Raw genomic sequence first — 129,946 nt, forward strand, 5'->3', positions numbered from 1 at the left:
TCTGTCTCCTTCTCTCTCTGCCCTTCCCCAGCTCACACTTTCCCTCTCTCTCAAAATTAAATAAACATTTTAAAAAATAGAAAAAAGAAAGAAAGAAATACAGGTGGCCTCCAGAAGCTGGAAAGGCAAAAAAAATTTTTTTTTCTTAATTAAAAAAAAAAAAGATATTCTTAGAGCCCTTGAAAAAAGAACACAACCCTATCAACACCTTGATTTTAGTCCAGTGAAGATTCCTGTCAGACTTCTGACCTACAAAACTATAAAAACAATAGACTTACATTGTTCTAAACCACTAAATTTGTGGCAATTTGTTAGAGTAGCAATAGAAAACCAATACAATAAGAAAGTTGGTAATTGTGTCATGGCTTTCCCTCAGTTCTCAGCCTTTAAGGCCTCAATGCTGTCACAAGTAAATGGCAAGAGTGTAACCAATGCTAATCTTTCACAATCAACCTAAAAACAAATTTGCAAGCAACTGATGCATCATGACAATAAAGAGCTCAATAAGAATTATTGCTAAGTATCTCAAAGTTCTAAATGGATTAGAACTGCAAATTCAGAGTAGAGATATGAGAGACAGAGAGAGAGAGAGAAGGAGAGAGAGAGAGCCATTAGTAATAGTTTTCTCATGTTCCTGGGACATAGGAAAGCTTACGGAGTTGGGGCTGACAACAAAAATTTTGACCAGCAATATCCTTTAATGAAGTAAAAACCAAGCATATCCCAATGAGGGGCACCTGGATGACTCAGTCTGTTGAGCATGCAATTCTTGATTTTGGCTCAGGTCATGATCCTAGGGCTATGGGATTGAGCCTTGTGTGGGGGCTCCACACTGAGCATGGAGCCTGCTTAGGATTCTTTCTCTGTCTGCCCCACCCCCTCTAAGATTAAAGTAAAGTAAAGGCAATCAATAAAATGAAAACATATCCCAATGAGAGACAGAGAAAACAGACAAATAATGGGGGAAGACTTGTAATGAGAACCAACCTGTGGAATGTGAAGGAGGAACAGTAAGAACCCCTGAAACAGAAGGAAGGTCAGACATAATGGCAAGTATAATAATCATCTCATGAGATGGTAGGCTCCTTTTGATTTTCCCTGTCTCCAAGAATATCATCATCCACCAGTTGCCCAAATCACAAATTATGGCAATCAGCTTTAATTTCTCTTTCTTCTGTTATGTCTGATCAATCATCGATTCCAATCACCCTTTCTCCCTCTTCTCTCCATTCACTCAGCAACTTATATGAGTTGAACCACCTCTAATTCTTACCTGGTTTACACTATAGTATCCCAATTTCTGGTTTGGCCCCCAGGTTTCTCCTTTCCAGGTCATTCTTCAAACTTCTTCCAAAATGACCTTCTTAAAGTGCAAATAACAATATATCACTCAGTAAATCCTCTACTGGCTTCTGGAGCCTTTGTTTTGAAGTTCAGACTACCTACTTTGGATTACAGAGTAGTTCTTAATGATATCTCTTTTCTCCCCTTCCTCCAACCTGCTGCTCTCTTCCTAAATTATAACAAATTCCTTATAGTTGTTTAGATAAACCACAGTGTTTATAGTCACTGAACCTCGCACAGGTTTGCTTTTTCTCCCTGGAATATACTTCCATACCTGCAACCCACCCCCACTGGCCTTCATGCGTTGGATGCTTTGGCTAATCTGTGCATGCTTTGGATTTCAGCTAACAATTGCACTTTCCCAAGCAGCCATCCTTGATCGCTGCAATTAGGTCAAGTGACACTCCTGTGGGCTCCCAAAAGATCTTAGAACCACATGCCATATTGTAATAGTCTGTTCATTTCCCTGTCTTCACACTAAAATGTTAACTCCTCGAATGATGGGACTTTATTCTAACCAGAGTTAACTAATGCACCAAGCAAAATGCGTGACATATACTATGTTTTTAATAAATATTTTTCAAGGGACAAAAAATATATTACATACGTATGTAAAGAAAGAAGTACAGAATTCACTCTAATTGGTTTCATGCCTGATTTAATGCTGATATTGTTTACTAGAAAGAGGTAATCAAAATTTAGTCTAATTAGGAAGCCAGAACTGTTAGAAATTTTGTAGTTACTTATCTGCACCCTAATGTCAAGGAAGCGCCCCGCACTTAAAACTACCATTTTTGAAATAAGTCTCAGCAATAGTACCGGTAATCACAAGAGTTCCTACTGTGTCCTGGGTAAACAGTGCTAAGATGGTACTAGTAGAACAAAGAGAACCTCATTATTGCTCTCCTCCTTTCTATTTTCCTTAAGGTTTAACTCACTGGATGCTGTGCCCTCACCAGCCAGTCTATTTCCTCATTTTAATCCTACCACTGCCCTGAGCTCAATCTAACTCACTGTTGGACACAAGATATTGACTATATAGCTGAATCTAACATATTCGGCTTCCAAATTCTTCAAAGGAGGCACAGATACCATGACTTTCTTTTGGCATATTAGTGCATTCGCCAAAAGGAATAGCTTGATCTGGCTTCTGGTTAAATGTACTTAGTAAAGCCACAAAACCAGTTTTCCCCATTTCTCTAGCTACAAATTTTCATGACATTGGAATATTTGGAGGTTTAACAATTTGGTTGTAGAAAACATTTATAGAGGAACAAGATACTGAAATGGTTACTGTTATAATGTGACTATTCCCTGAATGTTATCATTCTCTCCCATCACCAGTTAGGGTAGAAATTTTGCAGTTCTGCAATGTACATATTCTTAGATATTAGGCAACATTGTGAAGGGCCACAGTGGTGATCAATCTCCTTAAGTATTGTTTGGAATGACTTCTGTTTCACCAGCTCCAAAAAACCCCAGAATGTATTGTCTGTATGACTTCACACATTTTGTCACTAAGATGCATTTTTGGAAGTAGTTACTTATTGTTAGTGAAAATTAGTAATTTTTCTCCAGTCTTATATTACCCATTGTGGGTTTCACTTTTTTTGTGTAATTTTTAATCATGGAAACAGGAGAAGTTTTCAGTTCCTACCATCTGAAACAAAGCTACATGATATTCAGTAGTTTGTAACTCGATGACCCAAAGTTAAACAAAATAGACAAGTTTATAAACAGACAGGTTTATAGAAGAAATCTACCAATACTTTAAACAATTAGTCATGTAATAAAAAATGTATTGAATTAGTTTTTCTGTTCTTCATAATGAACTAGTCAACTTTTATGCAAAATATGTGAGACTGTGAATTTCTCCGTGTCGCTATATACATTTTAATCATCCTTTATATCACAGTTGACCATTCTTTTCTGACAAATTTGGTTCTAAGTTAATCAAAATTTTCAAAATTATGATATTTAGTCTTGTTTCATTAAGTTTTATTTTTAGTAAGGCAGAGTGGTTCCATGTAAAAGTGTCTCTTGAGAATTATCCTAAAAGTTTTCTTTCTGATCACTAAGTCATGTTAAGACTTTACTAGGCAGATTCACTGCTGGAACAGATCATTAATTGGAAAGCAAAACCTTAGGATGTCCACCTCTGACTCCAAGATATCACATATTGCTTTGATTCTGAATAATTAACTCAATACAGAAAAAGCACAGTAATAAGGATTACTTGACAACTAACTACCATGCCATGTCTGTGTTTCCATGGAGGTACAGTCATTTGATTCTCTTGCCTAACAATTACCAATTTAAAATCTGATCTGAGTATCTGTGTCTTTGGATCAGTTTTATGCATTTATATTTATTGTAATTATGGTTACGTTTGGGTTTATTTCTTACAGACTATTTTACATTTCTATTTACCATATTTTCTGGTTCCCCCCCTCATTTTCTATCTTCCATTGGATGGATAGACTATTCTTCTGCTGGTCTATGTCTATGCTTCTGGTGGTTATCACTAATTTATTTATAGCATATATTCATTTACTTTCTCCTATTATTTTTAAGCTTATTCATAAGCTAAATTGTCCCCTTTTAAAACATGATCTGCTAGCTCAGAGGCAAATTTGTATTAGTTAGACAACACTTCCTCAAAGGAAAAATCATTTTTAATTAGTCAGGAGGATATTCTAGAGCCTTCCAGGCAGCAGCCCCACTAGCTGTATGCCCACAGGTGCTACCGTCTCGGTATCTCAGGTGTCACAATGTGGCAGCTCCTATACTGCTGGCCTCACCCCCACTCCACCCATCAGCAAGAAAGGTAGTAATGTGAGGGCCTGAGTCAGGCCTTAATATCTGTCTAGATGTATCTAAATGATGCCTTCTTAGGTGTGATGCCATTGTGGAACACAAACCTGAAGACCCTTATGCTACCGTGCTCCCTGAACAATCCAAATACTTTAACATCAACTTGCCTTCCCTGGCCTTTCACAGGCAGTGTGATCATCACATAAAAACACTTTAGTTCTGGATTGTTTGGGATATATTTTCATCCTTTGTTATTTAAACAGTGAAACTGACCAAGTTAGTTACTCATGCTAACTTGTCTTATTTTGAGGAAGCCTACATTTGCTTCTTTCCTTGTTTGAGTACTTTGTCTTACAGTAAGAATTGACAGACTTTTTAAATAAAGGACTAGATAGCAAATAGCTCTGGCTTGTGGATTATACAGACTCTGTTGCCACCACTCAACTCTGCCATTGTAGCTGGAAAGAAGCCACAGATACGATACACAGGAAAGAGTAGAACTGGGTTCCACTAAAACGTTATTTACAAAAACCTGTGGTGGGCCAGTTTTGGTCTATGTCATGGATTTCTGACCCTTGTCCTAAAGTGTTTTCAAAAAGGATGATTATGTGGTAAGTCTTTTGAAGCACTGTATACGTGAGACTTTTCTCCATGAATTTAAATGATAATGCAGCTGGAAAAAATTCTAGATTCAAATATCTTTTTATTCAATATTCTAAAAATAGTGTTCCATTATCCAACATTGCAATTGCACAAACTGATAACAATGAAATTCTTGTTAGACTGAGGCAATCGGCTTTTAATCTCTGGAAGCTACTGGAATTTTTCTCTTAGATTTAGATGTTCCTACATTTTATCAAAATATGCAGATGTATAAGTTATCATTTACCTATTTTTTTCCACACCGCATGAAATCCGTCAGTTCATTGCATGAACATCTTTCGTTAGATTAAATAAATCTTACTCATTTTTCAGATATTTTTTCTATTTATTGCTTGTCTTGCTATCTGAAATCCCTTGTTTTCCATAATTCTTAAAATGTTGTCATATGGTCCATATCTTTATCTCTTTCAGATGCCTCTTGAGAAAGTTCTTGGACCTCCTCTTCTAGCTACCTAGAAGCTATTTATTTCCATTATACCCATTCAGTTCTTTATTTAAGCTACATTTTTCATACTAAATATTTCCAGTGAATTGTCTCAATGACTAATCTTTTTTGTATGTCTAATTTCCCATCTGCATTAGTTATAGATATGAGTAACAGAAAATCTAACTCATAGTGTCTTAAACAAAGTAAACTGCTTACTTTCCTCCGACAGCAAGAGATTTAGAAGTGGTTGCTGGCAGTTCAAAGTGTTAGAGGAAAAGTCTCTTCTCCTCATATCTTTCCCTCACAGAGGGCACGTGGTGAATGTCTTCTAGCCATCCTGCAGCTGGTCGTAAGAAGAAGGAGGCCAAAAAGAAAGAAGAAGAAAAGAAACAATACTCTTACCAGGCAAAGAGTTTCCCAGAAATCCTCAACAGACTTCTTATGTCTCATTATGTACCATTGTGTCACATATCCAACCGAAGTTCTACAAGGCCATCTTGATGGTACATTTGGATTTCCCACACTCTTAGAGTAGATGAAGGCAAGGCAAAAGCTGGTTGGCAAGAACACTGAATGAGCCAAACTTCACTATCTGCCACAATCCTCATTTCTCTGAGATTTTATTTGCTTATTCCAAATTCTTGGTTTGGTTCATGTATCTGTTTATCTAGTATACTTTTTTTTTTTTAATGTTTTATTTATTTCTAGGAGAGAGACAGCATGAGTAGGGGAGGGTCAGAGAGAGAGGGAGTCACAGACTGAAACAGGCTCCAGGCTCTGAGCTGGCAGTCAGCACAGAGCCCAATGCGGGGCTTGAACCCACGAACCGTGAGATCATGACCTAAGCGAAAGTCGGACGCTTAACCGACTAAGCCACCCAGGCGCCCCTATCTAGTATACTTTTTAAAAACTTCATGGTGTTTTTAAATAGTCAGACTTAAAATGTCTTATTTCCCCCCTGGAACTAAGTGGTGTTGGAGAGCTCAGCTACTAATGGATTCACAAGGAGGGTGTGAGCCCAGGAACTTTACTTAGTGGAGAAGGATAAGATACCCCTCAACATGGAAAACCTCTGATGTTAAGGACTATATTTCTGTCCTGGCACTGCTCCTCGGCAACAGTGGTTTCCCACTGTTAAACTTGTGTCATCTTAGAAAGGAGATGATTGGCAGGAATGTTCAGAGAGTGTCTGCATCTACTGTTTGCTTCTTTCCACTCCAGCTTGGTGTTATCCAACTCTCCATTGCTAATGCTGTCATTAGCAGCAAGCAAGCTAAAGACATGTTACATAGGTAACTCTCGGGAGTTGTTGAAAGCCAGCAACCTTCCAATCTTAGAGAAGGTTAGACAGACAGGGATGGGACAGGGAAAATTTAAAACCCACAAAGGTTGCTGTTCTTATCAAGCTTCTATTGAATAAATACTTGAATAAATGCTCATTAGATTGTGGCAAACTTTTAGCTAATATTTAGAGATCTGAAAAAGTTGATCTTGATCATTTTTTGCACTGTTCTTATTTATCAGGCAAACAAAGAGTTTGCTCTGGTTGTCTTTATTGAGGAATGCATTTTTAGAGATCTGTTTTTGGTCCAACTTTCTGGAAGTGCTTCTTACTACATCATTTTAAGTATAATTTCATATAAAAACAAATGTAGGTGTTACTGGGACAGAAATAATATATCATAACCTAGTCTTCTTCATGCCAAATATTATTAGCTTCATGATTTGAAAATAGTGAAACAAAATAAAGTGGTTTATCTTTATTCAGTAGTAGGCATAAAATGAAAACAAGAAAAACTACATGAATAAATACATAATATAGAGTATAACAGCCATTTTTGATTTTTGTTTTCTTAGAACCTTTCAATTTGCTTTTACTAGTGTGCAAGTCATTTTAGAATTACTCAGACTTTATTCAAACTTATTACATCTTTGAGGCAAAAACAAATTTCATACAAGGTTCCCCCACTATCTGAAAGTAGAGCATTTCTATGAAAATTTTCATAAGCTGAAGGCATAAGGCACAGAACGAATTACCATTAATCTATATGAAAAAATATTTGAGTATCCACAGACCCCAAAAATAAATTATCTTAGGATTTTCTGATAGGACACGTTTTGCTAAAGGCTGCAAAAAATAAATTGAGATAAAACACAGATGCTCACAGACGCAGTTCAAAGTTATGACAGCTTGAAGCTGAGATACTGAGTGTAGTTCCTGGGGAAGGGGCTTGGTGGGGCCACTCTCCCTGCTCCAGGTGAGGGCTGCCTCTATAACCTGCTCGCTGCAAATACAACACTGAAGGCTATTTTTTCACTTTTCACCTTTGTAAAAGCAGAAATCCTTCTTGGATTTCTTTCAGTTAGTAAAAACAGGTACTAATGTAGGTCTTTCATAAAAGCAAAGTGGCATAATGCAAACTTTTGAAGAGCAGGGGGGTAGCTGAATTAGATTCTAAATACTTAATGGGCACCTAGGTGGCTCAGTCAGTTGAACTTCCACTCTTGATTGCAGCTCAGGTCATGATCTCACAGTTTGTAAGATCAAGCCCTGGGGGGGACTTTGCACTGAGCATGGAGGCTGCTTAGGATTCTCTCTCACTATCTCCCTCTACCCCTCCACCCCGTTCATTCTCTCTATCCCTCTTTCAAAAAAAATTCTAAATATTTAATATGGTAGACCTGAAAAGCACTTTAAAAATTTTTTACCAACTGATGGTTGACAGAGGGCATGGGCTAGATGGGTGATGGGTGTTAAGGAGGACACTTGTTATGATGAGCACTGGGTGTTGTATGTAAGTGATGAATCACTGAAATCTATATTCCACTGTATGTTAACTAACTAGAATTTAAATAAAAATTTGAAAATAAGATAAATAAACAAATAAAATTAGTGGAGTACAAACAAAAACATAAAACAAAAACTCTTTACCTTCATTCCTAAAAGTATGGAAGTTTTGAGATGCCTGGGTGGCTCAGTCAGTTAAACATCTGACTGTCAGCTCAGGTCGTGATCTCATGATTTGTTGAGCTTGAGCCCTGCATGGAGCTCTGTGTGGACAGTGCAGAGCCTGCTTGGGATTCTTTGCCCAAACCCCCTCTCTCTCTTTTTCGTTCTCTCTAAATAAATAAATAAACTTTTAAAAATTAAATTAAGTTAAATAAATAAACAAAAAGTATAAAAGTTTTCAAAACATTACATTCACTCTGCATCCAAAAATAACATATATCTTATTAGTACTTATACTTTTCTGACTCCAAGCTTATTAAATTATTAAAATATCTCATACACTTAAAAGTGAGCAAACTAAAATGCAGAAAAATCAGATCAGTTTGCATCTTTAAAACATGAAAGAGAAAAACTAAGGACAAAGCAAAGGAACAATATGCAACAATTTTAAAAAATAAGATTGAATGCTAAGTTAATGAGAAAGAAAAATCTCATTATAAGGGAAGAGGATGGGTATCAGCTTTAACTAGAAGGAAGAGAATAAGTTAAATAAGTAAATTCAGTTTCCCCTTCAGTTTGGTTCCTAACAGGGACCCCCACACTTCCTACAGTTTTCAATGTGGCCTCTTTCCTATGATTATTAACTATGGAGAATCTGTTCTGCCACTCTTCTGTTCATTTTCTGGGTTAGTTACACTGATCTGTCTGTGTCTAGATGTATTGGTGGGTCAAAGTGACCTTAGGTTCTTCCTACTCTGCCATCTTCCCAGGGTCTACAAATTAGAAAATTCAAATACATTATGCTGGCCAGCCATAACTAAGAGTCACAGAGAAACAATGAAGAGAAAATCTGTAGAACAGTGAAATGGTTTGTATTCTTGCATTCTTTTAACACTGAGAAGGAAAGACAGGGACACAGGGAACCTAAACAAGCGAAGCTAATGATCTCAGGTAAGACTGCATTGCATGACTCTATTTTTAGGTACTTAACAATAGGAACCCCCCCCCAACCTTACAGCGGCATTCTGAGAAAAACCACCAGCAAATGTAGCAAGCAGTAAATAAATGCTAAGTACTACATGCTGCCGTTAGCTCTTCTTTAGTGGAAAATCCAGGGAAGCGGAAGGATTTGTGCCCCAGGCATTGAATGCCATTACAAAGAAAAAGAATGTGCTTCATAGCTAAAGTGATCTTGAATCTTAGTTTTACAAAGATGATTTAAGCCTTTTGTCTTTGCTTAATCATTAATAGTTCCTCTCTTCATTCCCAGATATGTTTCAGTTTGGACAATAAGCCATTAAGACCAAATATTCACTCACTCTACTTACATGTGACAACTTGAGCCTGTCATCTAAAGAGGAAGAAGCTAGAGGTGCCTCGGGGGCTCAGTTGGTTGAGTGTCTGACTTCAGCTCAGGTCATAATCTCATGGTTTGTGGGTTCAAGCCCCGTGTCGGGCTCTGTGCTGAGAGCAAGGACTTGGAGCCTGCTTCAGAGTCTTTGCTTCCCTGCCTCTTTGCCCCTCCCCTGCTCATGATCTGTCTCTCTCTGTCTCAAAAATAAATAATTTTTTTTTAATTTTGATAAAAAAGAGTAAAGACAAAGAAGCTCTTTTTGGCCTTCTGGCCTCTCATTCTGACTGCCATCAGAATCAATGGCGTTAAGTCATGTCAGTTCACATTTTCAGTGTCATGTGTGGTCTAATCCAGACTGCTTGGGAGGAATTCCCAGATGCTCAGGGAGCCCAAAGGCACTTTGAGCAGGGATTCAGAAAAATCAGGAAGTTCACTGCTGAACTTGTGCTCCCTTCCTCGGCTCTCCCATCACCGTAAGGAGAGCAGCACCCCAGGGGCACGGAGGAGGAAGGAGGGGAAGACAACAGGAAGGCAATCAACCCGTTTTCTAAAACTGTAATGTAAACAGGGACTCATTTCATTCTAAAACAAAACACTGTTTTCGTGTTTCAGAATGTGGATTAAATGCTAATTGAATGATTTCTTGGTCCTGTCCAGTTCTCCCAGGGACCCATAAAATCTGTTCTTTCTCTCCTTGACCTACCTCTCCCCACACTCCCTTGTAAAAACTTAGGTATAAGTATGTAATTTTCAATAAATCACTTGAAGTTGTGCATACACAGAAAATTGATATACTGTCTCATCCCCATTGGCGCTGCTAGAGGCTTCTGTCAAAGATACTTTGATCTACTTTATGCTTCTTTCTTCTTTGGTGTTTGCCAGAAGACAGCAAACAACAGTGCATCATCACAGTGCAGAATACCTCTAACTCTGCCAACACACCCAGTAATGAGGTGATCAATTGATAGGTCAATGAAACTGAACCTTGTATTTGAAATGTAAAAGGCACCTTGAAAACATGGAAACTTAAAGGACTCGAGATTCCTCTAAGATGAGCACAAGCACTTTTTCTTAGAAAACATACCACATGATTATCAATTTTAATTACAAAATAATAAATATTCACATTTTTATAAATTCTCCAAATTTACAGTTGTCCTATTTACAATGTGAAAACTTGAGTGAGACATATTATAGTTTTATGGATAGCATAAGTCATTGCAGTTACTCACCAAAGTAACTGCACACGTGAGTATGATTTCTTTGTGTGGAAGGAATGACATTCTCATTCCCTCTTCAAAAGAAAGACTTAAGGGAAATAATCAAAAGATCCATGTAATAGAGACCAATTATTTCTTAGAGCAATGAACTGATTGTAACCAATTTGGAAGAGAAACTGAAAATTCAAAGCTCCCTTGAAGCAAAAAGGCAGGAACAGACAAAGAAAAAAATGAATGAATGAATGAATGAACAGAGAAACATTAATTCTAATTCTAGAGCAAGGGGAAGAAGTTTCTCCTTATTTTTAGCACACCAGTATTATGAAGATCAATATTCTTGTCATTGCTTACAACATGTAAAATCTTTAACCCTCAAGTTCTTTGAAATGAAATTAGTTCATCTTCTTTGTAAAATGGTCTTAAAGCAGCAAATACATGAATCCAATGAATTAATATAATCTTTTTTGGACCTGGGAGTCTACTTATTTTTCACAAAACATAATTCAATTTTTACAATGTGATAATGCACTGCTTTTAATAACACTATATTTGGTGTCTACTAGGCTGTGTATCTCCTACATGAGGAAAACCTAGACATTAGAAGTTATGATTTTAATAAATATCCAGTCCAATCTACTATCAAAGCCAAAAAAAAAAAAAAAAGAGTTGATAACACAAGTTTTGGGGCAAACTTGGAAAAGGCTGGGAAGATTAAATTATCCAATCAATCAAATTCTCTCCTATATATCACTTTTCTGTTCAAGAGTTTCTTTCCTAGGTTTCCTAGGAGTAAGACAGGTTGAAGAAAACCTAAATTCAGGGTACAATTTTCTCTGTTAAAAGATAAAACTAAAAAGGGGGTCATATTTCACCTAAAGGAAGGCATTTGACCTCATTTCGGCAAATGTCTATAGTACATTTATCATGTATAAAACTCCAGGCAAGTGCATTATGAAGGGTAAAAATGTGGGCAATATATGACTCTGCTTCCCAGAAACCCTTGTGTGAGAGAAATACAGTTGTGTATAAGAACTCCATTGCACATAAAATGTTGACAAAATATTTCAAGTATAAAAAAGGGAGAAATTTTCTTCTGAAAATGCCTAGAAAAAGATTCTTGGAAGTGGTAGTATCCAAAGTGGATCTCACAGGATAAGCCAGAAGTCAAATATTAACACTGACATACAATTAAAACACAGCTCTGACAAGTATTGGTGTTTTCAAGCATAAGCTTCTGGAGGCACGATTTTTTTCCTAACACCTCATCCAATACTATACACAGATATGAACTTAAGAAGTTACTTTGAAGATAGTCATTTTCAATCATTTCCATCAAATAACCCAACTCCCTATTTTATACTTTCAAGTAGTAGGTAAAAGCAAATGGAAAATATTTTAGTGTATGAATCCCTAGGTTGAAATAATCTGGTATAATGATTAAATCCACAGGATTTGGGGTGAAAGCTGAGCTCACATCCTTTATATAACCTAATGATTTGACTTTGGAAAGATGACTAAATAATTTCCACGTCCCAGTTTTCCCTAGTATTAAAAAAATGGGATAGGATCTTCTTCATACCTTGTTGTAAATATAAAAGAAATAATATGTGTAATATCCACACCCCTACTTTACAGTTAAGGATTTTTTACATTTCCCCAAGCATATATATATTATTACAATTTTTACACATTACCTGTGTTTGTGGTCTTATACTGGTTATATTTGTTACTTACCTTCCAGTTTAGGGTTTCCTAATATAAGGAAATTACACCTCTGACACTCTGTAGGTTTTAAGAGGCATTTCTGAAAGAAACGTCATGAGAAGGGGAGACCAAGAGCTGCTTCTAAAGGAGTTCATTTGTCTTTCTGGGCTCAGACCTGGTTTTCAGTGACATGGCTAAATGCACCAAAAAAGTTGGAGTTGTAGGTAAATACAGGACCCACTATGGTGTCTCCCTCAGAAAAATGGTGAAGAAAACCGAAATAAGCCAACATGCAGAGTACGTCTGCTCCTCCTGTGGCGAAACCAAAATGAAAAGATGAGCTGTGGGGGTCTGCTGTCACAGGAAAATCTGCCATCCGAAGCCTGAAGGAATTGAAAGGGCAGTAGAAGCTCCACCATTGGAAACATTGCTAGCCTATAATATGGGTTAATTTATATAACAAAAGTGAGGAAAGAAAGAAAGAAAGAAAGAAAGAAAGAAAGAAAGAAAGAAAGAAAGAAAGAAAGAAAGAAGAAAGAAAGAAAGAAAGAAAGAAAGAAAGAAAGAAAGAAAGAAAGAAAGAAAGAAAGAGGAAGGAAGGAAGGAAGGAAGGAAGGAAGGAAGGAAGGAAGGAAGGAAGGATGGAAGGAAGGAAGGAAGGAGGGAGGGGAGGAAGGAAGGAGGGAAGGAAAAGAGTTCATTTGGAGACAGAAGTAAAAACTAAAACAAAACCCAACATGGTGGGCAAAGAATGTAGTGGTGGCATCAACCTAATGAGGAAGCACAGAGAAGTGTTGGACCCTGTGTCATCAGTGATTTCATAGGAACCTGACAAGTCACACCCTCTATAGAGTGATTCATAAGTTCCCACTCAAAACCAAGTCCTTAGCATGTGTCCTTTCCCACAGCCCCATACTTGTCCTGGTCCCCCTCGCCTTCAATTGCAAAAGCCTCAGGCTTTCTCCCTTAGAAAAAGTCACCAGGGGAATGAATATGCAAACTTGAGATGAGATGTACTGTCTACCCAAGTTTGAATATCTTGACTATTACAAACTTTCCTTGGCTAGCCAATGTCTCCCCTTCTTTTGTTTGCTTTAGGCAGAGCCTCTGTGACAGTTTCTTTTTCCCCCAAAGACATGTTGCAGCTGAAGGGAGGTGGGAGGAGGTGAAGAGACCACAAGATAACTGGCTGATACCTCCAAAGATAAACTTCTGTTTGGGAAGATAAATTTGCTTTTCTTTGCTTTTCTTGGTATCTCCAGGTAACACTCTGAGTCTGAGTATTTACAGTGGAACATAGGTTATTGGGGTGATGAAGGGGAGAGTTATCCCGGATTGGTAGCTGTGCTCCAGAGTCCATAGTCTTTTCTTCTTCCTAGGCACACAGACTAGATCGGCCACAACCCTCCAATTAGGTGAAGCCACTGAATATGAATGCCTGTGATCCAAGTCTGGTCCATAAAAAGCAGCTAGGCCTCTCCTCTTCTGGCTTACTGAAATGGAGACACCCTCAAGATGAACTTAGAAGCAACTCCTTGAAGAAGGTAGGATTTCTATTAGGCTCAAGCCTAAGGATAAGTGGAGAACAGAATCTGTGACCTATTGACCTTCTAAGGCCTATTACACGAGTCAGGAATATTCTTTTATTGTGCTCAAGCCATTACTCATTTGAGAGTGTATTTGTGATAGTAGTTCACCTACCCTAAGTACAGAAAAGGACTAAAGTAAGGAAGCATATTGCAGTGTGTGTGAACTTCACACTGTATAAAGCATTGTTGGTTTGCTTTGGTTTTGTTTTAAGTCCTTTAATACCCATTTCATCTTTATGGCTTTATGCACTTTCAGAAACTGAGGACCAGAGACCCAATATTATGAAAAAAGATGCTCCTGTATCACTCAAGAAATTCTAGGAGTTCCTGGGTGGCTCAGTTGGTTAAGCGTCTGACTTCAGCTCAAGTCATGATCTCACGGTTAGTGGGTTTGAGTCCCGCGTCGGGCTCTGTGCTGACAGCTAGCTCAGAGCCTGGAGCCTGTTTCAGATTCTGTGTCTCCCATCTCTCTGACCCTCCCCTGCTCACGCTGTCTCCATCTCTCTCTCAAAAATCAATCAATCAATAAATAAATAATTTTTTTAAAGTGAAAAAACTTTAAAGAAAAAGAAATTCCAAGAGTTTGGGGAACTTTTGAGCCAGGAACCTTGGATGACTTGGTCATCTAAATGATAAATAGATATTTTTTATAAATCACAATATTGTGCTACCATCTGAATTACTCTGAGAAAGATATGCATGTGACTTTAACTTGAGAAAACTTTCAAGGAGGAAAAACTGCTGCAAGGGAAAAAAAAAAAACCATTGAGGTTTGGATAAGGGCAGAAATGGAGGACAGAATGGAGAGCAAGGGGACCCATGTTCAACACTCCAGGCTGAGCTCCCAACAGCACCATTAGGATTTCTTTCCAGTTGCAGAGGAACTGACATCCAAGTCTTCTATTCTCCTCCAATGTAGCTCTGGGCTATGCCTTAGCAGAAAAAAGAAAAAGTTGCACAAACAAGAGTTCAGGAATCTAGTTCTATTTTAATTTTTTAATGTTTATTTATCTTTGAGAGAGAGCACGAGCAGAGTGAGAGGAAGATGGAGAATCCAAAGCAAGCTCCAGGCTCCAAGCTGTCAACACAGAGCCCAACACTGGGCTGGAACCCACAAACTGTGAGATCATGACCTAAGTGAAAGTCGGACGCTTGACCGACTAAGCCACCCAGGCGCCCCTCTCTGTGCTCTTTGTAATACTGGTGTAGTATGGCCAAGACTGCCTGTCTTATAGGATCAAATGGGTCAGTGAACACAAAACCCCTTGAAATACAGAAAGAGCAATTCATATGTAAGTCATTATTGCCATCCTCACTATCTCTCCTGTTATTTGCAAAGGCAGAGGAGGGAACTGATGCATCGATGACTTCTATTATCTTCAGAGTCATATAGCTGTCTGTGAAAGATAAGCTTTCTCTTAGCCTTACCTAGATTTAGGGTTGCACAGTGGGCACAGGGCATCAGCTATAGTCATGCAGTTCACTTGTAGTCAGATGGCCTTTGGGGGCAATTTGAAGACTTCCTGGATGAACACATATCTCTTCACTGATTGGTTTTACCACCTGTTTCCATGGCAACTGTAGATCCATTTCACACCCACTTTCTGTTCCCATTCACGGTAACATTTCTTTAACAGCAAGAGACAGAAAGTTTAATAAAGTAGAAGCATTTTAATAAATGGAGGTATAATTTACATAGAAGCTTTTGGCATTTTGGGAGTCCCCAGAGATCTCTGTATGTTACAGTAGACTCACAGTTCTTTTATCTAAGGAGAATGGAGGAAAGCAGATGCTTTTTATAAAATTCTTTATAAGAATGTTGAGACAACACTTCCTCACAAATCCTCCGCCATGTTTTATAAACAGAGATCACCAGCCAGCATTTAGTTCTCCTTATTCTCCCCAAAAAACAAAATGCGTATTCCGAGCGTTCATTTGTCACACACACACACGTCTTCATGACTCTCTCATGCTTTCTTCCCAACTTAGTATCACCCAATACCTGCTCATGGGTGGTGGGGAGCCCAGGGGTGGGATAGGGTAACAACCACACCAAGACTGATCTATCAGGGTTCTGAGCAAGTTCACAACAATTCTATAAGGTAGTAGTTTTCCCCCAATTTTCCACTTAAGGTTATTGAGGCTCCAAATATCTGATTTACAGTGTTATGAAGTGTATAGTGACAGAGCCAGAATCCAAGCACACACACAAGTGTGTCTTGAATACATGGACTTGATCATACTTTGGTGGCAATACTCTCCAAATAGCATAATCGTCACAACCTTGAACATTGATAAATGACTGTTTCTCAGTTTGGGTTCCTTCCAGAAATCAGAACCTGAGACAAAGACTTGGCTGTACATAGTTTATTTAAGAACTGATCCCAGGAAGCAGGAGCAAATAAGTGGAGAGAGGAGACAGGAGATAGGAAAATTACTGTAAGTTGTCTTTTTGAGGTCACAGATGGATTCCTCAAGGATGGATTCTTGTCTCTACCAGAACGTTCAAGAAGCATATAAAATGCCTTGTAGAATTACCCAGCTGTCAATGGAGGCTGAGGCATTTATGCACTAATCTCCTACTTCCCCTCCCATTGTCTGAGAGTTGTCCCTATACACATTAACTGTCCTGCAATTTCTGGACACTTTTGTGCAAAACATAAGAAGCCCCTAGAGTCAGAGAAGACCCTAGGATAAAGCATAGAAAGACCCATAACTGGGCTCCAGGTAGGGGTTGGCTGGGTTGAGTTGTCCACCACAGCTACCACTGAAATCAGAGCTGAATCCAGAGGCTGTGGTCCAGGCACCAGGGTGTCAGCTATACCATGAGTTTAGGATATTTCACAACTTGCTGAAATAACTATTGATCTAGCCTTGTGACTTACACATTTACATCTAACTTGAACATGACCTTGATTACAGGTATAGAGCAGCACTATTGCAATACACACAATGGATTTAGCAGTAGCTTCTCTGGAGCAGTGATCATAGTCTGAGTGTGGGCTCTGTGTCCCTTGTTATTCTCCTGATTTCCTCACTAGAAAGTCTGCATGTACAAGTCCCTTAAACTCTGTGTGTTTCAGCTTCCTCACCTATAAAATGGACATAATAAAATTCACCTCATAGTTTGAGGTAGAGTTAAATGAAATAATGCATGTTAAGTACTTAGAAGGGTGCTTGGATATAGTAAGCACTCAAAGGGGTGGATAGAATTTTGTCAAATAATTTGCAATTATGAACATAACCATTTCCTTCTCTCGTAGCAGGAGGTAAGTGCTTAAAAGCACTCCATGTCTTCCCACTCATGATTATAATATGCTAACCAAAAGCTTAAAACAAAATAACTACAAGCCCAGAAACCAAACACCATGACGACAGGAAATTTCACCACCCCAAACCCAACATTTTCTTGGCACTTTGTCTCAGAATAATGAAAAGTGTTCTGTGGTGTTCCTCTCTCACACAAGCTACAGCTAAAGAAAAAGATTTCAAAGGCTCATATTTCCACTTGGTAAAAATCTTTTACTCTGATGAAATAACAGCTGGTTGGAAAGGGGGAAGAAACAACCCACACAGGAGCTGAGTAGCTTCTGGTCTCCACGGTAACAGTGTGTCATACCCTGACCCCTTTCATCACCTGATTCCCATAGGATAAAGAAAGAGCAAGGAGACAAAAACCCTAAGACCAAAATATGTAGTCATCTGGGGAGTAGATGATGATAAGTCAGCAAACACGGGCAGGAGGTGATTCTAACCACCTACAGTTATGTGACATTTCCTCAGAATTATTTCTTCAGGAAAGGTGATAGGTTAGTATTGATCAAGCAGAGCTTAGTTGAAATTACTCACCGCTTTCCCCTTATACGCCACAGCACATATGTAAGATGGCACCCTGGGGATAGGGGACAGTTTGCAGACAAGCCACCATTCATAGCAAGATAATTGGTCTCCACAGGTATGAAATTTATGATACTTTTTTTCTAGCCATGAATCCTTGCTTGATTTCTAGGAAAGATACTAAACATCTTTTGAATGATCAGAGCTGCATATCTCAAAGCCAAGTTCAGGAGCTCCTACATCAGAATCCCTTGGGGGCATCGTGCAGATTCCCAGGGCCAATTGTCAGAGATTCTAGAAGAGCAAGTCTGGAGCGAAGCCAGGGAAGTTGTATTGAACCAGCAGCACCAGGGGGTTCCTATGCCCCCTACAGTCTGAAACCACTCAGAGCTGGAGAATTGCTCAAAACTCCAGCGTGAGCTAACTTTCCTCTACTCTGCTATCTGTGTTGGCATTCAAAAGATCATTTGTAAATGTGACAAATTCCACTTTTCTACAGATGACCTACAGAGATAATCCATTTTTGAGACAAAAAATATGGGGAAGCATTCAAAACCACTGAAGTGGAAGGGAACAAAAATCTATTTTGGAAAAAGAGCTATAAATTAACAATGAAAAGTATAATCTTTGGCTTGACTTATTTCATTTAATTCCCTATATTGGCTCACCAGTTATAATAACGTCCATCTAATCAATGTAAAGAATACTTTTTACTTTTATAGGATAGAATTCCTATGTTAGAGAACAGAAACCTGATGCTATACAACACTAACTTAGTTCGTATCTCTTAAATAATTGTACAGGTCACATTTAGATGCCCATCTAATTTTATTCATACATTCACATATTCAAATATCTACTAAGCACCTAGTTAGTGCCAGGCACTGCTCTTTGTGTTGGATTTAAAGAAGTCAAAACCCCTACTATGACAGAGTTTACATTTTAGGAGGGAGAAAGACAATAAACAATTAAGTAAAATAGCTACCAGATCAAGTGGCAGAAAGTGCTATGGAAAAATATAAGGCAAGGAATAAGATGGTTGCATTTTTTTTTTTTGTTTTTTGGCATTTCGTTTTGTTTTTAGAGAAAGAGAGCACAAGCAGGGGAGAAACAATGAGAGAAAGAGACAGAGAATCTTAAACAGGCTCCACCCTCAGTGTTGAGCCCAACACTAGGCTCCATCCTCTGACCGTGGAATCATGACCTGAGCCAAAATCAGTTAACCAGCTGAGCCACCCAGGTGCCCCAAGGTGGCTGCAGTTTTAATAACTGATAGAGAAGACCTTTAAAAAAAATGACATTTAAATAAAAATCTGAACATGATGAGGGAGCAACCCTTATAAAAATTGGGGAAAAGAATGGTCAAAGCAGGGGAAACACCAACTGCAAAAACCGGAGGCAGAAACATAGTTGGCCTGTCAGAGGAACATCTGAGGCCACTGTGCCAGAAGGAAGTGAACTCGGAAGAAAATAGATGAGGTGATGCATAATAATTACAGCATGGGAGGCATATAACATGACTTTTGACTTTTATTCCAAATGAGATGGGAAGAAAGTATAAGAAAATTTTGCACAAAGAAATTACTTTAACTGACTTACATTTAAAAAGACCATTCTGGGGGTGCCTGAGTGGCTCAGTCAGTTGAGCCTGCGACTTCAGCTCAGGTCATGATCTCACGGTTCATGAGTTCAAGCTCCACATCAGGCTCTCAGCTGTCAGCACAGAGCCCGCTTCAGATCCTCTGTCCCCCTGTCTCTCTCTGCCTCTCTCCTGTTTGCATACACTCTCACTTTCTCTCTCAAAAATGAATGAACATTAAAAAAAATTTATTAATAAATAAAAGGATCATTATGACATCTGAATTGATAATAGACTACTAGAGACACAAGAACAGAAAAAGGGAGACCAGATAGAAGGTATTCCAGTACTTCACTGCGAAACAATGTTGGAAAAGACTAGACTGGCAGTTGTGGTGGTTGTGAAAAATGGTAAGATTTTACAAAAAATTTAAAGCCTGAGCCAAAAGAATGTGTGGAAGAATCAGATGTGGGATCAAGATAGAGAAGGGTCATGGCCTTTTATTCAAGAAATTAGAAAGATGGATGCAGAGGAGTAGGAGAATCAAGTCTGGGGACATATTTATATTAAATCATCTCTTAGATGCCCAGGTAGCAGTGTCCAATAGAGACAGTTGGGTCTATGAGTCTGAAATCCAAGAGAGATATCATGCCTGGAGGCAAAATTTTGTGAGTCAGCAGTCTGGGTGATGTTTCCTAGGGAGTGAGTGTAAATAAAAAAGAGAAGCTGAGGGGGCCTGGACGCTCAGTGGATTGAGCATCCAACCTCGGCTCAGGTCATCGTCATCATCATAGAATTCATGGGTTCGGGCCCACGTCGGGCTCTGTGCTGACAGCTCAGAGCCTGGATCCTGCTTCAGAGTCTGTGTCTCCCTCTCTCTCTACCCCTCCCCCTCTCACACGCTGTCTCTCTCTGTCTCTCAAAAATGAATAAATGTTAAAAAAAAAAAAGAAAGAAAGAAAAGAAAAGCTCAATGTCTAAGTACTGGAGTACTTCAACATTTAAAGACCAGGGATCTAAATAAGAATCATCAAAGAGACTGAGGAGTGGTCAGGTAGGTAACTGGAAAAGACAGGAAAGTGGAGTGTCCTTGAAGTCAAGTGATGAGCACATCTCAAAGAGCGAGAGTGAACGAGATGAGAAATGCTTCAAAGTCAGTAGTAGCATGAGGGCTGGAAATTGACAATTTTATTTAGCAATGTGGAGGTGAAGGATGGTCTTCACAAGGGCAGTTAGATGTACTGGTGGGATCAAAATCCTGATTTTATTGAATTGCAGAGAGAATAGAAGAAGAATTGGAGAGAATCAGGATAAAAATTTCATTTCAAAACCATAGCTCTAAATTGGAGGTGAGAAATGGGATGATAATGGAAAGAAATGAGAGGTCATCAGAAGTGGCTTTTGTTTCCTTTCTTTCTTTTCTTTTTTACTTTTTTTAATATGAGCAAATTTATAGTCAGGGCACCTGGGTGGCTCAGTTGGTTCAGTGGCCAACTCTTGGTTTCAGCTCAGGTCAGGATCTTGAGGTTTGTGTGTTCAAGCCCCACATCAGGCTCTGCACTGACAGAGTGGGGCCTGCTTGGGATTCTCTCTCTCTCTCTCTCTCTCTCTCTTCCCCTCCCCTGCTTCTGGTCTCTCTCTCTCTCAATATAAATAAATAAACTTTTTAAAGGCATATTTACAGTCTAAGAATATTCAGGTAGGAAGGACCAATCTGATTACAAAGAACAGGAGGGAAGAATTCCTGAGCAGTCTCTGAATAGAAAAGGGAGGCATTAGAATTTTTTTCTTTTGTGATATCTGTCACATAGGAAGAGAAAGAAGATGCATACAGCTGTATAGAATTGATTGTGGCACCTTACGGAAGTTCTCTGCTGTTTGCTTTTTTCTCAGGAAAATAGAAAGCAAGCTCATCTAGAAGAAGAGGGAAGAGAAAGAGTTTAGTAGGTTTGAGAAGAGACACAAGGCTGAGAACTATGTTGTGGTCTAGAAGACGGGGGTGGGGTGGGGTGGTGTACTTGAGCATCGTGATGTGGCTGCCAGCAGCACAAGGGGGCATCTTGATGATTGTAAGGTGAGACTAGTCAGCCACTGTGGCCTAAATACCCAGGGTAAGTAGAAGTTTAAGACTCAAATTAAAAAGTCTGAATTAGCCATCATGAAAAGCTTTCCAACTCACTTAAGAAATTTCTCCATTGAATCTTGACATAAGTCAGTTTGAGTATTTCTCACTTTTTCTTAGAAGTGCTGAGTCATGATTATTACCTGTGCCTGCTAGATATGAATTTTGGAGAGTTAATTGCTGAATATATTGGTATTTCCCTTTATAAGATATTAAGGTATATTTTTTTAAATACCTCACTTTTTCCAATGTCTTCCTTTATTCTATGGTATAAAAGTCTCTTATGGCATGAATTAAGCTGACATACTTTCTGAGTTTATTCCTACCAGTGCTATGCTAAATGCAACTCAGAGGAAATCATTCTCAATCTTGAACTTTTGTGATTGTAAGGGCCAAGGGCAGAATGCTCCAAGATGGTCCACTTTGGCCATCTTGATTTTTTTTTTCATTTTTGAAGAGAGAGAAAGTGAGAGGGTAGGGGAAGAGGGGGCGGGAGAATCTTAAGCAGGCTCCCCATGCAGAGCCTGACATAGGGTTCAATCACACAATCTTCAAATCATGACCTGATCCAAAATCAACAGAGCCCAACACAGGGCTCAAACTCACAAACTATGAGATCATGACATGAGCGGAAGTTGGATGCTTAATTGACTGAGCCCCCCCCCCCAGGTGTCCCCATATTGATTATTTTAAATAAAAGTTACTTAAAAGACAGCCTGTGCAAGGACACTCAGACCCTCCTTTGTCCTCTTGAAAGCAGGAAACAAATCCATGTGATAGGTACCCTCCTTGTACCAGAGGAAAGGAGACATCCTAATCCCCAGAGATGGGAAATTTAGAGCCAAGAAGGGTATATAAACAACTTTTGTTACTTTTTACTAGTGTAATACCTCAGCCTGAATTTTGTTTACAATTCCTTACTAATTGAAGCTTCCAGCATTGTTTCCTTTGTCCCATCAATTCCTCACAGATTTATTATCTCTGTCTTCGTCTCCTTTGTCTACAAAGTATTAAAAACTGCCTGGCTTGATCAATTCATTATTCAATGTCATTATTGGGCCTCTGTGTGCACTTAATAAAACTTTGAGTTTTTCTCCTGTTAATCTTTTATATGTCAATTTAATTCTTTGTCCAGCTGGAAAACCTTGAGGGTTGAGGAAGAATTTTTCCTTCCCTTCAAGGTCTCAGATATTTATACCAAAGAATGATACAAAATTTCTTGAAGCTGAATTAATTTCAGTTCCAGACCATATGGCATATTATATATAATTTACTAATGGCAAGAGAAATAAAACTCAAATTAACCAAGAAAGGATTTTACAGCTCAAAAAGTCAGAATGTTTTATATGAATCACAGGAATTCCAACAGTCAGTTCTGCTTCTGAGTTCTTCACAAATCATGAGTTTTCATTCATTGCTACTAATTAACACTCTGCTTCACATCTTGCTGTATTTCCCATTCATCCATCGGTTTCTGGGCAGTGACTCAAGTAAGCTGTGAGGGAGAGGTATAGCTGGCATTTAGGGGAAAAAACCTAGACTTATAGCTGCATTGTGATTTCGTAGACACCACGTGCCTTCACCAAGAAGACTGATTCTTCTGCATCTTATAGTATACATTATATGCCTGTTACCATTTTTTTAAATTTAGGGGTGCCTGGGTGGCTAAGTCATCCAACTTCTGCTCATGTCATGGTCTCACAGTTTGTGAGTTCCAGCCCTGTGTCAGGCTCTGTACTGACAGCTCAGAGCCTAGAGCCTGCATCAGATTCTGTGTCCCTCTCTCTCTTCCTCTTCCTGGCTTGCACTCCTGTCTCTCTCTCTCTCTCTCTCTCTCAAAAATAAATAAACATTAAAAGACTTTTTTTTTAATTTAGTTAGTAAGAAGGGAAGAAACAATATATCAAATTCCACTTTATGAGACATAAACATATATTTTTTTCATTTTAAGATTTTCATTTTCATAAGCATCTGAGTCTTTGGTCCCTATACCTTTGGCTCTATACCTAAGAGTAGAACTGCTGGATCTTATGGTGAATCTATATTTAACTTGTTGAAGAATATTAAACTGTTTTCCACAGAGGCTGCAGCATTTTACAGTCCCACCAGCAATGTATGAGTTCCAATTTCTCAAGAAGATCTTCAAACTTATTTTCCATTTTTAGAGATTATATTCATTCTTGTGAGTGTGAAATGGTACTGCATGGTAATTTTGATTTGCATTTCCTTGATAAATAATAAATAATCTTATCTTATAGTCCATTTGTATGTCTTCATTGGACTTAAACAACATTCAAGTCCTTTGTCCATTTTTTAATTGGGTTTTTTATTGTTGTTGAGTTGTAGATGTTCTTTATATAGTTGCAATATTAATCCATTATCAAATATTTTGTGAATATTTTCTCCCATTCTGTGGGCTCTCTTTTCACTTTCTTTTTTTTTAATGTTTATTTATTTACTTTGAGAGAGAGAAAGAGAGAGTGGAGGAGGGGCAGAGAGAGAGGGAGAGAAAGAATCCCAAACAGGCTTCTTGCTGTCAGCACAGAGCCCAATGTAGGGCTTAATCTCATGACCCTGAGGTCATCCTGAGCCAAAATCAAGAGTAGGATGCTTAACTGACTGACCCACTAAGACACCCTTTTTCACGTTCTTGATAGCATAATTTGCATAAAAGTTTTTAATCCTGATGATGTCCAATTTATGATTTTTTTTCTTTTAATGCCTATGTCTCGGGTATTATAATCAATAAATCTCAGGCAAATCCAAAAAAAGGGGGGAGGAGTTAGTTTCAATATATAAAATTGGGGTGAATACAGTTCAGCCCATAACACTATCCTTCATCTCAGATAATCCAACTACCAAACAAACAAACAATGTAAAGATGAAGGGAATGAAATGCTCTCATCATCACGGCCCAAAGAAATAGAGAAGTTTGTGTGTGTACAATAGCTTCCTATTCCTGCAACAAACTGTACATTTTTCCTTTCTCTGCTTCATTTCTTAGATCTAGAAATTTTAGGTAGTGATTCTAAAAATACACCCACATTAATCAAACATCACCACAATAGAACATTATATATTGAGTCATATGTTTTTAAAATATTTGACTTGTCTGTAAACAATGAGTTTGATAAGCAAATTAATAATGTGAAGAAGAATTAGAGTACTTTGAACTGAGAAGAATTTTAAAATATATAGGAGGAAAAAATTTTACCAGAATTGATAACATTAACTTGCCAAAAACATCTTTGGCAAAATCATAGCTTGCCTACCCAGCAGCCATTCACTCTCCTCTGTGCAAACAGAAACCAAACTGTGTCTATCCTTCTCCAAGAAGCCTTTGGCTACAGGGAAAGTTGAGCTCTCTAGACCCTGGGGATGAATCATGATTGACCTAAAAGCCAAACACAGTAATTCTACTCCGCATTACAGTGATTGGCCTAAATGTAAGTCAAAGAACCTAAAGGGAAGTCTCAAAGAGATCTGGAAAAAGGAATGCAAGAAAGGGCCACTTTCATTCAAATACTGTGAAATGAGGTCATGATTCTTAGAACTTCCGGACCCATCTTGTCCTCCAGAGTTAATTTCCTTTTTCCCCCCTCTGAGACTATGCACAAGATAAGAGAACAACGTCTCTGAAATCAGAGACTACTGTCCCCAAAACAGAAATTAATCTTTTAAAGAAATTAATTTTAAAGAACTACTAATTGTTAAATGAATGAGAGCTAAAAAGACATCAGAGCTACATGTATATACTAGTTCCCTGTATCCTCCACTCCACCTTCAGTTACTAGACTTAACTATTTATTATCCTTTACTGGACAACTTGATTTTTACCTACTCCTAAATGTTTCAGAGTGAATAATAGCTACTATATGCCCAATTCATTATCTAGATTTATATTTATAAATATAAATATAAATATAAATTTTAATTTACCAGTGTTTCAAAATTCTTCATGCACCTCCTGTAGTAGCTTTACATGACCCTACCTGTCTATCTGTGATCTGGCATTATTTCACAATAGGCCATTTCCCCTGCATCTTGCATTCAGTAAATAAAGCTATGGTTCTTCATAACTCCTATGAAAGATAAATTTACCCATCATTCTGTGTTCAAGGAGCTGGGAACAAAAGATGTGACAAAGCAGGTCAGAAAAAAAATTGATCATGTTGACTGTGCTCTGTAACCCAGTAATCATACAAACCAAAGTGGCAAGATGATCACAGACCTTTGGTGACAGGACTCATTATCTTAAAGAGCAATTTAGCAGGAAAGAACAGTTCATCTTGTTCAGTGAATGGAAAATGTCGGAGCTTAATAGTTATCATTTTTATAACATCTGTGGCCTGGCATACAGAAAAAAATATCATGAAGTTTGAATCCAGGTGATAATTTATGTCTGGTAGAGACATTATTAAGTAAGCACTTAAGATTTTAATTTGAATAAGTTAACACTCTCCTCATGGACTAATGCTGTTTTTATTCGCTTTTGAGGGAATGTGGTAAGGAGGTGGAGAATAGCGGGGAAGTGAGAGGACGTTTCTCGGTCACCAGGTGAAAAATACTCCTACTTCTTGCACTGATTTTAAAAAGCTCTTAGAGTCAGATGGCCTCTTAGAGCAAAGGAACTTACCTTTAAAATATGGAAGATTCTTCTTCTTGGATGAAACAAATTTTTCTTGGTTGTAGACTTAGAAGCAGCTGGAACACCCATTCTTTGCGGTAGCTAGAGTAATGACTTCTGTCCTCCAAATCTTCGTGGAAACCCTTGAGCCAGTAGAACAGATAGGCAGATGGAAATGCTCAGAATCAGCAGTAATGGAACAAGAAATGGTTAAATGTTCCACATGCCAGTTCAGTGGCTTTAGTGTCATTACACCAAATGTTCTCATCTTCAACTTTTGTAAAAACAGCACTGATACTTTAGAGCAAGATTCAGAATAGAAATTAGCATGAAGGAAATAAGAGAGTCAGTACGGCATGCAAGATAATAGTACAAATTCTAGGGTTAGATGCCTCTGAGTACAAAACCCATTCCTGACTGTGTCAGTTGGAGAAGCCACTTAACTTCTCCAAGCCTCCACATTCCCATGATATTAGAGCATATAAGCATTCCTGTTTCATACCATTGATTTACACATTACATGAGATTATGTACATGAGGCATTTCCAGAGTGGCTGTGGTTGCTAAGCACCCAAGAAATAGTACTGATTATTTTGCTATTACTAATAATGATCTATATGCCTGTCTCACAAATAGGCACTATTAATGTTTTAGCATGTAGTCTTTCATTTTGTTTTGTGTGTATGCTTCACATATTTTTTATCCAATAATGGGATCATACTATGCATAATGTCTGTAGCTTGCTTTTTAAAAACGGTCTTTCCATGTCAGTGAAGTTCCACAATGCAATTTCTAGTGGCTGCCTAATAATCTCTTTTATAGCTCTACAATAATTTATTTCACTGATCTTCTTACTGCTGAGCCTGTAAGATGCACCCAAATTTTCACTATGATAAACAGTGCCATGATGAATAACCCTGCACATAAATACTTCGATATAATCTTCATTGGATTAAATTCTTAGAAGGTAAATCACCAGGTCAAACAAAGTGAATGTGTACTTTTTTAAGTTTTTGACACATTTTGACAAATTTTCTTCTTGATAAGACTCCCACTGAGAAAATGTGAAATTCTCTTTTTCTGACTACACACAACACTGGATATTGTAATTTCACCTTCAAAGAGAAAAAGCACTGCCAATATGATAGCAGTGAGAAAGTGTTTTGTAGCTGTCACTATAAAATAAAAGTGCTTTAATGGCTAATGGAAATCTCCTAATTGCTATTTTCCAGTTGAAGTTTATTCTCAAGAAGGAATCGACAACCTATGGCCCACAGACCAAATCTCACCCACTGTCTATTTTTGTACATCCACAAGCTAAGAAATGTTTTTACAGATGAAGATTTGCAATTGATTTGATGATAGGAAATGCTAACTTAAACTCCAATTAAGCAAAATGTTATTTTCAAAAATTCAATTCTTCCCATTAGCCAACCTGTATTACAAAAACTTGTGCCCAATAATCATTATTAGTATTTTTTGAACGTTTTCAAAAACTTTTGTGGAGATCCATTTGCTTTCATGTTATATAATTACCTACATAATATTTTTAATGATGCACCCTGGCCCGCTAAGCATAAAATCCTTACTATCTGGTTGCCCATAGAAAAAAAATTGCTAACCCCTTTTCTAGAGTCCCAATTATAAGTATGAAAGTTTAAACATATTTTTAAGTCTTCCTCTTAATATATTAGACTGACACATCTATCAAGGTTATGACATCAAACCTGGAGCTGTTAATTTTCCCAGAGATAATCTTGGGAGAAAAAATTTAGGGCAAGAAAAAACCAACAAGTCCCTTAACAAGACACTTAATCATTTTTATTGCCTCTTCTTTCATATCTCGGTTCCGAATAAGATTTCATGTAAATAATTAGTCCCACTGTCAAAGAAAAAAAAAGTGTCTGAAAACTGCTTCCTAACACAGAATGAGGCTTCCCGTATTTCAGACTTCTTTGCATGCCTTCTTCCAGTGACTACTCACAGTAGACACTTCCCAAGAGACCCCAGCCAACCGGCTTTCAAACCTAGCCACTCCACTTTTCAAAAAGTTGTATTTCTGGTTGATGATAATGGCTAGTGACCATTAAAAATAAATCCAAATTGGCACTGATAATTTTTTCTCATTTCAGGAGGAAACAAATCTTGATGCACAAAAGTATTTCACACTTAAAACTCTTCAGCAACTATTCCCACAGTAAGAGAGGCAAAATCGAATTCAAAAGGAAAAATAAGCAATGAACAGAAGATGTGGGCCTAACTTTCTTCATTTTTCTGAGCCATTCATTTAGGTTGTGAGAGTGAACTACAACAAAGCTATTCCTTCACTCTGTGGCGAATGTCATGAAATGGTTAGGAAGGAAAAACTAAATACAGGAATAGGGACCAGGTTGTTTTTCCATTAAGTGTGACTTTCTTGATGATTGTGCATTTCCAGAAGGTTTAATATAATTGCCTCTTCTCCCTTCCTAAAGCTGATTTAATGCATCTGACACATTCACACACACACAGTTCTTCTACCCCTGGGTTCAGTTTGGCAGGAAAATTCTTTCAAATATGCAAGAAAAAAAATGGTCTGTTCTTTGCTGGGTATAAAGCATTAAAAATGAACAGCAAAATACCAGATCAATTCCATAAAAGGAACTTTGAGCACCAGAATTAAAATCTCCATGATCATTTTAGATCAAAGTTATCTTCATTATGGAGTCAGATAAGTCAAGACAATGAGAATATAATAATGGAATTGTCATCAGAGTAATGGTGATAAGGGCAATAATAACTAATGTTTGGGTGCTTTCCGTGGAGCAGGCCATGAGCAGGTCATGAGAACCAGATTCAACTGACACTTTTAAAAAGTTTATTTATTTTGAGAAAGAGAGAGAGACAGAGACAGAGACAGAGACAGAGATAGAGAAAGACGGAGAGAGAATTCCAAGCAGGCTTCTCACTTTCAGCCCAGAGCTTGACCTGGAACTTGAATTCGTGAACCATGAGATCATGACCTTAACCAAAACCAAGATACAGATCCTTAACCAACTGAGCCACCCAGTCTCCCCTAACTGACAATTTTTATTGAAATATAATTGACATAGAGCATCATATTAGTTTCATGTGTACAACAATGATTCAATATTTATATATATACAAATACTGTAAAATAATCACCACAATACATCTAGTTAACACCCATCACCACACAGTTACAAATCTTTTTCTTATGATGAGAACTTTTAAGATCTACACTATTAGGGGCACCTTGTGTCTCAGTCAGTTGAGCACCCAACTCTTGATTTAGGCTCAAGTCATGATCCCAGGTTCATGGGATCGAATCCCACATCTGGCTTTGCACTGAATGTGGAGCCTGCTTAAGATTCTCTCTCTGACTCTCTCCCCTGCTTATATTCTGTATCTCTCTCTAAAATTAAAAAAAATGGTTTTTTAATTTAAAAAGCAGATCTACTCTCTTAGTAACTTTCAAATATATAACAGAGTATTACTAACTGTGGTGACCATGCTGTACAGTATATCCGTGTGACCTATTCATTTTATAAATGGAATAATTTGTACCTTTTGACCGTCAACTGACTTTCAATAGTGATAACAATCACTCACTTACTATAATCAGGCCCTGTTCTAATTCCATCATATGTATTGACTGCTTCAAGTCGCTGGCACCAATGGGGTAAGCACCATTATTATTATCACCATTTCACAGATGTGGTTTAGCAGATTGTCATGCTCACAGAGCACAGTGGGCCTGGGAGGTGAGCCTAGGCCTCTCGGTTCCACAGCCATCCAAGACAGTGCTCACTATAACATCCTTCTGCCCTTGAAACCTGCCTGATGATGGAAAATTAGAAGATTGTAGTAAGATGAGCTCTAGTTTCAACCATCACTGAAATGGTGAATAGAACAGCTTGAGAAACAAATGAAATAGAAACTACTGAGAGTATAGAAGGAGGTCACTCCTACAAAGGATGTGTTTGATCCCCGTCTATTGTCTTCAAAGATTTTTAGAATAAAAACCAGGAAACTGAGCTCCAGATCAATCTCTGTACATTGGGCCATTAGACAGAAGAGAGCAGCAGTCCTCAAATCTGGCTGAGGTGACATGATAAACCCAGGAAGGAGAATCAGCCAAGTCCCTGGAAGTTCCACAAATCCCCAATAAGGTGCAACCACAAGGTGGTCAGTAGGTATCAGGATAAAGTGGCAGATGCAAGGAGTGGTACAAATTGAAAGAAAGAAGCTACCATTTCCAAAAGTGTATTCTAGGTGATGCTAATGAGAGCTCTCCAAATACGGAGGTAGGGGGAAGGCTATGAAATTTGATAATGTGGGGAGTAGTGGGGTCAAAGAGTTACACAGGTTTCTTTACTGAAAGACTGCCAGAGCCTTTGATAAACTCAAGTTAATCTCCACAAAACGACTGTAATAGGCAGCATTTCCTAAACCTTTTTGAATGAAGAATTCTTTTTTCTTAGAGAAAGATGTTAACATTTTGTAGATTACCCACTTTCCGTAGAACACAAGATGAATGAATTAACCAACCTTTATCCTTCCTCTGTGGTGAACGCTAACAGAGTGCATTATTGGGGAAGGATCTGTGCTGTGGATCTCAGGTGTTCATGTCCCCGCACACTTACATGTAACACAGGATCATAAATCAGCACAACCAGGCTGCCTTAGCAGGTACGGTGCTATGTGAGCCATAGGCAGGGCTATTAAAGCTAGAGGTTCATGAACTACCTGAATCAGGGAGGGGAGATGAACTACAGACAATATGTGCGCGTACACTTATTTCCACTGTGGAGAGAGGCACCTCATGTTCATCAGAAACTCAAATACCTCCAGGATCCAAAAAACCCTTAAGACCCAACTCTACTTTATGCAGGAAAAATAATCTTAAAAAGGTGATATTAACACTGAATTCTAGATTCTGCTTATAATTTCAGACAAATCACAATTTCTTTAGGGTTTGGTTTCCTCATCTGAATATTCTTTGTCTTATGTACCGTGTAGAGTTAATATGATAATGAAACAATATAATAAAGAAAAATTTTGAAGAGCATAAAGTGGTATATTATTATTATTGTAACATAAAATCATATTTCCTCCTGTCAGAGGCAATATAGGAAAGGAAAAAAGTCTGTAACATTTTGAGTAAATTATGTCTGAAAATCACCACAAACTACAAAGTAATGGAATGATCAACGAAGAACTAAAACCAAAGCAAAGTTCTCTGTCAGGTAAGGTCAAGATGACAATTAAGTCATTTAATGAATCCAAATGGATCAAGGTGGGAATAACATTGATTTCAAGAAGCTGTTGCAAAACTCCAACATTTTAAGTGAAAATGGCATTTAAGGATTGCTCTTTTAAAGTTCTCGCTACCTATCTAATCCTTTCAAAGACAGCAAAGTTAGCATGATGGTAGAACCTTAAAAATACCTTCTAAAATATTTATATATTATACATAAATATATGTATATGTATTTATTTATACATAAATGTTTATGTATATATGTATTTATGTATAAATATTTATAAATGATAGCAGCTCTGTGGGCTTGTTACTATGAAATAGAAACTATTCACTATCCCTAAGTGCTAGTCAAAGAATAAAGCAGCTTATAAAATAATGAGTGGAGTGTCTACCACTCACCAGACACATTTCACACATAGCCCATTTAACCCTATGAAATAGAAATTATTATCCCTATTTTACAAATAAGGAAACTGAGGTTCAGAGAGGTATGACCAAGTTCACATAACAAATACATAAGAGTTGGGACTAAAATTCTGTTTTCTTTGATTCCAATATCCTTTCCCCTTCAATAAGTCTGCTGTTTCTATGTTATTTTTTTAAAGAAACAAAAACATTTTAAAAATTAATAAACTAAACACCAATGTTTTTGGTGATAGAAAATAAAATCTAAAAGTACAAGCAGTTGAAAATAAGCTCATAGTAAATGTTTAATACAAAAAATCTTTCTATAGTTATCCCCAAAACTCATTTTTATAATTATATACATAAGAGAAATTTCAAAGGGAAAATTACTTTTAACACAAGTACTACTTAGTAAGTGGTAGTGTAAATGATATATGAAAGAAATAGTATAGCTTATAATTTAAAATAGCAAAAGCACTTAATGGCTAATATTGATTGATTGATTGATTGATTGACAAGAGATCAGCACTAAAAAAATATGTGTTGTATTTAATAAAGTGTTCTCTGCTTAATATTATCTATCTTTATACTGATCTTGAAATAGCAATAACAAGTTCTGTATTTTAAAACCAGGTTGAAGGATGATCTAGTTTCTTTGCACCCTCTGAGTCCTTTTTAAGAAAGTTTTTATCTTCACAAGTTCTGTGTGGATACCTCACAAAGCATTCATTTCAATTCTGATAAAGCATTCAAGGAAGATACTTCAGTGGGAAAATTTCATCTTCAAATATACCTTTCTCTGCATATCAATCTACCACCATGTTTTCCATGAATGAGTAAATAAGATAAAAGCCCATACCAACATCCCAGGGTAAAAAAGTCCAAAGCTTTGTCAGGATTGCAGGTTAGGGAATCAGAGTGGGAGGTGGGGGGCCATGTTTACTCTGGTCATTGCTGGTGCTGAGATGTCCCCAGCTCTACCTGCCCTGACTCTGTGTTTGCACATCACCTACCCACATAGGGTGTGGGCATACATGGGTGACTGTGTTACAAACCTGATAAAAAAGAAATAGAGCGGGTAGAGGACCTGGGCAGACCAGGCTGTCCACCATCTGATCCCTGGGGCCTGTGAAGATGTCACTTGCATGGGATTTGCCGGTGTGATTGAGTTAAGAATCTGGAGATGGGAAGGATACCTATGATACAACCACAAAAGTCCGTATGAGGGGGGCAGGTGTGGAAGGAGACGTGACAATGGACACAGATGTCTGGGAAGGTGCCAGGGTCCTGGCCTTTGACAAAAGAAAGGGCCTCTGGCCATGGACTGAGGCAGTCTTTAGAGGCTGGAAAGGAAATGGGATCTCCCCTTGAGCCTCCAGAAGGAGCCCAGCCCAGCTGACACCTGGCTTCAGGCCGGCAACACCAACGCTGGTCTTCCCACTTCCAGGACTATGTGATAATTTGTTTTTTAAGGGTGGAGAACCTGTTACAGTGACACAGGAAATGAGTTACAGGACACAAGGAGGAAGCTGAGGGGAAGAAAAAGGCTCGGCACTGGGGGCTGCAGCCCTGCCCGGGAGGGGGCTGGCCCACTCACCATTGATCATCTCAGGCACCATCCATGAGGGGTGGTCCACTACTGTGTATTGCCTTTTGCAGTCTGGCTTCTTGAGAGTTTGCAGGTCTTCGGAATGTGTCTTCTTTTCTACCATGAGCCATTCCAGTCCAAAGTCAGCCACCACCACTTTCTTGCTCTGGGGTGATGATGAAGCAGGGCCACACTGAGAGAGGTTTCTGGCACCACCTGCCCACCCCATTCCTAGTCTGGGCCAAATGGAAGCTGGACAGCTAATAAGGGGCCGGATAGCTTATGTGAGTATCTTCTTCCTCAAAACCCATGTTCCATTCCCCTGTGGAGGTGTGAGTTAGCTCAACAGGTTAAGGACACGGGAAGCCATCTGAAGATGAAAAAATCATAAGAATCCATCCTGTCAGCAAAAAGCAGAGGGGCTGCTACAGGGTTGTGGTCCTGGGGCCCCTGTACCTGTGCAGGGACCATTAGCGTTGGCCGCTAACTGGGCTGTACAGGAAGGAAAGTTCCAACAGGCCAGTGTTCAGGGACAACAGCCCATCGCAAAGCCTTCTTTGATTTCCTAGGCATTCTCTTCCCTCTTTTCCTTAGGCACTTTCTTCTGTCATTTCCTCTTGAAGATTATGTCTAAGCACATAGCTTTCCAAAGCTTCTCTCCACCAGAACAGGGTATGAAAATAGCTACTTTTCCTCAGTCCTAGAGAGTCCAGGCCCAAAAGCCAACTGTAAAAAGTGAGGAGCTACAACATAGGCCTGAAATTGCTTTTCTTTCTACCTTGCAACAATCAGCTGCTGCCTAAAGCACTAAGTAAAGAATGTGTAACAATGAAAGATTTGAGAGGCAGGTCTGTTTGGGTTCTCCTCATTAAATGCTGCTATCTAAATGGTGGAACAGTGGTCATGACTACCCTTCACTCCTACTGGTGAGAAGAGCAACATAACCCCCTTCCTTCTGGGTTTTCCAGAAGCAGGAATCTCAGGGGAGAAAAAATGATTTTTCCCTCTTTCTTCTTATATTTCTATTTTGTTTTATTGTAAGAACACTAAACATGCATTCTACCCTCTTAACAAATTTTAAGTGTGTAATGTAATATTTTTCTTTTCTTTACAAATAGTTTATTGTCAAATTAGTTTCCACATAACACTCAGTGCTCATCCCCACAAGTGCCCTCTTCCATGCCCATCCCTCCTCCCCCCCACATCCATCAGTCCTCAGTTTTTGTCAGCATTCAAGAGTCTCTCATGGTTTGCCTCTCTCCCTTTCCCCCACCATTTCCCCCCTTCTTCTCCCCCTTGTTCCTCCGTCAAGTTCCTCCTAATCCTCCTATACGTGCAAACATATGATATTTGTCCTTCTCTGCCTGACTTATTTCGCTCAGCATAACACCCTCAAGGTCCATCCATGTTGCTACACATGGCCAGATTTCATTGTTTCTCATTGCCATGTAGTATTCCATGGTATAGATAAACCACATCTTGATCCATTCATCTGTTGATGGACACTTAGGCTCTTTCCATGTTTTAGCTATTGTGGAGAGTGCTGTTATGAACATTGGGGTACATGTGCTCCTATGCACCAACATTTCTGTATCCCTTGGGTAAATTCCTAGCAGTGCTATTGCTGGGTCATTGCTGGGTCATAGGGGCGTTATATTGTTATTTACCTGAGGAACCTCCACACTGTTTTCCAGAGGGGCTGTACCAGTTTACATTCCCACCAACAGTGTAGGAGGGTGCCCGTTTCTCCACATCCTCGCCAGCATCTAGAGTTCTCTGATTTGCTCATTTGAGCCACTCTGACTGGCGTGAGGTGGTATCTCAGTGTGGTTTTGATTTGTATTTCCCTGATGAGGAGGGATGCTGAGCATCGTTTCACGTGTCTGTTGGCCATCTGGATGTCCTCTTTGGAGAAGTGTCTGTTCATATCTTCTGGCCATTTCTTCACTGGGTTGTTTGTTTTTCGGGTGTGTAGTTTGGTGAGTTCCTTATAGATTCTGGTTATTAACCCTTTATCTGCTATGTCATTTGCAACTATCTTTTCCCATTCCATTGGTTGCCTATTAGTTTTCTGGGTTGTTTCCTTGGCTGTGCAGAAGCTTTTAATCTTGATGAGGTCCCAATCGTTTATTTTTGCTCTTGATTCCCTTGCTTTTGGGGATGTGTCAAGTAAGAAGTTGCTGCGGTGGAGGTCAAGGAGGTTGTTTCCTGCTTTCTCCTCTAGGGTGTTGATAGTTTCCTGTCTCACGTTCAGGTCCTTTATCCATTTTGAGTTTATTTTTGTGCATGGTGTGAGAATGTAATGTAATATTGTTAACTATTGGCACAATATGGTACCACAGATCTCTAGAACTTACTCCTCTTGCTTAACTGAAACTTTATACCCATTGATTAGCCACAACCTATTACCCTTTCCTCTTGAACTTGACACTCATGGCTCTACTCTTCCATTCTATGATTCTGACTGTTTTAGATAACTCTAGCTAAGATATGTTTAGATGGGTAGAATCACGCAGAAACAAAATAAAAGTGTTGGCAAGGATGTAGAGAAATCGGAGCCTATGAACATTGTTGGTGGGAATGCAAAATGTTGCAGCCACTATGGAAAACAGTATGGAGATTCCTGAAAAAATTAAAAATAGGGCTACTCTATGATCCAATAATCCCATTTCTGGGTATTTATTCAAAAGAATTGAAATCAGGATCTTGATGTGTCATTTACAAGGGCTAGTATCCAAAATCTATAAGGAACTCACCAAAACCCACACTCAAAAAACAATCCAATGAAGAAATGGGCAGAAGATATGAACAGACACTTCTCCAAAGACGACATCCATATGGCCAATAGACACATGAAGTGATGCTCAGCATCCTTCATCATCAGGGAAATACAAATCAAAACCACACTGAGATACCACCTCACGCTGGTCAGTGGCTAAAATGAACAGACTAGATACTGGTGAGGATGTGGAGAAATGGGCGCCCTCCTACACTGCTGGTGGGAATGTAAACTGGTACAGCCCCTCTGGAAAACAGTGTGGAGGTTCTTCAAAAAATTAACAATAGAACTCCCCTATGGCCCAGCAATAGCACTGCTAGGAATTTACCCAAGTGATACAGGAGTGCTGAAGCATAGGAGCACATGTACCCCAATGTTCATAGCAGAACTCTCAGCAATAGCCAAAACATGAAAAGAGCCTAAGTGTCCATCAACTGACAAATGGATCAAGAAGATGTGGTTTATCTATACAATGGAATACTACATAGCAATAAGAAAGAATGAAATCTGGCTATTCGTAGCAACATGGATGGAACTAGAAGGTGTTATGCTGAGCGAAATAAGTCAGGCAGAGAAGGACAGATACCATATGTTTGCACGTATAAGTGAATTAGGAGGAAGTTAATGGAGGACCATGGGGGAGAGGAAGGGGAAAATAGTTGGGGAGAGGGAGGGGGGCAAACCATGAGAGACTCTTGAATGCTGAGAACAAACTGAGGGCTAATGGGGGTGGGGGAGAGGGGTAGGAGGGTGATGGGCATGGAGGAGGGCACTTGCTGGGTTGAGCACTGGGTGTTATATGTAAACCAACTTGACAATAAACTATTCAAGAAAAAAAAATAAATCAGGATCTTGAAAAGATATTAGTATTCTCATGTACATAGCAGCATTATTCACAATAGCCAAAATATGGAAACAACCCAAAAGTCCTTTGGTGGGTGAATAAATAAAGAAAATGTGCTACATACACACAGTGACATATTATTCCTAAAAAATGAAGGAAATTCTGTAATATGTGACAACATGAATGAACCAGCAAGACATTATGTTAAGTGAAATAATCAAAAGTCACAGAAGGACAAATATAGCATGATTCCTCCTGAGTCAGGCATGTGGAGAGACATCTTGGGGAACTGGTGGAGAAGGGTGTGCCAGGGGGCAGTGCCGGACATCAGAATTTAGGTTGCAAAAGAGAACACCAGGGATGGATGAATCAGTTAATTTGCTTTAATTACTAGTAATTGAAAGCAACTCAAAAGGCTTTGCACAACTAGGAAAAGTGATATTACACACATCAAGAAGTCTCAAGGAAGTGGAATTGCAAGGAGGAGGTTTGTTAATTCAGCCTCCAAGGAAATCACCTTGGACCACATTTCCACTTTCTACTTTTCCTCTATAGCATTCACCTTCACTCTCATGTTACTTCCTCTCAGGGTGCCTGCATTAGTTTGCCGAGGCCACCATAACCAAGTACCACAGCCTAGATAGCTTAAATAGCAAAAATGTATTATCTGACAGTTCTTGAGCTAGAAGTCCAAGATCGAGGTATGCATAAGGTTAATTCCTTCTCAAGGCTATGAGGGAAAATCTGTTCCATGCCTCCCTCCTAGATTCTGGTGGTTCACTGATGATCTCTTGCATTCCTTGGCTCATAGAAATATCACCCCAATCTCTCTGTCTTCATTTTTTCATGGCATTTTTCCTGTGTGCACATCTGTACCCACACTTCCCCTTTCAGTAAGAACACCAGGCATCCTAGATTAGGAACCTACTCTACTCCTATATGTCCTCATTTTAACTAATTATATCCTATTTCCAAATAGGGTCATATTCTGAAGTACTGGGGGTTAGTATTCCATCATCTCTTTTTTGGGGGGAGTGGAGGCAACAGAAACACAATTTGACCTATAACAGTAGAAAAACAGCTGCTCCAGATATCACATCTAGATACAATGTCCCAAAGAAGTAGAAAATATCTCTTCCTCACTCCTTTTAAAAAGGTTCTCAGTACACATACTGTCTTATCTCAGTGGTTAGAGCTGTTTCATATGCCTACACCTAAAGCAATCTCTTGGTGAAGGGGTTGGAATTGCAGAGATGTGAAGGCAAAATGCTTCAAAGAATGCAATTACAGTCTCGACTGATAGACAAAGAGAAAGAGCATAGCAAAATATTATACACGTTATATGTATGCGTGCTTAAACTTTCTGGTCATCTACATTGGGAGCATTTCTCTTTTTTTCTAATTGTATTTATTAGCTTTTTTAGAATAAATGTTCACTGAGGAAATTTAAGAAAGTATCAATAAGGACAAATTTTGAATGATTCAAATTCCAACAACTGAGATTTCTTCTTCTAAAACACTGTTATACACATGTTTATTGAAGGAAATTGAAAAAAAATTAATATTTTATAAATAACCCATTTAAAACTATTCACAACCCCACAGAGACACCCCCTACTGATGCATTAGAAAATATATTTCTTCTCTGTATGTATTATACATATATATGCACCTAAACAAAAATTGGGATTATAAAGTGTATGCTGCTGAGTAGCCTACCTTTTTTAGTTAATATTAATTTAATTGTTTACCTTTCCTTTTTCATTATAGTGTTAGTAGTAATCATATTATCTGAAGCACTTCACCTCAAACCTATTTACAGTCTACAGGGTAAATGATATTTAAAAAGTATACATTTGGTATCAGTGGATACCATCATATTATCTGGAACACCTTACCTCCAACATATTTACACTTTGCAGTGCAAGTATATTGAAATACATACATTTGGTACCAATGGATATCCATCAGATAGACACAGTATAAATGGCACCAGTGTCATGATACCAAGAAGTATTACTCTGGCTAAACCAAATGTATTATTTGATATCATTAATTTTAAAAGCATTGTATCTCAAGTCACATAGTGAAGTTCTGGGTTCCAGCCATGAACTGGGAGACAAAGTCTGTTCAGAAAGAAAATAAGCAATATTCACAAGAGCAGGTCAAATAGTCAAACAATACATATTCCGTGAATTATTGCTTATCTGATTCTCAGGCCAGCCTAAGAATTCCCCAGTGTGCTCAATGATTATTTGTCTATGTGTCTGTTTATCTGACTGTCCATGTCTACTATCATAATATCTTGAAAAGTGGTACCATTGGTTTTTTTTGTGTGTGTGACCATATCCCCATGATCCTCCTAGGAGAAGACAAGAGCTCTGACTCATCTTTGTATCCTCTGGGCCTAGCATCAGTACACATCAACTATATGTTTTATTGAACAAATGAATGAATTCATTCATTAACAGGAGAACAAGCTCAGATTTTTTCCTCATTCCCTGCAATGATTCCCTGCAGTAGTTTGCCTTTAAAAAACAAAAAAACAAAAAAGAGGTAAAGTTTGAATGGTTAGTTTTTAAAGTATCTTTTGGAAGAAAGTGAAATGTAATTATTCCAATATTAACCTAGATATTATGTTTAAGTACTAGAGAGGCCTGTGCCTAAAAAAGCCAAGTGTCTATAAAAATCAAGTAAGAACCCTACAACCAGGTGATGGTTGCTAAGAAACTACATTTTTCTGTGAACACATGGTGTATGAAGTATGGCCTAGATTCATATCCTACATAAAACATCTTCCTTGGGGTTACCTACAAAGTCTGATTGTGCATGGCTTGTCAAGGCATATGAGTTACTCCCTCTGCTATCCTGCCCCTGCTATTAAAAATCATAGTTCTATATATAGAACATGATTTCAACACCATTATCTGTTCTGAACCTCAGCTTGTTTAGATTACAGACCAAGGATCCCTTAGTTCCAAAGAGTTTCAGTGGCATCGAATGCTACCTTCTCCCTAAGTCACTACTGAGGAAAAGCCATCACTTTTGATACACTAATTGAGCTAAACACAAAAATTAAAATACCCACAATGTTTCTGCATTCCAAAGTGAAATAAAAAAATAAAGTGGATATTATCTGCATGGTTGGAAAGACCTCGGTTCACCGCGGGCAGAACATAATGGATACTTTGCTATACTCTGGCCCAAATAGGAAGTCAACCTCAAACCTTGACAGTGGAAAGTCCAAGAGTATGTAGGTTGTGCTAAAGGCAAGAGCCGGAAAGCTAGAAATTGTGCTTGAAGTATAAATATCAACTTCTATATTCTTTTAAAAGTGTTTAAGAAGGTGAGAGAAACTCACATTACCTAAAGCAAAAGAAAAAAAAACATACAGAGACATTAGAATAGATAATACTAGACTTGACAGACATTAGACTTGGATAACTCACAGAACCGAAGGAATGGCAGAAAAATTAGAGGTAGATTGAGGATGTCAGAGGCTAGAACCACTGAGGACTGAATAACTCTCTTTGCACGCTACCTCTCACTCTACCTTCTACTTCTCTCTGGGCATCAGCCTCAGTTTGCCAGGTTTCTCCCCATGCCAGGGATGTGACCACCAGCAGCTCTGGAGTCACGTCCGGGCAAGCGCTATGGATCGCCCCCTGTGTGGGAAGATTATGGTTGGCCCAGCCCGGGCCACTTGTCTCGTTCCTGCCACAGAGGTGGGGTATGTGCTGTGGTTGACAGGCTCTTCAGAGCCCCTGGGGAGGGAGCAGCAATTTCTAAGAAGTGTGAAGCTGTGACAAGAAGAGCTGACGGCAGCAGCAGCAGAAGTCTATTACTCCAGCTGTGTGGGCAGTGACTTTAATATCACTTTCACTGGTTTTACCACTGCAAGATTTTAGGGCACCTCTACCTCTATCTTATACAGTCGTATCCCTAGTATTCACTATTCTTAAATGTTTTCAACTTCTTTTGCCTTAAAACATCAAGGGATCACTATGACAGTGCAGTTGATTGCTGTCACGTGCGTGTATAAAATGCTCACATAGAATTCTGAAGTTTCTCTTTTTGAAAATTAAGAATTTTTTTTTTATTGAAAGGCAAAAAGCAAAGGTGGAGAAAGATGCATTGGAAGTACCTTCCCAACAGTTTCTAAGGCTTCTAAAATCAATGTTTCCGAGTTCATTGACAATACTTTTTTTAATTATAAGAATCGCAACATTTAGGGGTGCCTGGGTGCCTCAGTCTGTTAAGTGTCTGACTTCGGCTCAGGTCATGATCTCATGGCTCGTGAGGTCAAGCCCGGAGTCAGGCTCTGTGCTGACAAGTCAGAGCCTGGAGGCTACTTTGGATTCTGTGTCTCTCTCTCTCTCACTCTCTCTCTCTGGTTATAGGCTGGATTCTCTGGCTTTCTCTCTCACATATGCCTCATAATAATTCACAGTATATTTTCGATGAAGGAATATAATATATCTATATGGGAAAGACTCTCATAAGGGACAAACTGCTTATTCAGTAAGTATTTATAGAAATGTATTCATTCACTCTTCCCCACCTAGAAATCTATCTTTATTTAAAAAGAAGTGATGCTTATACTTAAGAAGCAGTGTCACACAGGTAGTTGGGATTTTTTCTCTATTCAAAAGATACATCCACTTCACAGCTAATCTCTGAAAACATCCTGGATATTCTTTTCTGTTTGCATAGTCAATCATACAAATTAGTCTAACCCAAGTCCCCTCTCCTAACCTAAGAACGTTTAATGTGAGTCTTCTAATCATCTTTAGCCCTTACAAATTTTTAGTCTGCTTCCAAATTTTACTAACTCTACTCCTATTTTTACCTACTTCAGTGTCTTACTCTCTCCCCCTAATTCAGAGTGACCTCTTCTTCCAGGCTAAGACATTTACTACTGACCATTTATAATCACAAAGGAATTAAATGGCCCACTGAACCCAGGGAAAGATGAGGTGGGTTCATTTATTTACAAAGGGTCCAGTTGCAAATATGCAAGTGGGACTTAGAGGAAGGGCAGCCTGGGGTGTAGACCTGGGGCTTACAGCAGCTGACCTATTACTACCCTCAGGCCAAGGGGACGGAGTGGGTGCTTGCCAGAAGCAAAGGAGAGAGATCCACAGACTGGTGCTGGCCCAATGGCTGTTAGATGAGGCAGGTAGAGAAACTGAGGGCAAGCATTTACAACTTTCAATGGACATTTGATAGACTACTTGTATGTCACTTGTATCTAAGAATAAAAATGGTTTGGATTATCTATGTATTTATTTTAACTTTGATCCCATCTTTCTGGTAATTCTTTTGCATCCTATTTACAGAAGTACTGACCTGTGACAAAATGGAAATAAGAACAACAAAGTGGCCCCTCACTGTGGATAATATAAGAGGCCCTGCGATGGAGAAGGCTGTCTGGAGAGGAGCTGCCCCCCAGTGACACACCGCGGACAACCCCAGGGAGCCCAGCAGGAAGAGAGTCAAAGAGACTGACAGCCTAGCCTCCTGCTCACCTCTCCCTCCAATCTCCTGTTGAAGTTTCCCAAGGACGAAGCCTTCTGATGGCCGCACAAGTCACTCTCCTGGGACAAAGAGCAGGATACAGCCTGTGGAGTGTGGCTCTCCTTCCTGTACAATTGAAAAGTTTCCATCTCCAACATAGCAAGTGCACAAAGTGCCATCATCACAGAGTCATGTCATTTTGGTCATACCCCCTTTGCCACTTACCAATTTATTACCCCTCAGCTCCAGATTCGCCCTTCAATACATGTACTGCCCCAGTGGACAGAGTCCTTACACACCTCTCTGTACAGTGAGCACCATGCTGAGCGCGCTCCGAAGAAGGCCTCAGGGGCTACTGCAGAGGGAGAGGGCTCTCTGCTCTTTGCAGCTGCTGCATGGGGTCCGCAGTGTGCGTGGGAGGACTTCGCTCGGGCTCTGCCCCAACCACGCACCCAGAGTATGTGGTCCCTCTGCAAGCTCTCAGCTCCAGCCTGAACTAGGTTTAAAAACGGAACCCATTTCTGGGGCATCTGGGTGGCTCAGTCAGTAGCATCCAACTCTCGATTTCAGCTTGGGTCATGATCTCAACGTTTGTGAGTTCGAGTCCTGCGTCAGGCTCTGCACTGACGGTGAGGAGCCTGCTTGGGATTTTTTCTCTCTCCTCTCTCTGTCTGTCTCTCTCTCCGTCAAAATAAATAAACTAAAAGAAATAAGATCCATTTCCCAGGGTTATTGTGAGTACTAATTTTTAAAGTCCATATGTAATCATTATATTGGCATGCTATTCTCACAGGATGAATCCAAAACAACTTTGATTTTATTCCCCACCTGGTGGAGCCTGGGGCTTGGGGCCTGGGCAGCCCTTCTATCCCTGAGTGAAACCGGGACTGGCAAAATGACACAAAACTTGGGGGGACTTCAAGTCCTACAATATGTAGTCTCGGGTCAATTATGCAAAGTATTAATACACCAGTCAATACTTCCATCTTTATTCAAAGATTAGACATGTGGGAAGAAACCCTTGTCTTTTATCTCTCTTAGTCCCCCTGTTTGCTCACTGTGGCTTCTGGCCCCTCCTGAGTTAAGTGCTTGGATGGAGAAGAGAAAAAGAGGCATAGAAAGTTATTATTTGATGGGTACAAAGGTGTGGCTTCATGCCATGTGGACTGACAGGTACTTGAGGCTAACCCTTTCTCTTACTGGCACTGTTAGGATTCTTCAGAGGGGCTCCTCCCCAAAGATGTGTTCCACTTCTCCAGCTGTCCCACCAAAGTCTCAGTTTTCTGGAAGTCCATCCAGTATCAACCTTCTTTGTCCTCAGCATGGTACCCCTCTTACTCATGACCCTAAATTGGTCTAGACCAGATAGATCTTTTACCCACCACATGGTTGACACTAGGCCAAGGGAATATTCATGTATCCTTTGTCCAAACTACTGCAGGACTGAAGGTCTAGCTGAATGCAACAGCAACTCTCCTCACCTGACCTCCAAAGCCACTTGCCAGCAAACTCACAGCCTCTCTGTTTCCTGGGGGAGTCAGACACCAGCCCACCACGTCCATCCTGATTGCACTAAGCTCATACTGAGCATTCTGTAGGTCCTTCTGGTGCAGCTTGCCACAAAATACAGAACGAGACAGGTTTCATACACTTCCTCAGCTTTTCGAGGGAAAGAACCATTTCTGACTTCAATTCTTCCTAAGAGACATTCCCCTGTGATTCATAACTTTTCATCTTTATTTTTCTTTCCATGACCCCTGCTCAAACATCCCTTTGGTGACCACAAACATGGTCATAAATTACCTACCCATGTGTTGCCTTCTTGGAGTTTTACTGGATTGTTCTATACAGCTGGGGGATAACATGTACAGTCACTGCAGTGGGAATTAAGTCATCAGATAAAGTTTAACACATGTAAGTCCTACCATTAGCATTGTTCTTTGGTAATCTTGCTATGCACATCCAAGCTAAATGATCTTGAGATTTGAGGTCTCCAGTGGCCCATCTAATTATCTACAAAATCAAGTAACAAATAACATTTTTATTCCATATTTCCTTATGTTAAATAACTGTGAGGACCTGGGGGGAGGGGGAGAAGAGAATGCATAAATGATTTTTAAATTTTATTTTTGCCCACATCTGCTAATAGTACTTAGTTTCATGGTTCTGGATATAAGCCTAATAATTGGGATTAATCAGTCTGGTAATCAAGAGTTTTAAAATATCAAATTGCATAGAAAAAGAGTTTTGTTTCAGTTTCCTTAGAATTTAGACCATCCTGTAAAAGGCCTAGGATGTCTTCAAGGTAAATAAATAGTGCTCACAACAAGCTGAGATGGAGGAACTATAAAGAGAAGTACAAATGTGTCTGAACAATACTGTTTGTAAGGTAAGACTGGTTGGGTGGGCCAGTATAATTAAAATAGTCAAGGAGACAGGGAATTAATCCAAAAGAAGTCATGAGAATCCCTAAAAGAAGCAGTTCCCCAAACTGGTTGTGTCAGAACCATCTAGAATAATAAGTTCCCCAAGTGAACCAGACACAAACCTGTCTATACCTGAAATGGCCTCTAATCTACCCAGTATCCCTTCTTTGCTTCTTCTTAGTAACAGAATCCTGATTTTATTGGTGGTAGTGTATCCGGCTAAAAACAACTTTTCCCAGCTCCTCCTGCAAGCTAATGCTGCCAATGACTAATTCTGACCAGTGAATGTAAGTAGAAATTGTTGTATGTTCTTTCTGAGAAAGCTCCTTTACGGGAAGGAAGAGCAGGATGTGAATTTTTTGTTTTTCTACTCATTCTTGCTCCTGCTATGTGGACTTTAGAATTTAAGACTGGATTTCTCTAGCAAATATCTTAGAGCAAGAAGTCATCTTGAAGTCAGAACCCACCAATGACAGATTGGATTCCCAACGACCAAGGAACTACCATGTCAGCCCTGCACAGCTTCTTTGGCATTCTTCTGTAGAAAGGAAAGTAAACAGGACATGTATAAGGTGCCTATTATTATTTACAGTACTGGCATTTTTGTGGCCTTACCAGATCCCGGCAGATGATTTTCATTTTCACTCAACTCTATCTCAACAATGCCACCTGGTTGCCAGCGATAGCAGCGTGGCATTTGGAAACATTAAAATAGAGGGGCAAATGCCCATCTTAAGAATTCATGAACAGGTGCTCAGGGTTTTTGGTTCATCCTGCTGCCATAGCTCACTTGAAACTTTACTAGTAAAGTCACAGATTAGGAGATACATAGAAGTGGGGAGCCTCCCGTATAGGAACTGAAATGGCCATGAGAGAATGCCTTGTGCGTGGTCAGCACAGAGAGGCAGCTAAGGGAAATGCAACTCAGCACAGTGGAGGTGGGGGGTGTGGAAAGAGGAGGGAGGCAAAGAGTCAGTGAGAAAGCAGCTGTGGCAACATCAGTGTTAGGGAACTGATTCTTGCAGGGTCAAGAACTTTTTGTCCTGTAATGACCCTTAAATAAACAAGAGTCTGGAAATCATGGTAGCCCACTTATTGATAAAGACCAAAGAGAGGCCCAAAGGAAGTCGATGCCAACCAGAGCATGGAAAGCAGACAGGCGGGTCTTTCCCTGGCCAGTAATTAGGTCTGTTGATACATCTACGCTAATTATATGGTAAACCCGTAGTGCTGTTTTGGTTCTTGTCAATGAATTCATTTTTTAAAAAATTTGAGCTCCAGTTAAAATCCTTTTAGCCATGGTGGAGTTTACTAAGCAACTCCAGATCATTATAAAATGCCATTTGGGGACTGTTACATAACTGGACTCTGGTGTTGGCTATGCCAAACAGCTGCCATAGAAATGAGCATGGCAGGGTTAGACTCACAAACTGAAGAAAAACGAATTATCTTGACTTGGGGTGAAGCAGTGTTGCATCATAATTACATACTGAAGGGGAAAAAAATAATATTCTCCTAAAAGGAATAATCTTCTCAAAAAAAGTAATTCTGGGAGCTTTAGGTGAATTATTATTGATATAAGCTCTTTTCTACCAGGTAAAATAACAGTCTTTAGAGACTACGTAAAGTAAATTGAAACCGCTTGTATTTCTTCTTTGCTAGAAGAAGAACTAGTCTTCTTTGCTAGAACTGCATGCCTGTGCCCTTTGCCACATGACTGCAGCACCTCCAGCTATGGAGGCCCAGCCTAGACGATCCCCACCCCTGTCTGAAGCTGAGCCACCCAGCAGACATGGGAGCATGAGAATAACCTGTTGTGAGCCTCGGGTTCTGCGGGTGGGTTATTGCTCCACATCAGCATGGTAATGGGTTCTACCACATCCCCCAGATATGTATGTTGAAATCCTAACCCCTAAAGAGGAGTGGGCTCTGAGAGGTGCTTAGGTCCTCAGGGTGGAGCCCTCATGAATGAGATTAGTACTCTAAACAAAAGTATCTAGAGAGCTCCTTTACCCTTCCACTACGTGAGGACACAGCAAGAAGGTGCCATCTATGAACCAGACACCAAATCTGCGGGTGCCTTGACCTTGGACTTCCAGGCGCCAGGACTGTGAAAGTACATTTCTGTCGTTTATAAGCCCCTTGGTCTGTGGTAGCCTGGGCAGACTAAGACAGGCTCTGATTCAGTACTCAAAAAATTCCAGCCATTGTGGGCATTTTTAGAAGTTCTGTTATGCAGAAATCAAAGTACATAACCCAAAATACAATGCAATGAAATAATCTTTGGTTTGCCAGAGTAGCATTATTCAAGTTTAAAAATTATAGAGTATTCAACGAGTACAATGAATGCTTCAGTATAAGAGATGTTAACTGATTTTTTTGAATTGTTATCTAGGATTGAAATTTACTCATGGGCTTTCTATATATCCTACCTTCTACCTACAACCACAACCTCAAGTAAGTAACGATTTTCTTTTTGCTTTTTGGGCCCTTCCTGCCTTATTGCCTCTGTTCTCCTCATAGTTGAGTAACAAGGCCAAAAGATCAACACACAGAGAGTGTAATATTAAACACCCAGATAGCCCACATACACAATGATCTACACCAAATGAGAGTTTGTTAAACTGTCTGGTTTAATATCATGTTGTAAATAGCTTCTTAACCCAAACCGTCTGTGCTTTAAAAAGGTAACGATTATTTCTTTAGACTGAATATGAACAGATTAAATGATAAAAATAGATGCTATGTTTACTGATTAATCTTTACAGTATTTATTTGCTGCATATCTTTGCAATAAACACATCACCAGTTTCCTATTTCTCTCTCTCCCCCACAATACCAGGTACAGGGAAGTCACTCAAAAAATATATATATTAAAATGAATAACAAATGACACAATGCATGGCTTCAAAGGTGTTTACTATTTGGTCAAACAAACTTTTTTTAATTGTCAGTTAAAAACAGAAATCTACATTAACATATATGTTAAATATTCATCTACTCTGCATTATTGCTAGCTGATACCGTCGTATGGTTTGTGGGAAAATGTTAATTCCTGAGATCATTGTTGGCTTTTATCAATCACTTTCCTCACTGTCAGTCATCTTTCCTGAAGTGACTTGGGAGTGTGAATTGGGGTTAGGATGTTCAATTGCAGACCAACTTTCTCCATCTGCTAAATGAGCAAACAACCCCTCTCACCTACAAGAGGTACAAAAATAACCACGGTATGTGGGACTTTTTCTCATGGTATGCCATAGAGGAAAAATGTGGACTGAACACAAAAGAAAAATGTTATGATTGCTTCCAATCGCCCAGAAGGAATGTGTGTTTTCTAGTTCATCAGTCCTTGACGTACAGCAGCCCAGCCATTGTTTTGCATTTATTTAAAATACCCTCTGCTAAACAATTATGTTGAATTTTAAAAGTAAATTGCTTAAACTTACATTCAATTTCTTTCTATAAACCAACATAGTCTTTTTCTTCACAATGCAAATACATGATGCGCTGTAGCTGAGTGATTCCCAGACCTACGCTTTCTGTCCTGGGTTGTGGTGCAATTACAATGAGCCCTTTAAAAAAAGCAATTCTGCATTTGTGTGGGAGCAGGGAAAGCTTCCACATAGAGATGAGATGTCAGATAAAGTCTGAACTTAGTGGGGCTAACAAAACTTTACCAATTGCATAACTAATATTATTTTAGGATAATTTTTAAAACGAGCCTACCCGTCCCTAGCTGAGATATGAAACAGAACAAAAGCTATGAGCAACCTTTCTTTCCTGGGTTCATTAAGGCCTTGGAATCATTTAGATCTGTGTTGCATGCATGTCGATTCTCTTCCACATTTTAATGTACTTGCCCGTGAAAGCACTAGAACAAATTAACTGAAAGAAAACCACTCTGAAACCGCTTGAGCTTTTGAGCCTGCCCCGGAGGTTTAAAGGCTTATACAACCTAGCTTGCAGTTCTCTCTGGGTCTTCATATCTAAATGATTGTCAAATGCATGAAACATGAAGAAGTGGGTATTGACCAAAGATCTCGTATACCTGCCTTTTCAGACTGGAACTGAAATCCCTTTGAAGCATCCTGAACAACAAACAATGGCCTATTTCACAGATCTGAAAACAATAATCAGCTTTCCTGACCTACAGTTGAAAACAAAATTATCTTTTAACTAAATAGGATCAGCTTTAAAAATCCCTTTGGAGATGTTTTTATTTATTAAATGCCTTCGTTGACAACAGCATCTTTTATTTCCTATTACTCCAATTCAATTTCTCCTGCATACAAAGTAATGAGAAGAATGGCTGTAAATCCAGTTAACATTCCAGCATTCTGAATCATGAAGTAAGTAAAATCGGTTTTTCTTCCAGTTACCTTTTCTCTCAGCATATCGTTCATCTCTGGAAACTAAAAGAAAGATGCATTGTTAGATAACTGTCGCCATCTGGTGGTAAAACATAAAACAGTCGCCTAGAGATTTTGGAGGGGGGAAGGCTGGGCAGTGATGATTTAATTCAGATATTTAAATGTCTTATTTAGCATAGCATATAGAAATAGCATAGCATAGGTAGCATAAAAGGAATATCTAGTCTTATCAGGCATCAACATGAATAGAAGTATGGAAGTAGTGCTCCCCAAGTGAGTTAATTGGTGGGATAGGATTTACCTCATTTTATGCCTCTGTTCTCTCTGTCTGTCCGCCTGACTCTCTCTTCCCCCTTACTGTCTGCGCTCCATTCACACCTTTCTTTCAAATGCATCCACCCTTTTTCTATCCTCAAAATCTTCACACCCACCCAAACCACTATCTGACCTCTTCCCTCTCTAATTTTTCAATGAGCTACATCCTTCAGGCTCCAGCTTTAAATCATACTTTCTAGTGAGGTTTCCCTCAGCACCTCCTAACTTACACTAGATTCCCCTAACTTCATCTCTCACCGTATATACTGCTTTTCCCCTTAGTTCACAGATTTTTTTAAATTGGTAATTATTTAGTCATGTGTGTGATTTTCTTCACTGACTTTCTGGTTTCTTCTCTTTAAAGACAGAATGCCCCACAGAGGCAGGAGTGTGCCTCTCTTTGCTCACTCCAATGTCCACAGCACCTTGCAAATTCCAGGCCAGGCACAGAAATATCAATCAATAGTAGCTGATTAAGTAAATTTTTAGAAATCGCTATGCATTTAATTCCTGCTCTCTTTAATTTGGGTCCTTCTGCTTGCCCTACCCCTCACAAAATCATAAGGCTTTCAAATAAATTATGTACTCTTCTAGGATTGAAGGCTGTATCAATCTCGTTACAGTGAATGCAATTAAAATTCCAATTTCTGTTCTTTAAATCTACCCTTTCTCAGCAGATAAACTCTACTGGAAAGGCTCCAAAAGATCTGTAAATGCCAACTTTTCAAAAAGTATTCCAAAATGACTTGCTACACACACACACACACACACACACACACACACACACACGCATACACACATACACACACACACCATGGTGCATTGTACCACTGTACAATGTACCAAAGCATCCAAGAGGCCTCCAGAATCCAATCCATCCATGTGCCTGATTTAAGAAAGTTGTTACCAGGATAAACTGAGTGAAAGCTGTGAAACCATGCTGAGAAAAGCAAATCGTTGTAGGACATATAGCATCACATATGAGTATCCTTTCCCTGAATGGAACGATTCTGATAGATTCTGTTCTCCTAACAGAGACCAGAGAAGTGATGGCCTACCGCAAATACAGTATGAGACATGAACTGTGTGAAGAACAATATAAATGCAGTGATGATTCTGCGGGATGACATTCCGGCTCTGATAAGGGCCTGCACAGAACAGTGAACAGAGCTGGATGGTTGTCATGCAGAGCTAAGAATGCAGATGAAAGAAACTAAATTAATTAAATGATGTGTGTAATACATATTCAGTTCCAAACACAAAGGAAATGCTCCTCGATTTGCATATATGTAGCATAGTTTCATTTTCTAGAAAGCTGTCCATGATTCATTTGAAAATGCACAGGGCACAGGACCATTGATATTCTCTCTCTTACACACACACACACACACACACACACACACACACATAAATAAAGACACAGACACAGCATGGACAATCACAGATATAAATATATACTGCCCAATGTAAGTGTTGCCTAATTTCAATTTACCAGTTTTAGTTTAATCCAAAAGGCACCCGCTGTTTAGAACTTCGAAATAATAAAATGCTATTTACTGTAACAAATCATTCCCTTCCAAATGTGACATCCTGGGGCCCCTGGGTGGCTCAGTGGGTTAATTGTCTGACTTCCACTCAGGTCATAATCTCATGGTTCATGGGCTTGAGCCCCGCCTCAGGCTCTGTGCTGATAGCTCAGAGCCTGGAGCCTGCTTCCAATTCTGTGTCTCCCTCTCTCTCAGTGCCCCTCCCCAGCTTGCACTCTGTCTTTCTCTCTCTCAAAAATAAATAAAACACATTTTAAACAAAGAATATGTGACATTCTCACAAAAGAGGGGGAGAAGTTCCCATGGGGACACACTATATACTATATACTATTATAGAGTACAAGGGAAAAAACCTGGGAAAATATCTCTACTTCAGCAAAAGTAAATCATTTCATCTTTTATCAGTAAAATCATAGATCAAAGGATCAATGAGAATCCCCTTCAAGTTCTTATGAATACAAGAAGAGTTATCTGTTAGCCAGGAATGCTTTAAAGGATGACAGAATTTCCACACTGTGGAAAGCAGAAGGTTGCCCTTAGCTCACAATCCAGGTGTTTATTTCTAAACGTTAAATTAAGATGAGATAAAATTTTAAAATTTCTTACCATATCTGCCAGAGAAATATAGAGGAACATGCCTCCAGCTAGGGCAAATATAACATTTGGAGCAAAACTGTTGCCCACCAAAATACCAAAAGCCAGCCCAACATAGCAGGAACATGCAGAAAGGAAATTGAATAACAAGGCTTGCCGAGTGCTCATTCCTGCACTGAGTAGGATCACAAAGTCCCCTGGAAAAAGAAGAAAATACCAAATAAATAGTTTTTGCTATTTTTGGATGAGAGACAATAAGCATCAATGTCCAACAAGGGCTCCTTCATTTAGATGCATCAGTGGGGTTTTTAAGTGTGTCACCTAAAATGTCTCCCTTCAGGGGTTCCTGGGTGACTCAGTCAGTAAAGCGTCCAACTTCGGCTCAGGTCATGACCTCACGGTCTATGAGTTCAAGCCCCACGTCAGGCTCTGTGCTGACAGTGCGAGCCTGGAGCTTGCTTCTGATTCTGTGTCTCCCCCTCTCTCTGCCCCTCCCCTGTTTGTGCTCTGTCTCTTTATCTCTCTGTCTCTGTCTCTCTCTCAAAAATAAATAAATGTTAAAAAAATAAAATAAAATGTCTCATTCCACTGAATGAGAAGTAACTGACTTTTACGGTATGATCAGAGCCCCTTACCTAACTCATGAGGAAATTCTTCACACAGAATTGCTATAGAAGTACTGAGTCCCTGAAGAAGAGACAAGGTGCAGGAAGCCCCAATCGCCAGGCCATCGATGAAATTGTGGAGGGCGTCACTGAGGGTTACCATCCAGGCAATTGTCCCTATTTTTGATAGTTTCGGTCCCTTCAAACAGGTACATGAACTCGACTCTGTTTTTCCATCCTGTAAAATAACAGAAGTGCAACCACCAAAATAAGCCTCATTTCTTGAAAGTCTGAGAGTTACCCAGAAAGGAGTAGGGGATGTGTTATGTATTGAGAAAGACAAATGGTTCCAACAGAAAGACTTTCATGGTGGCTAAGAACTCCTAATCATTTATAACAACAATGAAAACTTACAAGAGGGAGAAAGGAAATGAATGGACATTACGGGCGTTGAATGAACCACATAAGAGATGTTTTACTTTGGTTTCCCCTTAAAAAATCCTTTTGTTTTGTATGAACAATTCTTACTATTGCCTTCCTAATATGCGACAGACCTTAACCTAAGAATCTGATTCATTTGCATAGTTTAAAATAAAGGAAGTTTTTCAAAGACCAAATGTAAAGTCTTTTTCCATGCTACAGTGTAAATGTGAAATCCGCATTTCAAGCACAAAGACACCAAAGAACGTTTACGGTAATCCCTCCTATGGTATCTGAGCAGGTTATCTGCGCCTCAGTTTCTTCAATTGTTAAATGAAGACAACACACTAGGTGATTCATTTATTTTTCAATGACTTATTGGGTTTCCACTGTATTCCAGGTAGTGTCTGTTGAGTGATTAAACTGTAACAATGCGTTCCCTATCAGCTCTAAATTTCAATGATTCTCTTAACATCTCATGACATGTGATTGGAACAGGCTCCTTTGCACTAACACCTCTTTCCATTTTGAAACAATAATAAAAACAGAAAAGCCTACAGCAAACCCTTTGAAAGAATTTAGATTTCCATAAAATTTGCAAAGTTGTATGAAACCAAATGCCAAACGCCAACTCAAGCATTTTCCAGAAACGGTAGAAAAAGATAATAAAATGCAAATTTACTTTTAAGTAGGGATGCAATTTGCAATTAACTGGAGAATATTTTATTCCTAATTCTCCTCCCCTCAACTTTACCTCAACAGCTAATCAACATATTTATTGAGCCGTGTGCTGGGTGCTATGGGAAGTGCGCAGAAGTGGAAAATGCAACTTCTATATTCAAGATGTGTATTCATTCATATTGGAGAAACGAGATGCAAAGTATATGACTGACTTTTTAAAAAACGTTCATCAAACACCCGGCCAAGAAGGGCTGCCTTCTGAGCCATCATGGGGGAGGAGGGGAGGTTTTAGATTTGTCCTAATGCCGCTTCATTGCTGAAAACACTTTGGGGACCGCTCTGTCATAATTGACTTTAGATCTTGCAATTTACATCTTTTCAACGTGTCATTAGTGGCAAATTTTCATCTTTGGGGAATGTTTTTGTAGACACAGCCAAATGTCATTTGGAGCCACCGTGTTCTTAAATGGAAGAACATGGAAGGGGTGGGGAGTGGGGGTGTTACTTTTGTACTAGCAGCAGGAGCGGTGACAGTGGTAAGAACACACACAGCAAAGGCATATAGTATTTATCATGGGCCAGGCCCTGCTTTAAGCACTTGAGATATTTAATTCCTTCGGAGGAGTTCTGTGAATTAGGACTATTATCATCATTTTAGAGCTGAAGAAACTACAATACAGAAATGCTGGCGAATTTATGCAAGGATGCAAAGGAAATAAAGTGGACTACTTTAGTAACTGTTTTACTGCTCCAAATTTATGGGAGGGTAGGGAGGGGACCACTTCTTGTCTGAAATAGGTTCTGAAGGCAATTCACTAGGAGAATACCCCCTTCTCTCAAAAAAATCTTTTTTATTATTTTTTTAAAGTTTATTTATTTTTGAAACAGAGGGAGACAGAGTGAGAGCAGGGGAGGGGCAGAGAGAGAGGGAGACACAGAATCCGAAGCAGGCTCCAGGCTCTGAGATGTCAGCACAGGGTATCAAACCCATGGACTGGGAGATCATGACCTGAGCCGAAGTTAGATGCTCAACCAACCGAGCCACCCAAGCCAACCTCTCAAAAAATACTTTTAAACCCTTGAAGCAATGTTGGGATAAGTATTCAATCTCCCTTTGTTTTACAGGTAAATCTCAGCAGCATAAAAAGAATTCCACCTGCTCTTCAAATGTGGTCTTTTTACTTTACAGTGTTAAAAGATAAACTGAGGTAAATTAAAAACTTAAAGAATTTATTTGAGCGAAAATTGATCCAAATTGGGCAGTGTCAAACCGAACGTGGTTAGGAGTGCTCCACTGATGGGAGCTCAGGGAGGACTGACAGAGACAAAGCAAAAGCAATGCAAGAAAAGTGTTGACTGACTATCACTTAAAGCCCCATTGGCTTTTTGTGACCAATTGTCTTTAGGTTTTGATTTCATAACTTTAAGACACTTACAGGCTTAGATTTTGGTTTGATTACATAGGCTGCTAAGGCACTAGAGCGACCTTAGTCCAATGGCCTCCTTATTTAATTAATTTAACAGTTGATACATCTTAAATTGGACAACCAACTAATATAGGTAAGTTGGATAAGAAATGCCTGAGAACAGAAAGCAACAATTGACAAAGAAAAAACAGAAGTGGTCATGAGAAAAGCCATAGAGGAAGAGACCTTGGCTTTGCAAAAAGTTATTGCCGGGAGACACTTATTAAGACCACTTGTCTTCATCTTCCAGCTTGGTTTACCTAATCAAATATTTATAATTTCTTTATTTACTTGTGAGGATTTAGGGAAAAGAATAAAAGACCAAATTTTGACTACCTGATATTATGCACAGAGTCTGTACACAAACTCCTCTAATTCTGAAAAAGAAATTAAATTAATATATCAGGCATGATTCTCTTACCTCTAAGTACAGATATTATCGACTGTGTTTATTATGCTTCCTTTTAGCTCTATAAACTTAGGTTTCAAATGACACTGTTGGGTAGGCTAACAGCCATACATTTTTAATAATTTTGGAACAAACATAAGTAGGCAAACATTCACAAGGAGCTTATTTTTAATTCACCTAGTACTAAGTCACTGAGCAGAAGAAACACTAAATTCAAGTCCCCCTGATTAAGTTAGTGAGTGCTCTTCTCTCCCTTTTATTTTTGTTTACTGTTGTCATTGTTTGCTTGCTTGCTTCCTTGTGTGACTTATACAGTAAATCTGAGGCTATTTCTAACCTCAGCCATGATGAGGCAACTCAATCTAGAGGAAAGACCTTAGGTCTAGAGCCCAGGAGAACCAAGTCCTTGCTTTGCTCTGACAAGAATTACTGTGTAATCATCAGCAAGGTTCTTAACATCTCTCATCTTAGTTATTAATGGAAATAAAATCAAAGGAAAGCACAGACTAATCAGACCTGAAGGAGAAAGAATATCATGGGCCAAAGTTATAAAAGCAGAGGAGAGACTATAATCCCAACTTAAGTATATTGGGGAAGAAACAAAAAGGGAAAAAAAAGTACTAAAAAATCAAAATGAAGAAACCAAGTAGACTTATTGCAGAACCCTTTAAATTTAAGCAAAGAAGAAGATCAAAAGAGAAGGAAGATCAAAAAAAGGAGGAGGGTGTAAGGGGGAGAAAAAGAGGAAGAAAGACGTGTGACATGAGGAGGGAAGAAGAGGAAGAGAAACAGAAGGAAGAGGAAGATATGAATGATGGAGGAAAAGAATAAAAAGAGGGAAGTGGAGAAGAACAAGAAAGTAAGGAGAAGAAAAATGAGGAAAGAAAAAAGGACTTAGTTATCCTTTAGTAGGATATAAATCATATAAAAACATCTTATGTCTGCAACGAAATATTATGCAGAGTGGTTGGGATGATGAATGTCTATTTCCACACGTAAAAATGTCCAAAACACAATGTTGAGGTAAAAAAATATATATATATGATATATACATATATATATAAGCAAGGCCAGTCTTTTGTTAAAATAAATATTATTATAATTCTCTGATAGCCTAAGTGCAAACATATTTGGAAGAATATTTACAAAATTGATAATCATGGTTGTCCTTGGGAGATAGGACCGCTGTGGATAATCTGTGAGGGTTCTTTTTCTTTTTATCTCTTATGGGTGTCCAGGATTTTATTTGCACTTATTATATATCATTTTAATACTCGGAAAACAAATCATTCAAGCCACAAGATGAGAACTATCAGGAGGGAAAAATGAACTTGTCACAATTTAGGAATTATCATCAGCAAACAAGGTAAAGCTGGAAAAACAGGCTGCCTGCCAGATTTCACCTACATTGAAAAAAGCATGTGCTATCCCACTAAAATAAAACTTTTTTTGTTGGATTAATGGCTGCAAAGTCTAGCATGAGCACAGTCAGACCTCATTGTGCATTGGGTGAAGCAAGATGAACCATGATGAATAAAAACATTCTTATAGTTTATGGTCTACATGTTTCATTGATAAGAAGGTAAAAGTGAACAACGACTGCAGGTAAAAGTTAAATTCCAAATTCTAAATCCCATGCTGAAAGAATTTTGGAAGAGCTCTGATAAAAATACAACCAAACCAAGAGGAAAGGAGCAACCTACCAAAAAGCAGAATGAAGATGGCAAAAGGAAGTATAAATGACAACAAACAACAGATGAAAATTATATGCAAAGAAATATATAAACTCAATGCACATGAAACAGAAGTTAATGTAATATAAATAAAAATGATAAAATATCATCTTAAGAAGCTGTAAATAAGGGGGAGGAGTGAGATTTAAGGAAAGGAGCACTGCAAGCTAGTTTCAGGATTAAAGAATCAGTGTCTTGGCATCAAATGGGCATGGCTACTTCATAGCTTTGTGTCCTGTAGAAAGTTACTTGGGTCTTAGTTAATCCAATAAGACAAGAAAAGGAAATAAAAGGCATACACATATTGGAAAGAAAGAAATAAAACTGTCTTGTTGGCAAATGACATGATTGTTCACATAGAAAATCCAAAAGAATCAACAAAAAAGGTCCAAGAACTAATAAGCAATTACAGCAAGGTGATACAACAAGGCTAATGTACAAAAGATAATTACTTCTTCTATACCAGCGATGAATAAGTGGAGTTTGAATTTAAAATCACAATACTATTTACTGGCACCACCCCCAAAATGAAATAATTGTAAATCTAACAAAACATGTACAAGGTCTATATAAAAAATGCACAAGAATGATAAAAGAAAATCAAAGAAAAACTAAATGGAGAGATATTCTATGTTTATGGATTGAAGATGCATTAATGTCAAGATGTCAGTTCTTCCCAATGTGACCTATCAATTCAATGCCACCCCAATAAATATCCAAGCAAGTTATTTTATGGGTATTTTGTGATTCTGAAGTTTATATGGTAAGGCGAAAGACCTAGAATAGCCAACACAACATTGAAGGAATGGAACAAAGTTGGAGGACTCACATTACATGACTTCAAGACTTACTAATATAGCTACAGTAATCAAGACAGTGTGATAAGGTGAAAGAACAGAAAAACAGATCATGAAAATAGAAGCAATAACCAGTGAAAAGACATGAAGAATCTTAAATGCATGTTACTAAGTGAAAGAAGTCAATCTGAAAAGGCTATCTGCTGCATGACTCCAACTCTATGACAGTGTGGAAAAGGCAAAACTTTGGAGACAGTCAAAAGATTAGTGGTTGCCAGGGCAGTGAAAATACTCTATATGGTACTACATTGATAGATATGTTATCACACATTTGTCCAAACTCATAGAATGTACATAAAATACCAAGAGTGAACTACATACTATGGGCTTTGGGTGATTATGATGGGTCAGTAGGTCACATCAGCTGTAATAAAGGTACTGACCTTGTGGGGCATGCTGATAATAAGGGAGGCTACGCATGTGTGGAGGCAGAGGTTATGTGAAAAATCTCTATACTTTCTTCTCGATTCTGCTATGAACCTAAAACAGTTTACAAAGCACCCATATGGTAATGTCTTCGTTTCTTTTGACCTTTACAACATCCTCATGAGTGAAACAGAACAGATACTGGTACTTTTACTTTAAAGATAATGAAAATGACAAGCAAGAATATAAATGACTTGCTCAAAACCACGCAGGAGCTGTTGGGATTACGCTACTTAATTATTTACTGAGCACCTATTTTACAGCAGGCAGGAATTGTGCTAAGAACTGAGGACAGAAATACAAATCAGAGAATCTCTGTTTTGTTGCAATTCAAAGGAACAACCAAGATTCAAACTCCAGACCTGTAACAAACAGCTCTTATCTGCCCTTCCAGAATAACTCTCTACCCTCTCACCCTGCTCTGTCCTGAATGAGCCACCTCTATAGGCTCTTTGTTCTCTGGTTTTCATTTGAGATTGACCACTGGGTAGCTCTAGAAAGAGTTCAGTGGGAAAAAGGATGGAGAACTCAGGGTATTTATTTTTCTGATACCCACTCGTTTAGTCATCTAAGGCTGTCCAGGACCAATTGAAGGCCATAGCTCCTCCCCAGACAACTCTCTTTGCAGATTCTAGTAATTGCTCTCTGAACTGGATGTTATCTGGGCCAGCAAGTCATAAAATCAGCTGTTCACATCAGCAATCCATTATTAAATTGTATATATAAGAACAACCCCACAACAGTCTTGAAGATACAAACAAATTGCAATGGTAGGTGATTCAGACCTCCATGGTATATGAACGTAATGCTTCATTTCTTTTCCCTCAACAACAGCAGGGTTCATGGGGAGTTCCCTAAAGCCAGTTAACTGTGGAGAGATCTGTAAGTACAGCACCAGCCAGCTAAACAATTTTATTCACAAGGAACTTAAAAATACAGTGATAAAAGAGAATTCTCCACATGGGCAGAACTTTTGAGTGTAGTATTAAACTTCATGTATAAGAAAGGTCTGAGACATAGATCTACACTAACTAGTGAGTAGGTGCTAAAAAGTTGGCTAGGTGACCAGAAACTTCCAAAAACCAAAATTGGAAATTGATAGCCAGGAAATCTGGACAGAAATGTACAGATGGACCTCTTGTAAAAGGTGTGAAGTGTGAAGATAAGTCTATTGCATTAAACCTCATAAGAGGCTATTCATAGAGGGTAGTCTACATAACAAAGTGAATAAGAAAATCTGACCACAGGGACTCCTGGGTGGCTCGGTCGGTTAAGCATCCGACTCTTGGTTTTGGCTCAGGTCATGATCTCATGGTTCATAAGACTCAGCTGCACATCAGGCTCAGCCCTGGCAGTGTGGAGCCTGCTCGGGATTCTCTCTCTCTCCCTCTCTCTCTGCCCCTCCCATCCCCACACTTCTCTCTCAAAATAAATAAACTCTAAAAAAAAAAAAGATTTAACTGTAAACATCACATGGTATCTTTCATCAGCCATCCCAATGTTTGTTTAATGGGCACTTAAACAAAAGGGTCAGAATGGTGCAGACGGAGACAATTCACAGCTCAGCATTCTCTTCCTCTAGCCAAAGTGACCTGGCTTACCAGCACGGAAGAAGGCTAACTTGTCAAAAACCAGGCTTAATGCTAACCCCCCAAAAAAGGCATCATTGCCCAATGGGGCAGGAAGGCTCAGCTGGCTGTACACAGAGGCAAGATAATTGCATCGATGATTCCCCCTCATCATAAGGGGGTACTCTTTGGACTCACAAAGATAGGCATATATAATATGCCTTCTTTGGTTTCAGTGTTTCTGCTAGCACTGTGGTATGCCTGATAGATAACCTGTATAAATGATCTCCAAACCATTTTGTAGCAAAAGAAATGAGACTATGGGCTCAATCCTTAGAATTCACAAGTCATATCAGTTGTCTCTTCATAGAAGAAAGCAGCTTGACAGAATTATGGAATGATCTGCTGAAGGCTCAGCTAGAGTGCAAGCTAAGAGAAAGAAAACCCTGAGAGGGTGGAGTTCTGCCCATAGGATATGGCTGACCCCAGAAGCCAAGTATATGAGGCCATCATTGCTACAGAGGACTCACAGATCCAGAAACCTTAGGGTGGCCCACTACATGTTTACACCAAATAACCTACCTGAATAATTCTTGCTTCCTGTCCCCAACACCTTAGACTTGGTGATTGGAAGGTCCTCATGTCCAAGGGAATAATTCTTCCACGAGGAAACATGGTCATTTTCTGATTCATTGAAAGTGGAGATTAACTCCAATAAATTTAAGGTTCTTTATATCCTTAAACCAATAGGTAGACAGGAAGTCACTACATTGCCTAAGATAATGACACCCAATGATCAGGAAGACCTGAGTTTCTGCTACAAAATAAAGATAAGAATAATGTTTGGAACTCAGGAAATTCAGTGGGGGCATTTCTTAATACTTCCTTTCCAATGATCCTGGTCAAGGAAGAACATCAACAATCCAGTGAAGACAAGACCACCAAGGACTCAGATCTTGCAGGAATGAAGATCTGGGTCACTTCAATTGGAAAAGGACCTTACCAGTCAAGGTAATGCCAGGCAGTGAGGTAAATACAGAAGGCTGAGTGGAAGGAGGCAGCTATAATTACTGACCTAGGCCTTATAACCATCTACAGAAGCTAGTATTAGCTATAATTTAAATTTACATTTCCTTAATTGCATCTCTTCTCCCTATCTCCCTCCCCTGGTATTTTATTTGAAGAATACTGGTGGTGGCCAACATTTTAGTTCTAGATTGCAAATTGAATTGCTATCACAGAAGGATGATACACCACACAGTAGTTGATGGGGATTTATGTAGTCTTTGCACTAGGTACACGCATTTTTCACCCAGATGAAGGGCAAGAGTGGAGGATGACAGAAAAAAAGGGGGTGGAGTATACCAGATATCTTTTATTTCCTACTCCAGATCCACTTTCCACTCTTCTTTTTCCAGTTCTTTGCTCAATGAGAACAGTATCAACTGCATCAAAGGGCTCCCATGCTCCTGGCTTCTAGTTGGTTCCAAACAGAGAGCTCTAACTTAAAATGAGAGGGAAAGAGGAGAGGGAGACCGAGGTACTTATTCCCTAGGCTCCTTCCTTGAGGGGTAACTTGAGCTGGTTACATCTCTCATTAAAGATCACTGTTCCACATACAATGTTTTTCTGTACAAAACTACCTCTTAGTTTCTACCAACTTCTTCCTTCCCTTTTCCCTTTCATTATTCATAGTTGATAAGGTTACTCATAGCTGCATGATTCCAAGTCCCAGTTTTACTGCACTCTCCCTTGCGGTTCACCTATATCTTGCTCAGAGCTTTTTAAAGTGTCCCTTTCCTATTTATTATTTATCCTTATTTGAATGTGCCACCTCTCTGGAAAGAACATGACTGATTTAAAAAGCCTAATGCTCTTTCCACACTAAATGCTCACAGACTCTACATAAACCATGAAATATATTTTAATGGGAAAATTTACAAAAATGATTAAATAGATATAAGTATATCATAAAGGATTAACGGTGCCATACAAACGTAACATTTTAGTGGGCTTTGCTTTTATGGCTGTATTTTCTAGTAATCTTAATGTATTTTATAGCTGGTGGTTCCTTTGTCCTTTCTTTAGCCCAGAAAAGTCAGTCTTGGATCACTATAACCAAAATGAAACTTCTTATTGGAAAGAAGAAGTCAATTTAACTTTAATATATTTCACAAAATATAATTCAAATGCGCTTAGTGTTTGGTCATTTGGTTTTAGAAAAATTTCATAACTATTTCCAAAACTCTCCTTGCTAACAAAAATAACCATTAATAGGAAAATAACAATTTCCAGAAACCTTGAAAATTGTTTCCCTTCCCTCCATCCCTCCAGTGGAATGTGAGTAAAGTTGTTTTGGTCTTTAGGAGTTGAAATAATTGCCTTTCATGTTCAGTTTGGGACCATATCATTTTACTGTCTTAGAAAAAGTAACTTAGGAGAAATCTGACAGGTTTTCAAGAAATATGCTACTATTTTGCCAATGGAATTGAAAGTATACACTAATTAAGTATTTGCAGTTATCCTAATGGACTATTTACACCACTCTAAAAGGCTGCCTACTGCTACTGCAGATGGGGATAGCATTAACGCTCTGGTACATTTGGGAAGCGGGATATCATTTCTTATAAAAAGCCTGCATAATGTGCGCCCAGGCCAGCACAGCTCTCACTGTTACTGAGAAGTCTTAAAAAGGAAGTCAGGAGGCACCAGGAAATTGGTTAAGTTTTAATGTAAGCTGGAGAATGTTGCCAAGCTCTTAAAAAGTAGTGTTTCCCAAATACATGAATATCTACATTGCTCAGCATCAACGCTTCCAGAATAGTCCAGAGAATGAAAGAGGGTTAGGATGGGGTGTCGTAGAGGAACCAGCCCCATGTGGTAACTGCCTGATGTGTAATTACCATTTGACGTGAGTTATGTCAAAAGAACTGAAATGTAGAGATCCCACCCAATGTACCACAAATTATTGATTAACCAACCTTCAACAGATGAAGGAGTGCTATCTGATTGGCAGAGGAGATCTAGAAATGCAAGCCCCTTAGGGCAAGAAGTTTGGGAAACATGAAAAGAGGCAAGAGAGGAGAGATGACAGAAAGGACAAGAGCAAGGATTAACTGCGGTCCCTGTGATCAAGCAGGTAACTAGGACCCTAGGGGAGGTGTTAGGAAATAGGCAATCTGCTGGGAGAGAGCAAAATGAGCAACAGAGAGTTGGAAATAAAGAGTTGTTCTCTGTGCAGGGCCAGCCAGCAGCCTGGTCTCGATTTCAGTATAGAGATCCATCCCTACTTAGTATTTGGAAAGTGAGGAGTGGAAATGTACAGGAGATAAGGGTACCAAGACCTTGTTCCCTCCTAAAGATGTCACTACGACACTGTGAAGACTTGCTCCCTAGTTTAAGAAGTTTTATAGTGAAGAACTGAGCATAGAAGATACAGGACATACTCACTGGCACAGAACAGTAAGAATGATAACATCAATAGTACAAGTTATTTAATCTTCCTAACAGCCCTATGTGGTTATTATTGCCATTTTATAGGTGAGAAAACTGAGGTGTAAAAAGACTAAATAAGGATGCTCAACGTTCTACTTCTAGAGAGGAGCAGAGACAGGATTTAAACGCCTATGCCATGGTACAGGCATGCCTATGGTATGCCTAAGCACACCATGATCTCTAGGAGATGTGGAATTTTGTTCTCTTTCTTGTTCACTCCTATTCACCCAGCATCTAGTACTGCAGGCACTCTGAAGACCTTGTTGTCTGAAGAAGTGAAGGTGTAATAATAGTAGAGTACACTTTCTGTCACGACAAGCTCACAAATCATTGTCACATGAAGCATCTATTCCAATCTCTTCAAAGAGCATACATATGGGCACTTACGTACAATGTGAGAAGGGTGTGCATAGAAGAGTGTTCATTAATCAATTCCAAATTGGTTCATCTACGTTTAAAAACTCTACAAGTGCAGAAATGTTTTTTTCGTCCTTTGGGTTTTTTTTTTCCTTGCCAATTCTTTGTGAGTGAAAGTTGGGGAGCCAGACCAAAAGCTCCTGGAAGACAAGTATTTTTTTCATTTCAGCCCAGAGTTTAACATTAGTAGGTGTCTAATAAATGTTTTCTTTTTAAAAAACGATGGAGAAAGGGGCTTTGTTTTCACTAAAGCCAGTAGAGAAGTGGAATGTGGAAGTTCCATTGTGGTGGACAGATCTCAGAGTGCCTCCACCTCTACCCCAGTAACCATTACAGGGCAGAAGACTTTTATCAACAGCCATCTTGCATCTAACTTTAGAAGACAACACATTTTCAGAAGATTGTTGGAGAAAGGGGCATAAAAATAAGAATAGTGGCAACAAACACAACTAACACTTGTTGAGTGCTTACTGTTTGCAAGTCACTCTCCTGAATGCCATGGGCTGAGTCCTTCTAACACCCTAATCGCAGACAAAGTAATGAGGATACTACAGGTAAGGCCTTGGCCAAACCCATACATCTAACAATGGAAAAGCCAGGACTTGAACCCACATGATTGGCCTTCTAAGCCCATGAGATAAAAGCCAGAGACTGCTCAAAAGAACTCTTTTTCAGATAACAAATTCTGAGTTCCAAGCATGGAACTTACTGCTGCTGGCAGCCTCCATCCTGTTAGGTACCAGTGATGCATGAATCTCTGGTTTTGAGTAAAATACACCGAGCTGATGTTCTGAGACTTGCCAACATCTGATACACACTGAAAATACTTCCAATCAGAGAGAGGAAAAGACACCATCCTTGGACTTTCAAATCCATATAACCTGTTGTTTACAGACTGCATCACGGATGGAAAAATACAGTTGTTTTCTTGACTGTACCTTTCTGAATTTGTTATGTATATTTAAATGTTAGAGCATAGTAACACTTCGAAGGAAGATCTACATCTTGACTTTTCTCCAATATTATTTTATACCAGCATCCACTGTGCCCTAGCTACTCTGACCGTCTTTCTATTCCTAAAACCCACCAACTCTCCCACCCTGCAGACCTTGGACTGAGCTTCTTCTCCCTCATCTTTGCATAGATAGCTGCTTCTTATTGTTCAAATTTTAACTTAAATATGTCCCTGACCACCCAAACTAGTCATTCAGACATCATCACATCACCACCTTCCAATTTCCTCAACATCATGCTAACCCTAGAATATTGAGTTATGAGTCCCATTGAAAAAAAGAATGCCAGAAAGCAGGAACAGTTTCTAATTTGCCACGGTATTTCCAGGACATCGCACAGAGCGTGGCACGAGGCAGGTGATCACAAGACATCTGACAAGTGAGTGAATGACAGGATGAATAAATGAATGCCATCCTCTTGCCCTTTAATGTAGCTTCCCTGATTTGACTTATAGACTAGAATGTCATTCAGAACATGAAGTGTTACCACAAAAGAAGTCCCGATTTAAGATTGCCATTATTGTTTTAATATATAAGTTTCATGACTCTGAAATTGTTATCAAAATCACAAAATCTACAAAGAATCCAGAGAAAATGTGGAATCTTTCTTCCTAGGAAAAAGATCTTTTGCCATTTTACTTCTCAAAGGTGAAACAATCTCTGGGTTTCTGGGGCACCTGAGTAGCTCAGTTGGTTAAGCGTCTGACTCTTGGTCTCAGCTCAGGTCGTGATCTCACAGTTTGGGAGATGGACCCGGCACTGGGCTCCACATGGACAAGGAGCTTGCCTGGGTGTGTGTGTGTGTGTGTGTGTGTGTGTGTGTGTGTCAATAAGTAAATAAATAAACATTTTTTTAAAAAGGTAAAACAATCTCTAGATTTAGGAGTTTGTTTTGCAGCCTAGAAAACTACTAATGATGATCCCTCGCTTCAGTATTTCTGATAAGCACTTTATAACCTAATTAAAGCAGATGAACTAGAAAGTATCAGGCCAGAGACCTGCAAGGTCTACTGAACCTTTATTGGTGATTTCTCAGCTATGGAACTTTTTAAATGGTAATCTGTTTTCGCTAAGTTGCTGTACAGGTTAAATAAAGTCATTTTCTTTATTTTTTTAATAATTTATTTATTTTTTAATTTACATCCAAGTTAGTTAGCATATAGTGCAACAATGATTTCAGGAGTAGATTCCTTAATGCCCCTCACCCATGCAGCCCATCCTCCCTCCCACAACCCCTCTAGCAACCCTCTGTTTGTTCTCCATATTTAAGAGTTTCTTATGTTTTGTCCCCCTCCCAATAAAGTCATTTAATTTTTTTCTAATTTTTTTAATGTTTTATTTATTTTTGAGAGAGAGATAGAGACAGCATGAGCAGCGGAGGGTCAGAGAGAGGGAGAAACAGAATCCAAAGACAGACTCCAAGCTCTGAGCCAGCTGTCAGCACAGAGCCGGACGCGGGGCTCGAACCCACGAACCGTGAGATCATGACGTGAGCTGAAGTCAGACGCCCAACTGACTGAGCCACCCACGTGCCCCCCCCAATAAAGTCATTTTCATTAAGCAATTCAATATTCCTAAGTAGAAGATTCAACAAAATAAAGTTTGTTCTTTTTTACTTTTAATACTCTGATATCTGATAACAGAAATAAAAAGCAATCATTTCCCAATCATTTTAAAAATAACTGGGCTCACACATTGGGCTCTCTCCTTTCTACTGATAAGAACTCAAAACTTATAATACATCTGAATAAGTGGGGCAACTGATTAACATGGCAAGCAAAGGTAAAAACAAGAGAAAGTCACCACTTAATTAAAATAAATGAGTTATTAACTTAATTGGAATGAGATCCTCAGAAAGGGACTGAAATTCCTTACCTAAAAAGCAGGTATATTGTAAAATCAAATTTTACCACCCAGTCAATGATTTGACTCTAAGTTGTTAGTACATTTGTTACAGGGCGCCTGGGTGGCTCAGTCAGTTAAGCGTATGACTCTAGGTTTTGGCTCAGGTCATGATCTCACGGCTTCGTGGGTTCAAGCCCCATATAGGGCTCTGTGCTGACCAGTGCAGAGCCTGGTTGGGATTCTCTCTCCCTCTGTAGTTGCCTTTCCCCTAATCGTGTTGTCTCTATCTCTCTCAAAATAAATAAATGAATTTAAAAAAATAAAAAATAAAAAAGTGAACACGTAATTCGGTCTTCAGATACCTTCAATTTTTTTTTTATTCACTAAGATTATCTGTGAAGTATTAATAGTCTTAAAAGTAGTATTTTTGATCTGGACATGTGCCTGAGACATAAAAATGAATATATATGAATAGAGAAACAGACAAATATCTACAGATGAGTGTGTGTGTGTGTGTGTGTATGTGTGTGTGTGAGAGAGAGAGACAATCTGCTAATACTCTACTATATAGTATAGGACTATCGATCTCAAAACATATTGGCAAGACCACTTCATTTGCAAGATTCTTTCACTTTGTGATCTTCCTAATTTAGGATATTTATTTTAAAATATGTGGAATAAATATAACACAGAATAACTGAATATAGAATAAACCCTATCTCCCAAGCGCTTGTCCCTGGGACACAAATTCCATTTATTACAATAAAACAACTCAGGGTTTGACACATTTTCCATCATGCAATCGGCTGAGTAAAAATTACTTACCAGGTCTTGATCCATTATCCCCAAACTACAAGATGCAGCATGTAAAGAATACAGTACTTTATAAGCATTTTCAAAGAATAGCAGAAGTCAAAGCAAAGAGACCCCTTTTGGCAAGCCCAATATTTATGACACTGAACATCCTTTATAATGCAATCTTTAAAAATTTTTGAAAAAAGCTGATGTTAAAGACACCCCAGGAATAGAATGTGTATTCAAATTCTTCCATTACTTACGCTGATTTGAAACTGGGCTTTCTATGTAATAGAATTAAGCAACTCTCTGATGTCCAGAATAATTTACTTGAACCTCTGAAATTTTTTCCTCATGTATCAAAAGAAAAATGTGTTGACATTCATTCTCATTTTTTTTAATCAATCAGCATGCATGACAAAGCAACACAGCAATTCTTCATTATACTAATAGGGGGAAAATTAACTTGACATCAAGCCTAATTGAGTAAAACCACACTAATTCTTCTAAATAGGGATAAGTCCTGCTTGATTAGTGAAAGCAATTTAGTACAGAACATGTTTAGATAAATACACTTTTATTGCTTTCTAGAACTCACACCAACTAATGGCTCCCACAGCAAGAACAGAGCAGGGTGAGGAGGGTAGAGGTCCTTAAGAAAACATGCCATATTGTAGGGATAAAATTAATGTAGCGTATTGATCACATAATCACAACTTGGTTATTATTTCTTTACATAACTTAAAAACCTTAAGAGCACCTTGCCTTATAAGAATTGTTCAGAAACAATTCTTATAGATACTACCAAGATACTCTATAGCCCAGCATACAAACAAAATATAACAAATCATAATTCGTCAGCTATGGCAGATTAGTAGAGTCAAAATTAAGGAGGTCTCATTGTGCAAGCAATCCTCAACTCACTACAAGTTGTATTTCAGAAATTTACTTGTAAGTTCATTGTTAGAAATTGGAACTGATTTCAGCAACGTTCCCCCCCCCCCTTTGGAAGTTAGTGTCAAGTGTACCGAAGGACTATAGAATTGGGAATTAGGACCCCAGAAGGGGATTTCATCATAGCTTTGCCATTTATAACCTGGGTGAACTTGAGTGACTTAAGAGCCTTAAGTGACTCATCTGTAAATAAATGTAATACCTATTTCACAGGCCTGTTGTAAGAATCAACATAATAATAGCTGTAAAGCACCTACTATTCAGTGCTACCTACTTTTACCCCTAGGCATTTTTCTTCTTTCACGTATCCCTCTACATCAGAGAGGATTAGCTAGGAGGTTCTAGAAGCACTTTGATGGGTCCATGAATGTCTTTAATTTGTACATAATAATTGGTGGGTATGTATATTCTTCTGTTGCAAAAGTTAATGTGCCTCATCAAAAAGCTTCCTAAGGGGAATGATTAAGAGTACTCTATAGGCACACTTCCCTAAATTTTTCAAAATATTAAATGGCCAAATGTTTAAAAATAATAACTGGAAGCATTCTCTGCAGCTCAGTTACCATTTCACCAAATCTTCTTTACCTAGCAATCTCTCACCCACCCTTTGAGTTGGGTACAAGCACTAAGGTGCCTGGGTGGCTCGGGCAATTAAGCATCTGACCCTTGATTTCAGCTCATGTCATCATCTCATGGTTCATGAGATTGAGCCCTGTATAAGGCTCTGCAATGACCAGCATAGAGCCTGCTTGGGATTCTCTCTCTCCTTTTCTCTCTGCCCTTCACTTGCATGTTCTCTCTCTCTCTCTCTCTCTCTCTCTCTCTCTCTCTCTCATTCTGTTTCTCTAAATAAGTAAAATAAACTTTTTTTAAAAAGATGGGTACAAGCGTCATCTTCTCAGGAGAACATCCATGCCCACTTCACTTGGATCGCTACCCACCCTGATGTGTGCCACATCTTTCTGGGCAACGGTATACCTCTACTACAGTACTCATCACACTACAGTACAATTTTTTTTTTACATGTCTATAAGTACCTTTAAAGAGTACCAAGTACATGGTAGATGTCTGTCAAGTAGGTAGGAATTTTTTTCTCACATTTTTGTGATTTGGATTTCTCACATTTCTGTGATATTTGGATTTCATTAAAAGTATTCATTTTAGTTGTTGAGAAGCATGCAAATCAGGAAGCAACTTAGCTTTCTTAAAAGAACTCTATGTGTGACTGCTCTAAATTCAAATTAATCCTGACCTCTCTGAAACTCAGTTTCCTCATCTGTGAAATGGAGATAATCTCAGCTACCAATCAAGGTTGTACATGAATAATATTTGTTAAGTACTGAGTGTATTCCCTGCACATGATAGGTACCCCCATCATCACACACCAACTACCACCATCACCATCACTGCTGTCAATAACTCAGGAGTGGCAAGTAATAGAAATCTGACATGTTTATTAATGGGCTGCTATACCTTACACTGACTATGTTTCAGAGACTAAAGAAAAGAAACTGCAGAAACAGCTTTCCAAGAAGCAGAATACAAAATGATGTTTCTGGAACTTTAGCGTAGGAGCAAGCTACCTCCATGTGTAACTGCCTGGCTCCCTGCACTCTCCAATCCTCTAACGGTAGCAGGCATGCCATTCTCTCTGTCTGCAATAGTGTAGGACTCTACCCAGATCGACTATTGCTCTCTCTGTCTCACAGCTGTGGAGAGCGGTGCCCACGTCTGTGGGCTCCAGGCTATAAAGTTCAAGATGTCCAACCCTGAAAGTAAAGACACATGCTCAGGGCTGAGAACTCTTGCCTTTCTGCCCAGCAATCTGTCATGATCTCTAGTCCCCTCCATCATATCAACAGAGTCCAGCCCAAGCCCTTTACACTTTTCCCCAACCCCACACTCTTTCATTGCTACTTCCCCCTTGCTTGAGATGGAAGCCATCTGACACCCCTCCTCTAACCACAGACATGTTTTTCACCTTCCACTCCCTCTTAGAATAGAATTCTAATAGACCATAAATTGCTCCAGCATTGAATTCCATCTTAGAACTCCCCTTTTCATGATCAACAGCTCCACCTGTGTACTAATTCCCTCTTTGTTTCTTTTCTAGGAATTTGCTCCAACAGACATTCTTCCCGTGTTTTCCATTCTATTCTGTAGCCTCAAGCTCTCCCTGTCCACTCTGATTTCCTCCTTGTATGAAATCTCCCTTGGATTTCCCAAATCTTGTTTTTCCCTTCAATGACAAACTCATTGAAATAGCTCACTCTCCTAGTCTCTTTCTGTACTTACTAAATATGGCCTTTCTTCTCCTTACAGCCCATTGCAGGATAATACCTCCAAAAGTAGCTGTATCTGGCTTCAGAAGCATCGAAAATTTATGTATTCTTTACCAAAGCCTTTTCAAAAACACTGATAAAGGAGTTATCCCGCACACACACAGTACCACTTCTTTTTTTTTTTTTTCATTTTTTTTTTTTAATTTTTTAATTTGTTATTTCTAGGAGAGAGAGACAGCGTGAGCAGGGGAGGGTCAGAGAGAGAGGGAGTTACAGACTGAAACAGGCTCCAGGCTCTGAGCTGGCAGTCAGCACAGAGCCCGACGCGGGGCTCGAACCCACGAACCGCGAGATCATGACCTAAGCGAAAGTCGGACGCTTAACCGACTAAGCCACCCAGGCGCCCCACACACAGTACCACTTCTAAATAGCCCTCAGTCTTCTCTCCTCACATACAGTTTCAGTCATCAGGGCAGATCCTCCCAATCTCCTCTTTCTTAAAAATTCTTCCAAAATTTTCTCTTTCCACCCCATACCAGTTTTCCGTCTTCAAATAAACCCATTATTGTGTAAGCTGATCTGTTATTTTCATTCATTACCCTATGCTGGGGTAATATAAACAAAGACACATCATATCAAGGAGAATCTACTATATATTGGGGACCCACAGAATTTCCTTTATTTACAGCTGGAAACATGGCACCACCCCACCCCAGCCCCTGGCTATTTTCTTCCATTTTTTCCTCTAATGTTCCTGTAGATAGCCTAGTATACAAGACTTTGTCCACCAAAGTGGACCTAACAGAGCACCAAAGTGGTCCACCTAATGAACCTTGACATTGGGAAATTTTTTCTGAAAGGTAAGCAAATCAACATTAAAATTCAATTCAACCACCATCAGATCCTTTATTCAAACCTGCTGTTTGGTTTTGGTCTCTGCAAACTGCCATGAAAGCTCTGTTCTCTTCCATTATTCTAAAAACCTTCATTAATACAACTCTTAGCTATAAATTGCTCCCAGTAGTGAAATAAGTCATCTGTTTTTGAACCTTTAAAATGTTTTCCACCATATCTTCACAGGAGATAATATACATAAAATGCTCTCTTTTTTCCAGTTGACATGTGCTTATAAACCTGACATATGATCCCACAACTTTGTACCAAATCTCCTGTCAAGAGCTGCTAGATATTCTGCCATTGAAATAGAGGACTTTGTGGCTTTGAGTCCATACATAATCCTGTCCACTGTCATCCTTACTTAGCCCCTCACTGCTTCTCAGAAATGTGGTGATGTTTGATAGCATAGTAGTTTGATTTAATATTTCCTGCATACCTATGCTTATTCATTACTTTTAAAATATTTCATTTAATCCCAGTAATAATTATGACTGGTAGAGTTTTTTTCCAATTTACAAAGGAAGTAAGTTTTAGAAAAGTAAAGGAAACTGATTAGTTGTCAGGATCAGAATTTAAATTCAAATCCATCTGACTCAAATTCTTTGATGAAGCAAAGTTTTTAAAGTTACTAATTAATTACATCTAATGAATAACACTGTAGTTTAAAAATGACCTAATCTTTGTGGAGAAAAAATAACTTATTTATTCATTTAATCTTTCACTTTGATTGAAGACTCAATTCTAAAAGCAAAAAAATTAACTATTATAGATAATCCATATTTGGTTACAGTATACAAAAAGAAAAAATCCAATAAAATCTAACACTGAGAACAACATTTAGTAAATTTAAATATGAAGGACCTTTCTTAATCTAATTGAGGATATCTATTTAAAAAATAATAATAAAGCAAGCAACCTACTACATTTAGAAGCATTCCCATCAAGGCCAAAAACAAGACAAAATACTAACCCATTACAATTTCTAATCCTTACCAATGAATCCTTACCAATGTAATGAGGCAAGAAAAATAAGGGTTTTTTGGACAATTAAAAAATAAGGGGAAAATGTGCTTATTTGCTCTTTGAGCAAATTACATAGCAAATTCAAAAGAGTAAGCAAATAAAATACAAAAAATACTAAGAGAATTCAGCAATGCTACAGGAAACCATTACTTTTCAAAATCTGTCACTTCTGCATACCAGCAATAGCCAATTAGAAAATGTAGTAGAGGAGCACCTGGCTGGACCAGTTGGTAGAACATGAGACTCTTGATCTCAGGCTTCTAAGTTTGAGCCCCACATTGGGAGAAGAGATTATTTAAAAATGAAAATCTTTAGGGTCGCCTGGGTGGCCCATTCGCTTAGTTGTCCGACTCATGATTTCGGCTCAGGTCATGATCTCATGGTTCATGGGATTGAGCCCCACATCAGGCTCTGCGCAGACAGTCCAGAGCCTGCTTGGAATTCTCTCTCTCCTTCTCTTTCTGCCCCTCTCCCACTCGCACTCTATCTTGCTCTCTCAAAATAAATAAGCATTAAAAAAATTATAAAATTAAATCTTTAAAAAACAAAAAGAAAGAAAATATAGTTGGAAAAGGATACCACTTAGAACACCTGCAAAGCTACAAAACAACTAGAAATATATATAACTGAAAATCACAAAACAAGGAAAATGTGAAATATTATAAAGGTGTCAGCTGTCCCTCAATTGATCTCTAACTTCAATGCAATGTCAATAAAAATCCCAAAAATCATATTGATATGGAAAATCAGAGATAAGTTTCAATGAAAAAAAAAAACAGGGAGCAGAGTCTTGTTTTAGAAAATTTAATGCTTACTAAAAACTATAACAATTAAGGTCATGTGGTATTCGGCTGGGAACTTTTTTTTCATATGCAGATAAACAAAAGAGAATAGAAAGCCCACATACAGACACGTTGATATATAGAAACATGATATATAGCAGAACTAAAAATGATCTATTCAATAAAAGAAGCTAAGATAAATGCTTATCTATACAGAAAAAAACTAGTTTTTTTCTTATATAATATACAAAAATAAATTCCACATGAGAAATTAAACTTAAAAGTTTTAGAAGAAAGTATGAAAAGGGACACGTGGGTGGCTCAGTTGGTTAAGCATCCAACTCTGGATTTCTGTTCAGATCATGTTCTCACAGTTCCTGAGATCCAGCCCCACGTCAAGTTCTATGCAGACAGCATGGATCCTGTTTGGGATTCTCTCTCTCTCTGCCCTGCCCCTGCATTCTCTCTCTCTCTCTCTCTATGCCCCTCCCCTCCATTCTCTCTCTCTATATATAAATAAATAAATATATTTTTAAGTATAGAAACATTTCTTCTTTACTTTGGCAAAGGGAAAGAAAGTTTCTGAAACAAGACTCAGTGTAGAAAACCTGAAGAAAGTATTAATATATTGGCATTAAATTAAAACTTTCTAAAAATAAAATAAAAACTAAGTGAAAAGAGAAATCACAGACTTCAAGAATATATTTATAACCCATTTAACTCAAAGATTAGGATATAGAATATATTTAAAACTCCTACAAATGACAAAGACTCCTTGATCAAGCTTTAGTCAGGCTCCTCTGAGCCCTCTTTTCAACTAGGCCTCAATCTTAGGCTTTTGTGTGTGTTTTCGCAGGGTCCAGTTGTAGCAGGAATCCTGCTAAGCCAGTTTTATAAAGACTCTCCTACTCTTGATGTTTCCTCTTAACAATTTCCTATTCACTGATCCTTTCACTCTGCTTGTTGGCTACAAATCCTCAGCTGCCTTTCCTGTAGTCCTTTGCAGAGTTGACCCTAGTGTGGACTATAGTCTTCTTTACCATTTTAACAAGATCAGAAAAAATGTTTCTTCAATATAAATTGATTAAAAAAATCAACTAAAAATATGGGAAATAGATGAAAAGGAAACACAAAAGTAAATTTATGATCAATAAACAGATTAAGAGATTCTCGACTTCACCAGTAATCAGAAATATACAAAGACAAATCACAAAAAGATCACAAAAAAATCACAAAAAGATATCATTTTAAACTCATTAAAACTGGCAATAAATTTTTTATTTAGTTAATTTTTAGGTGGAGGGTGCAGGAGTAGGGGAGAAGAGCAGAGGGAGATAGAGAGAGAGATAGAAGGGGAGAATCTCAAACAGGCTCCACAATCAGCACAGAGCCCAATGTGGGGCTCAACCCCATGGCCCTGGGATCATGACCTGAGCTGAAATCAAGGGTCAGATGCTCAACCTACTGAGACACCCAGGTGCTCTGGCAATAAATTTTTTTAAGTGTTGCTAAAGAAAATGTGAACTCTCTTCTGCTGTTGATAAGAATGTAAAAAAGCATGATAGTTCAGAGAGCAATCTGTTGCTATTCAATAAAATTATCTGTGTGCATACCCTATGACCTACTTCTTATGAGCCTAGCTATATACCCCAATCTTTCTCACAGAGGTTCTATAAGACAATCAAGTCTTAATGCTTTAAGGTATCCATCATGCCAAAAAAATTATTTTCTCTTCTGTGCATGTTGAATGATACCCTGTACCATCCTCAAAAGATGAGAGAAAACAGTAGCTTTAAATCATCTTCTCGTCTCACAAAACTGCAGCTGAGGAAAGCTCTAGATCAATGATTCTGAATCAGAAACTATCTAATGTCAACCAAGGGCATTTAGAAGTGTGAGGGTAATGGGAGCTATTTTTTGGTTGTCATTAATGACTGGAGTGCTATGTCTGACAAATAGCACCCTGAGAGCCTTAAATGTTCAATATCCTTCAATGTACAGGGCACTTTAACACAAAGAATTGTCCTACACAAAATGCCACTACCACGCATCTCGGCCCTAGACAAACTCTACACCCAGGCACAATGAGACATGGATAAGAATGTACATTGTAGCATTGTTGTTATAGCAAAACTCTAAAAGGAAAAATATCAGTGTCAGAGGAAATGGATAAATAAGTAGTGGTAATATCATGCAGTTAAAATGAATGAAGTAGAAATGGAAGTACTAAAATATGGGCAGAAAAAGCAAGCTGCACAATGAAATGTCCCAAATACTGATTTTCAGTTTTAAAAATGTAAAATGCAACACATTGCTTGTGGATATATAGATATATAATAAAAATAAAAGAGCATGAATAGATACGGTAAGGTTAAATTCATGCAGATGACACAGATGCGACTGACATATGCATATGATAGAATGCTACAAAGCAGTGAAAATGAATGAACTATTATTATAAACAACAATATAAATGAACTTCTCAAAGGCACTATTGTGAAAAAGAAGCCATATACAAAAGATTACATACTCTATGAAAAGCTCCTATTATGACATTAGAACTCATAGGAGCAGTTTCCTTCAAGGGGAAAAGGTAGAATCATTGGAGAGGGGACAAAGAAGGCTTCTGAATTGCTGGCAACATCCTATTTCATGGTGTAAGTAGTGGTTCCAGGAACAAATTTACCTTGTGAACCTTCATAGAACTGTACAATGATGTACCGTTGACACGTTAAATCCTCATCTTCTGAGGGTATTTTAAAGGACTGTATCCTACAGTATGTAGGATAGGAATTAGTCAACATAACTATGTCAATTTCTAGGCAGACTGAGAAGATTTTTCTTGGAAAGTCTTGTCTTTGAACATCTTTTCCCTTTTCTTTTTCACTTCCAGATATTTACTCATTCAACAGAAATTCAGTTGGATGTATATGTATATACATGCAGAGGGAAAGAATGCTCTAAACGTCTGCAAGTTATACACAGAAGTCAAATTTCATAATGCTTTAATTATGTTTGCAGGGACCTGGTAGTATACATCAATTGATTAAAACTTTAAACTCCACAGAAGTAGTAACCCCATATACTGTTTATCAGGAGATTGGCTAATATCTTCCCCTTCCATTTGGATACCATAGCATTCCCTGACTAAAACCCATAAGCAGCTGTCTGTCCTTGAGCAAATAGATGGAATAGTACAGATTTGACTAACTTTAAAAACACTTTCATAAACACTAGCTTATTTAATTCTCCCAGCTGGTCTAGTAGTTGGTGGTACCGAAATTCTTTCATTAGGATTTAGTGTGTCAGTAGTAATACCAGCCTCCTTGTGTGAAATCAGGGATGTCCTAGCTGCCCAAATGACTGGCTAATTTAAGGGGTCATCGCCGATAACCCTAAATCCCTCCTTAAGGAACATCTTTAGGAATGTCCTTTCAACTAAACAGAAATGGACTTATAAGTGCATAGCTGAACAAGTCTGATAGAGAAGCTGGGGCACAAAAACCTGATAATATCATTCAAATGGCAAATTAAATTAGACTTTAAAGTTTTATTCCATTAAGTGAGAATAAATGTTTCAAATTCTCTTGTCTATTTAACAGAAAGTCAAGGTCAGACTTGAAAGCATTTATATTCAGAAGGTTGTGTTTATTACCAGATGGCTTTCAAGTTTTAAAAATCAAACTTTAGTTTTTAGGAAAAGTACTCAAATTGCAAAAAAAAATAAAAAAGGTAAATAATGGTGATAAGAAACCATGAAAATTTTGTATTTTAGCCTCTTATTGTGTTACTCTGTGTTTCACTGTGTTTCCCAGTGAAAAATATAGAGATTCAAAAGCCCTTATGGCTTAGTACAAGAAGCCCTCTTGTAAAGGATATTGTGTCAATAATTAAATATATAGAGTTAGGAGTTATTCCCAGTGGAATAAAAATTCAATTGATAGGATTTGATGAGATCATATAATTAAAGCCTAAATAGGAAGATAAAAACTGGCAAATGGAAGCAAAGAAATATGTATTTATCATATGCATACAATGTGTCAGACATATTTTGACATAAGTAACCCACAATAAATTATTTAATTTTCACAAAAAAATCATTAACTTAAGGATTTTTGATCATTATTTAGCAGAGGAGTAAACAAAGCCTCAAAGACATTAATTGATTTTCCCCAAATCATACAACTAACATTTTATTGCCATGATGAGAACACAGGCCCATGTCACTCCAAAACCCTTGCTTCCTCCTCCACATCCAGTTGCTCTGCAAGCAAAAGGAGATTCAGAGAAGACACCAGAAAAGTAGTAGCTAACATGAGAGGTGAAGGTTATTACAGCATCACAGAAGCCACCTAAGGAGTAATTCCAAGAGGGAGGGAATGGCTTTCAGTAAAGAACTTGCCTTTATATTCCTAGCATTCATCCAATAAGTACTCAAATATGGGCTAAACCACAAGTATATCTCAAAAAGAATGAGAATGCATGTTAAGAATACAGTATGTGGGGCGTCCGGGTAGCTCAGTCAGTCAAGCTGGATATCAGCTCAGGTCATAATATCATGGTTTGGGAGTCCGAGCCCCACATCAAGCTCTGCGCTAACAGCATGGAGCCTGCTGGGAATTCTCTCTCTCTCTCTCTCTCTCAAAATAAACTTAAAGAAAAAAAATTTACCTGAGATAGAGAGAGAGAGAGAGAGAGAGAGAAAGGATACAAGTCCTGACACAAATAAAAAAGGTGGAGAGCAGAGAAGGAGACAAAGCAGTTTTTAAGATGTAACAGATGATGTGAAACAGCAAAGTTCACAGATTCCAAATAACAATCTCCGTCTCACTAAAGAAGCAAAGGTAGGAGTGGGAATTTTGGAAAGTAATGAAAAGGTTTTAGAACCAATATTCTTGAAAATTTGAAAAGGTTCACTAGAGATGAATAAAAGTGCAGTTAGTATTAGTGAAGTGGGCAAAGTTCAGAGGGATTCAGGTATCAAGTTTTGTGACTTTTCCAGCACAAAGACTAGAGCCAGATAAAATGAGCTGCAGGGCAAAGAAGCATCAAGATCCAGTGAGAGAGAGCAAATTCTCCTGACATTGGAGCCCTACCCAGAACTCCTCTTCACGGCTGCCCATGGGGAACTGTCTGCTTTTTCGTAAATACCAGTCAATCAAGATCAATGAAAACAACTTGTTACATAATTTTACTACTTACGTAGTTTTCAGTTTTAACTAACGGCTGACATAACCGCATAGAGGAATGTAACTGTTTTCCATTTCCCAAATACTGTGATTTTAAACAATCAATAGGTTTTGAGTGGAATACAGCAGAATGGATATATATATATTTATCTGTATTCCCTTTTGAAACTCCTTAAAATAAAGAAATAAAAGGATCATAATGCCAGTGACAGAAAGCATGGCAGATGATACGACAACACTGAGATATTTATTTTGGAAGATGAAAAGTGGAGGATGCATTCTAACTGACTTCATACAAGAAAAAGTCAACGGGAAACAAGGTGATGTGGTGCCGAGAATCTCAGAGAACTTTAGAGAATGGAGGCATCAAGTACTTCTGAAGGTGATGGGAGAAGACTAGAACTAAAAATAAGAGAATTCAGGGGCACCTGGGTGGCTCATTTGGTTAAGCGTCCAGCTCTGGATTTCAGCTCAGGTCACGATCTCACAGTTCAGGGGATAGAGCCCCAAGTCAGGCTCTGTGTTGACAGCATGGAACCTGCTTGGGATTCTCCCTCTCTCCCTCTCTCTCTCCCTCAAAATGAATAAATAAACTTTAAAGGAAAAATAAGGGCACCTGGGTGGGTCAGTCGGTTGAGCATCTGATTTTGGCTCAGGTCAATATTTCACAATTTGTGAGTTCGAGTCCCGCGTCGGGCTCTGTGCTGACAGCCAGCCCAGAGCCTGGAGCCTGCTTCGGATTCTGTCTCCCTCTCTCTCTTCCCCTCCCCCACTCAAGCTCTGTTTCTCTCTCTCTCTCTCTCTCTCTCTCTCCTTCAAAAATAAATAAACATTAAAAAAATTTTTTAAAGGTGGATGCTTTCCACATTCTGGTAAAATATTTCAGTTATGTTATAAAAGAGCTGAAAGTTTATTCTATCCCATTGATGTATACTCAGTACTTGAATACTGCCAAGCACATATTAGGTATTCAGTAAATACCTGGTGAATGGATTAAGTGTATTTAACATCTATAGGACTCTCATAAAGACCCAAGCACTTCAAAAATGTTATCTCTCTATCTGGAGTATATCACTTCATGTCAATTATTGACAAAGGAAGTGCCCCAAACATCACCACATTTTGCAGCTAAATTCCACTTCACTTTACTTCACCTCAGTTTTTTAAACTATTTATTTATTCACCTATTTATTGAGAGAGAGACAGAGACAGTGCAAGTGTGCAGTGCCTGATGTGGGGCTCAAACTCACGAACCATGAGATGATAAACCTGATCCGAAATCAAGAGTCAGATGCTTAACCGAGACGCTCAGGTGCCTCTGCTGCACCTCAATTTTAAACATAAAATCCACTATAGTTAACTTCTAAAAATGGCTGATAATAATTGTTCTTCTATTAGGAAAAAAAGGGTGACTCATCACTTTATCTTTATTGGCATCGATTCGTCAATTAAAGCACAAGAAGTTTCCTTTAATAAAAGACTGATTACAGACTACAGGAGAAATAAGTCACATGGTCCCTCTAGTGGCCCAGCAAAGCTAACACTCCTCAGAGTACCCAACATTCCTAAGAAATCAACCCCTAACAAATGCAATCCTTCTAAAGCTATAGATTCACAGGGGAAAGACTCATCTGGCTGACATGATTTCACAGGTTTATATAATAGAGAAAAGAACAAAGTAGCACGTGTCACAGGGAGAGCTATGAAACGTTACCTAGTGATAGTAACTGATTAAGGCAAACACATACACACCTGTGCATTACATGGATTATGGTGCCTAACATTTACAGGGTCTGGAGCAAGGGTACTAAGGAGGTCTTAGAAATTTGTCTAAATATTTAAAAGTTACTGGGCACTTGGGTTGTTGAGTCGGTTAAGCGTCCGACTTCAGGTCATGATCTCAGGGTTCCTGGGTTCAAGCTCTGTATTGGGCTCTGTGCTGACAGTTTGGAGCCTGGAGCCTGACTCAGATTCTGTGTCTCCCTCTCACTCTCTGCCCCTCCCCACTCATACTCTGTCTCTCTCTCTGCCTCTCAAAGATGAATAAATGCTAAAAATTTTTTGAAAATTAAGTTATAATCAAGCTAATGAACTGGTAAACAAAGTATCTTCTATCCTCTTACTGTAACAAATATACTTCCATGGCAATACATTTTTTTAAATGTGTAAAGCTCTGGCTTTTATATGACATCCCTAAGATGTGCATTTTAATTATTCTGTAACAATGCTTTTGTTCTTCCTATATTCTAGCAAAATCTAGAATCATGTTATTATTATTTAGATTGTCATATGATTTGCATTCTATTGATAGAATGTCAAATTAGACTACTTTTCTTAACTCACTCTTAGTTTCTTCTTGTTTTCAATTTGGGAAAAAACCTTCATTGTGTTGATGAAGAACCATCAATGAAATTCTTAAGGCAATGTTTGGACTCAGAAATGAACTATGAATTTTCCATGTCCTGTTCAATTCATACAATGGAGTCATATAAGTTAAATTCTTTTTATCATATAAAAAATTAGGGGGTGCCTGGGTGGCTCAGTTGGGTAAGCATCCAACTCTTGATATCAGCTCAGGTCCTGATCTCACCATCGTAGATCAGGTTCCATACTGAGAGCCTGCTTGGGATTTTCTCTCTCTCTCTCTCTGCTCCTCCCCTACTCCCTCTCTCTCTCAAAAAAAATAAACATTTTAAAAAGTTAGAAAATATTTTTTAAAAACTTCTTTAATATTTGTTTGTTTATTTTTTGAGAGAGAGAGAGACAGAGACAGAGTGTGAGCTGGGGAGGGGCAGAGACAGAGGGAGACACAGAATCTGAAGCAGGCTCCAGGCTCTGAGCTGTCAGCACAGAGCCTGCTATGGGGCTCAAACTCATGAACCATGAGATCATGACCTGAGCCAAAGTCGGTGGCTTAACTGACTGAGCTACCCTGGTGCCTCAAAATAGAAAATATTTTAATTTTATTATTAAAATCACTATAATTTATATTACTCTATTATCTCTTTAAGCAATATATAAACCTTTATGTTATTTCTTAACTCCAAGTTAGTTAACACGTAGTGTAGTATTGGTTTCAGGAACAGAATTTAGTGATTCATCACTTACATATGACACCTAGGGCTCATCACAAGTGCCCTTCTGAATGCCCATCACCCATCTAGCCCATCCCCCAACTGCTAGGCCATAGATTAGTTCTATTTTTAAGTTTTTGAAGAACCTCCAGACTTTTCCAGAGTGGCTGCACCAGTTTCCATTCCCATCAATAACGTGTAAGTATTGCCCTTTCTCCACATCCTTGCCAACATCTGTTGTATCCTGGGTTGTTAGTTTCAGCCATTCTGACAGGTGTGAGGTGGTATCCCATTGTGGTTTTGACTTATATTTCCCTGATGATGAGTGATGTTGAACATCTTTTCATGTGTCTATCTCAGTGACTTTGGAAAGGTGTCTGTTCATGTGTTCTGCCATTTCTTCACTGGATTATTTGTTTTTTGAGTGTTGAGTTTGAGAAGTTCTCCGTAGATTTTGGATACTAACACTTTATCCAATATGTCATTTGCAAATATCTTTTCCCATTCTGTCAGTTGCCTTTTAGTTTTGTTGATTGTTTCCTTCACTGTGCAGAAGCTTTTACTCATGATGAGGTCCCAACAGTTCCTTTTTGCTTTTGTTCCCTTGCCTCTGGAGACATGTCTGGTAAGAAGGTGTTGTGGCTGAGGTCAAAGAGGTTGCTGCCAGTTTTCCCCTCAAGGATTTTTTAATGCAATATAAAAAGAAAACTGAAAATAATGGGGCTCCTAGGTGGCTCAAGCAGTTAAGTGACTCTTAATTTCAGCTCAGGTCAGGATTCTATGATTCATGGAATCGAGCTGTCAATGCAGAGCCTGCTTGAGATTCTCTCTCTCCCCCCTTCTCTCTGCCTCTACACATGCTGGTACTCTTTCTCTAAAAATAAATAAATAAACATTTAAAAAAAGAAAATTGAGGGGTGCTTGGGTGACTCAGTCGGTTAAGTGTCCGACTTCGGCTCAGGTCATGATCTCACAGTTCGTGGGTTCGAGCCCCGCATCGGGCTCTGTGCTGACAGCTAGCTCAGAGCCTGGAGCCTGCTTCAGATTCTGTATCTCCTTCTCTCTCTGACTCTCCTCTGCTCATGCTGTCTCTCAATTTCTCTCTCTCTCACTCTCTCATAAATAAATAAAACATTAAAAGAAAGAAAGAAAGAAAATTGAGAATAATAGTACATTACTCAGTACTTAACTGTGTCTTCATTTAAGACTATACTTTCAACCAAATGGCCAGAAAATAGTCCCCATCAGAAATTAGTGTCAGGACTAATGGCTCATCTCAAGGCCTATCATCCTGGAATACACCTTCTCTGAGTTCAGTTGGACTTCTCATTCCCAGAAGTATATTTCCAGAATCCTAGCTTCATTACGTGCTCTCACTAGATTGGTAGTTTACTGTGGTTTACAATTCCACAGTCATTCCTATTCAGAATATAGAAGGCATAGTGACACTGGGTCTCCAGCAATGATATCAGGAAGTCCAATACCACTTCAGTTCTAGTTCCCTTATATATAACCCATCTGATTACTCTCAGAGATTTTTAAACAGTGTTTTTCTCCGATATTTGCATAGCTGGCTCCTCTTTCTCATTATCCAATTCTCTGCTGACCTCTGGAGGGACCTTTGTCGATCAGTCAAAGAAGCCCCCACATGTCACTCCCACATCACCATATTTCATTTTCATCAAAGTATTGCTATGTGATATTTTATTGTTTTACTTTTTTCTATGTTGTCTACTAAATAAACCATAAGCTTCACAAGAATTCATTTGCTTCTGAATCCCCAGTGCCCAGGACAATGAGCAGGTACTCAATAAATGCTTATTGAGTAAATGAACGAAAGCCTGTGTACTAGCACTACTACCAGAAACAGAGTAAGAATAGCTTTTCAACTGGTATTTCTAAATTACGTGAAACAAGACCATGTTCAGGATCCCATTTTTGTCAGGGTGCTAATATTTACCACAAACACATCTTCTGGCCATAGTAAATCATAAATTAGGAGCCCGAAAACTCTAAAATTAAAATTAAATTTTCAAGCAGTTTCATTTATTTGCCCTCAGAAAGCAACAGCCTAGGATCAAATTATCTTCTACCCCATTGAAAATTAATAGTTATCGTCAAGAGTTAAATTAAGAGTTATCAAGTCAAGAGTTAAATTAATATTTATCAAGAGTTAATGTCATCATCTTGATTCTAGTAGAGAATTTGTGACCTGAGGAAGGCAATCCAGCAAGAATGCAGGCTTCAGCATCAGATGGCCTCAATCCTGATCCAACTTTGCCACGTAGGAGCTGTGTGTCCTTGGGGTGGTTATTTAACCTCTCAAAGCTACAGTCTTTGAATTATGACAGTACCTATCTCTTAAACTATGATGAGTGACCACAGAGGCCATTCATTTAATTCTCAGCACAGTCTCTGAGCATTAATAAATGTTAGCTATAATTATTGTAAGAAATTATCTATTTGAACATTTCATATTCTTTGCAAAATCTTGGCTGAAAACATTATTCATTACATTGCATGAAATAATTTCCTCTCTTAGCTTAGTGCTAACACAAAACTGCCTCTTCAAACACACTTGAGATTTTCCTTAATCAGGTGGAGCAAAGTATATGACCGATCATGTTTTCTTTCCAGAAGGAAACTCAGGTCATATGCCATAATAACCTCTTCAGATATTTTTTTTCTACTTAATTGTTTTTTCCTAGGCTTTCCTTGATTTTATTTTCAATGTTTCTTTTTTATATCATGTTTTACTTTGTAGCTTCTGGATCTATTTACCAGCTGGGTGACCCTGCAGAAGTTATTTAACATCTAAAGTCCCATTTTCTTCATCTGTCAATGAGAATTGTTGTGAACACGAATGATACTGTCACCCTAGCACTCCTTTTTCCTAAACAGTCCTCTACTCCATCCATATGCCCTGACAGCCATACAAGGGGCCCAACTCTCTGTTAGTCTAGAAGGGGACATCTAATGAAAGCCGGACGAAGGAGACAGTTGCCAGGAATTTTGTATTTAGGACTGAAAGAGTCAGGTCAATTTCCTTCTAGTGGCTGAAATTATAAGACAGAAATCTCAGGAGTTGCTAGTGGCTGTGTTTTCCCCCTATGGAAGGAACCACTGCAAAGTGCAGAATGACTCTAAGACACGGAAGAGAGGGAGGCAAAGGAGTTCTGCAGGTTCTAATGGTTCCTAGGTTCTCACTCTTCCTATAGCCTGGCTGTTCCATTAGACAATCCACTATCTCTCCAATAAAGTCTCCTTTCTGCATACATAATTTGGGTTTGGTTCCCATCATTTGAAACTGAAACAGTTCTAAGATGTAAAAAATAAACCCTACTTTGAATAATTGCTATAAAAAGTAAATGAGACAAAACAATTAAGTGCCTAGCATATTACCTGGCAAATAATACTCAAGAAATGATACCTATTAACATTATTTAGAAGATGGGGATGCAAATTCTAAATCAATTAATTAATGAACACAATTTTAATAGCTTACAAATCTTGTTTCTTGAGGTTTCAAAATTATTCCATGGGATTCTTTGGTTTTGAATCTTGAAAGAATTGCAAAATAAGAGAAATGCTCTGATTAACTTTGCTACATATCACTGTACATATAAATCTGAGTAGCTCATACATATAGTTAAATGATCTTAGGGAATAGTGAAGTCTCAGATCCAGTAACCCACAATTTCTTGCTTAACTCACTTGTTTAGAGTAATATAGGGAGGAAAATTGTAAACAGAATACAAACTTACATTCCACTTATTTCCACATATACAAGAATAAGTGAGACGCATTTAAGTGTATAAATGTTGATGTGGTTGCATTTTATAACTTATTGTATAAGTAAGTCTTTACATTGTATAAAGGATGCAATACAGTAAGGAGAAAATGGAGTTGCCATACCTGGAGAGATACCACGCTGACATTATCAAAATGGATGTGTCCATTAGGTTCTGTGACAGCCGGATTTGCATAACATGTCACACCATTGATTGCAGGTAACGTTTTAGGTTGATGAGTTTTCTCATGAGAAGGACCAAAGTCATCACTTGCAAAGTGGGTATGATCATTCTACATGAAAAAAATTTTTAAAGGAAGAGGAGGTTATAAGAAGACAAAATGGTGGTTCACACTTCCAAGAAAGTAGGGAGTCTAGTGATTTTTATTTGTAAGAGAAAATCTATATGACTATTCAATATGTAATCTTTTTAGATTTAAAATGTATCTTCGGGGCGCCTGGGTGGCTTAGTCGGTTAAGCGTCCGACTTTCGCTTAGGTCATGATCTCGCAGTTCGTGGGTTCGGGCCCTGCATCGGGCTCTGTGCAGACTGCCGGCTCGGAGCCTGGAGCCTGTTTCAGTCTGTGACTCCCTCTCTCTCTGATCCTCCCCTGCTCATGCTGTCTCTCTCTCTCTCTCCTAGAAATAAATAAAACATTTAAAAAAATAAAAATAAAATGTATCTTCATTTATTAGATTTTGTTTTTTTCTGTTTGTTCATGTTAGGGTAAATATGCCTTCTTATTTTGATGAACATGAATGAACACAAATTGTGCACCATTTTTTTGGCATTGAATTGTTGGCACTTATTCCAATTCTACACTATGAATCAAGTGTTCTCTTATACTTATTAATATATTGACTCTTCCTTCTCCTCACATTCACAAGCCTAGTAACTGAGCTGTTCATAGAATTATAAAAATAAAATTCCAGGGACACCTGGGTGGCTCAGTTGGTTAAGAGTCTAACTTCAGCTCAGGTCATGATCTCAGGGTTCATGGGTTCAAGCCCTGCATTGGGCTCTGCTCTGACAGCTCAAAGCCTGGAGCCTGCTTCAGATTCTGTGTCTCCCTCTCTCAACCTCTCCCCAACTTATGCTCTGTCTCTCTCTCTCTCAAAAATAAATAAAACATTTTTTAAAAAGAATAAAATTCCTGCCTTTATATTCCTATAAAGCTATATATAAAGTAGATATAGGAAGTCAAACATCAAATATTTTAAATAAAATCTATTTACCTGACCATATGCCTTTAATAACATCTTAAGCACTCTTTCAAAAAAGAAAAGTAGGTAAAAACCACCAAACACAGCAACTGCCTTCTCAACATAGTTGTCACTTTTGGGATTGAACCCAAATGCCTAAGAGAGAAAAAAAGTTCAGATTTTTAGAAAATAATACCAAAATCTTTTAGTATACAATTTTTACCAAAGTTCTAAGTCCATCTTCAGATAAGTTAATATTGGGAATATACCCACCAAAATTACAAAACAAAAACTCTGAAATTTAAGTAACTAAATTATAAACAGAGAAAGTTTTGTTAATTAAAACCCCAGAGTATCTTCTAGTTTCCTGGCTATCTCCTTCAGCAATATTTACCTTGAAAGAGAAAGGTTTTAGTGGTCAAAAAGAAGCACTGATTCACATCTTTATACATATTAAATCTAGGTAATTAAAAAAAATGAGACATTGATAATCCATTTTCTCTTAAAAGTAATGTATTTGTCCATCATATCCAGAGTTGAATTTTTAAAGCAAATATGGCAAAGTCATTTGGATTACTGTTTTCCCAAGAGAGACCTTTTAAAACCTAGAGGATCCTGATAGGTCCTAAAGAGATAAAGAATGCAAGGGTTGGCCCCAAGAATAAAGAAGAAAAGAAAGATTTTCACATGCACACACACACACACACACACACACACACACACACACGAGAATGAAATAATCTACTGTTTAAAGGACATAGAGTAAGAACTAGAGTTTCAAATTATAAAGAGCCAAGGTGTTCCTAAGAAACAAGAAACATAAACTTAAGTAAAAGCTATAATAAATGTATGAGGACATTTTGTGGTATATCATCAGTAATCTGACATTGCATGCTCTTTAGAAAAATAAATAAATAATAAAAGTATGTGGAAAAATTAAATTCTCCAAATGCAAGACAAAAAAAAAGTTTTAAAGCCCTCAGAGGTGTCCCAGAGCTGTCTGGGCACGTCCTGGTGGCTGGCCTCCTAGAATATTAATTTTATCTCCGACACTAACATCCCCTGTAGCTTTAGACAAGCTTTTTCTTCTGCTGTGATTCAGCTTTCTCTTATCCAACACTATCAAGCAGACCATAAAATGCTGTGATAATTATGGAGCCTTAAAATGTACAAAGTGCTGAAACATTTAAAAGAAACAATTATTCACAGACATAAATAGCCAATGTCCTTACCTCTGGAATAAGCTGGAAAATAGCATTTGAAAATAGAGTCCCAATAGCCAGACCCACAAAAAATGTCAAAATCTTAGGGAAATAAGATTTCTTTATCAATGGAGTCAAAACCAATCCGAGGAGAGATGCCAGATTAATAATTGTCACCGACAGGAATCCATATCCCCAAACTGTAGATGAGAGGAAAAGAGTAGCAATTAATCAAAGCAAAGGCGCCAAATGAAGTCTTACTGTACAGTAAACTTGAAACACCTTGTTTCTTTAAAAGCTCGAAATAGGTATCTTCTTTAAAACAACAAAATCTTCTCAATGAAAATATACAGAAAACTGTCAACATTACTATAGAATAATAAATATTCATAGTAACAGTTTAACTTCACTAAACACTTTAGCTTCAAAGTGACCATAGTTGCTTACACTGAGCTTGTCATAAGCACTTGTCTGCAGGTGCCTGTAGAGGGCACCTTGGAAAGGCAGCCCCTCGGCCCTCCAGCCGGAGCCTCCAGGACCCAGACTCAGCCAAGTGCCATGAGCACTCAGGAGGGCAGCACGAGGAAGCCAGAGTGGAGATGCATTGCATAACTGGAGCTGCCGAGTTCAGATTAAGGCAAAACGATCCTAGAAAGTGAAGACTCTGGTGACAGAAGGAGTGACAAGTCTTTCATCCCTATCTCTAAGGCCTGGTGCTCAATAGGTGCTTAATAAATGTTGCTTACGATGAAATGAATGAATGTTATCCTAAGCCATACAGCTAATGGCATATGTGACCTCAATTTCCTCCAGATTGTCCTAGAGGGGTGGTTCCAGGACATACTTGGAGTGCAGGTGAAGCATGCTGTGTGACCCCAGGACAGTCACGGATGGCAGTGTGGGCTGACATACAAATGGGCCCCTGGAACCGTGCAACACATGGCTTTGCCTATGTCTCCCACACTGTGCACGAAAGACAACATAAAAGGCTAGAAAGCTGCCTCTGCATTGCCACTTCTTTAAAATGTGCAGAAAACATTTTTAAATGTTAGGCCTCTTTTCTCAATGGCACCCTCAGTAGAGCACCATAGTAACACTTAATGCTTACGAGTGTTTGCCATTGCCAGGTACTCTGCTAAGAAACTGATGTGTATTTAATCCTCACAAAACCCTGTGAGGTAAGTTCAGGTAGTACCTCCTCATACAGTTGAGGAAACCAAGACATATGGAGTTCAAGTGAGCTGCCCAAGTCATGTAGCTAGGAAGCTGGATTGTGAGCCCAGGCAGTCTGGCTCCAAGACCAACATAGTTTAGCAATATGCTTCCTTACTCCTGTAGAAGTATTCTAATTTTCAAAAAAACCAAGGGACTCAACAAATCTATAAAGATTTAATATTGTGCTTCCTAAATACAAGATTGCTCACCATTATTCTAGTTCAAGCGATTCTATCTAAAAACAATCTGGGGTGCCTGGGTGGCTCAGTCGGTTAAGATTCCGACTTCGGCTCAGGTCATGATCTTGTGGTTTGTGGGTTTGAGCCCTGCATCAGGCTCTGTGCTGACAGCTCAGAGCCTGGAGCCTGTCTTCAGATTGTGTCTCCCTCTCTCTCTCTGCCCCTCCCCCGCTCATGCTCTGTCTCTCTTTGTCTCAAAAATAAATAAACATTTAAAAAAATTTATCAGGGTGCCTGTGTACCTCAGTCGGTTAAGTGTCTGACTTCGGCTCAGGTCATGATCTCATGGTTCATGGGTTGGAGCCCCACATCAGGCTCTGTGCTGAATGTTTGCTCAGAGCCTGGAGCCTGCTTTGGATTCTGTGTTTCCTTCTCTCTCTGCCCCTCCCCCCCTCACACTCTGTCTCACTCTGTCTCTCAAAAATAAATAAATGTTAAAAAAATGTTTTTTAATTTATAAAAACAATCTTATCAAATGTTTATGGAGCCTCGGATATAGACCAAACCATGGTTCTTGCCAACAAGGAACATGGATCTTTTGCTTGGAGTACTGGGAAAGGGGTAGGCACAGGCACACACAAAGCAATACAAGTTAGTTTGTGCAGCATACCAAATGAAATGAACAGAAAATAAATGTTACTGTTGCCACAAGAATCATCACAGCACTGACCATGACTTTATCTTCTCCAGATGCTTTCCTATCAGTTCCAGACCCCTGACCGGGCCCTGCAAAGTCATCTCATTGGAACTACAAAGGTCCACCTCATTCCCATTCACTACCTTATCACCTAACACAAGATACCTACTCCCCTCAGACTTTCCATGTAGAGAAAGCTCTCCATCCCCATATCTCCCTCTATGGTATATTGATGTGTAGTTCCCCTTAACACAAATAGTCTTCTATCACTTCACAAGTCTATATGCATGCATTCATTCAACAAACATTTATAATCTCATTGGGTAAACAGGAAAGGTACATGCTGAAACTAAAATAAAAATGCACAGTTTTTGAGTACCAAAGTAAGGCAAAACCACATACACATACTAAATACATCCACCTTCCCCTAAGAAATCTGTAATTTCCATAGATAGCAGAAGTGTTAGGATCAATGTCAATTTGTCACCAAACCAGTCAATTTCATAGATAATTGGTGACCAAACACTATCAATTTTTCTTGAGACCTCTCTCACTCTAGCTTCTCCATCCTCATTGCCAGTGCCTTGAGTTGAGGCCCTCGGCCTCTCCCACTTCCTCTTCTGATGCATTATGAGTCTTCTGTCTGATCTTCCTCCCCCTACTTGACATGGCCCCCAGACTTACATCCTAAAACACAAGATCATCTCATGCCCCTATTCAAAACTGCTGTTCATAAACTGACTCCCACACAACTTCTCCAGTGTTATTTACATGCTTCTCAACATGGCCTTTATGCTAACATAATGCTTTCCAAGTACAGAATTACTTTACTTGTAGTTCTCTATCTGAAAAGATCTTTCTACTTTTCATTGCCTAAGAAAGTCACACGTGTTTCTCTAAATCAACCACAAAGCCTCTTCTATGAAACCTTCCTAGCTCCTCCAGGTGGCTGTCCCTTCCTCCTCGAGGTCTCCATGGCTCTTTGATTAAAGGTAATTGGGCCACCAACCATATCTTGTGTGCTAACCTAGTTCTATCACTTTTATAATTGTCTACATTATACAAATTAAGAAATTTTCAAAAAGAGCTATTTTTTTTCATTCTCAGTGCCTAGAATATTGCCCAGCAAATAGCACACATTTTTTAATGAATGAATTCATGAATGTCATATTTCATGGTACAGCCCAGAACTCTTGCCAAAAAAAGAAAAAAAAATCATTTGCCTATCTAATCTTTCCAACCTTAGTCACTATTGTATATATTTATCAGAACTAGTTGGGGAAGTTTGGGAATATGAATCATCACCTTCTAAGCAAACTACATAGCTTCCTCTTCTTATGTTGTTAGGACATTATTAAAGAAAAAAAGTTCCATTCATCCACTCAACTGGGGCACCAAAGAATAAATTGCTATAAGAAATTTACTTGGGCCTCTCCATATATACATAGGACTCTCTCTAATGATCTGATTCAAAGAGGATCTTTTCTCTCTGCTTCTTAGTGAATTCTGAAAGATTTTATAAATTTCCAAGGAAAATTGGTAACAAGAGCTACCATTTATTGAAAGACCACTGTTTGTTAAGATTCTTCTAAAAACTGCATCTACTCTAACTCATTGAATCCTCCTATTTCATAGAGTTTTTACAAAAATAAAATAAAGCCAGTTAATGTTGTCCCTGGTATATATAGTAAGCCTCTAATACATATCATTATAATATAAAAAATGATAAATTAGTAAGCAGACCACCATATAAATTTCAGCTCATTTAACTCATTGTTATATAGTTAAAGAACTAGGAGTGAGGAGCCCTCTCCTCCTTCCTCAGATATTCCTCCTGGAGGAAGCCATTCAACATCTCTGGAGCTTAGACTTATGTTACCGGTTCTACTACAGAACTGGACAATGTGATCTCCAGGGATGCTACAAGTAAACTTCTATTGTGCTTACTTACTATTTGAATTAAATAGCATTCGGTGACCCCATCAAAAAAAAAAATGCACCAATTTTGGATCATTAAATTACTGCTAAAACAATTAGTCTATTTCTTAGAGAATTTAATTTATTATCCATTTATGGTATCCATCAATAAGAGCTTATAAAGCACCTGAAAGGCAATTTCAAAATCACAAAATATGAGGTCTCTGATATATGAGACTATTTTATCTGTCCACTGAAATGTCAGTGTAAACATGTGTATAAAATCCTTATATCATGACTCCTTTGGATTAGTTTTATTTTGGTTTTCATTCCTTTGAATGAACTCAGAATTGAGTCTACATTAAGTAAACAGTTACATCAAGAATCAAGTGCATTTCATTACTTAAAAGAATAGGCTTACACAGGGAGCATGGAATGGAGTAAACCTATGAAAAATTTTAAGAGAAATAAATATAGTCTTCCTTCTCTGTGCCAGGCACTGTTCTAGGCACTTGCATATATTAACACATTTGATACCTCCAATAATTCTAGAAGGAAGGTACTATAGTTATCTCTTTTTTACAGGTGAGATATCTGAGGCACAGAGATATTAAATAAATTGCTCAACACAGAAGCACACATAGTTGCACTAAAATAAAACAAGATAGTGCACCAAATAAAGGCAATATAGTGTCAAATGAAACTTCATAGATTAATGAGTACTCTACCAGTTACCTTAATTCTCCAGAAATTTTTCTCTATCTTCTCCCACTGGATCCCACCCACTCCAGCCCCATTTCAATTCCTAAGATAATATATACCCTAAGACCCAGTTCTTTCTTGGGTCTCTGTCCAAATATCTGGTGCGTGTTTAATCTTGTAACTTAGAACTATTGATTTTTCATTTTATGACTTTGTAGTGTTGACCCTGGAATTCCCTCACTTCCTGCTTCCCAATTCCCTGTTCCTACTTCCTGGTTACTGAGATAGAGGAAACCTGGGAGTTAGGGTCAAAGACACTTTTGAATGTCAGTCACTAATATGAAGAGTAGAGGACTTGCTTTTCTGAAGTTTCATCTCCTATACCCAGAATTATGTACATGGTAGATATATTTTACTTAACAGACATATACATAGTGCCTAAGCAAATGCTATATTATACTCTATATGCTTCACAAATATTATTTCATCCTTATAGCAACCCTACAAGAAAGGTACTGTTTTAGATAAGAAAACTGAGGCAGAAAGACATAGTCATGTGCCCAAAAATAGCTGGAAAATTACAGAGCTGGGATTTGAGTCCAGGTGGGCTGGCCTCAGAATCTATACTTTTATTATGTTACACTATCATTAATGTTAATATATAAAGCATTTTCTGAATTTACTTTGGAATATAAAATGCAAAGTACATTAAACAAACTTGTAGAACTACAAACACATTCCTATTTAGTATATAATCTAGAAAAAATATTTGCCTAAACAATTAGCTGTGAAATTATTGTTATTCACAAAATTGCTAATTATATTGATAAAGTATATTTGGGGATTTCTATTCTACATGTGTGTAAATATAGAATATGAAAGAGAACATGGGTCTGGAAGCTGAGATGGCCAGGTTTGAAGAAGGCTCTATCATGTGCAAGTTGTATACTCCTGAGCAAATGACTTTATACTCCCTGTATATATGTTTCCTTGGCTGCAAATGGGAATTGCAGTTCCTACATTACTGAGTTGTATGAAGATTAAATGAGTCAACATAGATCAAGTATTTGGAACAGTACTCATCCACGTAGTAAGTACTACATATTCATATATACCAAAGGAATCTAAAAGTCAGTAGAATAAGCACTTCCTCTGTTGAGGTGTCCCTTTTCTTCTCTATCTTCTCTCTCTTTATATTCTTTTATACTCAGGTTAGATGTACTCACTCAGACCAGTGGTTTCAAATGTCATTTCTAACATGACAAATCTCTAGCCTTGTCTTGATGTCTGAGCACTAAATGTGTGCATGCTACTGTCTACTGTACACTCTTCTTGGTGGTCTACGTCAATGTCTAAAACTGACCATGTGAAAAATTATACCCAAGCTTCACCACTTGCTTCCTCCATAAGAAACTGCTGCTCTCAGTTTTCTCCAGTTGAGGAAATGGCACAAACTCCTCCCTGGTTTCAGTGGCTCAAAACTTGATTCATCTTTCCCAACCCCCACATCAACTCCAGTGGCAAATCCATGTTAGCACAGTTTCCAAAATCCATTCTGGATCTGATCACTTCTCCTCCTTTCTACTCTCCCATCTCAGCCGAAATCCGCATCATCCTCAGCACCAGCCCTGGGAAAATTTTCTTGCATCTACTCATACCCCATTACAATCTATTCTTCAAACTGCAGGTAGAATAATCCTATACAAATCCAAACAAAATCATGTCACTCCCCCATTTAGAACCCTACAGTATCTTCATACCACATTCAGAATAAATCCAGTCAATTTACTGCATTCTGAAAGGGCCAGGGCACCATTTCCTTCTATTCTCCCTCTTGCTTATTATGCTCCAGACACACAAGCTTTCTTGCAGTTCCCTACATACGCCAAGCTTGTTGTCAAGCTTATGGAGACTGTTCCCTTGACCAAGAATGTTCTTTTCCCAGAGAAGATCTTGCCATGGTTCTCTCCTTGCCCTCAGGGAGGGCCCTGCTCAAACGTAATCTCATCAGAAAGGCCTCCTCTGACTTATTGAAAATCACACTTGCCCACTGTCTCCTTCTATCCCTTACCTACTTAATTTCTTCATAGCACTGATCACTCTGAAATTACATTATCTATTTGCTTGTTTGAATAAATGTTTATTATTTCTCTTTTCCATTACACTGTAAGCCCTAAAAAGGCAGAGAATTTTTCTTCTTTGCTACTGAATCCTCAGTGCCCAGAACAGCATTTGGCATGTCATTCAGTAAACATTTATTGAATGAACAATGTACAAAAAAATGAGAATTAAAATATCCATGTCGGTCAGGTTAATGATTTGAGAGTACCAAGAAACTGCACATAGCTGGCAAACAGACCCATGGAAGAAGTGGTTTATCTTATTTGGAAAAGAATTCTTCTACATGTTTAAGTATATGAACTATACAGTAAGCATGCACTTGTTTTCTCAGATTTTAGAATTTCTTTGCAGCAGGTTATTCCTTTGAATTACACTACTTATGGCAATACTATTACAGGCAGTTTAAAAAATAGTCACTGACATTTTCCTACGTTAATGAAAATTAAAGCTGTAATAACTCAGTACCTTAATGTTTAATCTAAATGGGATATTCCCTTATCCCTTTACTAAAAATTACAGATAAATTGATAAGCTCTTAAACAATAAGATAAGCACAAGGTAATGGAAATCACCAGATCATTTATGAGCCAAATAGTTAACGCACAATCCAGCATGTACAGTATAAAGCAAATATTGTTTAAAATCAAGAACTGAGTTTTATAAAGTTTTTAAGTGGTACCAAATATAACTTTGACTCCACAAATAGAAGAGAACAATTTATGAAGCTTAAATAAGTTCTAATTATTCATATTCTAAACTTTCAGAGTATAAGTATTTTACCAAGGGCTTCTTATACAGCTTTTTAAAAAAAACAACAAAGCAGTGAAAGAAGCATGTTGATTTAATTTCAGACTAGCCTATAGGCTTTTCAAACAAACAGGAGAAAAAAACTTCCAACATACCTTCTGAAATATTTGGTTTTGTTTTGTGTTTGGGCCGATCCTCACAAGGATGAAAGTTCAGTTGTTGTAAGACCGCTGGACAGATGACAGAGAAGTTAGAGCTGCTTATCTGGGTAGTATTTGAAAAGCCATGAAGGGAAAAGATCTCTTGAGCTGATAGACACTGAAACAAGAGAAACAAAGTAAACATATGTGTTAACATAGTAAAAGCATGCAAGCGAAGATACCATAAGGAGACGCAGGATACTTTATCTAGACACACAGCAGTAACTTTACACAAAAGCCCCAAATTTTAAAACAACCCACACCTCTTTAAACCTAGAAACAAGAAAAAAATAGCAACAACAACAACAAAAAACCCAGACAAACAACAAAAACAACAAAAAACTCTTCTTGAGCGGCATTCTACCTATAGCAGCCCAAAAGGTAAGAACTAGTTTGGGGATTTCCAAGAACTTTAAAAATATAAAAAGTGGACCAATAGGTTCCAAACAGTTTTAAAATCATTCTACATTCTCAGTCTCCCCTCTCTGTTTTTCTTTAGATTGAATGTATATTTTGCGTAAGCTGATGGAGTGGCTCTCTAACATTTCTTGTAGACAAACATCTGGCTCCTCTACAGTTTCTTAGTTAGGAAACTCATCCATGCTCCTAGACAGCAATAATAATTCCAATATACAAAAGTTGTTTTAAAGTATGTCTTTAGTATATATGGTAGTTTCCTAAAATATATATTGTTCTCAATGATAGGGTAGCTGTTCTGTACTACATAAGGTTTTAAAAATAGTGCTAGGCTGCATAGAAATTCATTAACTGTTAGTGAGAAATAAAATCTGCATTAGGAAAAAATTCTTTATGAAAATAACTTTTTAAAGGTATCATTTTACTCTTTACTCTTGGGCATAGTTTAATTATAAACTATAGTCCACATGCTTGCATTACTAGGAATACAAAAGAAACTAAATGTGTTACTATTGTTAATAACTGTAAGAATTATAGAGTGTGAAAAATATCCATTCACTCAAACAGAAGAGTCTAACTTTAATAAGTACAATTGAGAAAAGCTGTTTGCATGCTCCAGCCAATATTTAAACCCCACTAAGATCTTACTTAGCTTTGTACTATAGACTGCGTTCACCCAAAATTCCCATATTGAAGCCCTAATTCCTAATATAATATTCAAAGTTGGGGCCTTCAAGCCCCATGTTGGTCTCTGTGCTGACAGCTCAAACCTGGAGCCTGCTTCAGATTCTGTGTCTCCCTCTCTCTCTGACCCTCCCCTGCTCACAATCTGTCTCTGTCTCTCAAAAAAAAAAAAAAAAAATACATTGCACATGGCCAGATTTCATTCTTTCTCATTGCCATGTCGTATTCCATTGTATAGATAAACCACATCCTCTTGATCCATTCATCAGTTGATGAACACTTAGGCTCTTTCCATGTTTTGGCTATTGTTGAGAGTGCTGCTATGAACATTGGTGCATGTGCCTCTATGCATTGTAGCAACAGGGATGGAACTTGAGGGTGTTATGCTGAGCGAAATAAGTCAGGCAGAGAAGGACAGATATCATATGTTTGCGCGTATAGGAGGATTAGGAGAAAATTAATGGAGGACCATGGGGGAGAAGAAAGGGGAAAATAGTGGGGGAGAGGAAGGGAGGCAAACCATGAGAGACTCTTGAATGCCGAGAACAAACTGAGGGTGGATAGGGTGGGTGGGGAGGGGAAGGGGGGTGATGGGCATGGAGGAGGGCACCTATGGGGATGAGTACTGGGTGTTATATGGAAACCAACTTGACAATACACTATTTTAAAAAAATTTTTTAATACATTAAAAAATAAATAAATAATATATAAATAATAATAATAAAGAAATATCTCCTTTGGGAGATAATTAAGGTTGGATGATATGATGAGAGTGGGGTCCCAGTCCAACTAGATTAGTGGTCTTAAAAGAAAGACACCAAAAACTTGCTTCCCCTCTCTCCACCATATGAGTAGACAGGTAGAAGGCAGTCATTTGCAATCCAAAGACAGAGCCCTTACCAGACAATGGCCCTTCTGACACCTCAATTTTGGACTTCCAGTCTCCAGAACTATGAGAAAACTAACTTTTATTGTTCAAGCTATCCAGTTTATGGTATTCTGTTATGGCAGCCCAAACTGATTAACACTCTATGAATGGTATTTAAGAACTCAAAAGTTGATGTGAATTGTTTGACCATGAAGCCCTGGGATTTCCTTCACAATAGAAACAATGAAACTAAGATGTGATGTAAGACGTGAGAACAAGGAGATCACTACTGATTATTAAGGGAAGATGAGAAAACATCAAATACACCAAGGTGTATGCAGTTATCAAAACTAAAAGTGCAATTGCCTTAAAGAAAATGCACATTTGGACTTCTTTTTTTGTTTTTTTAATGGCTAAGTATGTGCCTAAATCTGTTCCTTGTTCAAACCATGACAGTGGGTTTGGCTTCGTGACAATGATAGCTGTGTGCTATCCTTTGAAGAAGAGATACCAACTCAATGCTCAGCTCACAGTCTTCTCTTAGGCAGAGATTACGGGTATAACAATCTAATGGAGGGAGAAAATAGTTCCATAGGAGGAAGGAAGATTTATTCATTACCATGAAACTACCCAGAAGCATAATTCCGAGACTCAAAAATTAGAGTCCATGTGGGTAAACTGCCCACTGCATGATTCCAGGAGTAAATGTGGGTAATAGCCTACACATAAGACATCACTGTTTCCTCACAGGAAGTCTTAACCTACTTGGACTTCAAGTTTCTCCAAATATAAAATAGGATGAAAGGGGGAAGCTGCCCATAAATAATTTCCAAAGTCTTCTCAGAATTAGCATCCTAGACTTCCTAAAACTTGATGATGGTTTGGCAGTTCTTTACAGACTCAAATTGTGACTCATTGGTGGGTCAGAAAATCCACTTACAAGGTCACAGTCAGCATTTTGTAAGAAGGTAGAAAATATAATAGAAACTATAGAGTGGATCACTCATAACAAGAGTATTATTTAGTGAAACTTTTGCTTCAGTTACACATTATACATACCATGAATACAGACACTGGGTCACAATGTAACATTCACCTTTTTGTTGTAAATGGCAGTTAAGAGTTTGAAATCACTACCCTCAAAAAGGCTTTAATTGCCCACTGTATATCATTAAAGACACCTCTTAACATACAGTTAGAAAAAAATAATGCAGGGGCGCCTGGGTGGCTCAGTCGGTTAGGTGTCACTTCGGCTCAGGTCATGATCTCGCAGTTTGTGAGATCAAGCCCCATGTCGGGCTCTCTCAGAGCCTGGAGCCTGCTTCGGATTCTGTGTCTCCCTTTCTCTCTGACCCTCCCCAGCTCACGCTCTGTCTCTCTCTGTCTCTCGATAATAAATAAATGTTTAAAAAAATTTTTTTAGAGAAAAAGAAAAAATAGTGCAGCCAAAGGACTACAATTGTGTAAGACAGCTGAAAGCCTTGATGATCTGTGCAGCGTCTGTGTAGAAATTTTGGCTGGGCAGGTGGTCATAGATAATCACACTTTGAATAGTGGCAACTATTCAACCTCCAGAAAGAACAAGGAGGTGGAGAGATGACAATACTCTAGGCCTTGCCTAACCAAAGAAACAGACTCTTAACTATGGAGAACAAACTGATGGTTGGGGGAGTGGGGAGGGGGGAGGAATATGAGATGGGGATCGAGGAGCGTGCTTGTGATAAGCGCCAGGTGTTGTATGGAAGGGTTGAATCACCAAATTGTAAACCTGAAACTAATATAACACTGTATGTTAACTAACTGAAATTTAAAGAAAAACTTAAAAAAGAAAAAAAAAACAAAACTCTAGGCCTTAGCTTATACTGAGAATGAGGACAAGTACTACCAGAACCCTAGCAGTGTGGCCAAACTGGATTAAGGGCACAGGCCTGATTGATTTAAAACAGCTATCTACCAGCAAGTAGGATGCAAATAGCTTTATACAACCGCCTATTTGGCTTTACAATCTCAATTTCCATAATGCTTTGATTTAACAAAGTTGAACCTGAAACAAAGAAAGCAGTTGTCTAAGAAAGGGCGGCGTTTCCCAGAGCGGGGACAAACAGGATGAGAGGCCAAAGCCGGAGCAGCGAGGTGACAGCAGAACCGGCTGAACCGTTGAGGAAGGTCAAACATCCTCTCAAACACGCACCCCTTCACCTCCAAAACAAACAGTGAATAAATTATAAAAGCAGTGGGATGTACAAGAGCTCCTCATAAAACAATCCAGGAAGATGGGCCTGAAGAGTATGCGTCTTAATAAAACTTCCTGAGCTTTTTTACCATCTTGCTTTACATTTACCCATGAGCTTTTCTCCTTTGCATCTATTTGTTTTTACAACACTGCTGTTGTCAAGAGTATCACCCGGACACTTGCTGTGGCCCTTTGAGCTTTGTGCTATCAGAGGCTAAGTCCAGCCAGCAGACACCCTGAAGTTCAGTGGGTTGACTTTTTTCCTAAAAACATTTTCTCAATTTCTGATTTAAACTCCCTTAGTCTCTTGGCCACATTAAGGCGATCTCAAATGGGTCTTATATAGATGAAACACCCAAGTTAGGAAGTTGTAGAGGTGAAAGGATTTAGAGGCATATCATAAATGAGATCTCAAATTATATCCAAAACCATTTAACCAAATAGTTCCATGTATTTCTTCTTCTCTTTTCCCTACTCCTTCTTCCTCACCAATTCTGATGAGACAAAGTTTTGGGTTTGGTTTCTTCTTGTTGGGGTTTTTTGGGGTTTTTTTTGTTTTGTTTTGTTTTGTTTTTTGCTTCTTTTGCAGGACATATCTTTGTGGAAATGCTAATGCAGGGACAGGGGCAGGATTGAATGATTAGAGAAACCTCCTCCCCCAACATTTTGTACAGTTAAAAATTGCTAATAATAGGGGCGCCTGGGTGGCTTAGTCGGTTAGGCGTCCGACTTTCGCTTAGGTCATGATCTCGCGGTTCGTGGGTTCGAGCCCCGCGTCGGGCTCTGTGCTGACTGCCAGCTCAGAGCCTGGAGCCTATTTCAGAGTCTGTGTCTCCCTCTCTCTCTGACCCTCCCCTGCTCACGGTGTCTCTCTCTCTCTCCTAGAAATAAATAAAAATATTTAAAAAAAAATTGCTAATAATAAATGCCAATGAGTTAGGCAAGATTTGAAATGACACAGCATAGTTAATGACACAGACCCTGTACTTGACTAAACTTTGGTCAGGCTCCTTTAACCCTTTGAGGCCTCCACCTTCCCTCCATTCTCATAGGGCCTGCATTGTCCAATTTTAGCAAGAATCCTCCATCCTGGAGATCTGATCACCCTGGCTTGCCTTCAGCAAGCATCTTACTAAGTTTGTGTAATGCCCCCCATCCCCCACAAAATCCCTAATGCTTCCTCCCTCTTGGTAATTTTCCATTCATTGACCCCACCCTGTTCCTTGGTTATAAATTGCCACTTGTCCGTGATGTATTTGGAAATGAGCCCAGTTCTACACTGAGGTCCCTTCTCCCCTGCTACAATATTTCTTGAAGACAATCTGTTCTTATTGCCTCAACCATTGTTGTACTATATTACAAATATAATAACCATGTAAGTGTACTACACATTGCATAAATTATTTTCTTCATTTAACAAATATTTCTAGAACCATATACGTATGGGTATAATACTGATGGGGGAAGAGGAAGGTGGAGGAAGCTGAAGGTTGACAACCAAGAAAGAACTAGCACAAAGGTAAGTCCTAACACCCTCCATCAAGAAACCTAATAATTGTGGCAGAAATAAATCACACACCAATGTTTATAAAACCAGAGAAAAGATGATAAATTCACAAGACAGGATGATCAAGAGCTAGGAATGTTCCTGTAAGGGAGAAATGATGTGCAGAGGAAACAGTCAAAAACAACTCTGTGGCTGGGCCTCTGAGAGAGTGACAGAGAGGGGATGTTGCCACAGGTGTGACTGGGGGACATGGGAAAAGAAATACATTTGGGAGGGCCATGTCCAGTTTGGTTTTAGACATGTCAAGTTACAAGGCCTGTGAAACACCAGATGGAAATGATAAGTGAGCTTTTTCCAAGAAAGGTAGAGTCCAGAGATAAGGACATGACTGTTTTCTGTAAGGAGATAAGAGCATGGGGAGAAGGGGGGGAGAGGGCAGATCAACAGAGTTTGGAAAGAAGAGAAATGCTTTGGAGCTTTGGGAACACATATATAATTTGTGCAAAAGCAGCAGAAGATGCCAGAGAACAAGAAGGAGTGAGATAAGCCCAAAACATAAGAAATCCTCTAGGTCAGTAAAATACAGTGAATGCCTGTTGTTCTTGCCTGCCTGAGATCCCCGTCTTCCGGTAACAGACCACCTTCCTGCCCCGGGAGCCTCCTTCTATGTGATGTAGTTGGGGCTGACCAGAGAACACGTAACCCATTCCCGTCCACTGTCTGGTAGAGCTCTTGAAACAAATCTTTTTTCACTAGGATTGCTACAAGCCTGGGGTTCCCTTAGGCCGTGTTTCCAGGATGTGAAAGAAGTGAACCAATATGTAGAGACAGACAGGTTTCGAACTGGGTTGCTAATTCCCTGTATACAACGTTGCCTAACGCTGGTTCTGCCCCTTGACTCTTCACTGACCTGAGACAATGAATTCCCTTGGTGACTTAAGCTAATTAAAATGAAGTTTTTTTCACGTACAAATGAAAGACTCTGGATTGATCTACAAAGTAATCATTCTAAAAGACATTTTTAAAGCTACAAAATGAATGCTACATTCAGAACCTACCAGGAAACAAAAAGATAAACTTTTCCACACCTTAAACCTTCTCCATTCTTCTTTTTCTCAACACATAGGTGGTTTTCTATACTTTGCTGTCTGGTCAAATGGCACAGATTAAATAATAAAGAACAATAGGACCACCTGATCCTGTACCCACTGTGCAAAGGGCTTCACACCACACCAAAAGTGAAATATCGTTCCATTCAAAATTCACCCCAAAGACAGTTTCAGATTCTGGTTTTCCATGTGCTTCTGCGGAAGCTGAGCAGTTCACAAACCCAGTCAGGACACTGCTAGTTGTGCTGTGTTCTCTCTTGTGAAGGTAAATGTAGGAAAAGGGAGCACCTTGTAATGCAGTTAGACTCACTGGCAATCAAAGTTAGAATGAAACATCAAGTCCAGTCAGTTTTTTAGGATGTCAAGTAACTGAATCACACAAACTAAATTTCATTACTAAGCCCTGAGGGAGCGGGAGGTAGAACTGGGATTAGAATCCAAGTCTGGAGGCACCTGTGTGGCTTAGTCAATTGAGCGTCCGGCTATTGATTTTGGCTCAGGTCTTGATCCCAGGATCGTGGATTGAGCCCTGTACCAGGTTCTGCACGGAACATAAAGCCTGCTTGGGATTCTCTTGCTCCCTCTCTCCTTCGGCCCCTCTTCCCAACTCTCTTTCCCTTTCTAAAATAAAATTTAAAAAAGAAAGAAAGAAAGAAAAAGAATCCAAGTCCAAAAAAAATCCCTGTCTACCTCTTTTTCTTTTAGTGACTTCTCTACCCTGCCCTGCTCTGCCACACCTGTTGTTTTATAGCAAGGACTACAGCTACCTTCTGGAATTTGCCGTGTATGTAGCTGAGATGAAAACCAAACAACTCCTCCTTCCCTATACCAAGTGAATGACTCATGTCCCATTCTTTGAAGAGATATGACAGGTAGGAGTCTGAATAAGATTCCATCCAAAATCTTCATCTGTTCTACTCTCATCAAAGCCAATCCATCCTCTCCCTCACTGACACTTATATATTCATTCACCAAACACAGGTCGATCACATCTTCTCTGGGCCAGGTGCTCTGATAGATGCTGAGAATAAGACATGGTTCCACCTTCAATAAACTCACCATTCAGTAGATAAAACATACATATATATACAAATGAAATAGCTATAGCACAATGTGACAAGGGGAACAGTAAAGATATGTGCAAGGTATTATGAGGGAAGAGATCTGGGAAGGCTTCCTGGAAGATGAGATACACGTGCTGAGGCTGAAATGCTAGGTTAGTGTGTTTGTTGGCTGGAAAGATAAGATACGAGCCACAAAAACTTCTGCCAGGCAGAAATCAGTAATGCAAGTAAGTATGTGATTAGTTGACAAATGAATTTTATAAGGAATAGTTATTACGTGCTGAGAAGCACATAAAAGATATATGCTCAATATATATCATTTCCTTTAATTCCAACATCAATTACTAAAGTAGGTTTAAGGAGAAATCTGGGATGAAGAAATGATAACTTAGAAAAGTAAGCTGTCCAAGATGAAACAACTCGTAAATGTTAAGACAGACTTCAAACCAATGTCTTTTTGCATTTTCTGACTTCTAAACCAACTCTCTTACTGCAATACCTGTATGTTTTGTTGGCTGAACACTGAGAAGAACACAAATAATGAAAGAGAGAACCATTGAGACCCTGGCAAGGAGTATACTCATTGGCCCTCAAGTGACTTGAGTCATAGAGTTAAATTACTCTTAGATCATATTTAGCACTCTACCCAAGGAGAAACCTCAAGAACAACCAAGCATCAGCCAGGTTTTCTCACCACGGTGAGAATTAAGGAGGAAATGCAAGATGGCTGTGACTCTTTGGCCCTCAAATAGCCTTCCTACCGGTCACCCAAACAAGAACGTTGGGCAGGCAGAATGACCACACTCACACAGCACACAGCCCAAAACCTGGCACAGTACCCTCAGCCACGCATCCACATGGCCATGTACTACATTGCCATGAACTGCTCTTGTAAAAGGATCATCAAATCTGGAACCCCTGGATGTGTGCCATTTTAAATGCTTTGCTTGTGTGTTACTACTTTCAATTCCATGTTTTTGCAGCTCAAGCAGAGGGGTGACCAGGTTGCTTCATTGGTCTGAGCTATGATCACATAACCTTATGACTGTGAGACCTGCACAACTGGCCATAGGTTGTTAGGAATGCGTTGAGAGGAGGAAAAGGTGAAGATCCAAAATAATTATTTAATGAGAACGAAACCTCTGGAATCCTTGAGATCATCTTTACCACAGTATTTATGAATACTAATACTAATAATATAACATTGTGCACCTGGCACACAGTAGGGCTCAGTAAATACTTGTGGAATGAATGCATGAGTAAATGCATACATGAACCCCTCACTTGTCTTCACAGTATTTTTCAGAGACAATTGCAAAACATTTTAAGTTCATAGTAGTAACCAAAACAAAATTATGAAAAAGCAAACAAGCACAGAATGTACAGTATACATTAGAGTGGTTCCAAGTGGCAACTAGCCAAAGCTCCCAACGGAACAACTTAAATATTGAAGTGTTAAAAAGGTGGTTTGAGTTTAACAACTGGGAGGCCATTTCTGACCATGAAACAAGTGAATGGTCCTTGTTCATCCTTTCAGGAGTGATTGCACAACGTCATGGAACCAGGGATTTCGACGCTCCACACTGGCAGCAGGCGTGTTCAAAGCCAGGATGATTGAAAACACCACTTCCAGATGCATTACTGATGCAATAATGGAACTACCAAACCTTAGTCACAAGGAACGTGAACACCACTTTCCAAACGCCCTTGATATTGCTCAACATATATACGAGCTGACTCACACTAGCCAACATTCTCCTGAACTTTTTCCCTCTTAATTTCCTCTTCAGTGTTTTTTCAACACAATTTTAAGATAAAAGGGACTTTTTTCTAGGGTTTGCACAGAACATTCTAGACACCTGATTTCTAGGTTTAAGAGGTGGCTAATCAAGCGATCCCAACTCTGTTTTCCCGATTCATTTTTCCGTTTTTTCCTCAATTTTTCTTACACTTCTTACTGAAGCCACTAGACTGCAGAGGCATTCCACCCAGAATGCATACACACACACACACACACACACACACGTGTGTGCACACATGTTCACATTCACTCTCAAAACTGTTCCTTAAAAAGAGACAAAAAGGGCCTTTCCGATATATATCATTTAAAGAAAATGCCTTGTTTTATGATACATTGTTCAGGGAAATAATACTATTATGAAACAATACGTATCAAATGACACCATTGCTATAAATAAGGTTAAATACAATCTGGAAATGTATGCTTCAAAATATTAACAGTGTTTCTCACTGGGTGACGAAATTATGAGTGATTTTCATTTTTTCCTCTCTGCTTCTCTATATTTCCAAAAGTCTTAGACAATGTATGTGTATTCCTGTTTCAGTTAGAAAAATAAAGTTAAATCATGGGGAGTTTCTTCAATCTCTTTTTCTAGGTTCCTCCAAACACAGTTAAGACAAGCTGGATTTTTTTTTTTTATTTTACTAGAGAAAAAAAAAACTTAAGCTATGACACACTTTTTAAAAGAAGTTAAAGACTTTTCTGATTTTACCATAGCTGTTGATCCATGTCTCAGCCCTGTCCCATCCACATGCAGTTTCTCAAGGCCCTCTCACCTCTAAAAGCCTGGCATGGTATCAGAGCACAGACACTCAGGATTCTTGACTTTCTGACCTTGACCCGCCTCCAGATGGCAGGAACCCCCCTACTTTCCACCACCAGTGAGGACAGCCTTCTCCCATTGGTTGCCAGGATCTAAAGGTCTGTGGGCCTTGCTGCTTACCAAGGGCCTCCCACTCAGTTCCCCCAGGGATAAGGTGTAGAAGATGTGACTGTTCTCCAGTCAGGACTGGGGCAAATGTCACAAGGGTGAGCTCATCCTTCAAAGTCATCTCACCTCTGCATACAAGGAATGACCTTATCCACCACAGCCCCAATATTATGAAAAATCCTTTAAGACCGAGATTCTCAAAGTGTGATCCAGGCACCCCTACAGATTGCCAAAACTGTATGTGTCAGGTAAAACTTACTTTTATAATAATACCAAGACTTCATTTTCATTCTTTTATGAGTGAATAATAGATATTCCAGAAGCTATGTGACATATGTGACAACAGACTGAATACAGGATCATATATGAGAATACACCTGTCTTCTACTAAGCCACCTGTTAGAGAGTTTTACAAAAATATAAAACAATACCATTCTTCTCACTAATTTTTTGTCATGAAAAACACAATTAAGTTTTCATTAAAAGATGTTAATATGGTATGGGCTTATTACTGTTATTTTTAATATATTAAATATTTAAATTTGTACTCCACATTAATTTTATAATGGTATATATCACTAGATATAAACAACACATAGTGAAGGTCTTTGGTGTTCTCAATGATTTTTAAGAGTATAAAGGAGTACAAACTTGGGACTGGCACCTAAGACTGACACGTAGGCACCCAGATACCACTGAATTGACAAGTTGGGAGCTTCCCATTGATCTTACCTAATGCATTTCCCACACTATTTATCCTATATCCCCATAAGATTGCTTCTATTGAGGGGCGCCTAGATGGCTCAGTCAGTTAAGCGTCCAACTTCGGCTCAGGTCACGATCTCATGGTTTATGGGTTCAAACCCCATGTCAGGCTCTGTGCTGACAGCTCAGAGCCTGGAGCCTGCTTCGGCTTCTGCTTCGTCTTCCTCCCTCTCTGTCCCTTCCCCGCTCATGCTTGGTTTCTCTCTCTCAAAAACAAATAAACATTTAAAAAATTGGTGTGCATTAAAAAAAAAGATTATGTCTATTGAAACACTGCCATTGTCACTCTGCTCCCCAAACAAAAATGAAAAACTTTCCTTCTGCTAAGAATCTAAAGTCCTAACACTGAAGAACTTGGTTATCTGTCTCCAATCTTCCTACTGCTTTTATCGCCCTCCAAAAGCATACTTGAACTCTCTATTCTAATTTTATTTTATTTTATTAATGTTTTTATTTATTTTTTGAGTGAGAGAGAGACACGTAGGCACCCAGTTATGCTATGAAACTTTCCCAGAATCCGCTTGCTGTGGTCCTGATACTACAGATAAGCTATACTAACATAGCATGTGAGAGTGAGCCGAGGAGAGGCAGAGAGAGAGAGGGAGACAGAGGATCCCAAGGAGCTCTGTGCTGACAGCAGACCGCCGGAGGCAGGGCTTGAACCCATGAACCATGAGATCATGATCTGAGCTGGAGGCAGACGCTTAACCAACTGAGCCACCCAGGCAACTCAAACTTTTTATTATAAATAAAAAGTTCTAATAAGTCTTGTATTTTACCTTCACTGTGACTTTGCCTGCCCCATGACCCTTACCTAGAATTCTGATATATCTCCTCTCAAAGGATCCAACTCCCATCTGTCCCAACCTTTGACCCCCACTTCCTCTGATTAATACTGCTATGCTCACTAGCTTCCTATGCCCATGGGTTTTTTGGTTAGCACTTACTGTGTGCTTCTTTGTATTATCATCTGTTCATGAAAACGAATATCTCTTTAGTAAGATCACATGAAGATCCAGAAATAGATATATTTCTTTTATATCTTCTTCAATCCCTAATAAGGCTTTGGACCATGTCAGACACTCAATTGATAACAATCACATATTTGACAGATTAAGGAAAGGAAGGATGGATGAAAAAAAATTAGAAACTACTAGCATATAGTATCTGAGTATAATTCTGAGAAATACAGCTCAATAACCTGAAAGTCATTACCACGTATTCACCTCTGAAGAGCCAAATTACCAATCACAAGTCTCTCTGTTATGCTATGAAACTTTCCCAGAATCCGCTTGCTGTGGTCCTGATACTACAGATAAGCTATACTAACACCAACTTTTCCAACTTGCCTAAGAACTATAAGCTATGGAGAAAATCCAAGTTTAAATGAGAAAAAAAAAAAAACAATTTTGGCCCAATGCAGAAATTAGAAGAAATAAAAGCTTTATTATTTCCTTCTCTGATCATATACAGTTTACATTTTAACATACTACTTCTTTTATACTATTTTAAAAATTTGTCTGCACCAAATAAAGGAATTGCTGGTTTACCTTGAATCAAATGAGACATTTTGGTTGATCTTAAAAGTTACTTTAGTATGTTAGTATAAAATTCAGTGTTAAAAGGTTGAAGTTATTCATTCATTCAATTAATATTTTCTGAATACCTACTAAATGTCAGATACTATGCTAGTTACAGAAAGAGAGAAAGTGATTGAAATGAACCCAATCCCTAAACTCTAAGGTCTTATAGACTATTGCAGGGTTTAGATATAAATATAAATAACTATAGCATGGCCTGGTAAGTGTTAGGGTAGGATCCATTAATGTGAAGAAAGGATAATTAGCCCACCCAAAAGTGTTGGGATTGTCAGAAGCTTCCAGGAGAAAGCAACTATCCAAGTTGAGATGTGAAGGAAAAAGGAGAAATAAGGTTGGAGAAATATAGGGGTAGGAATGTATACTGTAGGGCCTTGAATATCAGGCAAGAAGTATAGATTTTATTCTAACAGCAATGAGAAGCCATTTGAGGATGGTGCAATGATCAAATTTGCATATTATAGATTAACTCTGGCATGGAGATGGAGCATAGGAAGGGACATGGGGCAAGACTGGCTGCAGTGACAGCAACGGAAACATAGCAGACATTTATTGAGCACTTATAGCATGCCAGGCATATGACAGAATGGCAAGGTACGGTAACTTATTTAATCTCCACAACAATCCCATAAAGTAGGGAAAATTATCCCCATCAGACTAAAGAGAACCCTGGAGTTTAGAAAAATTAAGTCAGAACTATGTTGACCTTACTCTGACAGGACTTGTGTGCATTTGCGATAAGGGGAGAGGGGTTTCAAGAATCACATCCAGTTTTTCAGCTTAGTCAACCAACCAAGCCTACGGTGATGCTGATCACTGAGACTGGCAGACAGGGCTATCAGGAAGCTGTGATGGAGAAAGGATAGAGTTGATGAGCTCCATCCGGGATAGGGTTAGACCTGCTGAGTTGGGGAGGGGACAGAGTCGCACATCCATCGGCAACAGGATGTGCCAGGCTAAAACCTCAGTAGAGAAATCTGGACCCAGCCAACCTCCTTAGGGAGCATCTATGGACAGGTGACAACTTCAGTCAGAGGACAGACAGACGTTATGTAGAGGGTGTGTGTAAAATCAAAAGGAAGAGGACTTGAGGCAGAACCCTGAGGAACATCAATATTTAAAGGATGAGCAAAGGACACTGAAATGGAAAAGAAACAACAGAGAGTTATGAAAATCAAGGCACACATAGTCGCAGGCAAGGAAAGGGTGTGTTTCACCTAGGATGTGCTCAACACCAACACTAACACAGAGGGAAGGCCTGGGAAGCACCCACTGTATTTAGCAATAAGAAGGTTCTGTGTGGTGTCTTGCAGAGTAATTCCATGAAAGCATTGGTGACAGAGTCCACAGTGTGCTATGGAGTGACTGGAAGGTGAGGAAATGGAATGGGAATTCAATATTTCCGCTGGCTAGCTATATGCAGAAAGCAGTACACAAACACTGTGAGATACTCAGGGAATTCACAGCACAGGGGCCTCAGTAACCCAGCATCTGCCAAAACCCAGCAAGGTGGAGAAGAAATGGGCTTTCAGACTTGGAATGTCTGTTCTCCAAGACAAATCTGGTTACTTGGTGACTTTTGCCACTTGACTTATTTGTGTCTCAGTGTCTGGGCAAACTGGTATGTCTTAATTCTCCCATAATACTGTTTTGAGTATCAAATGCCAATAATCAGCAAATAGCATTGTAAGGTGGAAAAATAGCTGTGAAGGAATTGACCTCAGGGAGCTAGCCTTGACTATTGCAGAGACAACTTCAGCAGGGAAAAATAATAATAACTTTTTTCTTGTTTTCCTGAACAAGGGTAATATCAGCAGACAGACAAAACCTTGCTTCAAATGATTGTGCCGTTCCCGGTGGCTTCAAGAAGCTCACATCAATTCTACCTTGACATCCAGGCACATGAATGACAATAGGGGACACCTGGCTTTTTGGAAAATCAACCAGCCCCTCTGTGGGATGATTGTTCTTCAGCATGAGGAACACAAGCAGAAAGGGCATAGGTTTTGAAGTCCAGTCACTCTAGAATAGAATCCTCACTCTGCCACTTCTGAGCTCTGACTCTGAGTGACCATATTTAACCTAGCTAAGACTGGCTTTCCTCATGAGAATACCTACAACTCTTTTCCTGTGAGATTAGGAGGGTTAATGGGATGACATAGAAGTAAGTACCAAGCACAGTGCCCGGCACATGATAGCTCCATGTTAGCCTCATTCTTATTAGAACAGAATCTATTTCCTCTCCTAGGGTGAAGGTCCTACCCAGAATATTTCTTTAACTGGCATTCATCCCAAGATTAAGAATAGAGCCAATGTGTAGCTTTTCTTATTAAGGTGTGTAGGTGAAGTAAGCAAAGACTATCCCTAAATTCAGGGATCCCTGCTCCTAAAGAAAACTATACAGCATCATGATTTGATATATAAACTCAATTACCTGGTATCATCATAACACACATTTCTTAACAAAAGAGATTGAGTGTTTTCTAGCACATGTGCTCAATATTCACATAAAACAGGATCTGTGACCCAACTCAGAATCAGTCTACTGATTTTACCATTCCCTTTCATATGAAGTTTGAGCTAACTTCCATGTCAAACTTACCACAGGGAGATCAAAGTAGTCCCTGTTCTCTTACCTGCATTCCATCTAACAAGGCCGGCTAGGCGTGAAGGACTCGATTCTGTTGGCTTATAAAACCCATACAGAGATCCTGAGGTAAATCTATACTTAAAACCACAATTAGATCAATTTCTAGAAATGTACTATGGACTCCCAACCATTCACATATCAGTAGTGATGTAAATGTTGGATAAAAACAATAAAACACAGCCAATTCCTAAATATAGGCTCAGCAGTACCCTGGAGGAGAGGAAATGGTAATAACTTCATGCATATTTGAATACTCAATATTAATTCATTAGCCTATACACCGAAGGCTTACATTTTAGGAATTTATCACCAGTGTTTGATAAAAGGGAAGCAGAGGCAAATGGCAAAAGACTTTCTCATGGTAAGAGCTGTCATGGAAACTCACACTGAAACCAAAGTCAGTGAACTGACATATTTCTCACCGAGCTTTCAGGACTGACATATTTTTCATTGAACTTTTCATTTCATTAATCCCTACTGTCTTTTTATAGCAGTGCTTTCCTCTGTTAGTTGACTGACCCTACGGTGGTCAGGCCTCCAGTGAAAGACAATTTTGTTAAAAACACTACAGCTATATCAAGTAACACAGTATTATAATAACTACGCATTGAGCATAAGTTTGAGCCAGGCATGATACTAAGTGTTTTACATGTATTTCCTAATTCATTATTTATTATTTAAAGTAATATAGGTAGTGGGAAAAATATTTGAGTTCCTACATATAATGCACTGACGATGAAAGCACCTGAAATATAGTGATAGCTCAGTAACTCTTATTATTGTTTTTATATTTTAGTTCAAACAACCATCCTACAAGTAAGGTTCTTTTTTTTTTTTTTTTTTAAGTTCACAGATGTAAAAACTAAGGATTAAGGAGGTTAGAGACTTGCCTGATTCCCCAGGTAATAAGTGACAAATTAGAATTTCCGACCAGCTCTGTTTGATTCCAGAGGCCAAATTGTTAACCATTATGTTGTATTCTCTACTATAGTTAGAGATCTTAGAAGCTCACCAAATACATCGATGACAACTCTGGATTATTTCTGAGCTAGGTTCATAGAACTAAAACCTTAGAGGCCTTATCAATGCACACCTGTTTTTGTTCTCTAGCCATTCAGTTAGTTATTTAAAAAGTCAAGGTATTAAATATTTGGAGTTGGAAAGCATAGTACTACTTTTCAGTTTAACATCTTTGATCAAGATTCACAGATTTTCATTTTTGTTCTCCTTAAACTCCAGGCCAAGAAAAACAATAGAGGATCTTTGGAAGAAGACAGAAACCAACTGAAACAAGGCTCCATTCTGGAGATTTTCTGTGATCCCAAATCCCTCCATCACAAGGATAGTTTCATTTCTTTATAAAATAAATCTCAAAACTCGGCAAACTCATTTGGCCCCTGAAACAGGCAAGTGGGAATAGTTTGATAATAAATTAATTAGTTTCAATTACAAGCAGGAACCTACTATTATATAAAGTTGGGAATGGGAAAACTTTCTGAAAACTAGTTTCTTGAGTGGTCTAGAATTCAGTAATATTCTTTTTTTAAAAAATAACTTGCATTGTAAATGACCATAATATTAACTGTTTACCCTTAGTAATATGGATAGTTCCTTGAGGAAAGGCCACTTTGAATATAAGTAACTTACAAACTCTTATTACCAACCACATTTAGCTACCTTTATATAGGGTTGCTTCTCTTTCCCTGAAGAATATCAATCCCTCTCAAGTTCAGGCCTTACTTTCCATTTCTATTTATATTCCTATTTTTCTCCCCAACCTCTACTACCACCAAAAGAAACTGACAACATAGAAGATTCAAATGTACCTGAAATTTAATGTACATTAAATTTAAAACCCTTAAGTTTAAAAAAACTTAAAACAGTCATAGTTAAAAAGTGATGGGTTTTTAATATTTTTGAAGTTTATTTATTTTGAGAGAGAGGCAGACAGACAGAGTGCGAGCCGGGGAGAGGCAGAGAGAGAAGGAGACACAGAATCTGAGGCAGGCTTCAGGCTCTGAGCTGTTAGCACAGAGCCCATCGTTGGGCTCGAACCCATGAATCATGAGATCATGACCAGAGCCAAAGTCAGACGTTTACCTGACTGAGCCACCCAGGCACCCCAGCCATGGGTTTTTATGATGGAGAAATGAAGTCCCTGCACATTAGCATATCCCAAGATGGGTATGATCAAGAAACAGGAATATGGCATGAATCCTGGGAAGCATAAAAACTGCAAATTTCCCCACCCAGCTACTCTACTATGAACATCCTTAGCAAGAAATAAAGATCTATCCCCAGTAAGGAAAAAAATTCACCTCTGCCCTCTCCTACTAACCGCACCATTGACCTGCCTACGGTCAGAGTTAATCATTCTGCTCACCTACTCTTCCCTCATTGCTTCAACTCCTTCCTAGCATTTTGGCACAAACCACTTTCTGCATGCTGTGCAGTCAACAAGGCAGTTGCTTCACAGGCACGTAAAGGAGGATCGACCCTGTCAACTGCCAGAAGAGAGAGTAAATTCATTGCCAGGATCCTTTTGGAGTAAAAGTGAGAACAGCACTGAAAGTTTTAACATGAGGTTTAGGTGTGTCTCTTTTACCCGAAGTCTATCCCTACATGAAAACACGAGTTAATTAATATGCTTTTCAGAAGGAAGACTTAAAACTCAGAATTAGGAGAAGTATCGCTGCCAAAATATTTTCTCAAAAAAAAGTTCATCATATAAGAAAGACTCAAGGAAAATTTCATTCTGCAAAAGAATTCTTGCTGCCCATAGGAAAATCTGTCCTGTGATTAATAGAATGGACACATTTGACACAATCAGATGTTCAACCAACAAACATTTTAAAAACTGAACCAGATACGCAAAATTATCCAAAAGGAGAATTGTCTGATTTGTAACTCCTCCCAAAACATTTCCCAAAATGATCCTTCACCCTTTTAAACTACCAGCACATGCTGGCACCCCTGTGGGGCTCAGTCAGTTAAGCATCCAACTGTTGATTTCAGTTTAGGTCATGATCTCACATAGTGGGATTGATCCCTGCATCAGGCTCCACCCTGGGCATGGCGCCTGCTTAAGATTCCCTTTCACCTCTCTCTGCCCCTCCCCCACCTATGCGCTCCCTGTCCCCCCCTCTCTCTCCTTTATCTCTCAAAAATTAAAAATAAGAAAAATAAACTGGTAGCACATGCTATCACCAGTGTTCATACGACAGTCAATCACAGACAGCCTAGTGATATCTCTCACCATATTTGCCTTAGTGATTACTTAACTCTTCAGTTTGCTTTGCATGCCTTTCATGTCTTATTTCTTATTTGATTATAAGTTCTCTGAGGAAAAGGACCCATTATCATCACTGTAGTGTCTGTAGTCTTTGCACAGTTCCCTTCACGTGGCTAAGCAATGGATAAGCTGATAAAGTAATCAGTGATGAGTAACTCCTACTCACAGTTTAAAATCCGAGGTAATAGTTGCCCAGGATAGAGAGTGTGATTTTCAAGACTATAATTCAAAAAATCCACTATTGCATCGTGTTGAGAGGTTGCCTGAGGTTCTACCACTCATTGTATGGGTGGTGGTACTTATTCTTTCTATACCACATTTTTCTCATGTAGAAAATGAAGGTACTAACAGTGCCATTATATAGGGTTGTTGTGAGTATGAAATGTGATAGTACAAATAAACCAGTTAAGAGTCATGGCAAATAGTACAAGATCAATAAGTTCTTAGACACAATTATTTATGTTATGTGCAAAATGGTTCATGTGACTCTTAGAGTAGTTAAATATGGAAAGAATGAAGGGCATTTTCCCAGATGGATCCCAGTCATAGCTGGCAAAGAGGCAAACTAAATTCTTGACATCATAGTCAAATGAATTACAATTGTCCTTCATTTTCCCAAAACCTCTTGGAAACAATGATTTAATTGTACACCTTCAACTTAATTGACAGTGATGTAATAGATCAGAATAGGTACATTGTCCTAAAGGAAAAGCAACCAGAAATTTAAATGCAACCTCGCCCTCTGTCCCATCCTTCATTTCTCACCTGAACAAGCAGGCTGGAGGGCATTCCTAGAAGATTTACCCCAGTCATTTCTCAGAACACAAAGGTCAAAAGAACAGATACTCTTTCTCTCCTCCGTCCATGTCAGCGGTTCCCACAACCTCCCTCATCTAACCTACCATTACTCTCACCACAGGAAAACGTACCATAGAGAACAAACTATGTATACAATACATCTAACATGAACACACACACACACACACACACACACACACACACACACACACACCTTCTGTTTGCTATACACCGGAGCCTGGACATCCAAAATAAAAAGCCTACAGGGTAACTGTAGTGAGGTAATCACTGCTTCTCCCTCTGGCATCATTAGGCCAGATACTAGTGAAGGGAAAGATTGAACAATAGTTAAATGACACAACAACCAAAAAATTGAAGTAGAAGATATTTATTTGGAGGCGCTTTTTTGCCTGCTCTTTTGCAAGAGGTAGAGGTTTCATTCTACCTCCCAACTGTCTCCAGGCTCACACAATCATTACATCTCCTGCAAACCACCAGTCTCCTCCTTCATTCTGTCTTGACCCAACCCAACACAGTCCACACTTTCACGCAGAATTTTCTGAAAACACAAAGCTGATCCTATTCCACTTTCGTTTGCAATTCTTTAATTAAACATATTATGCTATGGTGCATTGTAGTTATGTATGCATATGCCATACCTCCCGCAATAAACTGTAATGTCATGGGAAAGCCCAAACTATTTTACACATATTAAACAATCTGCACTCATTCATTCAAAAAATATATAATAAATACGTGTTATGTACCAGGCACTACACCAGTCCCTAGAGATGAGTCAGGTCATTCCTTTCAATTTGTTTACAATCATGTGTGTATTGTAATGCATGAAGTTATTTACATATTATAATATAATAGCCACATATAATATATTATTATTGCATAGGCACCAATTAACATAGGATCACATAGAAAGGCTCCTACTAAACCCTTGAGCAGATCAAGAAATTCTTCTCAGAAGAAGTAATGTCTAAACTGATACCTGAAGCATCAGCAGATAAATATACAGGGAGAACAAGGAACAAATGGCAATCCATTAAGATGAGAATAGTAGCGAAGGACAAAGCTTGAGAAATAAACAAGGATTAGATCATAAAAGGGCTTAAGCCACATTAAAGTGTTTGAGGTTTATCTTGAAGGACTTTAACTGCTTGAGTAAGATGAGTGATATGATCAGATTTCTACTTTAAAAATGACCACTCTTGGGGCGCCTGGGTGGCTTAGTCGGTTAGGCGTCCGACTTTCGCTTAGGTCATGATCTCGCGGTTCGTGGGTTCGAGCCCCGCGTCGGGCCCTGTGCTGACTGCCAGCTCGGAGCCTGGAGCCTGTTTCAGTCTGTGACTCCCTCTCTCTCTGACCCTCCCCTGCTCACGCTGTCTCTCTCTCTCTCCTAGAAATAAATAAAACATTAAAAAAATTTTAAAAAAAAGTGGAGTGGCTTACTGAAGACTCAGTTATTCCACAATTAACCATGAAATAGGGGTTTCTGTCTTATAGGTTGCAGTTTATGCTTTGAACCAGAAATCCTTATATGATGCAGTCTCTCCCCAGAGCCAGGATACNCCTAGAAATAAATAAAACATTAAAAAAAAAAAAAAATTAAAAAAAAAATGACCACTCTAATTAGAATACTCATTCAAAATATCTGTGAAACCATGAAGAGTTAAATGTAATTAGCATAACAGAAACTATTTCAGGAATTCAAAAAAGAGAGAAATCAGTGAATCAGTGCTGGCAGTGATGCCCCAGAAAGGTTTCATGGAGGAGCTCAGCAGGGCTTTTAGGAATGTACGATTTTAATAGGGTAATTCAAGGAAAAGGAGAACTTTCTAGTTGGAAACAGGAAGGTACAAGGAAGATAATTAGCTAGGGAAGTGGCTGTGCAAAAGTTTCAGGAGAATTCCCAGAAGAGTGAATAGTTTAGTTAAGTGAGTGCCAGGTCTGAAGAGGAAGGATGACATCTCAGGGTCAACCTAGAGGTACAGGGCCTCAGGATTTAAACTTCACCAGCAAAGAGATGGCTCATGGCTGAGTTTTGAAAGGAGAAATGCATACTCCAAGTGTTGCATTAGGAAGATTGAATATGAATTGGAAGAGGTTTAAAAACAAGGTTCAGGGGGGCATCCGGGTGGTTCAGTTGGTTAAGCTTCCACCTCTTGATTTCAGTTCAGGTCATGACCTCGAGGTCCACAGGATCTCGCCCCCGCTAGGAATGGAGCCTGCTTGGGATTCTCTCTCCCTCACTCTCTGCCCCTCCCCTGGTTGCATGCTCAAGCTCACTCTCTCTCTCTCAAAATAAATAAATAAACATCTAAAATGCAAAAGCAAAGGGCTCCTGAGTGGCTCAGTCTATTAAGCATCTGACTTCAGCTCCAGTCATGATCTCATGGTTCACGAGTCCCAGCCCCAGGTCGGACTCTGTGCTGACAGCTCAGAGCCTGGAGCCTGCTTCAGATTCTGTCTCCCTCTCTCTTTGCCCCTCCCTTCCTCACACTCTGTCTCTCTCTCTTCCTCAAAAAGAAATAAAACATTAAAAAATTATTTTTAAATATGAAAACAAAACAAGATTCAGGCAACCAGGAGTAGGAACGTGAAAGGAAAAATAAAAGTGAGAGTTTTCTGTGTGAAAAAAAAAGTTAAGAGAGAGAAGTAAAAGCATAAGGTTGAGTGAAGGATGAAGCAAAGTTCGCCTCACATGCCAATGTCTCACACTCACTCCCACGTCTCCAACACCCCTATTATCCCTTCCTCGGTGACAGATTTATCTGAAAAGAGGCATTTCCTGAAGCTTAGTGTTATCATTTGGAGGATGAGAGTCTTCCTTTTTATCAAGCTGTTTAACCAGTACCTACACCTAAGAACTAGGAGGTGAGGTTTTTTGAAGGGAACATTAAAAGAAAAGGACATGTGGAGAATGAGAGAACAGTGAAACAAACAAATGGTCCCACTAAGGCCATTCTTAAAACCCCCTATATCAAATCACCCAGGATACTCATTCAGTTGGGAAGTCCCTGCTTTTTATTTGGGGAGGGGGGTTAGTTTTGTGTATTTTTTTTTTGAAAGAGAGATGGAGAGAGTGAAGGAGGGGAAAAGAGACAGGGGGACAGAGAGGGAGAGAGAAGGAAAGAATCCCATACCCTAGACAGAGCCAGATGTGGGGCTAGATCTCACCAACCATGAGATCATGACCTGAGCCAAAATCAAGAGTCAGACACTTAACCAACTGAGCCACCCAGGTATCCCTTGGGGTGCTCCTGTTTATTGTAGGAACTCCCAAGGATAGAGCAGACTTACACCCAATTGTGGGGCCTCAGAGACTCATGTAAGTCAAAGAGGTACCTCCTCACATTGTTTGGATTGCCTCTTCTACCTGCTTTTTGTACCCTCAGTAATCATAAGAAGCAGAAGGGGATACTCAATTATTCTATTGTCTCCAGTTTAAACGCAGATCGCTTTGGTCTCCCAAAGCAACAATTTAATTTAAAAGTACTTAGGGATGCTGAAAAAATATTAGAAAATCTTCCAAAATTGTCTAACAAACCTCCAGGGTACGTACAGTAGTCTATTACTTGAGAAAAGCTGACCTAAGAAACATCACAGTGTTCATCCAAAGAGCAATGTCATTTGTAAATAAATCTCTTAGAAGATTGAATAAATCCCTGGCTCATCAAAATAAATTCTATTTTCTCAGCCTTTTTCAAAGTCAGAAAGTCAAGCTTCTCACAATAGGCCCGTGTATTATTTATTCTACTTCATCGTGGGTGAGGAAACTGAAGATGCATTCTTTAAGATAGAGATATTAATGGCTCTAAATTTGGTTCCAAATTGGTGTGTCCTGCTGGAATGGATATGAATGCCAGTAAATTAATAGATTCTGAAGAATAGGATTTCATCTGTCACCATTTAATGGATGACTATTGTTTTCCTTAGGACTTTTTCGAACATCAAGTTGATGTGTGTTAGTCCTGATTACATGATAAACTTTCCTCAGTTTCCCTTTGTTTCCAAAGTAATTATGGGTTTCTTTATGTCTCTTTTTGATGCCCACGAAGGCCGTAATGAAGGTAGTTATTTATGTAAACATGAGAACAAGAAACAAGGTGTCAATGTACATATAATTTACTCATTGAGGCACCTGACTTACTCATAAACTGGGAGTCATACTGCTAATAAAGTTAACTGATTTTCCTAAATAATTTAGCATGTTTTCCAGTGTCTTTGCCAACAGATGGCTCAGGGGTCTTTGGTCACTTTATAATTCATCTACACCTCCAGACGCTACAAGATAAGGAGATAATTTAAGTCAAAACAATGTGTGGGCCACAGATATGCAGCTGCAAGTGAAATTCCCCAAGCTTCTTTCCAAGCATATGGCCGCTCCTATTCCTACCTAGAAATACTTTAGTCAGCTGTTTCTCCTAACTGAAGAGACTGCAACTAGACAAAAAATACTTAGGAAGGTGTTTGCTTTATTTTCTGAAATATCTATATACTATGGGGGTATTTCTGAAATATCTATATACTATGGGGGTTCTTACATGTTGAGAACAACATGTAAGTTCTCAAACATTAAACCAAGTGTAATGTCATACCAGAAATGGAACTATATATAGTTTACTGAAGAACATACATAAACAGACCACAAAACCCTTCCAGATCAAAGGCAGGCTGGCCTCTGATACCCCATTGCATCAGAAAGTTCTACTTCCTGAATATTGTATGTTTTAATTGAGGTAAGATATTTCTAATAAAAAAGAATGCTAACCTATCTATAGTGTTATTAGCAAGGATTTTACTGGATTCAAGTCTCCCTATCTGACATCTGAGATTAGATACATCAGAAAATGCTAAAGCCCCAAGAGTGGAGAATGCATAGTATGCAGTATTGCCCAAACATCTCAGACACAAAACCTTTTCGTAATGCAAACTAACGTTGCCCATAAGTGACAAACACTATGCAAAATACAGCACACTGCTATTCATCCTCAGTGGTCACTCTAACAAGAGCAAAAGGAGGAAAAATCAAGGCACGGAGTTAAGTGAATTTTTAGAAGTGGGGAGGAGTTTTGGGGGGGATGCTCAAAGTGCACTTGGCCTACCTCACAGTTTTAAGAAATAATCATAGGATATTGATCATGGAAGCGATTAGGAATCTACAAAGTCATCCTTTTTGAAACTTCCTAATAGGCATGGTCTTAAAATACTCCCTTATTTTAAGGTAGCTCATAGCTGTCCTTAAATCCAAGACATTACTAAATGCCTAGCTAATATATGTATATGTACTGAGAAATATACAGTTTTTATTTTGAATGAAAATCAGAATCAAACACTTGACCTGACAAATGCCTAAAAACTAAAACTCTAAATCCAGTTCAGGCACCAACTGGATGTGTGATCTTGGTCAAGCCTTCATCGGTTTCCCTATCTCTGTACAATAAATAGACCCTTCAGCTCTGCATGCCTCATGAAACCTCCAAAGGAAAAGACAGCTACATTATATCTCGTCAGCAGTTCTTACCCACCAAGCAACTGTTAATGAGGGTGCCAGGTGAGCCACTATCTTTGCTGGGAAGGTTTAAGTACGTCGTTCGGATCTAAAAAGCATCTCATAAAGGCGCTTCCAGCCCTCAACTACTTCTATAAAATTTTATAACCACAAGCGTCTGACCTCGCAGCTCATCAGGCGTAAAACTGCAGTGTCTGGCTCCCTTAACCCCACCAGCCCTTTAACCCTGGTTAAAGAGGCCCAGCGGGGTGAAAATTAAGTGCCACCAATCAGATACTACCCCACACTTGAAAATTGCCACGAAATTCTTCCTCCCTCCCTTTTCTCAAATAAATGGCATTCCTATAGAAATGGACGCCCACGGGTGTCCGCGGACACCGGAACGGCCGCGGGGGCCCCCGCGGTACCTGATTGAAGTGCAGCTGCCCGGGCTCGGTGACACCTTCCGCGGGGGCGGCTCCCAGCTGCTCCAGCAGGCGCGCGAGCTGCGCCGCCGACAGGCTCCGATTCGCGCCGAACAAGCTCAGTACATCCTCGCTGAAGGCGAGCCCGGGCCCCGCAGCCGTCCCTCCGATGCCCGCAGCTGCCAGCAGCAGGAGCCCAGCCACCGCCCGGCCCGGGGCCATCCTGGCCGGGGCCGCCTTTCGAGGGCCTGAAACGGGCTGGAGCGCACGGGGACGCTCTGGGCGCACCTGCGCGGGTGCCCAGGAGCCCGCGCTCGGATCACTCGTCGGCGCGGGTCCGAGTCAGCTGTGACGCGGCCGCCCCTGGTCGTCCGCCGCCTTCGCGAGAGCAGCAGCCCGCGACCTGCGGGGCATTGAAGTGGTGGTGCAGCCGGGGGGGGCGGGGAGCGATAGGCACAGCGGGCCCCCGGGCCTCCTGGAGAGCCTAAGATAAAGAGGACAAAGGGGGACAGAGATAAAGGCCAGCGGGCCACCGCCGGCCAGCCCCGGGAGCTCTGCGTGGCCCGAGCCCTCGAACGCCCGGCCGGGCAAGGAGCCAACTGCCCCGGAGCCGGGTTTGCAAATGTCCCAGGATTTGCATAGTGTGGTGACACGCTCCTCCCGGGTATAAAGCCCCAAACCAAGCAATTTCTTAGGAAGAACTAAAACCACTTTCACTGTAGAACCCCGCCTCCTCTTCCTGTCTTGCCGCTAAATTCCCGCAGAGGAAACTTGGAAGGGGTGAGGCAGGCAGTCCCCAAGGGGCTGCAGGAAATAGCCCCTTCGAAGTCCTGGGCTTTGCGTCTAAACGGGACCCTCCCTCTCCCAGATTTCTTCTCTGGGCTTGGCAAGCTAGCCTGCTAACCTCTCACCTCGCCTGTCTCTGTATCTGCGTCTCTGTGTGTGTCCACGTGAGTCTCAGCCTCTCTCTCTCTCTCTCTCTCTCTCTCTCTCTCTCTCCCTCTCTCAAAACTATCTCTGGCTAGTCAGCTCTGAAACTCCGAGATCGGCCCTGAGCCTTTTACAGATGAGAGGCGGGCTCTGTCCCCTCCTCTCTAGCACGTGGTGACTCACACACACTCCCCCAGCCTGAACTCCCACGCTCGTCCACGCCGGGGCGCAGGGCCGCTGGCCTTTCCCCTTCGCGGGCATTGTGCATTCCTCGTGCGACCCGGCTCCCCACCCGCACCGGGGGGTGGGGGGGGGGTGGTTACCTGAAAGCCACGTCCCTGTCGGCGTCCCCGCCTCCTTTCTGGTCTCCGCGATTTCTTTGTTACCTTGATGAAACCAACTTCCTGGAATGGAGTCAAGAGCCCCATGCATTGTCTAAGAGGTTAGCAGGAATTGCTTTTTTGTCTTACTTCGTAAACTCCAGAGGAAAAAAGGAAACCAAATCTCCAGCGTGGTGGCGGGCAAACTGAGCTCGCATTGCCCAAGCCGGCCCTTCCTGACGCCGCACAGGATATCCGCAGATCAGAATGAATGTTTGTTTGTTCAAATGAGGGTTCAAGAAAAGCTGACTTAGGTGTGAGGTCAACAAGTTTGTGCAAAGTGAAGGCGGTGTTTGGGGACAAAGGTTGTGTCTGGTGGATATGATTGTCCAGAAATAAAGTAAACCTGCTACATGGCTGAATACAATAGGAAGAATTCGAAGTGTTCTTGCCTCCCATGGGGAGAGTACACAGCCTCCTAAAACAAACTTTTAAGAGACCCTAAAGGCAGAATAAGGCAAGAAGATGAGGAAGGGGACAAAATCTCCTCCCCCATGAGAAACAGATGTGAATGTGAAAAATAGAGACTGAGAGAGAAAATTCCAGAAGGATGAGGATTTGGGTGAACATAACCGAAGAGCTATTATACAGAAAATGTTTAACTGTGTTCTAAGCACAGAGAGTAGAAGGCAGCAGTTACCACACAAAATGACCAAGAAGAAGGTTTCTGAGGAATATGAAGCACAAGTGCTTTGGAGGTAGTGATTGCCCCGTGATTGAAGGTGTTTCAAAGCCACAGGTAAGCTATATAAAGATTCCTGCCTTGGAGAGAAATCAGCAAAATGATCCTAATGGTGTGTCCCTTCCAATTATAAAATCTATACATTTGTTAATAATAATTTGCAAGATTACAATGATACAAAAAGGGCAAATATTTCACCCAAAGGCCAGAAGTAAACTCATATCACAGTTAAGCTCTTCAATTACACAGATGATGGGATTCTTCAAGATTTTTATTGAATTCTTAAAAAAAAAAGTTTATTTATTCAGAGACAGAGAAAGAATGGGGAGAGGCAGAGAGACAGAGGGAGAGAACAAGAAAATCCCAAGCATGGAGCCTGATGTGAGGCTCAAACTCACAAACCCGTGAGATCATGACCTAAGCCAAAATCAAGAGTTGAAGGCTTAACCGACTGAACCACTCAGATGCTCAATTTTTGCTGGATTCTTAAGCATAGTTTGCTGCCTATTTTTCCATTTGACCTCAATGACTCAAGGTGATTCTTGGAAATTAATAAATGCTCTAGATCTTTCATCCACACCCAAGTTGTTCATTCCCAGCTTGAATTGCAACATTGATAAGATGTTGGATTTTCCACAAATATAAATGGGTTTTAAGTAATATAAAATTCAGGGATGCCTGGGTGACTCAGTTAGTTAAGCATCTGACTCTTGATTTCAATTCAGGTAAAGATCCCATGGTCGTAGGATCAAACCCCCTGTGAGCTCCATGCTAAGCAAGAGGCCTGCTCAAGTTTCTTCTCTGCCTCCCTCAGCCCCACTTACACATGCACATTCTCTCTCTCTCTCTCTCTCCACCTTTCTCTCTCTCTAAAATAATAATAATACAAATTTTATATTATGAATTTTTTAAATAAAATTTTTGTATTAGTTACTCATGTCTGTATACATTCATTTTACCTGCCCATCAACCCCAAAAGATAATAAATCTAAAAAATAATAATCAACTTGCTTGGAAACTTTACCAAATACAGTTTACATAATTTAGGCATGCAATTAAGACAGAGTGTTCAGAAAATTATGAGTTACTAACTATCAAATTGGTAAGGCTAATTTCTAGATTTTCCACTCTAATAAAATACAGTCACCAAAATACTACTCAGATAATGTTTTAGGGCCCAAAATATGGCATTGTATCAGCCATATCATTACTGAAAAAAGGCCTTTCAGTTTAAAATATAAAGCGGAATGCTATAAACTATAATTTCTTTCAGAAACTTGCCTTAAAGTGGACATAATTTTAAATGATAATATTTAAGGGAGAATCCCAGAAACACCAGCCAGGATCATGAAAGATGCTTTCTCTTTGGGACAATGTCACCTGGGAAACTTGGTGATAGGTTCAATCCCCTCATCTATGAAACAAGAAAGTTGGGATAGAAGAACAAATATCCATTCCAGCCTTATTTCTAAATGTCTAATTTAGGATTCCTGTATCAGAACAAAATGTGAAACACTATAAGAAAAATAAAAGTTCAATTCTCCAATGGAAAGGACATTGAAAGTCAAGTCTGACTTTTTCTAATAGCTTCAAATTCTTCTCAGTCCGCGTCTTTTGTTACTATTGCAAATAAGGAGCAAATTGGCATCTTTTAAACTTTTTCATGCATTAATTTCCCCGTGGAAGGACGAATAAGCAAATCAAAGAGATAGGACCTCCCTTTCCCTTCTTCCCCTTGCCTTCTCTTCTGCCCCCTCCAGTCTTAAAGCCATGAGATGGAGCATAGCATGCTAGATAGTATCTGTGGGGAGGGCATTCACTGCAGCCTAGAGAGGGGTGTTAGAACCTGAACAAGAGAAGAAGGGTATCCAAGTAGGAAGGAAACTCAGTGTGGGCAGTTAGAGCCCATGTAGGGTGACAAAGGGATCCAGATGGCAAAGGGAACATCAGAAGATGCATCCCAAATGGGGCAAGAATATGTGCATGCACCCCAGCACACAATGTCAGCACCCAGGTATGATGAGGGGAGCATTCTTTCCAGTACAGTTTGTCAGAGCTCTGTCTAGAAGAGTGAGTGAGTCCATGGTGGCCTCGTGTGGTGTCTCAGGGCCAGAGCAAAGATAAGATGTCACACATGGGTTGAGGGACAGAGAGGCAGCTGAGTGTGGAGAGTGAGAGTCTGGATGGGTGGTAAAGTCATCGTGCTTGATGGTGGACCTGCACAGAATGTCAGGGATGGAGAAGGGTGAGGAGAGGAAATAGCATGAGGCACCAGACTCTGTGCGGTGAGCAGAGAGCTGCCTCATGTGGCATGTATGATAGTGTGATTTTTTTTTTTTTATTATTCTCCGGTTCACTAACATATGGTGTAGTCTTGACTTCAAGAGTAGATAAGATTGATAGTGTGATTTATTATAAGAAATATGTTTTTGGTCTTCATCCCCATTTCTAGCACACAGCTCCTAAAACCCTTGGGATTTTCTAAGTTATGAGAGTGACAAAGGTGCCTCTTGTTATGTTACTTAGGTGACTTTTGGACCACACCAGAGGATGGGGGCTGTTTGCCAAGAGAATCAACCATGTGATTATAAGGCTGCAACTTTCCATCCCACTCCCCTGACCTCTGGGGTCAGGGACATTGACTCAATCGCCAATAACCAATGATTTAATCAACCTTACCTAAAGTAGTGGAGTTTCCATAAAAACCCAAAAGGACAGGGGCATTTGGGTGGCTTAGTCAGTTGAGGCTCCAACTTTGACTCAGGTTCTGATCTCACAGTTCACGAGTTTGAGCCTTGCATCAGGCTCACTACTGTCAGCATGGAGCCCATTTCAGATCCTCTGTCTCCCTCTCTCTCTGCCCTCTTCTCATGCTCCCTCTCTCAACAATAAATAATAAACATTTAAAAAAGAAAAGCCAAAAGGACTAAGTTTGGAGAACTTCCTGATTGGTGAATTCATGGAGATTCATGGAGAATGGTACCCCTGGAGAAAGCATAGAAGCTCCAAGTCCTTTTTTCATACCTTGTCCTGTGCATCTCTTTCATCTGGCTGTCCCTGATCCTTTTATAATAAACTGGGCATCTAGTAAGTAAAGTGTTTCTTGGAGTTCTGTGAGTCATTGAACCCTCCAATCTATAGTCAGTAGGTCAGTGCAAAGATATCAAGTCAGACTTTGTAACTGCCAGGGTAGAGGGTAATCTCATAGGACTGAGCCCTTAATCTATGGGATCTGGTGCTATCGCCAGATAGATAACGTCAAAACCGAGTTGAACTGTAGGACACCCCTCTGGTGTCTGAGAATTGCTCAGATATGTGTGGAAATTCCCCTCATACTGAATTTTGGGTGCAGAATCATAGGGTGTCAAGCCCAAGCAGGAGAAGGAGGGAACTGGGAAGAAGAAAACAGCAGCAAAAATTAAAAAAAAAAAAAAAAATAGTTAGACATAAAAAGATTCATTAAACAAGTGAATATATTAAAGAAAACAGCAACCAGTTTCCTAGCTATCAAGGAAAGGATGTGGAAATTTGAAAAGGGAGAAAACTCATGCTGTTGGGTTGGAATTGAAAATATTTATGCAAATTCATGGTTTTTAGCATAAACAGATAAAAATAGATATAATGGTATATAATCCCTAGCTCTGTCCACTGGCAGGTCCAGTGAACAGCGATGTCCCAATAGCAACCAATGAATATACCTATGGCTCTGAGGTCGGCTTCTAAAACCTATTCTCATGGGGTGGCTGGCTGGCTCAGCAGAGCATGGGACTCTTCTAATCTCAGGGTTGTGAGTTCAAGCACCATATTGGGTGTAGGGAATACTTAAATAAAAAATAAAACTTTAAAAAATAAATAATAAATAAAAACTATTCTCCACTAATAGGAACTAGAGCTCCTTAGAGAAAGGGTTGATTCTGGGACCAGGTAGGGGAAGAACAAGACACCCCTGGATTCTCTCATTGTGCCTGAAAACAAGGAATTGGTCGAAGAATGTAGGAAATACATTATTAAAGTTTTCCAAGATAATAGGACATTAGACCAGCAACTTACACTCAAATGGTTCAGTGAGGAAAGGTCCTTCCTTGCATCTTTTCTGTAAGTTTGTAATTGCTTCAAATTTTAAAAGGTAAAATACTGAGGATTAAGAGGTGAAGAAGAAAGTTCCCACAACAAATTACATAGAAACTAAATCTAAAAGTTTTGCTAAAATCCTAACTTCATAAGAGTCAGTGAAATTAAATTACTCATTTCCTACATATTTTTAACATCTCTATCACAGTCCATGCTGTCTGGGAATATAAGAGTGAAAGGATACATTTTATGTTCCCTTTAAGAAGGTTGTACTTCAGTTTAGACAGAAATGAGATGATTGCTATAACGGAGATCTTAAAGGTTGCAGTAGAGACATAAAAGCATGTATATTTGCAGGAGATCCTGAGCAAATAATTGACAGAGAAGGTAATCCTTGCGCCTGAAGGCTAAGTAGACATTTGACAGAAAGACGAGGAGCGGAAGCACATTTCAAGATGAAGAAATGCAAAATGAAAAGCCCCAGGAGACCTAAAAGAATAAAGAGAAGCACAAGGAAGTCTTTGGAACTGATGATTCTGGAGCAAAGAGGCAGGATCTAACAGAATCCAGAAACTTTGCACCGAGTTCCACTGAGTCAAAGGCGTCTTTATCTACTGATGCTCCAAAAGATTCTCTATGATTATCTGTGTTAAAAAAAAAATGTATATATATTCTCAGTGAATTTAAACCTCCTTTGTCTGCTAAGTATCAAATAACATCCATTCCTTATTATTAGAAACACGCCATAGGTAAAGTTCTCAAATAAGAACAAAGTAATGATTGTCCATGTCATGCATGTCTGTATGTCTATTCAGTCATCAGTGCTAGAGACAATGTAGGTAGGAATCAGGTTTCTGCATGTCCTCTGTGAACTAAATTCCTAATCTACAAAATGGGGATTAAAATAATATCTGCTCAATCTGTGTCACTGAATAACTGTGAACATCAGATGTGATAAGGTGTGTGAAAACTCTTTATAAACTGTGAAACAGAATGTCAGTATTATTATCAGCTAACATGGCAGGGTAATGTGACCTGCGTAATCAGCCCAGTGAAGTGCCATTGAGAAACAGACAAGAAGAATCAAGAGTACTCTGGAACAATGACTACTTTATACCTAACAAAATTCTTCAGGGTTTTTTTTTTCTCTAGGAAATTAAAACACTAATCAGAAATAAGAAGAACCGTGGATACCGTCAAGTCTAATGTGGTCGTTTGCTTCTGTTTTTTGGTTGTTTTTGTTTGTTTGTTTTAAGTAAGGAATAGAAAGCTCAGGAGAGTCAAGAGAAATGACAAAGTAACACATTTAGACTAGAGCCTAGGCCCTATTCTACCTCTTTGCATTTTACCACCAGAAAAAAAAAAATACCAGTCAATGTTTTAAGTAAGAATACTCAGTGTGACTTCAATTTGATTAAATTAAACACAATTGATAGCCTTTGTTTTTCTTAGCTCTTCTTCCTTCTTTTTCTTTAGTAATTTTCTAAAGGACCCATAGCTCCAAGCCTTTTGCTCCCTTTGAGTTCAGCACACCCAGCATGACCTCATCATGGTTTTTGTGCTTTGTAATTTCATACAATTTTTAGCATATTCTTAAAATTTTTGGAAAATGTATATGTACTGACATGGAAAGGTGTTGAATGAATTAATGAAAACATTAAGAACAGAATGTGTTGTAAAACAGTACAATCAGCAGTGTGTGTGTGTGTGTGTGTGTGTGTGTGTATTTACACTTAAAATAATAAAGGTCTGGGGGATATGCACCAACCTATTTATAATGTTTTCCTCCTAAGGAGCAGGTTTGGAGAACAAGGGATTCAAAGGGCAGAATATCTTTCTCAAAAGAGAAGTATAAGGAAAACATACCTTTTTCTTCATATATGTTTATGATGTTTGAATTTTTTACAAGGTGTATCTTTTATAATTAAAGGAATAAAAAACAATCAAACTGTAGATGGTGGTAGAAGCCTGGGTGGCCTCTAAAATGGGGAGTTACAATCAGTCAGTGCGTCTTCATGTGCACAATGGGGACAGTCATGAGCAGCAGATGCAAAGGTCCCAGGCTATGTGGCTGGCAGGCTTCTTTATCACAGAAAGCTAACAAAAATAGAATAGATTTATAAAAATAGCTCCAAACGGCATCCACCCCTTCATTGTGTGAATCCAGGATAGTCCCAGATGGAGTAAGCTGACCATCCAGCGTGAATAAGTCTCTGCAGGAAAGATACAACCCATATCTGCACTCTCCCCACACTCAAGGGTCAGAGTCCCCACACTTGATTGAAATTGAGCTGCTGCAAAGTATAATCATGTAAGAACAATTAAAAATTTTATTTTCAGGGGGGAGAGGGCAAGATGGCGGAGAAGTAAGGAGCTCCGTACTTGCACTCGCGCCCATACATCACACAGAAAAGATCTGAAGACATTGGAAACCTTACAAAACCTGAGAGATT

General features: G+C 39.0%; 1 protein-coding gene and 1 long non-coding RNA gene across 2 annotated transcripts; one reads left to right on the plus strand and one right to left on the minus strand.

The window, feature by feature from the left end:
• Nucleotides 1–47,664: 47,664 nt before the first annotated feature.
• Nucleotides 47,665–121,675, minus strand: SLC39A8 (solute carrier family 39 member 8). Its single transcript, XM_039222217.1, has 8 exons — nucleotides 121,434–121,675; nucleotides 95,741–95,903; nucleotides 88,038–88,207; nucleotides 86,839–86,961; nucleotides 85,728–85,895; nucleotides 52,517–52,724; nucleotides 51,894–52,078; nucleotides 47,665–49,467 (listed from the first exon to the last, which is right to left on the minus strand). Exons 1-8 carry the CDS (start codon nucleotides 121,650–121,652, stop codon nucleotides 49,318–49,320), a joined length of 1,386 nt encoding a protein of 461 aa, XP_039078148.1. The 5' UTR covers nucleotides 121,653–121,675; the 3' UTR covers nucleotides 47,665–49,317.
• On the plus strand, nucleotides 95,994–106,734 carry LOC120223987. Its single transcript, XR_005526437.1, has 3 exons — nucleotides 95,994–96,166; nucleotides 103,309–103,475; nucleotides 105,205–106,734. It is a non-coding gene; the product is annotated as an uncharacterized LOC120223987 (long non-coding RNA).
• Nucleotides 121,676–129,946: the final 8,271 nt, after the last annotated feature.

The sequence above is a fragment of the Hyaena hyaena genome, unplaced genomic scaffold (assembly GCF_003009895.1).
Source record: "Hyaena hyaena isolate Hyena2069 unplaced genomic scaffold, ASM300989v1 scaffold_1084, whole genome shotgun sequence".
Lineage (NCBI taxonomy): Eukaryota > Metazoa > Chordata > Mammalia > Carnivora > Hyaenidae > Hyaena > Hyaena hyaena.

What these genes read in the sequence shown, in the direction of transcription:
- SLC39A8 (XM_039222217.1), bottom strand. Translation starts at nt 121,652, where the DNA reads ATGGCCCCGGGCCGGGCGGTGGCTGGGCTCCTGCTGCTGGCAGCTGCG. An exon ending in TTTTCCAGCTTATTCCAGAG is followed by an intron (nt 86,962 to 88,037) that starts GTAAGGACATTG and finishes TTTCTCTCTTAG; the next exon opens with GCATTTGGGTTCAATCCCAA. An exon ending in ATATTTCTCTGGCAGATATG is followed by an intron (nt 49,468 to 51,893) that starts GTAAGAAATTTT and finishes TCTTTCTTTTAG; the next exon opens with TTTCCAGAGATGAACGATAT.